The sequence below is a fragment of the Rana temporaria genome, chromosome 7 (genome assembly GCF_905171775.1).
Source record: "Rana temporaria chromosome 7, aRanTem1.1, whole genome shotgun sequence".
NCBI lineage: Eukaryota > Metazoa > Chordata > Amphibia > Anura > Ranidae > Rana > Rana temporaria.
The window spans coordinates 154,864,558-155,008,736 of NC_053495.1; the positions used below are offsets into that span (position 1 = coordinate 154,864,558).

The following is a 144,179-nucleotide window of genomic DNA, read 5'->3' on the forward strand; positions in this document are numbered from 1 at the left end:
AAAATCAGAGTCAATAGGTATATTAAATGATTTGATATATAATATATATTTATTTATTTTGGTATTTTTCATGCATGCTGTTTTGTTTGCTACGTTTTGAAGTCCGAGATGCACCTAGAAAATACATTTAAAGTAGTTAAATCAATAAATAAAGTGTAATGCATTCAGTACTGCAGCATTAAAGTGGTTATAAAGGTAAAACGTTTTACCTTAACCTCCCTGGCGGTATGATTCTGTCTGGAATTACGTACCAAAAGCGGTACAATTATTTTGCAAGGAAATTTGGCGTTTTATACTGTAGGCCTGTAATTTTTAGAAATAACTCACTTAAATCTGACCAAGCAAGAGTCTTGTAGGCATCCCGGGTATGATTTTTTAAAAAAAACAAAATTATAAATTATAATATAATAAATAATTATAAATAATTATAACAAATAATAATATAATTATAATAAAAATTATTCAATAATGTAATCAACTCAAAATCACTGAAATTTGCTCAGTTGCAGAATTGTCGCTGTCATTATATTTTTTTTTTTATGACGAATTTCCCCACAAATCGCTATCGCACATTTCTGCAAGTGATTATAATTTATTATCGCTGTTTTCTAGCTGATCTAAAACCATTTTTGACATAAAGGGACACTTTTGGACAATCTACAGTTTTTAGGCAGAAAGAACATTTTTTATTATATAAAAGTACATGCAGGGCACTGGGCAGACCACTAGGGACAAGGGGGGTGTGTATTTTTTACATACAGTTCTGTAATCTATAAGATTACAGTATACTGTATGTAAAGTGTTTGTTTACTTTTTTGAATTTTGCGCTGATCTCCGTCCCCGTGCGTCGTAACGTCGCAGGGAACGGAGATCGGCGGCACACGGGGACACTGTGAATCGAGCGAGGACCCGCTCACTCACACAGCGGGGTGGCATCGCTGGATCCAGGGACAAGGTAAGTAACTTGCCTGTGGATCCAGCGAGAAGGTAAGCCGCGCCGCTGCACACTCTGCACATCCACCCCGAGCGTGACTCGGGGATACCGATCCTAACATTGGAAACCTACCCCGAGTCACGCTCGGGTTTACCGCCAGGGAGGTTAAAGCATTCTCTGCATTAAGGTAAAAAATTATTTTATCAGTAGCTCCCCCAACAGCCCCTAAATACTTACCTAAGCCCAATCTCGATCCAGTGCTGTGCACATCAGAAACAGCTTGTCTCCTCTCCCATGTCTCACAGCTTTGGCTGAGAGCAGAGGGAGCCTTCGACTCCTGCTGCTCTCAGTCAAAGCCTTTAAGCAGCGATGAAGGGGGGGCAAGCTGGGCTGTGTATCTGAATAGACACAAACAACCTGGCTTAGGATCAAGCCTACATGGGTGCCCCATAGGCAGCAGCTTCCTATGGGGTCACTTGGCGAGGGAAGGAGCCAAGAGCATTGGCGGGGGACCCCAGTAGAAGAGGACTAGAGCTGATATGTGCAAAACCACTACACAGAGCAGGTAAGTATAACACCTTTGTTATTTTAATAAAAAATGGTGTTCAGTCATGTAATGTCACTTCTGATGCAGCCCTCCTCAGAATGGAAACCTTCAAGCAATTGCAAAAACACACACAGGGTGCCCAAACTTCGAGTGTATTACCACAGTACAACTTTATTAACCACTTCCCGCCCGGCCCATTGTAAAATGACGTCCACAACGGACCTCTAACGATCCGGGTGGACGTCATATGACGTCCTGGGCTTTGCGGGTGGATATCTGAATGATGCCTGCAGCTAGAGGCATCATTCAGATATCCTTCTCTTGTGCCGGCGATTCTGCACAACGTAAGAACGATCATAGCGGCGGTTCCACCGCTAGATCGTTCTTACAGGCGGCGGGAGTGGACATCCCCCCCCTCCCGCCGCCATCCGGTGCTTCCCCGGGCCATCGGGGGCCCGCAGAACAAATCGTCCAGCGCTGGCAGGAAGCATAGAGATGACTGGTGACCAGATGGTCACCAGTCATCTCTATGACCGTCGGAGGACCCGGGCGCGATGTGATGACGTCACGCCCGGGTCCCCGTAAGTAAACAAAGCCGCAATTGCGGCTGCTAAGCAACAGTAAGCATGAGATCGGTGATTTTTTTTTCACCGATTTCATGCTTTCCAGCCTGGAGGAGAGATGTGGGGTCTTATTGACCCCGCATCTCTCCATAAAGAGTACCTGTCACACACATTCCTATTACAAGGGATGTTTACATTCCTTGTAATAGGAATAAAAGTGATAATAAAAAAATAAAAATAAAAAAAAGTGTAAAAAAAAAACAAATATGTAAAAAAAAAAAAAAAAAATAATTTTAACGCCCCTGTCCCCAGTAGCTTGCGCACAGAAGCGAACGCACACGCAAGTCCCGCCGACATATGTAAACGCCGTTTAAACCACATATGTGAGGTATCGCCGCGTGCGTTAGAGTGCCAGCAACAATTCTAGCACTAGATCTCCTCTGTAAATCTAAACTGGTAACCTGTAAAAAATGTCAAAGCTTTGCCTATGGAGATTTTTAAGTACCGAAGTTTGGCGCCATTCCATGAGTGTGCGCAATTTTAAAGCGTGACATGTTAGGTATCTATTTACTCGGTGTAACATCATCTTTCATATTTTACAAAAAAATTGGGCTAACCTTACTGTTTTGTTATTTTTTTAATTCATGAAACAATTTTTTTCCAAAAAAAAGGCGTTTGAAAAAAGATTGCGTAAATACCGTGCAAGATAAAACGTTTCAATGACCGTCGTTTTATTCCCTAGGGTGTCTGCTAAAAAAACATATATAATGTTTGGGGGTTCTGCGTAATTTTCTAGCAAAAAAATTATGATTTGTACATGTAGGAGAGAAGTGCCAGAATAGGCCTGGTATGAATGTGTGTATAAAAGCCCTGTATGGAAGCGGTTAAATTCCAAAAAAGGATTGCATACTCACAAACATGAGAAACAACAGGTGTATAACATAACAACTCCAGCAGTAGGCAATGTCATCTGGCCTATAAACCACATGGTTGGATGCATTTTGGGGGGAGGTCCCCCCTTCCTCAGAGCTAAAGCAACCATGTGCAATGTTGCACTTTAAATAGTCTCACACCAGAAGCAGCCCAGCTATGAAATTTGAGCATTTGGGTGGGGCTTGGGTTTCCCAAAGACAATGGGCCGGATTCAGATACCTGAGCGTATCTTTCATCCAACGTAACGTATCTCCGTTACGTTACGCCGCTGTAACTTTGGGCGCAAGTTCTGTATTCAGAAAGAACTTGCGCCCTTATTTACGGCGGCGTAGCGTATGTGTTGCGGCGTAAGGCCGCCTAATTCAAATGGGGATGTTGGGGGCGTGTTGTATTTAAATTTTACTTGACCCGGCGTTTTTCACGTTTTTTTTGAGCGGCGCATGCGCCGTCTGTAAAATATCCCAGTGTGCATTGCGCCAAAGTACGCCGCAAGGACATATTGGATTAGAGGTGAACGTAAATGACGTCCAGCCCTATTCGACTTACGCAAACGACTTCAAATTTTCAAAATTCGACGCGGGAACGACGGCCATACTTAACATAGGATACGCCGCACATACCCCTCATATAGCAGGGGTAACTTTACGCCGGAAAAAGCTGAACGCAAACGACGTAAAAAAAAAAGCGCCGGGCGGTCGTTCGTTTCTGAATCGGCGTAAATACTAATTTGCATATTCCTTGCGTAACTATACGGAAGCGCCACCTAGTGGCCAGCGGGATTATACAGCCTAAGATACGACGGTGTAAGACACTTACACCAGTCGGATCTTAGGGATATCTATGTGTAACTGATTCTCTGAATCAGGCGCATAGATATGACGGCCGGCACTCAGAGATACGACGGTGTATCAGGAGATACGCCGTCGTATCTCCTATCTGAATCTGGTCCAATGAGTACACCCCCTCCATTTTAACGCCCCACTGCACTGACTGCTATAACTTCTACAAATGTATGAGCATAAAAAGGTGTATATGTACACGCCTATACCAGCTACTAATCCATCTCCAGGACCATCTTTTTCAAATGTATTGGAACACTTTACCAGTATCAGGGGGAAAAGGATGGTGCTCATTGCAATCGCCACGCCAATTGCTGTCTTAAACTCGTGCGGACCCAGCATCAACCGCTGGAACGCACTTTCAGCTCAATGGACCGTAAAGCCAGAAGTGCGTACTGAAAGTGCACTAGGGCAGAGCTATCCCCTGGCTGATCAAGGCTACATCACATTAACTCTGTAAGAGCCCAACCAAACAGTTATGTGCCACTGATGCCGCATACACACCATCACTTTATGTGATGAAAAAAAACGACATTTTCTGTGAAGTAAAAAATGATGTTTTTGAAACTTCAATTTTCAAAGACGAAGTTGCTTACACACCATCGTTTTTTCACAATGTTCTAGCAAAGCGAGGTTACGTTCACCACGTTTTTCCATTGAAGCTCGCTTCATAACTAGCTTCTGGGCATGCGCGGGTGTAAAAACGACGTTTTAAACGTCGTTTTTTGCTACACACGGTCAATTTCTGTGAAGTAAAAAACAACGTTTTGAAAAATGACACATAAAATTGAAGCATGCTTCAATTTTTTTTTGTCGTTTTTCACAAGACATAAAACGACGTTTTCCCCACACACGGTCATTTAAAGTGACGTTTTTAAAAACGTTGTTTTTTTTTCATCACATAACAGTTCCTACACTACATGGAATGAAAATAGATGCAAAAAATATTGTTACTGCATTACTCTCACAGCCCAAAATAAGGAATGCCATAGCTGACATAGTCCAGGAGCCTTTGTGCCAGCATTGACATCTTCACCTGGTCTTCTACAAAGTTTGTCATTTTCAGCCACCTTGATTGCCTGGGCCAGAATGATGTAACTCTCAGGCCTCGTACTCACGACCAAACATGTCTGCTGAAACTGGTCCGCGGACCAGTTTCAGCGGACATGTTCGTTCGTGTGTAGGCAGTAACGTACAGAATTCCAGCAAACAATCGTCGGCCAGACCGTTTTCCAACGAACAACTGTTTCCTGGTCTTGCTTTAAAACAGTCTGCTGGAATCGTGTCCGTCAGACATGTTCGGTCGTCTGTACACAAAAGCAGCGTACAAAAACCCCGCGCATGCTCAGTCCAAATGAGGAGACGGGAGCGCTCGTTCAGGTAAAACTCGCGTTTCTTTGGGATATGGCACATTCGTCATTAGAAACCTTTTATTCTAGCAAGAGAACAATGTCTTAAAAAGGCGCACTAAACCACATTTTAAAGCCTCGTTTGATTAATTCTTCTCTTGCTAGAATAACCCCGTTCTCTTGCTGATGCAATTTCAATAGAGTTGTCCCATACTGAAATGTCACATTTCTTGCTTGTGATGTAATCCTTTAATAATGTTTTCTATGCCAGACGTGTGTTTTGGTTGGTGGTCCTCCATAATTTAGAGTATTCATTTTTGTAAAGGAATGTGCATTTTTTTAATTTCTTTTTTTGTTTCTAGTTATGTCACCATTTAAACTATTTTTTTTTTACATGTATTTTTAATTTTTTTTTTTTTTTTTTGGTGTTTCATTAGAGAATATTAAACCATGTTGGCACACCAAATGTCCCCCCCCCCCCCAAGGAGTGTGTCCTTTGTAAATTACCCATTGTATATTTATTAAAGGTTTGCTGCCTAATAATCCCCACAGTATATCAAACAATAGACATGTTTTCAAATGAAAGCAAAAGGCCTTTTATTCTGGCAAATGTCATCACAAAAAAATAAAAAGAACGGCAGCACTAGAATAGATAGCAAACTATATGCAAACTTGCATTTCCAACATGGTGAAGGATAAACTTCCAAGCCTCAGGAGCCAAACACAAAAATATTAAGCAGCAGCACACAAACAAAGGAACCCAAACTGTGGTAGTACAAACAAGATGTCCTTTATGTGGAAGGAAATGGAAGGCAGAAAATCAACGTTTCCTCCTCTTTCCAGCCTTCCCTCCAGGCAGCCTTCCAGCGGATCGAACACGGGGTCTTGCAGGTGGGGTTGATGTGGCAGCAGGAGGATGGTGTTCCGCAAGCCGGGCCGGGTCACATAGCCCAGTGTCTGGGGTCAGCAGGCCCCTCTGCATCCACCAAAGTACCTGGTTCATCAGGGCCTTTGCCAGTCTTCTCTGGTCCTCCTCCCCTTCATTTAAATCATGGGCCAATGAGGCACTGAAGGCCTCTGTGGGGTTGAGGGGGGCCCTCATGATGGCGCTTGCCTCCTGGATCATGCGGAGGCTTGCCTCCTCCACAGGCCTCAACTGCCTCCTTCGGCCTGATGGCCTCACCTGGGGGGGAGAAGACTGGCTGGTGGTGGTTCTCCTGGCCGGGTGGACCTGCTGCAGGCCACTGGGCCCAGCCTCCTCCTGGCTGCCACTGACCCCGGCCTCCTCCTGGCTGCCACTGACCCCGGCCTCCTCCTGGCTGCCACTGACCCCGGCCTCCTCCTGGCTGCCACTGACCCCGGCCTCCTCCTGGCTGACAGACACCTGAGGATCTGCCACCTCCTGGCTGATCTCTTCTTCCTGTGTGTAAAAAAAAGGAATTTTTTTACAATTTCGCTAAATAAAACCACACTCATTTTCATGTTTTTCGTTCAGTATTTTCTGTTCATTATTACTTGAATACACTCTACTTCTGACCCCTGCAGTTGTCATCCCTGACACCTATTTGTCTGTACACCTTTTTGTTTGTTTTTTTCCAGCTTGGTTTTTTTTTTTCAATATCTAATCATTAATCCACCAAGAATTATTTAGGCCATAAATATAGAGGAAACTACTATACCTCCTCATCGAAGGGTGGCAGATCTGCATCTCTGTCAGCCAGGCCCTCTTCCTCCGACTCTGCAGGGCTGTGGTCATCTGGGGAATGTCCGCTGGAAGGTAGCATGGAGGAAAGGTTGGAAGAAAGACTGGACATCGTTTTCCTGCCTTCCATTTCGTCCCGCAAAAAAGCCATCTGTTTATAATACCACAGTTTGGGTTCCTTTGCTTGTCTTGCTGCTGCTCCCGATTTTTTGATTTTATTAGCTTTGTATGCTCTCCTGTATGTGCTTCTGAGGTTGGCAAGTTTATCCTTCACCATGTTGGCAGTGCATCCTGGCACCCAAGTTTGCATATAATTTGCTAGCTCTTCTAGTGCTGCCGCTCGTACCTCTTTATTGCAATATAACGAGTGTTTTGAATTCCACAGGATGGGCGTGTCCTGGTATTTTTGAAGTAAGGCCTCTATAGATTCCTTGCTTTGTAGGAGGTCCATTGCAATTTTTGAAAAATTATATTTCTTTTTGAGTCTAGATTACAAAAACATAAACCACAGAAAAATAAATATTCAAAAGGATCAGCGTTGACCTTGATCTAATATGTGTCTTCAAATTTATTACCTATATCTAATTCCAAACACAGTCTCTCTTGTTTAAACAATGATTGGCAGCTCGGCCGCATTGCTTGTACCAAACATTGATTTGCTAGATGCAGAGCCATTGTTCACATTGCAGTAAATATTTTAAATATATTAAATTAAACAATGCTTACAAATGACAGTTTTCATCTAGGCACTCTTTCATGTGTAAATCTCATACCCCTGACAATGGATGACATAAAAGACACTTCCTAATGACCTCTGTACAACCAACACTTGAACAATACTTTGCCTGATCTGAATACACCATTCAAAAACTTGTCAATGAGGTACAGCATTGTTCACATCTCTATTTTGTGAGGTGTCCAAAAGCATTTGGATACCAAAATAACATTGTGGTACCCCATAGACAGAATAGCTTAAAAAGGGTGCAACCAACAGCCCAAACCCCCATCCCATGTGTCTACATTTTCAAGGCCTCTGCTGATCACATTTTTAAATTCCTTACCTTCCTGTCTCTCGCTCCTCGTTTCTCACGCTCGCCTAATTACCGCGTAAGATGCGTAATCACGGCGTAAACCTTTTTAACACTCCGCGTATTTATGAAACCCCGCCCTCGTCACCTTTGCGAGGCCCCTAATCAATGATTTTAGGAAATATGGCGTTAACTGTGTATGTTCTGGATGCGCTCGAAGATTCTCCGCGTAACGGACGTAAACACGTTGTTTGCATTCTCTACACTCCGCGTATGTATTAAACGCCGCCCTCTTCTCCGCCCATGGCGTAAGAATTCATCTTTTCCACGCCCATAATCTCTGTGGGAAAGGAAAGATGGCGATGTCACACGAGCGGGCACGATGCTCTCATGCCACAAGTGAAGGGACAGAGGCAGGGACGTCCCGATCAAGGAAAAGAAGATATAAAGCCACTAATATGCGGTTCCAGGAAATGGTGGAGTTAGTTTACATCATGCGAAAAAAGGACTATGATGGTGAATTAGGGCCATACAAGACCCCTAACCGCCGAAAGGCACATATTATGGACAAGGTGGCGAGGAGAATGCAGAGGATGTTTGGGATCACCAGGTCCAAGGAACAGCTGAGGAAACGATGGTCAGACTTAAAATTGAGGGAGCCACATCAGATGAAGAAAATACTTAAAATTCTGCGTAAAAGTAAGTAAATATATATTGGGTTTGGGGGGGGGGGGGGTGGTGATTGTCTGCAATAATGTGTTGCCATGTATATTTCACCATCTGCCTCCTTGGCCTGCTTGTAATTTTAAAGACATGTTGTTATTTATTTTTTAGAACATAAATAACTACATATTTACAAACAGTGTTCTTAGTAAACAACGTAACATCACATAGTTTATCAGAAAGGCTCGGTTATTCCAGGAACAACACACCTGGACATGGCTCACTGGCCAAAAACTTTGTTTGTAAACATTGTGTAAAAGCTAGTTCTATAAAAAACAAGAAGGAGAATGGGAAAGGCAAACAGGATTCATTCTAAAAACAGTGGTAATAAAGCAGATGTTTTCACATCTGCAATGCAGAGCACCTGTGTCTCCCCAAATCAAAAATGGGTTTTGGTAGGGTATCCCAGAAATACAGTTTAGGGGGGACATCCATGTGTGTCACTTTGCTAAAAAGGGGCAGGATCAGAGCTTGCCATATAGAAGTAATTGCAAAATGTAGGTTTGGTGAAAGATAAAAGTAACTAAATGAAAGCATCTTCTAAGCAATGTGTGCGATTTATGCTCTCCAATATCTGTGTGCTGATGAGTCTACATTTTTTTTGGTTTATTTCAGGGGAAAGAAGTCGCCAGCATTTGGAGGAGGCAGAGAGGGCCAGACAAGGCCAAAATCTGCCATCTCAACATGTGGAGGAGGAGGAGGATGTGGAAGGAGAAGAGGATGTGGAAGGAGAGGAGGATGTGGAAGGAGAGGAGGATGTGGAAGGAGAGGAGGATGTGGAAGGAGAGGAGGAAGGAAGAAAGGAGGAAGGAAGAGAGGAGGAAGAAGTAATTTTGGACTTAGAAGTCATAGCAGATGAAGGGCAAGTGGCGGAAGAACAATTTGGCGAATTGAAAGAAGGTGGATTGATGGATGAAGGAGGAGTCCAAGATGATGGGGAAGTGGTGGAAGAAGGAGGAGTGATTGAAGATGATGGGGAGGTGGTGGAAGAAGGAGGAGTGATAGAAGATGTCGAAGAGGTGGAAAGGAGAAGCCCATCAGGTCAGTGTCACCCTAGCTTGATTCCAAAAAACATATGTAGATAGGCCTCATTGAAAAATAATATTGTAAATGCCATTTTTTTTTTGTTGGTTTAGGGGAGGAGGATGGTGTGCCAAGATTTTCACGTGCAAGTGCTGCTATAATTATTCAGCAGGTAATGGAGTGCAGCACTGAAATGCACAATATGCGTGAAAGGATGTTTCTCATGGAACAGAATGTAACAAATGTCCTTTTGGAATGCAGCACGGAAATGGACAATATGCGGCAAAGAATGATGGTAATCGAAGCAAATTTTAAGAACATTATTGACATGATGGGCCGTGTCAAAGACTGAAACACCCCCCGCCCATCCCCCGCCCCCACAAACATTTTAACAGTTTGAATAATGAATACGCCAAAATTTGAAGATACACACACAGTGTGCCAACATGTGCTATCTGCCATCACAGAATATCTAATGTCTGTGCTTTGTGGGTCCAACCCCCTCCTCCATCCTCAAGTAGTTGAGAGGAAGGGTTTGCTCCCACAAAACACAGACATTGATCACCCATGATGTCAGATAGCACATGTGGCCATTTGTCTGTTGAACCAATGACATTTGGCGAGTTTGCACTGAATGTGTGTATCTTCCAATTTTGGCGTGTTCCAGTGTGAAAGCACACCATGACTGACTGCTGTTGTGAGTTTTTATATTTTTTGAATTTGATTTTGTTACTTTTTGACCATGTTGAACATTTTGGGATACTATAAAGTTTAGACCATAAAGAATAAACAACGCCAAAAATTATTTTCAATATATATATAGAATTATAAATCTCTCTAATCACTGAATTTAGTGAAGTAGAGATTTGACTCCAAATTCTCACCCAAAAATTTTGTTTTAGAAAAACACACCAAAAACAAGAAAAATGGTTACAAAATTATTGTTTTTTGTGCCTAAAAAATATGGCCAAAAATAAATTTAAGGCGGTAAACACCCCACCAAATATAATCTATATATATATATATATATGTAAACAATAAATCTAACTATATTTGAGGAAAAAAAAAGTGAACTTGTTAATAAATGTATAATCTGCATAATATTTTTGGTTGAATTACCTGAAAAAAAAAAAAATTATTTAAAAAATTTTGAAGACTCCTAAGTACAAAAGCAGGGAGTAATGAAAAAAATCAAAAAATTTTTTTGGGGTCATGAACAAGCAAAAATAAAAAAAAATTGACCTCAACATTTACAAATGGAGTTGCTTCTTATTTCTAGACTCAATACCCTGTTTGTAGATGAGTGAATACTGTGCAAAATGTGGTTAGTTACTAAAAGTGGAGAAATCAATTATGCATTACAATTGAAGAAGTTAGTTAGAGAACCAGGAAGACAGAAAAAGAGAAAAAGCATTAATGACAAACAACTGTATAAAGTCCAATGGTCTAATTATTTATTATTTTTTAGAATATTCCTTTCTTTGGGGGCCGAATTAGAAAGAAATATGATCTGGCATAGCAATGGCCCCCCGACCCATGAAGTACTCAACATATTTGTCGCGTACCTCACGAGCTGATTGGGGGGCCAAGCCAGCGCGACCAGTGTCCAGCCCGGGAAGGGGATCTGAGGGTAGTCTTGCCTCAGAACCGATGTCGGGTAGGTACGTCTGGGAGTGCCTGCGTAAAAAGTTGTGCAAAATGCAGCAGGCAAATACAACGGTGTCCAATTTATATTCCGCCAGATGTATCGATGTCCTGAACAGGCGGAACCGGTTGGTGAGTATCCCAAAGGCATTCTCGACTACCCTCCGAGCCCTGGCCAACCGAAAATTAAACACACTCCTCTCTGAGGTGAGGGTCCTCTGGGGAAAAGGCCGCATGAGGTGAGGACCAAGCCCGAAAGCCTCGTCCGCTAGGAACACAAACGGAAGTCCTTCCACATTATCTTCATCTGGTGGCAATGCCAGACCACCAGCTTGGAGACGATCATAGAAATCAGTCCGTGCGAACACTCCCCCATCAGACATCCGGCCATTCTTCCCCACGTCCACATATAGAAACTCATACTGTGCCGACACCACCGCCATCAACACAATACTATGATAACCCTTGTAATTATAATAGTAGGACCCCGAGCGGGGTGGGGGCACAATGCGGACGTGTTTCCCATCTATTGCTCCACCGCAGTTTGGAAAATCACACCGCTGGGCAAATTGGGAAGCCACAGACTGCCATTCCTGTGGTGTGGAGGGTAGCTGTGGGGACAAACAAAATTAGAGATTTAGTACTTTGTAACAAATACATCCTACAAGCATCCTTGTGACAGTTCACAGTATTAAAATTGCATTAGAAAAATGTGCATGGAGAATTTGGAAAATGAAATATATAGGGCCACTTCATTAAGAGACTCCACAGCCCTCTGATGGGGACAATAAAAGTTTGAAGGGGGGGGGGGGGGGGGGGAAAAACCCCAAAAAGTCCTGTTTGAAAAAATGGCAAGGTGGGTTTGTCCCTAGGATAGCATGCTGGACAGGTTAATATTGGGTAAGGGACAAATATGCAGGTAGGCCAAGAATAAAACATGTAAAGCTGATATCAACATGCATAGGGAGAAAAGCTAACGTTAGTTAAACACACAGCATATCTGGGAAAATAAAAATAAAGTTAGTTGGCCACATTATTAGAGCCAGGAAACTTACCTTAATATACTCCTCATGCATAACTTTGATGATGGCAGCACACGTGTCCGGTATGATGACCCCAAGCGCCTGCGGAGAGATGCCTGTCGAGAACTTGAGGTCCTGCAGGCTCCTCCCAGTCGCCAGGTACCGCAACGTGGCAATAAGCCTCTGCTCGGCCGTGATGGCTTGGCGCATCACAGTGTCCTGCCTCGTGATATAGGGGGACAGAAGATCCAGCAGACGGTTGAATACGGGGTCCGTCATGCGGAGAAAATTCCTAAAGTCATTAGGATTATTCTCCTGGAGTTCCCTAAGCAGAGGCATATGTGAGAACTGGTCACGCTGGCGCAACCAATTCTTGGTCCAGAAACGCCTCCGCCCCCTGTTTCTGGCCAAAGTACTGGACAAATGAACATATCCAGCAGCCATCCCATAAACAGCACCAACTCGCGAAAATTGACGCTGCTGCTCCATCATGGCTTCAAACCGGCCGGCTGGTCAGTCAAGAACACACTGAAACAGAAAGCACTCGCAAATCCAGCACTACCTGCGACAAACGCGCGACAAACAGATACGAGCGCACAGGATGCAACTGCTAAAGCAGAAACAACCTGCTTGCCTATAGCCGAATGACAACTACGTTACCGCAAGCACACGCACTGAACCCGTGAATACACGCTGTCAAAGCCTGGAGACCGAGAAGCGCGAATCAGCTCTAACCAAACCTTCACTAACACGAGCAAACACGTAACTAGCAAAAGAGGAACAGAGGGCGGCGCCATTAACTTTGGTCTTCCCCTTTATAGTGACGTCGTACGTAGTTTACGTGCACGCGTTCCGGTACGACGGGAATTTGGTCCGCTGGTGTGTACACGCCAGCGGAACAAAACACAAATCAGCCTTGTACGCCGGAAACTGTCGGGCAGACAGTTTCCAGCGCACAGATCCGGTCGTGAGTACAAGGCCTTAGAGATCAACTTACTTCAAGTCACTATGTCTCCCACAAAAATGCTCGCTCCCACCCACATGGGACATATCGCTGTGGCAATTTCCCACATTGTCCATGGGTACAGGAGGGTCAGGGTATCTGTCTACCCAATGGCCAATGGCACAAATCACATACCCTTTCCATTTGCTCCACACAGGGCGTCATATATTATGAATTGCAGGTGTGAAGCTTTCTACATTGGAAAAACTAACAGAGGATTGGCAATCATTACTCTGGTGGGGGTAAAATCATCACGCCTGTCACAACGCATGTTGGTCTCCATCACAAACACCATACAGAGATGGTTTCCTTCTTTGTTCTGGAGGTCATTCCCCCAGATCCCAGAGGAGGAAACAGGAACAAACGTATACTCCAACATGAAACTCTAGGGATCGAGCGTCTTGACGCTATGACTCCTCCTGGCCTAAATGAGGTCAATTCATATTGGCCTTTTCTTTGAGCCTTCCTGGTTTGATGGACACATATGTGCACTTACTATGGGCATCATATTGTCTATATGCTATTTGATTTAATTAAAAATTATTTGTATTTAGGTTAAGTTTTTTCTATGTATGTTTTTCGCTACTCTTTGGCTTGTATGGTGTCCTTTCCCTTAGATGTCTCCATGGCTAATCCATATGCCTCAATCTGGAATACACCTAGAGTCATGCTATGCATAATTGTGTAGTAGCCACTAGGTGTTGCCATTTTGCAATTCTGGATGTGCCCCTTTTCAACATGGCCTCCATGGACTCTGCCCACTCCCGAGGTGACTTCCTGGGCTGTGGTCCTTGTTTTGGTCCATCCTGGTGGGTGTGTGGTTCTGCAGGGAGGGCGGGGCAGCGCTGCCTCTTCTCTCGCTGTCCTAATGGCAATGCATTATGTGAATGTTCATTCGGGGACACTGTGCATGCACTCTGCGGGGCCAAGCCTGGTGACGTCATGCGTCATTGATGTGGGGGCGGTGCTGGGCAGGAGCCCTCTGTAGATAAGGAAGGGTTGCTCAGAGCACAGCACTATGCCGTTGCAACATGGCTGGTTCATTTTTCCTCCCGATATGAGAGGTGAGTACCTGCTTTACATGTCCTTTACTGTCTGGCTTTGGAGACATTGGGCACAATGCATATAGTGTATCTGTGATCTCTAATTTAGGGAATGCTCAATGCAATTATACTATGATTTTTTACTATGATGTGCAACTTGCTATTGATATAATGCATTAACAAGAAGGTTTTTTTTTTTTTTTTTTTTTTTTTTTTTTATGACTCTTAGGAAGTGTACAGCTTTAAATCATTTTTATAATACTGTTTATTACACTTTTCAATAGATCCTTTGTTTCCTTTCTTGGAATTCGGGGGCTTCCGAGTCCGCTGAGGTGGTCCCACTCTTTTTGGACTGCGGCCTATGTTGCTGCTCTGGGTAAGGTTCATGATTCCCTTTTGAAGGGACACCATTACTTTTTCATTATCTAGTCGTGTTATGATGTTTCATGTCTATTATGATTAATCTGATTTTCTTATTTTTGTAGTACTGTATACTGACTGTTCTTTTAACATATTATGCAAACAAAACTCCTGAAGAAGCGGTAAATATCTGCAAAATATGTCGAGCGTGCCAACATAATTGATAGAGAGAACTGGTATTGCCATCTCTTTCAGTTGCACCTTCTTTATTTGAATAGACAGAGATGCTTTTTAACTTGTATGTTTTAACATGTTGATGTTAATTTAATAAAATTATTTGTTTTATATATATTTGTGTATCTTAATTGTCATGGTACCAATAAAGTCCACTAGCCTCAACCATAAATCTTTACACTTTGAAAGGATGTTGGTACCCTCTTCTATCATTATTTAACTTTTGGTACTATATTTAAATATTTTGGAAACGTGATACTGAACAGTTTTTTTATTCTGTTCTAAAGAACACACTTTTTTTTATTTTATTTTTATCTTAAAATTTTTATTGTTATATATTTGTTATATATTTATATATTTGTTTTGATTACATTCAAGGTACATATATATATATACTGTATTTTCTGCACTTTGGTCATGTTAACTAAGGCCCCTTTCAGACTGGGGCGGGAGCTGCGGTGGCGGTACAACGCCGCTAAAAATAGCGGCGCTATACCGCCGGAATTGCCGCGGGTATCAGCCGCTAGCGGTGCGGTATTAACCCCCGCTAGCGGCCGATAAAGAGTTAATACCGCCCGCAATGCGCCTCTATAGAGGTATTGCCGCGGTATACATGCCGCTCCTCTCACCGCTCCAAAGATGCTGCTGACAGGAGATTTTTTTGTCTCCCGCCAGCGCATCGCCTCAGTGTGAAAGCCCTCGGGCTTTCACATTGAGTCTGCAGTGCAGGAGTTTTTCAGGCGGGATAGCAGCGCTATTTTTAGCGCTTTACCGCCTGAAAAACTCCTCAATGTGAAAGGGGCCTTAGAGGGAGTTATTCCAGGCCTTTATAGGCAAGATATTGTCCATCTTTCAGATATTGTTAATGATATCTTTATTTGGGTCTTCAGTCCTGTATTGAGATAGCTGCAGGCTTGGGGTAGGCATGGCTTATGTTTATGAGCCCTGCTGATGAGGACTTGTTTCTATTTAAAATGTGGTTTTGCTTAAGCAATGATGTGTTATTCCTTTACATTATAGCGATAAACATTGCGTTATAACTATGAATCTAACCACTTAAGGACTGCCGCACGACGATATACGTCGACAGAATGGCACAGCTGGGCACACGGACGTACAGGTAATCAATAAACGCTTATTGTGATTTTTTTTCAAAAAATATGTAGAAGAATACGTATTGGCCTAAACTGAGGGACTTTTTTTTATTTTTTATACAGTACCTTTTTGGGGATATTTATTATAGCAAAGAGCTCTGTTTAGCGCACAAAATAAAAACCGCAGAGGTAATCACAATACCACCAAAATAAAGCTCTATTTGTGGGGAAAAAAATTACGCCAATTTTGTTTGGGAGACACGTCTGCGCAATTGTCAGGGGTCTTAACTGGTTAAAGTATGGTTGTTATTCTGATTAAAACCAAAATAAAGTGAAGCAGACATTATTACCAAAGAATTTGTGTGTATGTATTTTATTATGATGTCTTTGGGGAATACGTTTTGGGGGGAGAATGTGCAGCCTACATTCCTATATAATACCCAATATTAAGATTGGACATAATTATTATTTTACCTTCATTACAATGCAAATATTATTGTTAGAGTGAACTTTGTATTTGATCATATACTTTTGCTCTAAATAAACTGTACTTAAAGATATGAATATACTTTTATATACGATTTAGCCAAACCCATTGCAAATTATACTCACAATGCAGAATTTCAGAATACTACTACTTGAAAGATAACATAAGCAAAGCTGTATTTACTAAGGAATGCATTTCAAACTCACCAAATCACATAATACACCATTGATCAAATTGGCTTGCTATAATAAAGATAAGATAATTAATACACTAAGGAAAATGTAATAAGTGGAATATTGTTTTAAGTAGTTATACTTTTGAAGCTGTAAACAAAACCTCATATAGAGATTACACATTTATTTTTTTAGCTGTAAAGTAGTTTGGTGATTTTTTTTTATTTTTTTTTGGACAGTTTAAAAAAATATATATTCTTGGCTGCTTTTCTCAATCCCACTATGCAGTTCACCTAAGATAAGATATACAGCAGAATGAGAAATGCATACATAATTCATGAACAGAACATCTTACCTTAGTAAGAAGGAGTAGTTGCCCAACCAGTTTCTTAAGTATTTTATCACCAACTGATCCCAGTACACTTTCCTTAAAACATAAAACAAATAATTTAGTGAAAATCTAAAAACACACAGAGTCTGGTCTGGAGGTTAACACAAAGGGGGTTATTTACGAAAGGCAAATCCGCTTTGCACTACAAGTGCACGTGGAAGCGCAGTCGCTGTAAATCTGAGGAGTAGATCTGAAATGAGGGGAAGCTCTGTTGATTTTATAATCCAATCATGTACAAGCTAAAATGCTGTTTTTTTTTTCTTGCATGTCCCTCTCAGATCTACAGTGACTGCACTTCCAAGTGCATTTTTTCTTAGTAAATTACCCCCAAAGTGTCATTATTTAATGTGTTTATTGTTTTACATTGCTGCTGTATATTTTAATTGGTTTTATCATTGTTCTGTTTTTATTGGAATTTTTTACAGCATTAACTTTGGCATTGTTAGTGAAATGGTGCGCTGTCTTGAAGCTTTTTAACACTTATCATTTTTGCTGTGACAGTAGAAGAGGGCTTGTTAACCTCCCTGGCGGTATGATTATTTCAGATTTTAGGTGCTGAAAGCGGTACCATTATTTGCAAGGAAATTTGACGTTTTATACTGTAGGCCTGTAATTCTTAGGAATAACGCACTTAAATCTGACCAAACAAGAGTCTAGTAGACATCCCGGGTATGAAATTTTTTTAAAAAACAAAATTATAATATAATATAATAAATAATTATAACTAATAATATAATTATAATAAAAATTATTCAGTAATGTAATCAACTCAAAATCACAAAAATTTGCTCAGTTGCAGAATTGTCGCTGTCATTACTTTTTTTTTTTTTTTATGACGAATTTCCCCACAAATCGCTATCGCACAATTCTGCAAGTGATTATAATTTATTATCGCTGTTTTCTAGCTGCTCTAAAACCATTTTTGACAAAAAGGGACACTTTTGGTTGCTATTAGCAATCTACAGTTTCCAGGCAGAAAGAAAGGTTTTTATTATATAAAAGAACATGTAGGGCACTGGGCAGACCACTAGGGACAAAGGGGGTGTGTATTTTTTACATACAGTATACACAGTACTGTAATCTATAAGATTACAGTATACTGTATGTAATGTGTTTGTTTACGTTTTGAATTTGGCGCCGTTCTCCGCCCCCGTGCGTCGTAAGCCCGAGTCTGACTCAGGGGTTACCGATCGCAGCACAGAAATGTAACCCAGAGTCAGACTTGGAATACCGCCAGGGGGGGTTAAAGAATGACTAATGGCGGTAAAGATATTTATCAGCAGCCCCTTAACTCTCCTCTATGTTATCTTATAAGTACATGTACACAGAGTAATTTACAATCGTTTCTTGGCAGTTGGGTTTAGAAGCAATTTTTGGAATGCAAAAAAATGGGTTCAGGATGGATGTTCAGAAGCAATTGAAATGCCAAATGTCTGTAACAGCCTGGAAACGCTGCTAATTGTGGTAACTCATGTTTAGCAGCGTTTCATTTACAGACGTTTTTCATAAAAAAGACCCACAAACATAGCTAAACGCAAACGTGGCTAAACACGGCATGTAAATGCAGCCAAAAGGACTTTTTCAGACACCAGTTTCTAGCTGTCAAGTTAAATCATTCAGCAGAGGTTAAACAACGTCCCGTGCACATGAAGCCTTAAAGCGTTTTTAACCCCCCCCCCCCCAAAAAAAAACAAAAAAAAAACAGATCTTGTTCACTTGTAGCATGTTATACAGCAAAGTTTTTTTGCTGTGTCCTTTGGCCCCCACCTGTCTGAGCCTGACAGATTCTACTCTCCCCCTGTATGCTGACTACAGAGCACTGACACCGGAGTCAGTACGTGCCTCCGTCATGCACAGCCCTGCTCTGTGTCCTCTCCCACCTCCCCTCTCTGAATGTCAGCTCATGTCAACCCGCTCCTGTTGCTCTCATAGTTAACATTAAAAGCTTCTATCCCCTCTGTATTAGAACAAGAAGTTCCTCTGTGTCTGTGTTATATCATAAATATGCTTATCTGTACTGATAACACAGCATCTCCCTATGATCACAGGACTCCTTGGCTCTGTCTCTCCGATACTCCTCGATGACGTCAGCTGCAGTGCATGGCTCTGCCCACTTAGACTGTCAGCTAGGCAGGGAAGAGGAAACTGATCGCAGAAAGACCTTGTGTTATCAGTACAGATAAGCATATACAGTGCCTTGCAAAAGTATTCACCCCCTTGGCTTTTTACCTACCTGTATTTTATTACATTACAGCCTTTAGTTCAATGTTTTTTTTTTTTTTTTTTTTATCTGAATTATATGTGATGGAACACAATAGTCTAAGTTGGTGAAGTAAAATATATACATAAAACTATTTGTCAGCACCAGGAGATTATAAGTATCCGTATTTCTATTGAGTTAGCTTATATAAAGGAGTCATTTCTCTCTCTTACATCAATATATATATTTTTTAATTGTTTAACTTTTAATACTCACATATTTTATTACAATGTATGATCTTTTTTAATTTTTAATTGTATTTTTTTCTCTCCTTCTCAAATCTGAAGGGGGAGATTTTCTATCCCCCCTCTCTCTGTAAGTCTTTTTTAGTTCCTGCTGACATTTACTAGGTTATGTCCATATTGATATGTATTGTGATTTATTGTATTTCTTTAACAATTTTTCAGAAATAAAAAAATGATAATTAGCATGTGCATATGCATTCACCCCCTTTGTTATAAAGCCCATAAAAAGCTCTGGTGCAAGCAATTACCCTCAGAAGCTACATAATAAGTGAACTGATGTCCACCTGTGTGCAATCTAATTGTCACATGATCTGTCATTACATATACACACCTTTTTTCAAAGGCTCCAGAGGCTGCAACACCTAAGCAAGAGGCACCACTAACCAAAACATATAAATGTAGCACTGAAGTGCAACCAATAATGAGTACACTCAATTTAACTATATATACATATATCTGTGAATGCATGTGTCAATATATATGTGCAAAAACAGTCTCCATGAAAAGAGTGATAGTCCAATAAATAATGAGTGATGGTGCTCCCTTATTCCAAACGTGAAAACCAAGGAAAGAAGAAGCCGTCACCATCTGAAGAGAGGCTTACCAGAAAGATTGAACCCTGAGGAACGTATATTTTGAAAGGGTCAATCAAGCATGATGTGAAATCTGATAGGACCAATAAATGCTGCAGCTCTCAAACGACCTCCGAAGCTCCAAGTAATCTTGACCAAAAATGTATGGTGGATGTATATATGGAGTGACAAATAGTAACCTTTCCTGCCTGGTTCAGCCTCCCAAGGTTGAGGTATCCTGGTCAGTGGTAAAATGACCACTAAACAAACACTGTCATGAAGTCCAAGGAATTCTCCAAACAAGTAAACAACAATGTTGTTGAGAAGTACAAGTCCAGGTTAGATTATAAAAAAATATCCAAATCCTTGATGATCCCTAGGAGCAGCATCAAATCTATCATAACCTAATGGAAAAACATGGCACAACAGCAAACCTGTCAAGAGACGGCTGCACACCAAAACTCATGGACTGGGCAAATAGGGCATTAATCAGAGAGGTAGCACAGAGACCTAAGGTAACCCTGGAGTAGCTTCAGAGTTCCACAGCAGAGACTGCAGTATCTGTACATAGGACGATAATAAGCCGTACGCTCCATAGAGTGGCCAAAAGAAAGCCATTACTTTCAGCAAAAAATGAAATTGCAAGTTTTGAGTTTGCAAAAAGGCCCCATGGGAGATTCCCAAAATGTATGGAGGAAGGTGCTCTGGTCTGATGAGACTAAAATTTAACTTTTTGGTTATCAAAGAAAACACTATGTCGGTCTCAAACCCAACCCATCACATCACTCAAAGACCACCATCCCCACAGTGAAACATGGTGGCAGCTTCATGCTGTGGGGATGTTGTTCAGCAGTCGGGATTTGGAAACTGGTCAGGGTTGAGGGAAAGATGGATGGTGCTAAATACAGGGATATTCTTGAGCAAAACCTGTAACACTCCGTGTGTGATTTGAGGCTAGGACGGAGGTTCGCCTTCCACCAGGACAATGACCCCAAACACACTGCTAAAGCAACACATGAGTGGTTTAAGGGGAAACATGTAAATGTGTTGGAAGGGCCTAGTCAGGGCCGCCATCAGGGGGGTACAGGCAGTACACCTGTAAGTTTTTTTTTTTTAGGGGTCCGGAGGTCCCCAGGGACACGGAGGCCCACAGGACCCCAGATGGCAACTCCCCCTTTTTTTTAGGGGTACGGGGGGCCCGGAGATCCCCAGGGCCCCGGATGGCAACTCCCCCTTTTTTATAAAAAAAAATATTTTTTTTATATTTTATTTCTTTTTTATATATATATATTTTTTTTTACTATTAAAGGGCTCAGAGGTCCCCAGGGCCCCATGTGGCAAACCCCCTTTTTTTTTTTTTATAAATGTTTATTTTTTTATTTTTGTTTATATATATATTTATTTTTTTATTAAAGGGCCCAGAGGTCCCCAGCGCCCTGGATGGCAACCCCTCCTTTTTTTTAATTTATTTTTTTATAAATGTTTATTTTATTTATTTTTTTATATATTTTTTTTATTAAAGGACCCAGAGGTTTCTTTTTTTTTATTATTAAAGTGCCCAGAGGTCCCCAGATGGCAACCCCCCTTTTTTGTAATTTTCTTTTTATAAAAAAAATTATAATAATTTGTATATATCTATATATATTTTTTTTTTATTAAAGGGCCCAGAGGTCCCCAGGGCCCCGGATGGCTACCCCCCTTTTGTTATATATATTTTTCTTTATTCCTTCTTTATTTGTTAAGGGCCCCCCCGCTTCTCAATTCGCTGCAGCCCCCCCCCCCCGCTTCTCAATTTCAGGCGGGGGGGCCATGCCTGAAGCTGTGTAAGGGGCCCAATAATTCCCGATGGCTGCCCTGGGCCTAGTCAAAGCCCAGACCTCAATCCAATAGAAAATCTGTTGTCAGACTTAAAGATTGCTGTTCACAAGCGCAATCCATCCAATTTGAAGGAGCTGGAGCAGTTTTTCAAGGAGGAATGGGCAAAAATCCCAGTTATAAGATGTGGCAAGCTCATAGAGACTTATCCAAAGTGACTTGGAGCTGTGATAGTCGGAAAAGGTGGCTCTACAAAGTATTGACTTTAAGCATTGACTTTTTGTGTTATTTTGTCCTATTTTTTGGTTGCTTCACAATAAAAGAAAACATCTTTAAAGTTGTGGGCATGTTCTGTAAATTAAATGATGCAAATCCTCAAACAATTCGAGGTTGCGAGGCAACAAAACACGTAAAATGGCAAGTAGGTGAATACTTTTGCAAGGCACTGTATATGATAAAACACAGGCACAGGGGAACTTATTGTTATAATACAGAGTGGATGGGAGCTTTTTATAGAAGTGGCTTACCAACCACTTTAAGAAATTTGCTAAGATTTCAAGTTACTTTTTTTACTTTATCTATTGTTCGCTGATACATTTGATCTCATATCAATTATAAAAGCCCTTTATCTCTACAAATCAAAATAGACAATGGCTTTAGGCAGCTAGGCTTCTGGGGTCAGCACACAGCTACCCACACATCATTCTGCTGCCTGCTGGAAAGGTTTCACCTGCTGGTGGTGCTGTCAGATCTTTGGGCCGCAGTACTGGTGTCCACCAGCTGCTGTCTCGCGGCAGTCTGGAGCCAACATCATGTCCTGCAATTTGCCCACTGCCCAGCTTGATGTACCTCTGCCAACTGCCCAGCTCAATGTGCCTCTGCCCGCTGCCAGGCTTGATGCCATGGAATATTTAAAGCTGAGGCTAGTTGGAGTGTCCAGAAGTCGCTCCTTTGAGGGGGATACTGTCAGGAATGGTTCCACCTGCTGGTGGCACTGTCAGATCTTTGGGCTGCTGTACTGGTGTCCACCAGCGGGTGTCTCCCAGCAGTCTGGAGCCGACATCATCTCCTGCAACTAGGCGTCACCTGAGACTGATTGCAGGAGGTGTGTATTTATACCTGGCAGATGCTCACACATTTGAATTGGTATTTTCCTCGAGCCCTGACCTGTATTCCTGAATCTTGTGACCTGTAATTATGTACCTGTACCTTGTGTCCTGTGTTCCTGAACCCTGCACCCGGCGCTGGACCCTTGACTTGCAGGCTTATCCCTTCCTCCTGTTTTTATCTCCCTGTCCCGTCCTGCTCCCTGTTCAATCCGATTGATCTCTCGTGTATGATCCTGGCTTGCTTATGTTTATGATTATATCGTAATCTTGTATTCACGTTTGGTTTAGAGAGTTATTTTTATGTGTCACCGTGGTTGTTTGCTGGTTTGCTTTATTGGTTACAACTTATCATTTTAATAAATCTTACCATATTTCATTTACATGTGTTTTTGTCTTCCCTATTGCAGTCCACACATTTCTGGTCACACCGATTTATGACAAAATACCAAGGCCAGTTCTGACCAGAAGTGGCTGCTTAGGGAAGCCATCGTAGTTCTGTTTTTGCTAACACAAATCCAGAGGAAGTTGCTTATTATTCTCTGCAGGTGACAGAGTATGAGGAATATTGCCACCAGATATTGAAAGAGTGGTCCAGTGACCAGCTACTAGAATGTATCCAACTGGTTCATTCGCTAGTTGATCAGGGCCATATGCTGTTTGGGATGTTCTCTCCTTGGCACCGGCATTTCATTTGTGGGCACCCGGTCGTGACAGCTTGCAGCTTCACAGCCGTGTGCATGTGCGAGTCACACTGCATGTCCTGAATGGTTCGGCAGTCATCTTGGACCTGTGACGTGTCCCGGATGACTGCAGGAAGGGATGGAGAGAGGAGAAATTCCGCTTGGATCGCCTAGTAGGTGTGGTACCTGTCAAAACTAGGTACCCGCTCCTCCTTAAAAAAAAAAAAAATGACATGCCAAAAGTGGCAAGGGAAGGGGGGTACGAGTACTTAAAGCAAAACTTCCCCTTTTGGGTGGAGCTCCACTTGAAGAGTCACTTTAAGCTGAATTTTGTTAATGCAGCTTGTTATTGCTTATTTACTTTATTTCTTAATCTATAGTTTAATTGTAACACAACTTAGTGGAGAGGATTGAAGAAATGATTATTAACCTCCCTGGCGGTAAGAAAGAAGATGCTGAAAGCGGTACCATTATTTGCAAGGAAATTTGGCGTTTTATACTGTAGGCCTGTAATTTTTAGGAATAACTCACTTAAATCTGACCAAACCAGAGTCTAATAGGCATCCCGGGTATGACATTTTTTTTAAAACAAAATTATAAATTATAATATAATAAATAATTATAAATAATTATAACAAGTAATAATATAATTATAATAAAAAATATTCAATAATGTAATCAACTCAAAATCACTGAAATTTGCTCAGTTGCAGAATTATTGCTGTCATAATTTTTTTATTTTTATGACGAATTTCCCCACAAATCGCTATCGCACAATTCTGCAAGTGATTATAATTTATTATCGCTGTTTTCTAGCTGCTCTAAAACCGTTTTTGACATAAGGGGACACTTTTGGTTGCTATGGACAATCTACAGTTTGCAGGCAGAAAGAAAGGTTTTTATTATATAAAAGTACATGTAGGACACTGGGCAGACCACTAGGGACAAGGGGGGTGTGTATTTTTTACATACAGTACTGTAATCTATAAGATTACAGTATACTGTATGTAATGTGTTTGTTTACGTTTTTGAATTTGGCGCCGTTCTCCAATCCCGTGCGTCGTAACGTCGCAGGGAACGGAGATCGGCGGCACAGGAGGACACTGTGTGAATCGAGCGAGGTCCTGCTCGCTCACACAGCTCGGTGGCATCGCTGGATCCAGGGACAAGGTAAGTAACTTTGTCTGCTGCTGCTGCAGCGAGGCAAGTCCGAGTCTGACTCTGGGTTACCGCTTTTGGTATGAAAATCTCACCCCGAGTCATACTCAGGAATACCGCCAGGGGGGTTAAGATGAGTATTTGAAAAAAAAGTATTTTGGAAGACATTCTTACCAGTGTTTCTCCATTTTCCAGTCCAAGCCCATCATCCAAAGAACATTCAATTTTTTTCTGTTTTAAAATAGGTAAAACGGGTTTCATATATTTTTCTATGTATGGAGAAAGCTTTAAATGTGACACAGTTCACAAGAAAACTAAGTGTGGTGAAACAGAAAAGCAACAAAATCTGCAACTTATTCAACAACTTGCAGAAAAGTATTCATGTTGCTGCAATAAATGAACTCTGGGCCCTCTCTGGCAAACAGTCACATCCCCAATCTCATGACATTGGTCACATGGGGGGTTATTTAGGAAAGGCAAGTCCACTTTGCACTACAGGTGCAAACTACAAGTGCAAAGTGCACTTGAAATTGCACTGAAACTGCATTTGGAAGTTCAGTTGCTGTAGATCTGAGGGGGACATGCAAGGAAAAAAAAAAAACAGCATTTTAGCTTGCACATGATTGGATGATAAAATTAGCAGAGCTTCCCCTCATTTCCGATCTACCCCTCAGATATACAGCGACTGCACTTCCAAGCAGGGCCGGATTTCCCACAAGGCCATGCCTCGGGGCGGCACTGTGTGCAGGGGCGGCGGAGGAGACAAGTAACTTTTCAGCAGTGCGGGCCGTGCGGCGGCGGAGAGAGATTCTCTCTTTGCCCGCAGTGCTGTTACAACTTCCGCCCTTACATACAGGCTGCGTGACACAGAAGAGAGAGAATGATGTCATCTCTCACCGCCCTCACTCTCCTCTCTTTCTCTCATCTCATGTGCCTCTGTTTTACGATTCACCTGCAGCTTATTTCCCCGCGCGGGAGAGGAGAGGCTGACAGTGTTGTACCTGGCAAGCACTCTGCAATGCTGGGGGGGGGCTTGATTTTACATGCAATTGGTGACAAACTGGTACTTTTTGGGTGGCAGCCAGGTAACTATGGCAATCCCCATCTGGTGACAGGCAGTGTGGCAAGTGACATTCCCATCTGGTGGCAGGCAGCGTGGCAAGTGACATTCCCATCTGGTGGCAGGCAGAGTGGCAAGTGACATTCCCATCTGGTGGCAGGCAGCATGGCAAGTGACATCCCCATCTGGTGGCAGGCAGCGTGGCAAGTGACACTCCCATCTGGTGGCAGGCAGCGTGGCAAGTGACATTCCCATCTGGTGGCAGGCAGCGTGGCATGTGACATTCCCATCTGGTGGCAGGCAGCGTGGCAAGTGACATTCCCATCTGGTGGCAGGCAGCGTGGCAAGTAACATTCCCATCTGGTGGCAGGCAGCATGGCAAGTGACATCCCCATCTGGTGGCAGGCAGCGTGGCAAGTGACATTCCCATCTGGTGGCAGGCAGCGTGGCAAGTGACATTCCCATCTGGTGGCAGGCAGCATGGCAAGTGACATTCCCATCTGGTGGCAGGCAGTGTGGCAAGTGACATTCCCATCTGGTGACAACCGACAGTGGCAAGTGACACACTCAGGGCTCCCACTCATTCTGCTTTATTGTGAGTTGAGCTATTTCATTTTATATTACAATGTAATGATGGAAATAATGCATTTCAATCATCCTGACACCATAACAACCATGGTGCCGGAATGATTGAAGCACTAACACCAGTCATTGTCTGCGAAAAATCGTTTACCCCCTTGGGTCGCCCCCCGCCCCCCTATGTGATGATGGGGGGGGGGGGGGCGGCATTGAAGGACCCGGCCTTGGGGCGGCAAAGGGAGTAAATCCGGGCCAGCTTCCAAGTGCACTTTTAGTGCAATTTCAGGTGCACTTTGCACTTGTAGTTTGCACTTGTAGTGCAAAGTGGATTTGCCTTTCCTAAATAACCACCATGGTGTCTGCCAAATGGGTTTGGGGACAGATGTTCAAGAAGTGACAGCAGTTGGAGGCTCTTACTGATCAGTGATCCTTCCCATCTGCAGAGCCAATATGTCAAATGCATCAGCAAATATACCTTGTTCAGAAGTTTGATTAGCATTGGGGGTTATTTACAAAAGACAAATCCACCTTGCACTACAAGTGGAAAGTGTACTTGAAATTGCACTGAAAGTGTACTTGGAAGTGCAGTCGCTGAAAATCTGAGGAGTAGATCTGAAATGAGGGGAAGCTCTGACGATTTCTACCATCCAATCACGTGCAAGCTAAAATGCTGTTTTTTATTTCCCTTGCATGTCCCCCTCAGATCTACAGTGACTGCACTTCCAAGTGCACTTTCAGTGCAATTTCAAGTGTAGTTTGCACTTGTGGTGCAAAGTGGATTTGCCTTTCGTAAATAACCCCCACTGTTTATTACACTTTTAGTTGCATATCAAAACTATCTTGCAATACTGACAATTAGCCTTCCTCTCCATATTACCCAATAACAACATGGCCTTTTCTCTGTCTACAATGTTCATCTCACCACTCTCCACTGACCTTCTTGAATGTAATATTTTAGAAATATTTTTAGAAACATGAAGGAACACATAGCAGCCAATTAGAATTGATTTTACCAATGCCAGAACTAACAGGATTCTGATTGATTATCACCTTATATAAAAATGTTATATCAAAAAGACCTCTTGGAATATATTATAGATAACATTAAACCCTTTATTCCCCAGTTGTCACCAACCATGGCAAGATTGGAAATGAATACATGTGATCAATGTATCACTGCCAAGCCCTGTGGGTTTATTAAAAAAAAGTAGAGCAAACTGTATGTACAACGTGTATTTAAACCTAGCAATCAGATTTCCACTTATTCCCATCAGTTGCAATGGCTGTAAAGGATATATATTTTTTTAAATTAAAATAATAAACATGTTATACTTATACCATTGCACAGAGCGGCCTGGAACTTTCTCTTCTAGGGTCTCTTACTAGTGCCCCCACGTGAGTCAAGCTGCGTGCGTGCATAGACACACATAGCACAACTCAGCCCCACCCCCACTCCCTCCTTACAAAATGTGAGTGACAGAAGCAGGAGCCAGTGGCAGAGGAGGAAAGCAACAGAGACCAGCTTCAGACAGGAACAGCGCTGGATCAATATATGACTCAGATAAGCATTTAAAGAAGTGTGGGGGGCACCTTTTTTATTTAATGCAGGGAAATACAATGTCTTGCAATTACAACCATATTAAGAAATGATTGTTGATTGTTTGCCATTCTTCACAACACTTTGCATTTACATTATAAAAGGTTCTTACCAGTAATAATGCTAGGTTAGTTGCAGCATCCGTTGTACTACTGTCCTTTAACTATAAAACAGAAACCAATGAATGTAAATATTTTTTTTTTATATCCATCACAATGATAATGAGATTCAAAATACTGATTAAAAGTAGGGATGCGTCCGATGGTCGAGTCAAGCAAATTCGCGGCAAATTCGAAAGCCGCGGAACACCCTTTAAAAGTCTATGGGAGAAATCAAAAGTGCTAATTTTAAAGGTTAATATGCAAGTTATTGTCATAAAAAGTGTTTGGGGACCTGGGTCCTGCCCCAGGGGACATGTATCAATGCAAAAAAAGTTTTAAAAATGGCAGTTTTTTTGGGAGCAGTGATTTTATTAATGCTTAAAGTGAAACAATAAAAGTGAAATATTCCTTTAAATTTCGTACCTGGGGGGGGGGGGGGGGGGTGTCTATAGTATGCCTGTAAACTGGGCATTTTTCCCATGTTTAGAACAGTCCCTGCACAAAATGACATTTCTAAAGGAAAAAAGGTAATTCAAAACTACTTGTGGCTATAATGAATTGTTGGGTCCCAGCAATACAGATAAAAGTCATTGAAAAGCCATTGAAAAAAATGGCATGGGTTCCCCCCCCCCCCCCCAGTCCATTACCAGGCCCTTTGGGTCTGCCAATACCCTGCCAATACTCTGTAATACTCTGCAATACCCTGCCAATACTTGGAAGTGGTGCATATCATGGCACATGATAGCGGCCATTTACCACGTGATTGCTCCGTCATATGACAGAGCGATCGATTGTGAACAAACCGGCGTCATGTCATGATCCTGGTTCGTCACTCCACTCTCTATACTGGTCGGTACAGTGTGAGAAGAGAGGAAGAGAGATTGTTTGCAGCAGTGTTGTGGGCTGGATGTGTAGTGCCCACAGTGCTGCTCAGTGCCCATTCCAGCCATGCCAATACTCTGCAATACCCTGCCAATACTCTTCAATACCCTGCCAATACCCTGCAATACCCTGCCAATACCGTACAATACTCTGCCAATACCCTGCAATACCCTACAATACTCTGCCAATACCCTGCAATACTCTGCCAATACCCTGCAATACCCTGCCAATACTCTGCAATACTCTGCCAATACTCATCCATACTCTGCCAATACTCATCCGTCCATCCATATTCTGCAATACGTATCCGTCCATCCATATTCTGCAATACTCATCCGTCCATCCATACTCTGCAATACTCATCCGTCCATCCATACTCTGCAATACTCATCCATCCATCCATACTCTGCAATACTCATCCATCCATCCATCCTCTGCAATAATCATCCATCCATTCATACTCTGCAATACTCATCTGTCCATCCATACTTTGCCATACCCTGCTTGTTGGGCCTCTGTATGTGGCCACACTGTGTAAAAGTCTGACACATGTGGTATTGCCATACTCAAGAAGAGTAGCACAATTTATTTTGGGGTGTAATTTGTGGTATGCAGGTATGCATATGTTGTGTGTGAGAAATAACCTAATTTTTTTTTTTGGGGGGGGGGATATCTTGATTTTGCAAAGATATGTGGAAAAAATGTCAACTTCAAAAACCTCACTGTGCCTCTTTCTAAATATCTTGGAATGTCTTCTTTCCAAAAAGGGGTAATTTGGGTATTTGTACTTTTCTGGCATGTTAGGGTCTCAAGAAATGATATAGGCCGTCAGTACTTCAGGTGTGATCAATTTTCAGAGATTGGCACAATAGCTTGTGGACTCTATAACTTTCTCACCGGCCAAATAATATGCACCAATTTTAAATATTTTTACCAAACATATGTAGCAGTATAAATTTTTGTCCAAAATATATGAAGAAAAATTACAAATTTGCTAAATTTTACAGAAACAAAGACAATAATTTTTTTTTTTTTACAGAATTTTCAGTATTATTTGATTTATATTGCACAAAATAAAAAACCCAGCGGTGATTAAATACCACCAAAAGAAAGCTCTATTTGTGTGAAAAAAGGACAAATATTTCATATGGGTACAATGTTACATGACTGAGTATTTGTCATTCAAAGTGTGAGAGCACCGAAAGCTAAAAAATTGGTCTGGTTTAAAGGGGTTGTAAAGGTACAATTTTTTTTCCCTAAATAGCTTCCTTTACCTTAGTGCAGTCCTCCTTCACTTACCTCATCCTTCGATTTTGCTTTTAAATGTCCTTATTTCTTCTGAGAAATCCTCACTTCCTGTTCTTCTGTCTGTAACTCCACACAGTAATGCAAGGCTTTCTCCCTGGTGTGGAATGTCGTGCTCGCCCCCTCCCCTGGACTACGGGAGAGTCAGAACACCCACCAACACATATCTCCTTTCTCTAACGGAAACGTATAGAGCGTCCTGACTCTCCTGTAGTCCAAGGGAGGGGGCGAACACGGCACTCCACACCAGGGAGAAAGCCTCGCATTACTGTGTGGAGTTACAGACAGAAGAACAGGAAGTGAGGATTTCTCAGAAGAAATAAGGACATTTAAAAGCAAAATGGAAGAATGAGGTAAGTGAAGGAGGACAGCACTACGGTAAAGGAAGCTTTTTAGGATTTTTTTTTTTTACCTTTACAACCCCTTTAAGTGTCCAATGGTCAAGTGGTTAAATCTATCATTTTGTCTCTGTGGAAGCCTTTGGATCCTGGGCCCTGGCTGTACATGAGACCTTAACATCAGCCTAAATTAATATTATATCCTTCATCTCCCATCACATCTATGTCATTTGATAATTCAGCAATAAGGGTAGGACTTAAATAATACACCCTTTTCAATGAAAAAGGCAATATATATATATATATATATATATATATATATATATATATATATATATATATATATTACTGTACAATTGCTACATAAACCATATTGTAATTTATTGTTACTAAAAACTGAAAATGTAGTTTCCTACTTGTTTACCTAGCTTGTGGGGAGGTGCAGCGTGGTGCAGTGGCAGTAAACACACAGTCTGGTTGCAGAGAGCAGAACTTATATTAATACAAAATCTAGAAATTCACAACATATCTGGTGGGAAGGCACCCGACTGGGAAGTCCAAATGGGGAGGGGTTTTGCGAAGGATGGCATGCCTCTGTCATTTCCCTACTCCTCTGGAACCTCTCCCTGACAATAATCACTGTCCCTGTCAGATGAATGTTCTGTCCATACACTACCCACACACAAAATGCATGTCAAGCATGGGATCTAGGGCAATAAATAGGCTCTGTCTGATCCAAGATAGTTGCTAGAGTCACGTACGATGGCAGTATCCGATTGGATAGCTTCCCCAGTGACCCTGGAATCCAAAGGAGAACCATGTTCCTCTTGACTTCCTTTCCCCCTGCAGTTTCGCTGCATTAGAGCATCACCTGCAGTGGAGAAAGTAAATTGTACCTCTCTAGAAGCTAACTGATTTTCTCAGAAGTCTGCTTTCACAGGACACATGTGGTATATCAAAAACAAATAGATAGTAAGGTAAATACAAAATATCTTTAAAACTACCAAATATTAAAGCGGGAGTTCACCCGAATTTTTTTTTTAACCTTAGATTGATGCTCATTTTGTCTAGGGGAATCGGGTAGTTTTTTTAAAATCAAAGCCGTACTTACTGTTTCAGAGATGCATCTTCTCCGCCGCTTCCGGGTATGGTCTTCGGGACTGGGCGTTCCTACTTGATTGACAGGCTTCCGACAGGCTTCCGACGGTCGCATCTATCGCGTCACGAGTAGCCGAACGTCGGTGTGGCTCTATACGGCGCCTGAGCACCGACGTTCGGCTACTTTTGGAAAATCGTGACGCAATAGATGCGACCGTCGGAAGCCTGTCGGAAGCCTGTCAATCAAGTAGGAACGCCCTGTCCCGCAGCCCATACCCGGAAGCGGCGGAGAAGATGCATCTCTATAACGGTAAGTACTGCTTCGATTTTAAAAAAACTACCCGATTCCCCTTGACAAAATGAGCATGAATCTAAGGTTAAAAATTAACATTTCCGGGTGAACCTCCACTTTAGATAAAAAAGGTATCAAAAATTACACACATATATAAATACCCTTCTTCCACCAATAAAAAATGCTGTTTTTTTTATTGGTGGAAGAATGGTATTTATATATGCATGTAATTTGAGTTGAGAAACCCTGCTTTAAGGTAATTTTTCTGTGATATTTGGAAAAGTTATTGCTATATCTTTGGACAAGTCTGTTTTTTCTTGTTCGAGAATAGCCATGCCATTCTCTTATGTTCTTGAAAGTGTCACTTTAGTATTCATCTGTCAAACTGTCATGTCATTTCATGCGGCATGCATGGTTGAGTACCGGCATGCATCCCCCGCCCCCCCAATACAAAGATCTCTTTCCCACAGATTCCAGTTCAGAGCTCAGCCCCACCCCCCTCCGGCTGCCATCATCCCATACAGAGCTTTCCTCTGTAGAGGAGTACTCACAATGTCTGTGCAGCTGCCGGTGAGGAGGGGCTTCTGTCTGGGTGGATAATGCCTCATCCTCTTCTTCCTGGCCCCCGGTTTCCTCCAGTCCTGGGGTGGTCGGTGCAGGGTCAGAGTGCCGCTATCCTGTCAAGAAACACCGGGGCCACGTAGCAGCAGACTGACAGGGACAGGCATGACTCAAGAGAAGAGGCAGTGGTCAGAAGTCCGGGCTGTTGGGTGGCCTAAGTGGACAGATAGCATGTCGCATGAGACAGGACACTGGACCTCATGTGTGGGGAGTGATGTGTAATGGAGAGGATGCCTCTCTGCATGGTCACAATCCCTGGGATCATCATGGATGGTCTTCAGTGTTCATTTACTCACTGCTGCTGTGTCAGTGTCACCCCTGGAGCCTAAGCCGGGACTGCACCGCAACTTCTTCCTCATAGCGAAGCGGAAGAGCTCACAGTCTTCTAGACTGCACAGTGCATGAGAAGAGCTGCCACCTGCCACTGCGCCACTCTAAATTTTGTGCCCGATATTGTAGATAACAATATCACCAGCTTTATGGCGTAATAACACTTACCTCCTCTCACAACCCCAAATTAGGGAGGAAATCCATACAAAACTTGAGGAATACTTTGCACTCAACGAAAACCAAGAAACCCACCCTAATACCATCTGGTGTGCCCACAAAGCTTTTTCTAGGGGAATACTAATCCAAATAGCAGCCAGAGAAAAGAAGAAAAAGACGCAACTCATCTCACAGCTACACAAACATATTTCTGAATTAGAAACTAAACATAAAAAAACAGCCGACCACTCACTACTACAGCAGTTGAACTCCCACCGCGAAGAACTAAGACAAACATTAAAAAAATGACTATGACACTGGAACCCCTACTGCGCTGTATTCGGGCCCATCCTGATATAACAGGGGTTAAAATTCTCCAAAAGGAATACAAGCTGGCGGCCTTTGCCGACAATATTTTGCTTTTCCTTTCCTCCCCCCTGATATCCTTACCTAATTTACTGGAAGTGTTTGAACAGTTCCGATACATCTCGCACTTAAAAATCAACTATTCCAAGTCGTTTGCTCTAAATGTCTCTTTACCTCCATCGCTAGTTCTCCGCTGCCAGGAGAATTTCCCTTTCCGCTGGAAATCTGATGATATCACTTATCTGGACATTTGGCTCCTAGGTAAACTTTCGGACCTGTATGAAAATAACTTAATGCCCGAACTGAAGGCCATACAACAGGATATGTTACAATGGGATTCTCCCATAATCTCCTGGTTCGGGCGAGCTGCCATTTTGAAAATGACGGTACTTCCCCGTATGCTTTATAAACTGCAGACGATTCCGATTGCGCTCCCGCCTCTCTTCTTCACAACCTACAAGAGAATATGCAGGAAGTTCCTATGGGGATCCAAAGCCCCCAGAATCAGCTGGGCGAAACTGGTGTTTCCCAAAATAGAGGGAGGTATTGGTCTCCCGGACTTGCAGAGGTACTACTGGGCTACGCACCCAACACGTATAGTGGATTTGGACGAATACACACGCGTTGTAAAGACTGGGTATGGCTGGAGAGTCAGATCACGGGAGCCCAACTCGAGAAAATGCCTTGGATATCTAAGAGGCATTGGACGCCTGACATCCTGTCTCGTCCAACAGTTGGAGCAACCTTATCGGCATTTACGAAAGGCTTGTGATAAATTTGAAGTATCAAAGACAGAATGTAGACTGACCTCTCTTAGGGGTAACCCGGACTTTATCCTGGGACGAGATGATAGCTACCTGATGGCTGAATGGCCACATGCGGATATTCTGGCCAAACATTTATTTTCAGGAGATAGGTTCCTATCTTTGAAAGACCTTGAGAAGATGTCCCTGACAAAGAAATTTCCTATGTTTGCTTATCTCCAGCTGAGACACTTTTTGGATGATCCAAAGATCAGGGGCGGTTTTACGAAACCGCCCACGGTGCTTGAGTCACTCTGCTCTAGTAAGTCGCCTCAGAGGCATGTGATTTCGATGCTGTACGCATCCATTTATAGGGCACCCTTTGTGTCTATGCAGGCGGAACAAGCCTCCTGGGAAACCCGGCTGGGTAGAACAGTTGAGATGAAAGATTGGGAGAAGATCAACTGGTTTATCTTTAAAGGCTCACTGAGTGTGAGTATTCAAGAAAGTGGATACAAGATTAGAACGCGGTGGTATAGGACGCCAGATGTTGTACACAAGTTTTCCCCCTCCGTACCGGATAGGTGCTGGAGGTGTGGAAGGGCCCTAGGCACCTTCCTTCACATTTGGTGGGAATGTCCCCTGATTCAGCCGTATTGGCAAAAGGTGCATGACGTGACGACAGCGGTCTCTACGCTCCCCCTGGAGTTTTCACCAGCACAGTATCTTCTTCATCTCTCAAAAATTGCCAAAAAGCGGTATCGCAACTCGGTAGCGATGCATATGATCAATGCGGCCAGACTATGTGTTCCTGTTCACTGGAGAGCCACGGTGCCTCCCACTGTCAAAGAATGGATGGCACGCATTAACCATATTGCAGCGATGGAGGAATTGATAAGCACTGCACATGATAAAATTTCAAACTTTACCTCTGTTTGGAAGGAGTGGTTTGATTTTCGGAACTCAGCAGAGTACCAAGCCCTTATACAGAGTATGGGCTAAATAAGATCCTGAAGGATGCGTCCGAATGACGTCTGGTTTATGACATTCCCACGATGTGGCGCTTTTCACTGTGATGTAGACGGCGGGGGTAATGGGCCTTTCCACCTACTTCCTCCAGCCTCCCCCCTCCTCCCCTGTGTTGAGTACCCCCCCACCTCCCCCTCCCTTGTGTTTTTTTTTTTAACTTTTTTTTTTTTCGCTTTCTCCTCTTTCCTTCTTCCCACTCTTTTCTCCTTATCTCTCTTTCTCTTCTCTTTGCTTGTCTATTGAGGCTGGGTGTTGGGGGTTGACGGGGTACCCCCGGGTCGACCCCCTCACCCATCCCACTTGTACCAAGAGGATCCAAAGGGTGAATATGGGACTTCGTAAAAGTAGTCAAGGGATCTGGGTAGGCTGTTGTCTCTAGAAGGACATAGAGGCCTCTTGCATAATAACAATTGGATATACTGCTTTTAGGTCGATTGATTATGCACCTCCCTTGCGAAACATGTATGGATGAGATGATTTACACGGAATATGTAACTGTCTTATGATGCTTGCCTTCCATGCTTAATTCGTGCTTTTCTTCCCTCATGTAATCATTTTGTTGTGAATCCTCTTGCGAGGACTTGTATTATCTGTTGATATTACGGTTATGTTTGTAACATTGTCCATACCTTTTTGCTCTTAATAAAATCTTTATGGATTAAAAAAAAAAAAAAAAAAAAATTGACTATGACCTCTATTTTAAACAGCTTAAACTATCATACTACTGCCAAAGCAACAGAGCCAGTAGACTGCTAGCTTCACAATTAAAGAAACAGCAAACCGGCTCAAATATCTCAGTGATTAAACACCATAAAAATAACTGTGCTCATACACAAACCCTAAAGACAATACCTTTAAAGATTACCGATTCCCTATACAAACTCCATCAGGATGTTAACACGCACCAGCCCACTGATGTAGAAATTAATAAGTTCCTAAAGAGTATCAACCTCCCCTCCATAGATGAGAAATCACTACAGCATATAAGCAGACCATTCACTGAGGATAAAGTCAAGGAAGTCATCAAGAAACTACCTAAACATAAATCTTTTGGCTCAGACGGCTTCCCAGCCGAGTACTACCAAGCACTTTCGCCCCAAGATTAGTTAACATTTTTAACATATCTGCGGACGCAGGCAAATTTCCGAGCGAAATGCTCCAGGCCATTATAGTTACTATACCGAAACCTGGCAAGGATCCTTCCCTACCCCAAAACTACAGGCCCATCTCGCTATTAAACTTGCACCTCAAAATGTACGCCAAAGCATTAGCTAATAGACTGATGAACATAACCCCCTCCCTCATAGGACTAGAACAGGTAGGATTTGTCAAAGGTAGACAGGCACCAGATAGTACTAGACATATGATAAATCTACTGAAATACACAGAAAACACAAATAAACCCAGCATATTTGTAGCCTTAGACACGGAAAAGGTGTTTGATAGGGTACATTGGAAATATTTATCTGAAATACTCTATAAATTTGGACTAAAAAGGTATCATCCATTCAGCAATAATGTCCCTTTACTCAAATCCTTCAGCTAAGGTGTATACCTCGGGTATGCTATCTGATCCCTTCAAACTGATGAATGGAACCCGTCAAGGCTGTCCACTTTCCCTTATAATATTCTTCCTGGCCATTGATCCCTTAGCGAAACAACTACAATTGAAAGAGTTCAAATAGGACACAGGGAACACAAGATAGGGCTCTTCGCCGACGATGTTATTCTAACCCTGACCAAACCAACAAATTCCCTGAATGACGCCACTAACATACTGAACAAATTGGGAAAGGTGACCTACTACAAAGTTAATATTACCAAATGCTTCGCTCTTCCCCTAAATATGACCACGGATGATATAACTACTATAGCTGCTTATCAAATGAAAATACTTCCAAAACTGCTATACCTCTTCAGAACTATTCCGATCCCCATAACACAAATTTTTTTCTCAGACTTGACATCACACTTGAACAAATTTATCTGGAGATATAAAAAACCCAGAGTGGCCCTGAAAACTCTGTATAAAAGCAAAAAATTTGGGGGTGGGGGCCTACCCAAAGCACAAGCCTACTACCAAGCCTCTTTCCTGGACCAACTAAAGTACTGGTTCTCCTGCCAAGAGGACAATCTATGGTCCTGTATAGAACAAGATGTAACTCCAGGACACGATCTCACTGCACTTCTATTGGCCTCCAATATTCACCATAAACCCATAACTCCCAACTACCCAACTGTACAAGCAACACTCACTGCCTGGTCCTCGCCGACTAAGAAAACATTTCCTGACAAAACACCTTATAAGCTAAATATTCCCCTGACAACTTATACCTGCCTCAGAAAAAACCTCTCCACCCATCACTGGAAGCAGAAATGCATTCACTACGATACCACAGACTTACCACATCCCACAGCATTAGACATCTATATGATTCAGCAAATCTATCATTACAAACAGAAACACCTGATCACCACCACAACCATACCTCTTCCAATTTGGGAATTCTTACCAAACAAGACCAATTCCAAAACCAAAGGGATATCCCTTTGCTACTTGTATTGCAACTGTCATAACCCGCAGTATAAATTACCAATTACCATCTATGACCAAGTGTGAACTGGAACTGCAGAGGACCTTTACACTGCCACAGTGGTTAGTGGCAATTAAGCATAATAGAAAATTGTCAGCATGTGTAGACCATTGGGACAACTTGCATAAATTACTCTATAGGTGGTACATTACTCCAATGCTTTTACACTCCATGAACCCCACCTTGTCTCCACTGTGCTGGAGGGGATGTCATCACAAACGCAACCTCTTACATGTCATGTGGCATTGCAAAGTCCTTCACGGCTTCTGGAAATATGTTTTCTCCCTTCTCACAAAGACCACCAAAATCCCCTGTACTCCCTCTCTAGAGCTAGCACTGCTCAGTCTGGGGATAGACTCCTTCCCATACAGATATAGAAAAGTTGTAGTGCATAGCCGCACGCATATCCATAGCAAAGAAATGGAAAGCTACTACCCCTCCTAACATAAAGGAAGTCATAGACAGAGTGAAATCACAAAGTACCATGGAAAAAATGCTTGCATACAAGGAGGGAAGGGGGGCCACGTACCATACATTCTGGGATATCTGGCTATCAATACAGGATATCCTCTAGAGTTGATATATGAAATAGTTACGATACTAATATATTGATAAACCAATCACATATATGGGTGCCTTAGCAAACGAAGTGAGAGGGGGGAGGAAACGACTATATTGCCATGTTATAATTGTTTGTTTAACTCAATCTATAAAAGGTTGTGTATACATACTGTATTCTAGCTACAATATTCTATTCTATTCTCAGATGTAACATCAGTACTACTTGGTCATAGTACCAACATTTGGACAACTCAAGGTGACCTACTATTAGCGACCAATACTGGGTCCCACTTACAGTTCCTGGACATGCACCTGATTAGCCTGCTCACAGTATGCTCCTGATAGGGGTGACAGGCTTCTTTCTACGAATAATCCCTCACCAACCAATTATCGGTAAGTCAGGAAATATGGTATAGAATACAGAACCGACTATTACTGTAGTGAACCAAGTGTACTAAGTTATTCTCACGTTACTCATTATAAAATGTATTGACATGAGTGTTCAACTATATTATTTGTATCTGTATACTTAAATTTTAAAGTAAAAAAAAAAAAGGGGGAGAGAAGGCAGGTTTGCCGCCGTGAGATAAGATTCTTTTGCCTCCACTCTATTCTGGGGATCATCCACAGAAGGGCGGGATGCAGATTATAAAGAGCTTCATAGAAAGCACGGAAAGACTCCGCCATCTCCATAGAATCGTTTCTCCCGCTGAGGTGGATAAAGCAGGGATGTTGGATTGCGTTGGGTTCAAATGGCATTCGCCAACATTCTGCTGCATTTGTCCCCGTATTCATAAAAGGACCTACTCGCCTTCAAAAGTCTGTTCTTAGATTGAAATAAGGAGTGTTCCCTGAATTGTTCTCTGAGACTGGCTACTTCTGCTTCCTGTCTGGATGTAATTTAATGGCGTTTTTCGCAGTCATGGAATTTTGCAAGCAACCCGGACAGCGTTTTCGCTCGTCACCATAAGTCTGTGACCATGTTTAATGAACATTCCTCCTCTAATGTAGCACTTATGTGCTGACCAAACAGAGAGATGATTTGGATCAGAGTCGTTTTGACTATCGAAAAAAGTGTCAGCTCCCGTAGAATGTCCGCCTTGACCTTGGGGTCGTGTACAAGGGACTCATTTAGTCGCCATGTGGCTGATCTAGGTGCCGGGTGCTGCGAGGCAAGGAATAAAGAGATCGGAACATGGTCCGAGAGTGCGATATGTCCAATTTGGGCCCCAGAGACAAGTGGGATTGTGGCGTGGGAGAATAGGAAAAGGTCTATCCTGAAATACGAGCCATGAACCACGGAAAAAAGGTGTAGTCCCTCTCCTGTTGGTGAAGGATACACCAGATGTCCACTATCTGATGCGAGTACAACAGTTCTCTGACTCGGTTTTGAGATCTTTGAGGAGTCTGTGCAGGGGTTAAAGGTGAGGTTGAGGTCGTCCCCAACACTAAAGTTCCCTCAGCAAAAGAAGGTAATGCAGCTAGGCAGGATTCAAGTACTGGAAGCTGATCCACATTCGGCAGGTACAGGATAGCCAGAGTGAACTTTGCGACTGGAGTGTACCCTTTACAAAAAGGTATCTGCCCTCATGGTTGGTACGGAGGTCCAACAGCTGCCATGGTACAGTTTTGTCTAGGAAAATACATGTGCCATTTGATTTTTGTGAAGGGTGACACACTGTGATATGCTGTTGGGAAATGCTTATTGCATAGTTTTAGGATCTTGTCTGCCCGGAAATGGGTTTCTTGTAAGAATACTACTTGAGGCCTTTGTCTCCAGAGTTCAGCTAAACTACTGGAGTGCTTTTCTGGAGCGTTTAAGCCTTTCATGTTACAGGACACAAATTTCAGTGACATTGTTAGAGGGGTGGGGTCGAGCTGTCGAACCTCGCCAGAACCCAAAACAGTAGGTAGCGTGGGGAGGGGAGGTTAGACTAGGGACAGGGAAAATAGAAGAGAGGGGTGCAAAGGACTACAAGAAAGAACCTGAGTGGAATACGATGGAGAGGGTGGGGGAGGTATAGAAAAGATGGGAGGAAAAAAAATCTCCAAACGGAGGGCTACTGCCAATTGGGGCAGCTAAGGACTAGTGGAGGAAGAGGTAAGGCACTCCAGGGGTTTAGCCCCCGATGCGTGGATTCCCCCCAGCAATCTCCCGCTAGAGACGGTCCAAGTAGGAACCACATTGCAATGGTAAACTTCTCAATAACTAAATAACTAAAACAGAAGTAACATATTGCAGAGTGCAGGAGTGGTAACAAAAATTAAACATTTGAAAACAACATTATAAAATCATTACAACATTTTGGCGGTTGTAGAGACCGTTCACCCCCTGAGAGCACCCAGTGAGAGCGAACCATGGCTCTGGTGCCTATTCAAGTACCACTAAATAAATGTATTCCTAGACAGGAACATCTTGTGGGCCCCAATGGGGGGCATACCTGTGGGGAGGTGACCCTAATGTTACATGAACCATGGTCACCCAGAAGTGGACCAAATCAGGGGGAGAGTGCGCAGCTGCATCAAAAAAACAAACAAACAAAAAAAAAAACACCAGTAAAAATCTAAGGCCAGATACAGCAGATCACTCTCTGCCAGACGGGCACACGTTACCAAATGCTATTATACATGGACCAACATATAGAAACCAGTGTTAAAAAAAAACTCAGATAGGCAGGAGGGAGAGGCATCTGCGGAGCCAGCACCAGAGCAGACGCCTGTGGCACTTCAGTCTGACCCAAGCTTAATGGTTGAGCATGCGCCCTGGGCAGCCACACAGAGGTCCCCCCAATCCCCCAAACCAGTCACAGGTACTACAAATAAAGGGCACTCTAATCTGAGTGGTGAACCATTAATTGCATTTTTGCAGGTCAAACCCACAGAGCAAGTGGGAAACCAGTGGGTAGGGGCTCCTGGACGAGCACCCGGGTAAAGCAGCATCCCCCACTCATAACAGTAGGCCCAGCCGGGCCTAACCAATCCTGTAACCAACCTCTACTAAAAACGGCCATGAGAATCTATTTGACTCCACCTCCCCCCCTTAGATAAATCAATACTGAATCTAAGGCACCAGACAGTCCTCCCATGGAAGTCCAGGGGGTCTGTGACAGTCAATCCAGGATAACCAGGGGTCACCCCCTGAGGAAGGACACCAGTCCAAGGAGTCTCCGGCAAGTGAGGCAATGGGTACAATGTAAAAGTGAAGCAGAACTTACATACAGAGGGAATCTCCCAAGTCCAGGACAGGCCTTAAGCCTGTAAAGAAAGCTAACCTTGGAGGCTCAAGGCTCATTGTCCTGTAATTTTTGCAATAGTGCCCATAGTGCCTGGTCATTAAAGAGTAACAGTGAGGACTCTTGTGAGTGTATGACCAGTGGAGCAACACTCACTGAGGATTGCATGTGCTGTGTGAGGAGCAGCGGGGCGCTGTGTATGGAAACCTGGTGCTGGGAGGGCTGAGTGCTTTGTGGATCCCACTGTGTGGAGCCACTGGGCTCCCCCCCAGGACTGCTGAGGGATGTGAGGGACAGAGAATGGGGAAGGCAGGGGGAGCGATTGCTAGAAGGGGAAAATGAGGGTATGTCATTGCCGCGATTGTACCGGTGGCTGGTTCCGGCATCATCTTGCCTGGAACGGGTGTGGAATCAGCCGGCTGCATCGGGACCAAGAAACGCTTAATGCGGGCTGTGAGGAGCGCATGACTGCGGTACCACTTCCCTGGCTATCTGGGCTGAGTAGAGTCTGTGCGGGCAATATGCTGAGGAGAGACGGATCGGGAGCCCAGAGAAGACTCGGCTTCACACCTCCATGCCGAGACCACACCCTCACCAGGAATAGTTATAACTAGAGTTGAGCAGACACCTGGATGTTCGGGTTCGACCGAACTTCGGAAAAAAGTCCGGGTTCGGGACCCGAACTTGACCCGAACTCGAACCCCATTGAAGTCAATGTGGACCCGATTTTTTTACTACAAAAATGTCTCTAAAACACTAAGGGAAAGGGCTAGAGGGCTGCAAATGGCAGCAAAATGTCGGTAAGAGCATGGCAAGTACTCTGAAAATAAATGTGGATAGGGAAATAACTTAAAAAAACAAAAAATAATAATCTTGACCTAGGAGGACGAGGTCCATATGGAGTAGGAGGTTGAGGTGGCGGTGGATGTGGCGGTGTAGGTGGAAGCGGCGGTGGAGGAGGACGAGGTAGCCAACACAGCAGGTTTTGGTTTTTAATTGATTTATTTTTTAAATTAGGGTACACCCCAAAAGAGTGAGAAAGATCTAGGGTTGCCACCTCATCCCTTTAAACCCGAACACATAGTAATTACACAGGTTCTGGGGCTAATTTAATAGCGATAAGGCACCAAGTGAGTTTAATTAGCAGCACCTTAATCAGCTAGAGAACCTGTGTAATTAATATGTTTTCGCTTTTAAATGGATGAGGTGGCAACCCTAGAAAGATAAGAAAAAAAAGAATGGCTGGGTAAGGCCGGCCCGGTGTCTATTTTGCACAAGGTACAGACAAGTCCTGTGGGATCCATGCCTGGTTCATTTTAATGAACGTGAGCTTGTCCACATTGTCTCTGGACAGGCGGCTGCGCTTGTCTGTGATAACGCCCCCTGCCATGCTAAATACACGTTCAGATAATACACTGGCTGCAGGGCAGGCCAGCACCTCCAAGGCGTAAAGGGAAAGCTCAGGCCATGTGCCCAATTTGGAGACCCAGAAGTTTAAGGGGGCAGACCCATCATTCAGTACGTGTAGGCGTGTGCACAGATACTGCTCAACCATGTTGGTGAAATATAAAAGGGGGGGAACCAATGCGCGAAACCACAACTAACCTAGGGTAACCTAACTAATAAACAAAGTGTAAAATAAATAAACAAATATATGCAGCAGCCACTACATGAAAGTGCTCACGCACCAATCAGCATATAAGAAAGAGGGGGTGTAGTGGCGCTTGCAGTAAATAAATATGACAAGAAACGCACAGCAACGTGTGATAATGTCCAAAAAAATGTGTTCCACTCCAAATTCCTCTTTATAATCCTCTCGCATCAATGACTTAAGATGTGAAGGAGGGGATGTGTGAAGATAATGAGATCCAAACAATATTTATGACTCAATGTCTAGAGTTCATACACAATCATATAAGATGAAGCAAAATGTGGATAATTGCATTTGTATGAGTGAATCCATGTAACCACAAATAAACGTAGTAAAAGGGTGAACCCAAATGACAGTACGTGCACTATAATACTATAATAATAGGCAAAAAAAAAAAAAAATGCACAGCAACGTGTGATAATGTCCAAAAAAATGTGTTCCACTCCAAATTCCTCTATAAACTCCTCTCACATCAATGACTATGATGTGAAGGAGGGATTGGGTGAAGATAATGAGATCCAAACAATATTTATGACTCAAAGTCTTGAGTTCATACACAATCATATATGATGAAGCAAAATGTGGATAATTGCATCTGTAAGAGTGAATCCATGCAACCACAAATAAACGTAGTAAAATGGTGAACCCAAATGACAGTACGTGCACTATAAAGTCTGTGCCTAAAAATATATAAATATATAATAAATAAATAAATAATGTTCCAGTTAGGTGCACTAATTAAATGTGCCAAATAAATAAATAATGTTCCAATAATCAAAGTGTCCCGAAAAAATTCCCATGCAAAAAACAGGATAATTGTATCACAGTGAACGTGGAATAAATAATAAAGTGCTTGATGCAAAAATTCCCAAAAAGTGCAATAGTGCTAGGTTAGAGGATGATGCTGCAATCCAATGCACGATCCATTCCGTGTAGTAGTGCAGAATCAGAATGTAAATACTAGCCTCTCACCTCATGAAAGGCTAATTAGAGCCTTTAGGTAATATGAAGGTCAGCAGGGGATAGCTCTGGATCCAGGGCAGCCCAGGTAATTTTCATCACATAAGGTCCCAGGTAATTTTCATCACATAAGGTCCCAGCCGCTCTCAATAAAGCATAAGGCAAAACTCCATAGTGTAGTAGGTAGGAATAACATTTAATAACACATAGTATCACTTACAGTTAAAATCTTTGAACACCAGCAGCAACAGCAAACGGTTCACAGACAAACGAAATGACAGACAGCTAATCTCCGCTCTCGGCCGCGAGCGGAAATAACGTCACCGACGGCACTTCTCCAAACACCTGACGCGTTGCGTGGCTGAACTACGCCACTTAATCGTAAGTGGCGTAGTTCAGCCACGCAACGCGTCAGGTGTTTGGAGAAGTGCCGTCGGTGACGTTATTTCCGCTCGCGGCCGAGAGCGGAGATTAGCTGTCTGTCATTTCGTTTGTCTGTGAACCGTTTGCTGTTGCTGCTGGTGTTCAAAGATTTTAACTGTAAGTGATACTATGTGTTATTAAATGTTATTCCTACCTACTACACTATGGAGTTTTGCCTTATGCTTTATTGAGAGCGGCTGGGACCTTATGTGATGAAAATTACCTGGGACCTTATGTGATGAAAATTACCTGGGCTGCCCTGGATCCAGAGCTATCCCCTGCTGACCTTCATATTACCTAAAGGCTCTAATTAGCCTTTCATGAGGTGAGAGGCTAGTATTTACATTCTGATTCTGCACTACTACACGGAATGGATCGTGCATTGGATTGCAGCATCATCCTCTAACCTAGCACTATTGCACTTTTTGGGAATTTTTGCATCAAGCACTTTATTATTTATTCCACGTTCACTGTGATACAATTATCCTGTTTTTTGCATGGGAATTTTTTCGGGACACTTTGATTATTGGAACATTATTTATTTATTTGGCACATTTAATTAGTGCACCTAACTGGAACATTATTTATTTATTTATTATATATTTATATATTTTTAGGCACAGACTTTATAGTGCACGTACTGTCATTTGGGTTCACCATTTTACTACGTTTATTTGTGGTTGCATGGATTCACTCTTACAGATGCAATTATCCACATTTTGCTTCATCATATATGATTGTGTATGAACTCAAGACTTTGAGTCATAAATATTGTTTGGATCTCATTATCTTCACCCAATCCCTCCTTCACATCATAGTCATTGATGTGAGAGGAGTTTATAGAGGAATTTGGAGTGGAACACATTTTTTTGGACATTATCACACGTTGCTGTGCATTTTTTTTTTTTTTTTGCCTATTATTATAGTATTATAGTGCACGTACTGTCATTTGGGTTCACCCTTTTACTACGTTTATTTGTGGTTACATGGATTCACTCATACAAATGCAATTATCCACATTTTGCTTCATCTTATATGATTGTGTATGAACTCTAGACATTGAGTCATAAATATTGTTTGGATCTCATTATCTTCACACATCCCCTCCTTCACATCTTAAGTCATTGATGCGAGAGGATTATAAAGAGGAATTTGGAGTGGAACACATTTTTTTGGACATTATCACACGTTGCTGTGCGTTTCTTGTCATATTTATTTACTGCAAGCGCCACTACACCCCCTCTTTCTTACATGTTGGTGAAATGCTGCCTCCTGCTAAAACGTTCCATATCAGTTGGTGGTGCTGGTTGTTGTAGCGTGCTGACAAAGCTTTTCCACATTTCGGCCATGCTAACCCTGCCTTCTGAGGTGCTGGTGGTGCCCCGGCTGCGTTGGCGACCTCTTTCTTCTCCTCTGCCTTCGCCTTGTGCTTCCAATGTGCCCCCGCTGTCAGGTGGGAATTCCACCAGCAGCACGTCTACCAGCGTGCGCTTGTACTCGCGCATCTTGCGATCACGCTCCAGTGAGGGAATTAAGGACGGTACATTGTCCTTGTAACGGGGATCCAGCAGGGTGGCCACCCAGTAATCAGCACCTGTTAAAATGTGCGAAACACGGCTGTCGTTGCGGAGACACTGCAGCATGTAATCGCTCATGTGTGCCAGGCTGCCCAGAGGCAACGAAAAGCTGTCCTCTGTGGGAGGTGTATCATCTGTGTCCTCTGTATCCCCCCAGCCACGCACCAGTGATGACCATGAGCTGGTCTGGGTGCCACCCTGCTGTGAACATGGTTCCTCCTCCTCCTCCATCTCCTCCTTCACCTCATCATCCTCCAGAACTGTGCCCTTGCTGGACAATTGTGTACCTGACCTTTGTTGGTGCAGGAACCCACCCTCGGAGCCACTTGTGAATGACTGCCCTGAAAGCCTTGGAAATAATCCAGATTCCTCCTCCTCCTCCTCCTGTGCCACATCCTCTTCCATCATCGCCCTAAGGAGGCATAGAACTGGGATAGTCACGCTGAGAACGGCGTCATCGGCACTGGCCATGTTGGTGGAGTACTTAAAACAGCGCAACAAGGCACACAGGTCTCGCATGGAGGTCCAGTTATTGGTGGTGAAGTGGTTCTGTTCCGCAGAGCGACTCACGCGTGCGTGTTGCAGCTGAAACTCCACTATCGCCTGCTGCTGCTCGCACAGTCTGGCCAGCATGTGCAAGGTGGAGTTCCACCTTGTGGGCACGTCACATATGAGGCGGTGAGCGGGAAGGCCAAAGTTACGCTGCAGCGCTGCCAGGCGAGCATCAGCAGGGTGAGAACGCTGAAAGTGCGCACAGATGGCCCGCACTTTCTGCAGCAGCTGTGGCATATCGGGGTAAGTTTTAAGGAACCTCTGCACCACCAAATTCAGCACATGCGCCAGGCAAGGGATGTGCGTCAAACCGGCTAGGCCTAGAGCTGCTACGAGATTTTGCCCGTTATCGCACACCACCAGGCCCGGCTTGAGGCTCACTGACGCCAACCACTCATCAGTCTGTTGTTCCATGTCCCTCCACAACTCCTGCGCGGTGTGGGGTTTTTCCCCCAAACAGGAACGTTTTAAAACTACCTGCTGGCGTTTACCCATGGCTGTGCTGAAGTTGGTGGTGATTGTGTTACGCTGACCGGATGAGGAGGCGGTCGTGGATGAGGAAGAGGAGTAGAATGAATTAGCAACTGGAGGCAAACTGAAGCGGCCTGCAATCCTTGGTGGTGGAAGGACATGCGCCAAACTGCTATCCGCCTCAGGCCCAGCCACCACTGCATTTACCCAGTGCGCTGTTAGGGAGATATAACGTCCCTGACCGTGCTTACTGGTCCACGTATCCGTAGTTAGGTGGACCTTGACACAGATGGCGTTGCGCAGTGCACACCTGATTTTTTCCCCCACTTGGTTGTGCAGGGAAGGGATGGCTCGTCTGGAAAAGTAGTGGCGGCTGGGCACGACGTACTGTGGGACAGCCAATGCCATCAGGCTTTTAAAACTCTGCGTCTCCACCAGACGGAATGACAGCATTTCAAAGGCCAGGAATTTTGAAATGCTGGCATTCAGGGCCAGGGATCGTGGGTGGGTAGGGGGGTACTTCCTCTTCCGCTCCAGTGTTTGGGAGATAGAGAGCTGAATGCTTCCATGGGACATTGTGGAGATGTTTGGTGACCCAGGTGGCAGTGTTGCTTGCCGATCCTCTGATTGCGGGGTGGCAGGTGGCACTGTCACTACAGAGGTGGATGAAGAGGCTGAGAGGCCTGAGACTGAAGCAGAAGAGGAAGCAGGAGGAACAAGAGACCTTTCTCGGTTTTTGAGGTGTGTACTCCACTGCAGCTCGTGCCTTGCACTTAGATGCCTGGTCATGCAGGTTGTGCTCAGGTTGAGAATGTTTATGCCTCGCTTCAGGCTCTGATTGCACAGCGTGCAAACCACTCGTGTCTTGTCATCAGCACATTGTGTGAAGAACTTCCATGCTAGGGAACTCCTTGGACCTGGCTTTGGTGTGCTCGGTCCCTTGCTGCGTTTGGCAGTATCAGGCGTACTGTCTAGGGGGCGGACGCTCCGCTTTGGCACCCTGCTCCCTCTTCTGCTGTGCTGGTGGCTCTGTGCGACCACCGCCTCTTCCTCCGAACTACATGGGTCACCTGCATGAGGTTGATTCCAAGCGGGGTCGAGGACCTCATTGTCCACCACATCATCTTCCACCCAGTCTTCACCACTGCCCTCCTTGTCGGTCTGCACAATTGCAAACGCAGCAGCAGTTGGCAACTGTGTTTCATCATCATCCGAGATGTGCTGTGACGGTCCCCCCATGAACTCATCTTGAAACATAAGTGGTCGGGCATCGGTGCACTCAATCTCTTCCACTTCTGGGGCAGGGCTAGGTGGATGGCCCTGGGAAAACATGCTAACAGACTCATCAAAAACCAGAAGAGACTGCTGCATGATTTGGGGCTCAGACTGCTTGGCTGATTTGCAAGGGGGTAAGGTGAAAGACTGATGGACATCGGCTGCAGGTGCCAACTCTGACTGGTTGGGAGACAATGTGAAGGAACTGGAGGCACTGTCAGCAACCCAATCTACTACCGCCTGTTCTGCTCCTGGCCTCAACATTCGTAGAGCCGGATTAGGCCCGACCAAATACCGCTGCAGGCTCTGTCGCCTACTCGCACCTGAGAAAGGTGTTTCACTTGTGCGTGTAGCTGGCACAGATTGACCACGTCCTCTCCCTGCAACAGGAGCTCCACCAGCAGCACCGCGACCGCGGCCAAGTCCCTTATTTGACGTTCTCCTCATTTTTCCAAAAATTTAGGAACTTGCCCTAAATGGGTGTTTTTTGAATAGAACAATAGAAGAACACTAGCTAAAGTGTTTATCTCACACCTACAGATATGCAGGAAATGCACCAAAAAAAATTATTTGCCCAAAATATTTTTTTTTTTGTATAGCACAATAGAAAACAGTATGTAAAGTGTGTATCTCACACGTACAGATATGCAGGCAAGACAGAAAACACTGGAGGAAAAACTGTAAAATATATTTATTTGCCGTAAATGGGTGTTTTTTTAATAGAACAATAGAAGAACAGTAGCTAAAGTGTTTATCTCACACTTACAGATATGGAGGAAACACTGCAAACACTGGAGGAAACACTGCAAAATATATATTTTTTGCACCAAACTTGGTGTTTTTTGAATAGAACAACAGAAAAACAGTAACTAAAGTGTTTATCTCACACTTACAGATATGGAGGAAACACGGGAAACACTGGAGGAAACACTGCAAAATATATTTGTTTGCCCTAAATGGATGTTTTTGGAATAGCACAATAGAAGAAAAGTATATACAAGGTGTATCTCACAAAAATAAATGCAGTGCAGCTGCAATATGCCGACTATCTCACAGGAACAGATGCAGTGCAGGTGCAATTTGATTTGTGAACCAGGACTGACTCCTATCTAAATCTCTCCCTCAGATCAGCAGGAACCTTGTCCTAAACTATCTGATGCAGAGTATCTCACAAAAATAAATGCAGTGCAGCTGCAATATGCAGACTATCTCACAGGAACAGATGCAGTGCAGGTGCAATTTGATTTGTGAACCAGGACTGACTCCTATCTAAATCTCTCCCTCAGATCAGCAGGAACCTTGTCCTAAACTATCTGATGCAGAGTATCTCACAAAAATAAATGCAGTGCAGCTGCAATATGCAGACTATCTCACAGGAACAGATGCAGTGCAGGTGCAATTTGATTTGTGAACCAGGACTGACTCCTATCTAAATCTCTCCCTCAGATCAGCAGGAACCTTGTCCTAAACTATCTGATGCAGAGTATCTCACAAAAATAAATGCAGTGCAGCTGCAATATGCAGACTATCTCACAGGAACAGATGCAGTGCAGGTGCAATTTGATTTGTGAACCAGGACTGACTCCTATCTAAATATCTCCCTCAGATTAGCAGCAGCATTTCCCTACCCTAGCTAATGCAGAGTATCTCACAGAAAGAAACGTTGCTGGTGTAGATTTGTGAAGCAGGATAGTCCTATCTAAATCTCTCCCTCAGATCAGCAGCAGCCTTTCCCTACCCTAGCTAATGCAGAGTGACGAGCTGTGCTATGTGCCTCTAGCTTATATAGAGGCTGGGTCACATGCTGGGTCACATGCTGCACTGGCCAATCACAGCCATGCCAATAGTAGGCATGGCTGTGATGGCTTCTAAGTAAAACAATTAAAACAAATGGTGATTGGCTGCCCTGCAGCCCGCCGTAAATTGCCGAACACCGGACCCGAACCTGAACTTTCAGCAAAATGTCCGGGTTCGAGTTCGGGTACAAAAACCAAAGTCCGTACCGAACCCAAACTTTACAGTTAGGGTTCACTCAACCCTAGTTATAACCCCTGTCAGTTTTGCCATCCGCTTCCCATTGGGAGATTTTCTTTTACTTTTACTTTCAATGATAATGATAACGGTAAACAGGAAAAACATTGAGAGGGTGTATCTCCCTAATGAAGGCACAAACAACAATAAAAACCTGACAGATGTTCTAATCCACCTCCACTCTATCCAAAACGAAAAAAAAAAAGTGTTTTTCCATTAAGTATACTTTAAGTAAAGCATCCCCAATGATTTCCATATTCAGGTTCGTTGCAATACTGTTGAGAGAACTGATCCAAAAAAGCAGAGACAACTCAAAATCGGTTATTCATTTTTACATTCCTTAAATACCACATGAATGAACCATTATTTAATTACTTCGTGCATTTTATTATTTATTTCTTCTGTGAATTGACTTTAACCCCTTTTCAAGAGTGTTTTACATTAAATACAGCAAAATGGTAAAATGAATTGACAGTTATAGGATTGCATGCAATAGTTAGAGAAAAAGTGTCTGGACACCTACATACTGAGATTTGGTTCTGAGAATGGAGACCAGAATCCTTTATTCTCTGAGCATTTCACTGGAAAGATTTCTATGCTGATATTGCAGGGCTTCACATGCTGTGGCCATTGTTGGTCGGTCTTACAAATCCCTCCCCACTGCTATTGAATTTAATCCAGGGATCCAGGGAATATCCAATTGCCTCTTGGGGGATCAGGAAGGAATATTTTCCCTTGTTGGAGCAAATTGGATAATGCTTCCTCTGGATAAACTGTAGGTATAGTATTATATATATATAGGACAAATAGCTCAGAATGCATGTCAGAATCATTAGTATGGCAGGCTCACAAGGCCTATATTAGGGGAATTCTGATTGCAATAGGAACAGCAAAAAAAAAAGGAGAGCAGGAGGAAAGGTGATGAGTTACATAAAATAATATTTGATCTCGAACAGTGTCACAAACAAACAGGTGATCCTGAAGTCGAACGCGCCGTTATTCTAAAAAGAGAGGAGTTAAGAGATCTCATTGAACAGGTAAACAGAACGGCCCTCTATAGACTTAAGAAAGAGAGGTATCAATGGGGTGATCTGTCGGGAAAATACCTATCCAAACTGTTAAAAAAAAATCTAGGACTAACTTTATTGAAAGCATACAAACGGGTAAGGATGAAAAGGTAGACACAACCCCCGAAATTGCAAGAGTATTCAAGAATATTATGGGAAGCTGTACTCGATAACCCAAAGAGACCCTCCAGACAAAGTAAAAATGCGGTCAGATAATACTAAAAAAATATTAACAGAAATAGGCCTAAAAAAAATACCAGCGGATAAATTTAATAGCTTAAAAGACCCCATTACGGAAGCAGAAATACGGGAAAATTTAAAGGAGTCCCCTGCAGGGAGAAGCCCAGGTCCCGACGGGCTATAAGAAGTTTAGCGATATTTTGGTCCCAAAGATGTGCTCCTGAATGAATGGTATCGGCGTTAATTGGGAGATTCGCCGCGAGGCATTGGAGACCGCAATAATGATAATCCCTAGGGAAGGCAAGGATCCCTCTCTGTGCTCCAGTTACAGACCCATCTCCCTACTGAATGCTGACGTGAAGCTGTTCGCTAAAATATTAGCAGGCAGAATGAAGTCAATAATGAAAGATCTGGTGCATACCGATCAAGTGGGTTTTATCCTAGGCAGGGAAAATAGGGATAATAGTATTAGAATACTCATATTGATAAAAAAAAAAAAAATAAAGTAAATCCCCAGGTCTACTACTGTCAATAGACACTGAAAAAGCGTTTGACAGCGTAGACTGGGGATTTCTACAAAATACATTAGAGGAATATGGGGTGGGACCTAAGATGTTGGGGTGGATAAATGCTCTTTACAACCACCCAACCGCTAGAGTTAAAATAAATGGGATAGTATCAGGGTCTTTTGAGATGTTTAATGGGACCTGACAGGGGTGTCTCCTGTCCCCCTTATTGTTTATCCTATCTCTAGAACCACTGCTGGCTGGGATTAGAAATAATCCCGACATCTTGGGGATACGGATAGAAGAAGAGGAACACAAACTCACGGTGTATGCCGATGATATTCTTCTCTACATAATGAACCCAACGCTAACTCTCCCTAACTTATTAAAAACTCTTAAAATATATGGGGAGGTATCAAATTTCAAAATGAATCCCCTAAAATCAGAAATACTTAACATAAGCGTCAAAGCACAGAAGGAATGTAGATACAAACAAGACTTCCCATTTATCTGGAGAGACACCGAGTTAAAATATTTAGAAGTCAATATTACATCATCACTTGAGTCAATATACCAACATAATTACATTCCACTACTGAATGATATTAAAAGGGATTTAAACAAAATCGCATCTAGACAGAGGTCTATGCTAGGGAGAATAAATAGTTTTAAAATGCTAACCCTCCCCAAGATTTTATATAAAATACAAATGTTTCCGATCTTACTTCCGGAAGCATACTTTAAAACACTAAAAAAGCTATTAGGTAGGTTTATATGGCAGAATAAAAAACCCTGCATAAGTATGGCAATATTAACAAGAGATAAGGCACACAGAGGTTTGGGGGTACCGGACATTAACACATATTACAAGGCAATCCATATGGCACGGGTGGTTGATTGGGTAAAAATAAATAAAGAGAAAAGGTGGGTTAAATTGGAAAGTAGTATGAATAAAGCAATATTAGGGAAAGAGATTTGGATTCCGGCACATTTTAGACATTTAAATAAGCACATGATCACACTGACATCAATGTCAATTTGGGATATGGTACACAAAAAGGAAAAATTAAGATATAATTCCCCACTAATCCCACTAAATGACACAAATTATTTTACACCAGGAAAGCTAGTTTGTTTGGTAACTGGATTTTTAAAAAAAAAGATGCACAAAATTAAAGGTTATATTAAAAGAAGGCAAAATATGCACTTATGGGGAATTGAAAATAAAAAAAGAAATGTTTTATTTAAATAGGTGTCGGTATGCACAGCTGAAACACTTCGGGGAATACCTCCCTTATCCGATTAGGCCAGAGGGTAATCTGCTCCCACTACAGCGCTTGTGCTTAGCGCCAAACGGAAAGGGTGGGATCTCCCAGATTTATAAAATGTTGATTGGGCTAAAAATTTTGGGGCCACCACAGTATATTAAAAAATGGGAAGAGGAGTTGGAAACAGGTGAAACTGAGATAGATGTTGGGAAAATACTAAAGCTGGCACATATCACATCAACCAATTGTGGTTTGATAGAAATGAATTACAAATGCCTAGCAATGGGAAACCTCTAAATTTTGTTGCAGGGGCTGTTCGGAACCGGGAACGAAGTCACACTTATGGTGGACTTGCCCAAAAATTAAAACATATTGGAACAAAGTGATATTAGTAACAGAGGAAATTACTGGAATTAAAATACCAGAAGAGGCGTAGGTATGCCTGTTTCACGGGACTAAAATGCCTATCAAACAGTACATGAGAACCTTACGCAGCGAAAAGTTTGATTCCCAGACAGTGGAGGGGTCCTAAGAGCCCTACGGTGAGGAACTGGCTATGTAAAATAAATGAAATTTATTATGCAGAACAGCTAAGGTTTATGGGGGAGGAAGGAGAAGGGGGATTCAAACTGAAATGGCAAGACTGGTTAAAATATAAGCAGATACAGAGATTTGCAGAAAGGATGGTATAGAGCAGGAAGGGCGATAGGCAATGGAAGTCATGACACAAGATGGTTGGTCGGAGAGAAAAGGGGGGGTGGGGTGGGGGGGGGGGGGGTTTGGATAGGGTTGGGGTTTTCTTAAAACTTGAAAATAAAGTATTCTTGTATATTTTTTGGGGGCCGGAACAGGCTATTTGACTGTGATTGAAATATTGTATTATACCTAATAAAAAAAATTATATATATATATATATATATATATATATATATATATATATATATATATGAGTGTATATTTGTTCCTCTTTTATTGTTTGAACTAAATGGACTTGTGTCTTTTTTATACCATGTTTTTTCTAACTATGTACCTAATTTTTTTCATGATAAAAAAATGCAGTAGGGGGTGTTAGGGATCAAAATAAAACTTGCCATGCAGCTCTTAGCCGAGACAGAGATCTCCCTGACAGTTTTAGTGAAGGGAGCTGGCATTAGTGCACCATTCAGAGGTGTAAGAGCACTATCAAAAAGAAGAAAAAGGTGATGCTTACCAACCTAGTGCATTAGTATGTAGATGAATGTGGCCTTGGTCACAGAGGTCTCTGTGACTAAGCCCAGAGCAAAAAAAAATTTGGGGGGCGTGGCTGGAGTGGCACTGGCAGAGGCAACATTCATCTACATACTAATGCACTAGGTTGGTAGCACCTTTTCTTCTCTTTGATAAGGGGGTGTTAGGGACAACATTTTGGGGAACACACAAAACTCTGAAATTACTACTTAGAAAACTACTCCAAGAGTTGTGCCAAAAGGATTATATTAGTAATTAGTAATAAAAAATAACAAAAAATATCTTATATTTGTTAAATTGAAAAAAAAAATATTCAGATAGTAGACCATATTACCTTACAATAAAGTCTTTTTAGATCGGTAATTAATTCCATAGAAACAGTCTGAAATGAAATACAACAGTTCACAAAACAACTCACATCCACAAATAAGATCAACACTGTATATACTTACATTTATTTCTCGGAATACTCTATGGCATGCTTTAAAGCTAAACTCCAGATACATCTATATAATTTTTCACCTGCCAAAAGATTTGTCATTGTGTTCATGAAGTTTTGAGATGAAGGTAACCTTAGCAGACAAATGACTTGTTCACTAACCTTGTACTATTCTGCAACTTCCACTGTCAAAAAGTATTTATGAATTTTATTGAGTGAAATTAAATAGTGTTTCTTATATCTGCATGGGGTTCATCTTGATTAACCTCCCTAGCAGCTCAGGGTTAATTTTCAGTACCAAGAGCTGTAACCCCGAGCCACACTTGGGATTGCAGCACAGTATCCAGGTACAGGTAACTTACCTTGAAAAAAACAAACTAACTGTCACTGCCCCTACCTTTGACTGGTTCATACAGTAAGGAGCACTGGAAAGGGTGAAGGCATGTCAAAAATAACACAGAATATCCAAGCTCAAACTTACCAACCAACCAAATTCACCTAACAGTGCGTTTAAAAAACAGGGGTTTAGTTGCACGCATTTGCAAATACATGCGTAAGCTGCAGGCCCCGTCAAGGCTCCCTGTGTACTGCAGTCCTAACTTTAGTTTAAAGTCTCCTCAGTGGAAGCACATGAATGCTGATGGATAGATAAAGGGCAGATGACTGGAGGGAGCCCAGCCCTCCTTAAAGGGGCAGGAGCACACTAAACACCCAGCACATGGAAGCAAAGGTGCTAGCGTGTTGCCTGACCACTGGGCTCCCTCCAGCTATCTTCCCTTCATCTATCCATCAGCATTCATGTGCTTCCACTGAGGAGACTTTAAACTTTAGAGTAAGGACTGCAGTACACAGGGAGCCTTGATGGGGCCTGTAGCTTACGCATGTATTTGCAAATGCGTGCAACAAAACCCCTGTTTTTAAACGCACTGTTAGACAGGTGAATTTGGTTGGTTGCTGATTGGTTGGTAAGTTTGAGCTTGGATATTCCGTGTTATTTTTGACAGGTAACTTACCTTGTCCTTAGGATCCTGCACTGTCCTCCCACTGTGTCCTCTGCCGGATCCTCCGCCTGGCGTATCACTGTTTTGGGCTTCGTTCCTTGTGAGCGTTGCAACGCATGGGGGTGGAGCCCAGCGGCAAATTCAAAAAGTACAAAATACATAACACACACATAATAGACTGTAAGTGATGAAAGAAACGATTCTGCGACTGAGCAAATTTCAGTGTTTTTGATTTGATTACATAATTAAATACATTTTTTTATAATTGTATTCATTTTTATAATTATTTATAGTTATTATATTATAATTTATGATTTTGTGTTTTAAACTTTATCATACTCGAGATGTCTACTAGAATCTTGTTTGGAAAGATTCAAGTGAGTTATTCCTAAGAATTAAGGGCCAGATTCACGTAGAAGTGCGGCGGCGTAACGTATCGTAGATACGTTACACCGCCGCAAGTTTTCATCGCAAGTGCCTGATTCACAAATCACTTGCAATGAAAACCTACGCTGGTGGCATCCGGCGTAAGCCCGCGTAATTCAAATGGGCGTGTGCCATTTAAATTAGGCGCGCTCCCGCCCCGGACCTACTGCGCATGCTCACTTTTGAATTTCCAGCCGTGCTTTGCGCGAAGTGACGTCATTTTTTCGAACGGCGACGACGTGCGACGTGCGTAGCATACTTTCGTATTCCCGGACGTTTTACGCAAAACAAAAACATTTTTAAATTTCGACGCGGGAACGACGGCCATACTTTAAACAGCACATACGTGTGCTGTCTAAAGTTAGGGCAGGTCAAACGATGCCTAAAATTGCGACGGGAAACTATACTGGCGACGACGTACCGAACACGAAAATCCGTCGTGGATCGCCGTAACTACTAATTTGCATACCCGTCGCTGGTTTACGACGCAAACTCCCCCCAGCGGCGGCCGCGGTATTGCATCCTAAGATCCGACAGTGTAAAACAATTACACCTGTCGGATCTAAGGGCTATCTATGCGTAACTGATTCTATGAATCAGTCGCATAGATACTCTGAGAGATACGACGGAGTATCTGAGATACTCCGTCATATCTCCGCTGTGAATCTGGCCCTAAGGGCCTACAATATAAAATTCAAAATTTCCATGAGAAAGAAACATTGTACCACTTTGAGACGCAAAAATCGGACATACTCATACCGCCAGTGAGGTTAAATAAATATCCCAATGGAATGGAAACGTTCAGATTCTGGTCCCATAGCAACTAATAATTCTAAGAAGTCTATTAAGAAGTATAATAGACGCAGTCTATTTTTTCTGCCATTTTTAATTTACAGATGATATTATATATACATACCGCAAGGGCATTCTGCAGGCATTCTGATGTTAAAAGTTTTCCTGTCTATTGGAGGATATTTTTTCTAATTAGTATACATGGGTAAATAAAGTTTATACATAAAGAAATCATATAAATCTTCCTCTAATACAGTGAACAGAGACATGAATAGGTAAAACACCATTTATTTAATACAATATGAGAAAGCATATTACTTCCTCATAATGTTGTATTTAATAAATTATATATGTTTTACATGAGCAGTGTGGCTGATTTCTTCCTCAAAGGGTTGTGGTGGTCTCAGATAAAATGCAAATTTATGTAATTATTACACATATTTCAATGCAATAATATACCAAATTATATACAAATTTGTAATCCTTATTACTTGCCTGATAAAAATTTAATTACAGCGCAATGCATTGGAAAATATCATATTTAACATATTAAACAAAATAAAATGTCTCGGTTGTCAATATACAGTTTTGGCCTTACCACTGTGCAAAAAAGACTTGACTTGACTTGTTCTAGTCCCAGTTTTCCCTAAAATAACAAACACCAAAAAAAGATCATTACTATATTTCTTTACAAAAATGATTATAGTAAGGTCTTTCCCCGTCCCCTGTCCCCATAGGCTTAAATGGTGTGCCTGCAACACCATCTGGCGGCTTAAGCCACATAAACATGTGGCCCATTAACAGACTACTAGTTTCAGCGCCCCTGTGAATGATGATGAACCAGTTTGGCTCCAGAGCAATTTTTTTTAGTTGTCACATACATGCAAAAATCATCATTTTTGGTATTAAAATTACTTAAACCCTCATAACATTATATATTTTATGAAAGCAGAGGCCCTGCAGAATAAAAAAGTGATATTGGAAGATTTTTGTTTCACATGATATTGGCGCAACTGTTTATTAAATGTACATTTTCCAGAAAAAATATAATAAAATGAATTTTAGTGCAAAACCACATAATATTATAACCATTTTTGGTTTAAATATAAAAGATGACATTGCATCAAGTAAATTGATACTAAACATTACATGTCTTAAAATTGCATGTTCCCACCATGATATCACCCAAAACAAATTGGTGCCAAAAAATCACCATAAGTGATGCTTTAGAAGCCTTTACAGCTGATCTATTTAGAGTTAACAAGGAGCTATTGTGCTAGAATTATTGGGCCAGATCCACAAAAGGCATACGCAGGCGTATCTGCTGATACACCGTCGTATCCCTGTTTCTATCTATGCGACCGATTCATAGAATCAGTTACGCATAGATATTCCTAAGATCCGGCAGGTGTAATAGTTTTACACTGTCGGATCTTAGGATGCAGTACCTCGGCCGCCGCTGGGGGCATTTCTCGTCGAAATTCCACGTCGGGTATGCAAATTAGCACTTACGGAGATCCACAAAGCTTTTTCCCTTAGTTTTTTTTCCGTAAGTGTTAGTTTGCCGTCGCAAAATTAGGGCTGCTTTTACAAAGTGTAAACTTAGTACACCATGTAAAAGTAGACCCTTCTTTCCCGCGTTGCTGTCAAATTTTTTTAACATTTTTTTTTTTCCCGCCGCAACTCTTTTTTTTTCTTTTACACCCGTCGCGATTCTCGAAACTCGGCGCAACGTAAATCTGCGCAAAGCACAACGGGAAAATAGCGTCGGGAGCATGCGTAGTACGTCCGGCGCGGGAGCGCGCCTAATTTAAATGGGACTCGCCCCATTAGATTGTGCACGCCTTGCGCCGGACGGATTTAAGTTACACAGCTGCAAATTTCTAGGTAATTGCTTTGTGGATCGGGCACTTAGGTAGAAATTTTGCGGCAGTGTAACTTAAATAGGAACATTTAAGTTAAGCCCGCTGGCTGTGGATCTGGCCCATTGTTCTCACACTGATGTTCGTGGTCAGGGCAATAGAGGTTTTCATCAATTAAAAAAAAAAAAAAAAAATATATATATATATATATATATATATATATATATATATATATATTTTATTATCATTATATAAATATATATATATATATATATATATTTTTTTTTTTTTTACTTGATTGCTATCATAAGGGGTTACTAAACCCCTATGTGATAACATTGGGCAGGTGACAGGTACTCTTTATGGAGACACTAAGGGTCTAATAGATTCTCCTGCCCTTTGCACCATCTAACAACACACAGATCGGAATGGTTAGATGTGTCCCCTGGCTGAACTGGCTAGGAAAGGGTGCATATGAAACCGGAAGTCACATCACTTCTAGTTTCATTGTTTGCATATGATTGAGTCATGGATTTACAGTAAGCGTGGTAAAGCCTAGGAACCATGGAAGGAGGGGGACACTAAACTGCTGGCTGTGTGAAAGTGATCGGCAGCTGCTGCATCACTTTCACTTTGAAGCCAGTTACCAGCTAAACAAAACACACATTCAAGGTTCACTATTTGGACGTATGCCCAAAGAGCTGAATCGGTTAAAACACAAAAAGTATTCTTCCTGGGGACAATAATATAGTAGAAATAAACAAGCAGGATTTTGGCCTGCATGTGATTGGATGATTAAAGTGAAAACAGCTTCACCTTATTCACTAAGCTAAGTGATGAGTCTCTATTCCTTTAGTAAATCATTTTTGTTTTTACTATAGCAGAAAGTAATCTTATTATTATAAACCAACTAAGGCCCAGATTCTCGTACATCGGCGCATCTTTATGCGGGCGTAGCGCATCCAAGATGTGCTACGGCGTCATAACGTAGAGAGGTAAGCTCCGTATTCTCGAATCACAGACGTTCATTTTTTCGCCGGCGTAGCGCATATTCGTGGTCGTAAGTGAAAGTAGGAAGGAAGTGGGCGTGATACATTTAAATGAACCGTGACCTTATGCAAATGAAGGTCTGAATGGACGGCGCATGCGCCATCATGTGATCGGGTGTCCCCCGCCCCTATGCGCATGCGCACAACGTGATTGGTGAGTTGCGCCGACCAATTGATTACGCCCAGTGCATAAATACGCCCAGACATGCGCCCATCGAGTGCAAAAGTACACCTGTCTAGTTTTGGTTTGGTGATCTAACTTTTGCTGTGCTTTGAGAAATGTCTGCTGAGCATTCAAGGAGCAGGAAAAAAAAATTCTCTGCAGATGAGAGGGCCATCATTCTTGCTGGCATGGAGAGGCACTATGACCGCCTCCATGGGTCCCGCAGCAAAACCACAAGTAAGGGGAAAAGGAACGAGATCCTGCAGAGGATCACGGATCAGGTGAATGCTGTGGGCTATGAGGCAAGGAGGCCCAAAGACATAGCCAAAAAGATAAATGATCTTCTCCGGAGGGTCAAGGACAAGATGGCCCTCATGGCGAGGCATGCCAGGGGCACTGGTGGGGGACCTGCCTCAAGGGTCCGTCTGACACCTGATGAGGAGGTTGTTGCCCGGTGCCTTACCAGGGTGCAAGTTGAGGGAATGCCGGGCTATGATTCTGTTCATCCGCCCTTGAGGACAGGTAAGTGTTTATTTCTACTATCTGGTGTGTAGCATGTGTGGGGGTGGGGAAGGGAATATGTGACAAGTGTGTGGGTCCACCAACATGTGAATATTTTGTGTAATCCACAGATGTCCAGGATGTAGCTGGGCCGTCTCGTGCCCCTGCCCGTCCCACACCATCCCCTGATGCTGATGCCCCTGCCCGTCCCACACCATCCCCTGATGCTGATGCCCCTGCCCGTCACACACCCTCTTTATCTGATGAAGATGCCCCTGACCCCCAGGGAAGGCAAGCGGCATTGGTGGAGGAGAGTGGTGCCCACACCTCCATTGAGGAGGTTCTTCAGGATGCGGAGCATTTGGGGGAAGAGGTGTCCCTGTCACTTTTCCTGGAGGATTTGTCGACCTTGGCTGGTCCATCCCGGACCTCAAGCACACGATCCACCATATCCTCTGACTCTATCTCCAACCCAGCCACTCCCTCTGTCTCCATCCCCAACCCACCCCCTCCATCTAATCCCTCCCCCTATGCCAGGCCTGAAGCCTCTCGTGGACCCAGGAAGGCAACGAAGAAAAGCAGTGGGGTTTCCGAGTTGCTGCCTGTGACCCTGACCACTGCGCAGGACAACCAGACCCGCCTTATGGGTGCGATGGCCCAGGACATCAGTCGAGTGGCTGACAGCCTTGGGGAGAGGGGACATGTCACCGATGTTCTTCAGGACGTTGCAGGCAACACCACTGCAAAAATATCATGTTTGCGGGATCTACAAAACACCACGGCAAGCCTTGTGGAAGAGGTGCGGACCCTAAATGAGTCCGTCCAGGGCCACACAGCTGCCATTGTCGGTGTACAAACAGAGACCAATAACTTCCTGAGGAGGATAGCGGTGGCATTAGAGGACAGGCCTCCAGCCCCGGTGGATGCTCCTTCGCCTGATGCAACCCCCCCCCCCTCTCAACCAGGCAGTTGAGGAGCCGGGGCCGTGGCAGCAGCCAGGGCAATTCGTTTTATTTATTTTTGTTCTTATTGCTCTGGTAAAGAGTGTTTTATTTATTTTTTGATCTTGCTCTGGTAAAGAGTGTTTTTTCAAAAAGCACACAGTGAGGCGTGCAGAATAGTGTGACTGGTGTGTGAATGGGGGGGGTGACACTCCTGCCAGCAAAGGGGTGTCACCCTCTGCCGTGTGAAAGGTGTATGAATGTACAGTGACATAATTGGAGCCTTGGCGTGGCGTTGCTGCTCCCTAAAACCATGTGGTTTACTTGGGTCTAATCCAATTCGATGAGGATGTGGGGTGTGTGTGCTAGGGACCACAGTGGTGTGCATGCATGCATTCTCATTGTGCCATGTTTAATGTGTGTGTTTAACGTTCAAAGAGACGTTCATCGAGGCATCTCCTGATTGCTGATCCCTCAGCAGACGGGGTAGCCTGAGTCAGGGGGGGATGTCTGGTTGGGGGGTCAGGTCATTACGTATGTCAATCTCTAGGCCCCTTCTCACTGCGAAGTTGTGCAGAATGCAACATGCACCGATGATCTGGCACACAAAGTCTGGGGAATACAACAGGGTACCCCCAGTCTTATCCAGGCATCGGAAACGGGACTTCAGGAGGCCAAATGTGCGTTCCACCACTCCACGGGTAAGTATGTGTGCAGCATTGTATCTTTCCTCTCCTGGGGTTTGGGGGTTCCAGAGTCACCTGGAAGGGAAAAGACAGAAGGATGTTAGTCATGCATGTGCCCTTCGTGATGTCTGCATCATGGGGGGGGACAGTCATACCTGACACCCATGTCACTCACCAACCAGCCAGCTGTCCCCATACACGTTCTGTTCAAATTCCATTGGGATGTCGCTTTGACGGTATATGTAGCTGTCATGGCTGGATCCTGGGTGTTTGGCACGGACGTGCCATATGAGGCCTTGGGCATCGACTATCACCTGTACATTGATTGAATGCCAGTGCTTCCGATTGCGGTATATGTGATCGGTGTCATGGGGGGGCTGTAGCGCCACATGTGTGCAATCAATGGCCCCTACGGTGCGTGGGAATCCTGCAATTCTGACAAAATCTGCCCTTGTCTTCATCCGCAGATGCTCCTGGGTGGGTCTGATGATTTGGTTGGACATGCGTCTCAGGATTACGGGGACAACCTGGTGCACACATCTGCTCATGCTGGTTTGTGACATCCCAGCCACACCTTTACTTGTGCGCTGAAAAGAGCCAGTGGAAAGGAAATGCAGTGTTGCCAGGACCTTGAACAGTGGCTGCACTGCTTGTGAGCGTTGTGTTGGGCTGGTGATGTCATCATGCAGGATTGTGGTTAATTCCTGGATGGCTTGAGTGTTGAATCTGAAGAGGCGATACACCTCTGATTCCCCGATGGCAAAGAGGTTTAATGGCGTTCGGTAAAACCGCTCCCGTGCCCTTCTCCTTCTAAGCGCCTGGGCGCACACTAGTTGTGCTATGACCATGCCTGCCCCTGGCATGTTGGCATACAGAAGTCTTGTCCTGAAAGTGTGATTGCTCAGCTCGTCCGTAAGGGTGCTGCTAAAGCTGCTCTCCAGCTGACCTGCACACGTCTGGTGCAAAGTTGCCCCTGCTTTTATGAGGGGCAAGTTTAGACCGGACGTACAGCTTACGTGCACCGCGCGTAGCCTGCGTCGGGCGGTCGTACGTTCGGGAATCGCCGTATATCCCTCATTTGCATATTTGATTAGGAAATCAATGGGAGCGCTGGGTGCTCTCGGCGTAAATATGTGCCTAAGCTACGCCGGCGTACAAACGTTGCACCGATCGGAACAAGACTAATTTCTGGCGTACCTGGTTCTGTGGGTGCGGCGCATCGATACGACGGCGCATCTGTACACTTACGCCGCACATATCAAGATGCGCCGGCGTAACGCCTTTGAGAATCTGGGCCTAAGTATTTTTTTTTTAAATCACCTGTTCACCTTCTCCTATCCTTAAGACTAGAGATCCTGACCTACTGATAAATTCATTACTCCATACATTGCTTCCTTGCAGGTCCGGGGAGCAAGCTGTCTTTGGCAAGATATACAGTGCATCCAGAAAGTATTCTCAGCGCTTCACTTTTTCCACAGTTTGTTAGACATGTGCATTTGTTTTAGTCCGAATGCATTTTTGTCCGTATTTCTGGGATTTTTGCATTTGTTTTAACAAACGATAAAGAACGGTCAGAATCCGAAATCTGAAAGATCCGACGTAAAAAATGCTTTATTTTAATTTTGTTGTAACAACAGTTCGATATAGATAAAAGATTTGACATGACAGTGACAATAGCAATCTGTGTCTATCGAATCTGCGGTCGATTGTGCCTAACCTAACTCTATTAGTCCAAGGTTATTCTACATAAAGAGAAAATATTCAACATTATAGAGACATGAAGATTCGACGAAGCAGCTAAAAGCATATGATAGCATGAGTGGACATTTATGGTCAAATGCTCCACCCATAAGCTATAGAAAAATTCTAATGTTGGTTGACTAGTAATAATAATTAATAAATATAATTCTTACTAGTCATACAACATTAGAATTCTACTATAGGTTGTGGGCGGAACATTTCAACAGCAATTGTACGATTGCGGCATCATACAGTTTAGCTGCTTCGTCGAATCCTCTTAGAACATTCGACAGACACCATAAGCCTTCAATTGACAGATTCGACCTTAAAGCAGAGTTCCACCCAAAAATTTTACTTCCACCTTTTGGAATCCCCCCCCCCCTCCAATGTCACATTTGGCACCTTTCAGGGGGAGGAGGAAGCAGATACCTGTGTAATATAGGTATTTTCTCCCATTTCTGGGTATGGATCACCTCAGTGATCGAGGTGGCCTACGCCACTTTCCGGCTCCTACTCTGTCCTCCCCCGCTGTCTTCTAGGAGACACACAGGTCCCAGAAGACAGCATGGACCAGTGAGGACGCACAGCGTGACTCACACATGCACAGTAGAAAACCAGGAAGTGAAGCCGCAAGGCCAAACTGAGCGATCGGGGGAGAAGGGCCTTAGTCATGGAGGTGTCTAGGTACCTGATGGGCACTGCTGAGCTCCAGCATTTCTCTGTGGAGAGAGGAGAAACTTTTAGAAGAACAATCATCTCTGCAGCACTCCACCAATCATGCCTGTATGATAGAGTGGCCAGACGGAAGCCACTCCTAAGTAAAAGGCACATGACAGCCCGTCTGGAGTTTGCCAGAAACAAAATTCTCTGGTCTGATGAAACAAAGATTGAACTCTTTGTCTTGAATGGCCAGCGTCATGTCTGGAGGAAACCATGCACCACTCATTACCTGGCCAATACCATCCCTACAGTGAAGAATGGTGGCAGCAGCAGGATTGAGGGAAAGATAAATGCAGCAATGTACAAAGATATCCTTGATGAAAACCTGCTCTGGACCTCAGACTTGGGCAAAGGTTCATCTTTCAACAGGACAATGACCCTAAGCACACAGCCAAGATAACAAAGGAGTGGTTACTGGACAACTCTGTGAATGTCCTTGAGTGGCACAGCCAGAGCCCAGACTTCAACCTGATTGAACATCTCTGGAGAGATCTGAAAGTGGCTGTGCACCGACGCTTCCCATCCAACCTGATGGAGCTTGAGAGGTCCTGCAAAGAAGAATGTGAGAAACTGACCAAAAATAGGTGTGCCAAGCTTGTAGAATCATATTCAAAAATACTTGAGGCTGCAATTGGTGCCAAAGGTGCTTCAACAAAGTATTGAGCAAAAGCTGTGAATACTTATGTACATGGGATTTTTTTTTTCTTTAAAATGTAATACATTTGCAAACATTTCAAACAACTGTCTTTACGTTGTCATTATGGGGTATTGTTTGTAGAATTTTGAGGAAAATAATGAGTTTTAATCCATTTTGGAATAAGGCTGTAACAACAAAATGTGGAAAAAGTGAAGTGCTGTGAATACTTTCCGAATGCACTGTATTTTGCAGTGTTTTTGTCATCTTGGGAGTAACTTAAAGACATATATATAAAACAGTAAATATGGCATTAAACAACAATTCACTGCAGATGAATGTTACTGATGAATTTGTTTTATTATGCAGTAAACAATTCAACACCAAAGGATGTTTGGTAAATGCCACCTTCACCGCCTAATAAAAATTCCACTAAATGTGTTGCGCTGATGTCATTTATAAATACCGGTATGTGATGCATACTTTTGGGGGTTTTGTCCTGAATTTTACTCTTTTAGTCAACTGAAGAACTGATGTCTGTTTTATTATTTTCCAATTACCATATATACTCGAGTATAAGTCGAACCGAATATAAGCCGAGGCACCTAATTTTACCACATAAAAACTGGGAAAACTTATTGACTCAAGTATAAGCCTAGGGTGTCCATCTGCATGCCTCACTGTGCCTCACTTTGCCTCACTGTGTCCATGTCCATGCCTCACTGTGTCCACGTCCATGCCTCACTGTGTCCATGTCCATGCCTCACTGTGTCCATGCCTCACTGTGCCCATGACTAGACTGACGTTTAACAAGTCTATGGAAGGAGTGCCTGGCTTTAAAAAATCGGTGCTCCCCAGCCGTAGGTCCCCCAGACAACATACTTTGCACGCTCGTAGAGGAGAAATTGTGATACATGTGTACCAAGTTCTGGGTCCAGGGGACTCACGACCAGCCGGTACCGGGTCCCCAAACTCACTGGAGAAATTAAAGTTTAACATGGGAGTCTATGGAAGGGGTGCCCGGCTTTGAAAAATCGGTGCTCACCGGCCGTAGGTCCCCCGGACAACAAACTTTGCACACTTGGGGTCCAGGGGACCTATGGCCGGCCGGTATCGGGTCCCCAAAGTCCGGGAGATCAGGCACAAAAAGGTGACTCGAGTATAAGCCGAGGGGGGCATTTTCAGCACAAAAAATGTGCTGAAAAACTAGCCTTATACTCAAATTTATACGGTATGTTTATTCCGCTTACATTTTTGTTTTTCTTAGAAATGTCCTTGAAGAATAAGTTTATCTTACTTTATAGACCAATGGGCTTATTCGATACAGATACAACATTGTGCAAATTAGCCTTAAAGCTAATTTTAGATGATGGCATCTGGATCAGTATAAGATCAATTGCCTTGTCATGCGCTTTACACGGCCATCTTTTTTGTAATAAATAAGCTTACGTAAAGATCTGCTGCAAGCCCTCATCTCCCTCCACCTTAGCTTGATTCTCTGAGGTGCAGGCTCAGTTGTGGGCGTGCCCACGAGTCGGGAGGACTATGTAAACAAGGCATTTCCTCGGTCTGACAGGTGACATGACAGGGATCTACTGTTCCCAGTGATTGGGAACAGTGATCTCTGTCATGTCCCAGTAAGCCCTACCCCCCACAGTTATAAACATTCATAAGGAACAGTTAACCCCTTGATTGCTCCCCCGTGTTAACTCCTTCCCTGCCAATGACATTTACACAGTAATCAGTGGCTATTTTTTTTAGCTCTGATCGCTGTATAAATGTCAATGGTCCCAAAAAAGTGTCAAAAGTGTCCGATCTGTCCGCTTCAATGTTGCAGTCCCACAAAAATTGCAGATCACCGCCATTACTAGTAAAAAAAAAAAGAATAATAAAAATGCCATAAATCTATCTATTTATTTTGTAGACGCTATCATTTTTGCGCAAACCAATCAATATACGCTTATTGTGATTTTTTTAAACAAAAATATGTAGACGAGGGGCCGTGGCTTGGCGTGCAGTGGAGATCGATACCTAGTACAGGAGCTCTGACAGTCTCGCAGCTTCAACCTATCTCTCTGCACTCAGCTTGCCTGATAATGAGCAGGAAAAAACACTGCACACCTCACACCAGATCTCGCCATCTATCAGCAGCAGTCCCTACATGGGACGGAATATTATGGATCTCTTCATGAATCCACCAGCAGCCCGGAGAAGCCTACATGGGACGGAATATTATGGATCTCTTCATGAATCCACCAGCAGCCCGGAGAAGCCTGTCCGGAGGCAAGATGGCGACACCACACGTGGAGGAGGAATTCAGCAAAAATTCTCAGTCAGCAGCGGAGGAAAACGGTAGGGGAACTCCCCATCCAGATCTCCCCCTCACGTATGCTGGGATGTCTGGCTTTGCAGCTGACATTAAAGCTACCTTCTCAACGGCCATAACGGATCTCATGTCCAGCATGCTTATTCTCACTGACAGGATGGCCACCGTGGAAGCGTCTGGAAGACACAGAGAAAAAGTCATACACAGGCTAGAGAAGGTGACCAGCTCACAAACTCAACACCTGATTGAGATTAACCACTTCAGGAACTGCACACGACAATATACGTCCTCTATTTGAAGAGGTTTCCATCTCTTCAGGCACCAATCCTGTAAACGATAATGGTGGTCTGCGTAGCAGTTCACCGCAAGATCATTGTTTTTAGTGGCGGGAGAGGGCCCCCCCTCCCGCCGCTCTCCCTTACCAGAGGCAATGGTGTCCTTCCTGCTTGCCATGGATACAAGTGAGGGCAAGATGGCCCCCACCCGTCTCCATAACATAGCAGGGCGGAAGCGGCGTCAAAATGTCTAACGGGCCAATTTATTTATGTCATTTTTTCAAATGACAATTTCTTTTTCTTTTTTTTGCCTAAATATGAGATGTGAGGTCTTTTTGACCCTAGATCTCATATTTAAGAGGACCTGTCATGCTCTTTTCTATTACAAGGGATGTTTACATTCCTTGTAATAGGAATAAAAGTGATCAAATTGTATTTATTTATTTAAAAAACAGTGTAAAAATAAATAAAATCAAGTAAAATAAATAAGAAAAAAAAAACCTTTTGTCCCGACGAGCTCGCACGCAGAAGCGAATGCATACATGAGTAGCGCCCACATATGAAAACGGTGTTAAAACCACACATGTGAGCTATCGCCACGATCGTTAGAGCGAGAGCAATAATTCTAGCTCTAGACCTCCTCTGTAACTTAAAACATGCAACCTGTAGAATTTTTTTAAACGTCGCCTATAACGATTTTTAAGGGTTTGACTCCATTCAACGAGCGGGCGCAATTTTGAAGCGTGACATGTTTGGTATCAATTTACTCGGCGTAACAATATCTTTCACAATATATAAAAAAATTGGGCTAACTTTACTGTTGTCTTATTTTTTAATTCAGAAAAGTGTTTTTTTTCCAAAAAAAGTGCGCTTGTAAGACCGCTGAGCAAATACGGTGTGACAAAAAGTATTGCAATAACCGCCATTTTATTCTCTAGGGTGTTAGAAAGAAATGTATAGTGTTTGGGGTTCTAAGTAATTTTCTAGCAAAAAAATAAACTGTTTTAAACTTGTAAACACCAAGTCTTAAAAACAGGCAAGGTCCTTAAGTGGTTAACAAAAATATGTAGAAGAATACATATCGACCTAAACTGAGGAAGAAATTTGTTTAAAAAAGAAAAAAGTGGAATATTTATTATAGCAAAAAGTAAAAAGTATTGTTTTTTCAAAATTGTCATACTTTTTTTGTTTATAACGCAAAATACAAAAAGAAAGCTCTACTTGTGGGGAAAAAAGGACATCAATTTTGTTTGGGTACAATGTCACACGTGCAATTGTCAGTTAAAGCAACGCAGTGCCAAATCGCAAAAAATGCTTTGGTCATTAAGGGGGTAAAACCTTCCGGGGCTAAAGTGGTTAACAATATTCACACTATAAATTGTATAAGGCTGGGTTCACAATGATACTACACGACAGTCAAACGACTTTCATCCTACTTTGCTCTACGACATCGGTCCTACATCCATCTGACTTGAATGAACAAGATACTACTTTGATCCGACTTTGTGATAGTCTGACTTGTCCTTTGAGGCTGGGTTCACACTGGTACGACAAACGCTCCAACATTAGAAGCTCATGTCGCATGACGTGTGAAAATCAATGTTTCCCTATGAGAGCCGTCTTAACTGGTCTGATACAAGTTGGTCCTACTTTGAAAAAAGTTCCTGCACTACTTTGGTCCAACTTTGATCCTACTTCAGCCCATTGAATATCATTGAAGTCGGGGTTCACACTACTACACTACTTTCATCCTACTTTGCTCTGCTACATTGGTCCTACATTTATCCTACATTGGTCCTACATCCATCCTACTTTCATGAACAGGATACTACTTTGGTCCGACTTCAATGATATTCAATGGGCCTGAAGTAGGATCAATGTAGGACCAAAAGTAGTACAGGGAGCATTTTCAAAGTCGGACCGACTTGTGTAGGACGCTACAAGACGCTCTCATAGGGAAACATTGAACACAGAGCAAAGTAGGATGAAAGTAGTGTAGTAGTGTGAACCCAGCCTCAGGCTGGGTTCACACTACTACACTACTTTCATCCTACTTTGCTCTGCTACATTGGTCCTACACTGATCCTACATTGGTCCTACATTGGTCCTACATTGATCCTACATTGGTCCTACATCCATCCTACTTTCATGAACAGGATACTACTTTTATCCGACTTTGTGATAGTCTGACTTGTTCTTTGACCAATCAAAACAATCCCAGAGTGAGATAAATTCCTTTTACTGCTGCTGTAATCACAAGTCGGATGTCAAAAGTCGGATGGTTAGGACAAGGCTCCTACTTTGGTCCGACTTCAATGATATTCAATGGGCTGAAGTAGGATCAATGTAGGACCAAAGTAGTACAGGGAGCATTTTCAAAGTCGGACCGACTTGTGTAGGACCAGTTAGGACGGCTCTCATAGAGAAACATTGATTTTCACATGTCATGCTACATGAGCTCCCAATGTAGGACCGTTGTCGGACAAGTGTGAACCCAGCCTTAGGCCTCGTACACACGATCAGTCCATCCGATGAGAACGGTCCGAAGGACCAGTGTCATCGGTTAACCGATGAAGCTGACTGATGGTCCGTCGCGCCCACACACCATAAGTTAAAAAAACGATTGTATCAGAACGCAGTGATGTAAAACACAATGACGTGCTGAAAAAAACGAAGTTCAATGCTTCCAAGCATGCGTCAAGTTGATTCTGAGCATGCGCAGGTTTTTAACTGATGCTTTTGCATACTAACGATTGGTTTTGACCTATCAGTTAGGCGTCCATCGGTTCAATTTTAAAGCAAGTTCTCATTTTTTTGACCGAGGTTAAATAACTTATAGGGCCTACACACGATCGGTTTGGACCGATGTAAACAGTCCTTCAGACCGTTGTCTTCTGGCGATCTTATCGTGTGTACGCGGCCTAAAAGGAATTTATCTCACACTGGGATTGTTTTGATTGGCCAAAGAACAAGTCAGACTATCACAAAGTCGGATCAAAGTAGTATCCTGTTCATGAAAGTCGGATGGATGTCAGACCAATGTAGGACCAATGTAGGACTGATGTCGCAGAGCAAAGTAGGATGAAAGTTGTATCACTATAGTGTAGTATCAGTGTGAACCCAGCCTTACCAATCATAACAATCCCAGTGTGAGATAAATTCCTTTTACTGCTGCTGTAATTACCATGTTGGATGTTAAAAGTCGGATGGTAAGGACATGGATCCTACTTTGATCTGACTTCAATGATATTTCATGGGCTGAAGTAGGATCAAAGTCAGACCAAAGTAGTACAGGGAGCATTTTCGAAGTCGGACAACTTGTGTCGGACCAGTTAAGACGGCTCCCATAGGGAAACATTGACTTTCAACCGTAATGCGACATGAGCTCCCAATGTCGGAGAGTTTGTCGGACAAGTGTGAACCTAGCCTGAAGGTTCACTTAAATTATCTAGTTATGAAAAAAGAAACTCCTTGTTCATTTATTTCATCTGCACCTGATTGGGTAATCGAAGTGAATATTCAACAATTTATCGGGTGAACTTTCTCAATCAGCCTCAGTACCTCTCTGACCAGTTGATACGAACAAACAGAAATGAAGCAAGTGAACAAGCAAACTTACCAGAATCTTTACAGCAAGTTCAAGGGATACACTTACAGTTTCTGCAACCCCCTTTGAAAGGTCTGCCTATAAATACAATGCAACAGAAATGTGCATGCATGTCAAATATTTCACTTAATACAGATAAGCCGTAGCATTAAAGATCACAAATTACACATTGTGACGAGATCCTTCCTCGCCCAGGTCCTGCTCTCCCGACACTCCTCTGCTACCAGTGAGTCAGCTTGCAGATTGCAACGTCTGATGGTCCAGTCATCCAAGGTTCCGGGATCCGAATTACAGCTATGTGCCATTCGGACCCATTAAGAACAAACACCAGGCAGGCTGTATGTAAGTTCCAACAGGACTCTTTATTTCAAGTACACAGCACACTTTTATACAGAATTTTGGAACATCCCACTCCCAACAACCGCTTTCCTATTGGTCAATTGTAAAGTATATCCAGTCTTCAATCAGGTCCCCCTTGACCATGCAAATGAGGACTTGAAATTGTCAACAGGGATTGGTCCAATAGCTTGGATAGAAAGACTTGTGTATTGAGACAGAAGCCCCAGGGGGTAATCAATGTACACAATAACCTGGTTCCAGCTAGACGGCCTGACTCCGACACCCGCTCTTAACCTGCAGAACACAATAAAAGGTATTTCGCAAGCTGGTTCCACTTAGCATTTCAAAAGCCTTGCATTGAATGTCCCTCTCCTGTGTAACATATGTCAAGTAGAAACACTTTAATATCTCAAGGTCCATGACATTACTTCCCCTGGGAACCAGTCCAACAGCCGCAGTGGGACCCAAACGGGTCAACTCGAGGATGTTGGAAAAGTAGTCTTAAAGTTCCAGGACTGTGCTGGGATGACCCATCTGCCTTCCTGTTTTGAGGTCCTGGCCCATAATCGGACGGCAAGAGGCTCACATTCAGTCCTCTCCAAAAGCCCCTGTCCCGGCTAGGTCTGTCACACATCTCCCCCTTTGGCAGGAGACTAACACTGGGAGAGACCCCAATTTCGGTACCCACCCAGTACCCCAGATACCTTGTCCCAAAGAGAGCATTACTCACCCAGCCAATCTCTGCCTCTCTCAGAGAACACGCCTGCCGCTGGGGAGAGGCCTGGACTGGCCCTTCTCCCTGGAGTCCTTTCAGCCGCTGGAGAGAAGACAGGGTGGCTGGGCTCAGTTCATCATGCCATTGGGAATCTGGGCCAACTGGCCACCATTCCTGGGGTATACCAGTGGAGACTGCAGTCCCATCCACTGATGCTAGGTAAAAATCCCCCGGTGCTTGCAAAGCAAAGCCGACATCCTCCTGTCTCAGTGCCGCACCATTTTCTGGGGTTGTGTCTGTGGAGATCGGAGTCCCATCCACTACCACAGGAACCCCCTCTTCTGTTAGTTGAGAGCAGAGGCCCGGGGCACTCTGCTCTGTTGCCAGCTCTTCCGCTGGGTTGCTGTGAGTGGGGACCACAGTCCCATCCACCGATATCCGCTCAAGCTGTAGTTGTGTGCAGCAGCCAGTAGCATCCTGCCCTGCTGCCAGTGATTCAGCTGGGAGTAACAGCTTTACTACCTCAGCTTGTTGCTGGGGAGGGGGGCCAACCGCCCCGGCTCCCTGGAACTCCACAGTTGGTCCCAGTGCTGGGCAGAGATGGCTAGCATTCTGCCCTGTTGCCAGCACTTCTGCTGGGGGTGCATAATCCATAACATCCTCTGAACAGTCCATACATTCTGTAATCTGTGGCTGGGGAGTGATTGCCATCTTCTCACCCTGAGCCTCCGGAACTGCCACGGGGGTGGGGCAGAGGTCTTGATCCCTCTGTCCTGTGACCAGCGCTTCAGCTGGGGAAGTTCCTTGTAACTCCACAAATACTGCCCTTGGTGCTGGGCAGAGCACAGTGAAGTTTGGCCCTGATACCAGCTCTTCTGCTGGAGGCTCCCCAGGTTGTTCTTCCTCAGCAGAAAAGTCTATCAAATCCCCTGTCTCTACAACTGGTGTCTGGGGATAGAGGTTCACCATCTCCTGTCCATGGAACCCAGAAGATGCTATGGGTACTGAGCAGAGGTTAGCAGAGCTCGGCCGGGCGGTCAGCACTTCAGCTTTGGGAATGGCAAGCTCCCGATTTTCCACTGCTGATTCATCAGCCAGGATTTCATCACTGTCAGCTGATATTTCCTCATAGTCCCAGGTAAAGGGAACCTCACCCTGCTGCTGAGCGGAGTCTAGCAGCTGTTTGTAGGTGATTTCCAGTTCCCATTCTTGAGCGGCCAGGAATTCCAAATCTTCCTGTAACCAGTGCACTTCCGGGACATTCAGTCTTCGCTCTCTGTGCTCCATTATTTCCTCCCAACGCCACTCCCGATCGCTCCCAAAGTTGGGATCCCTGGACATCCTCCAATACAACAATCCCAGGCCATCATAGTCAAAGCCTTCCGTGGGGCTGTCATCCGCTGACCATGGGCACTCTTGGACTACATACCACCGGAGGGCTCTGTAGCTCTCGTCCAACCGCATCTCTTCCCGGATCAGCCTGCTTAACTCTGCTGTCCACTCCTGCTTTGGTTGTTCCCCCAATAACAGCATCCGTACTTCATACTGTGACCAGTACCTTACATGGATGGAGGGGAGAGCTTTTCCCTGGTGTCGCTGCTCGCGGGCTAGCGCTTCTTTCCAGAGTTCGCAGCGGATCGAATCAGACCATCCAAGCAGGACCTCCTCTGATACTGGTCCTCTGCGCTGTATCTGCTTCTCTCGCAACCTCCTTCTGAATTCCTCTTCCATGGTTACTGATATCTGTACCTCTCCTCTTCTTTCATTTGGTGCTGCTTCTTTAGGCGTTGTCACCGATCGCCGTATTTCTGCAATTCTCAGCTCCTGTTGCCGCTCTCGTTCTCTCTGTTGTCGCTCTCGTTCTCTCTCATCCTGCCGCTGGAGGTCTCTAATGGTATTCTGTATGGCGGTCTCTGATGGGTTCGCACCATATAATGCCAACCGCTGTTGAACTCGCTGCTGGAACAAGTCTTCAACTGACCGGGGTCCTGCATCACCATCCCTCTGATCCATCTCGGCTAGCGCAATGATCAGGGTGGCCTTGTTCTTCCCACCGGTCCCTCCACGGCTCTCAAGCAAGTCTTTTAGCATGGTTCTCCTCCAGGCTGCATAGCTGGTCATTCATGGTGGTGGTTTGGAGTTGTCCCAGTAACTGGAGAGCAAATCCCACCGCTGCCAACCAATGTGACGAGATCCTTCCTCGCCCAGGTCCTGCTCTCCCGACACTCCTCTGCTACCAGTGAGTCAGCTTGCAGATTGCAACGTCTGATGGTCCAGTCATCCAAGGTTCCGGGATCCGAATTACAGCTATGTGCCATTCGGACCCATTAAGAACAAACACCAGGCAGGCTGTATGTAAGTTCCAACAGGACTCTTTATTTCAAGTACACAGCACACTTTTATACAGAATTTTGGAACATCCCACTCCCAACAACCGCTTTCCTATTGGTCAATTGTAAAGTATATCCAGTCTTCAATCAGGTCCCCCTTGACCATGCAAATGAGGACTTGAAATTGTCAACAGGGATTGGTCCAATAGCTTGGATAGAAAGACTTGTGTATTGAGACAGAAGCCCCAGGGGGTAATCAATGTACACAATAACCTGGTTCCAGCTAGACGGCCTGACTCCGACACCCGCTCTTAACCTGCAGAACACAATAAAAGGTATTTCGCAAGCTGGTTCCACTTAGCATTTCAAAAGCCTTGCATTGAATGTCCCTCTCCTGTGTAACATATGTCAAGTAGAAACACTTTAATATCTCAAGGTCCATGACACACATATATTAAGAAAACAAGGAAAAATGTCTGACAAATTAAATTATATTAAAAAAAATAGATAAAAAACATTTTTTGAATTGTAGTTTGTGGTCAGTACTCATTTCTGTTTCTAGTATTAACAATGTGTTCTTTTTGAATATTTGAATACATTTCTTAATGAGGTTAGAAAGTGATCACAATTAGAGTTGAGCGGACACCTGGATGTTCGGGTTCGGGTCCGAACCCGAACTTTAAAAAAAAAACCCGAACCCGAACCCCATTGTAGTCAATGGGACACGGACTTTCAGAAAAAAAAATGTGCTGAGGTCCCCGCAAATTCAATAACCAGACCCTTTAGGTCTGGTATGGATATTATGGGGAACCCCGCCGTCAATTAAAAAAAAAAATGACGTGCGGTTCCCGGTAAATATCCATAACCAGACCCTTCAGGTCTGGTATGGATATTAAGGGGAACCCCGCCGTCAATTTAAAACAAAAATGACGTGCGGTTCCCCCTAAATATCCATAACCAGACCCATTATCCGAGAACGTTGACCTGGCCGGCCGCAGAAAAGAGGGGGGGACAGAGTGCGGCCCCCCCTCTCCTGAACCGCACCAGGCCACATGCTTAATTACTTATTCTACGGTGTCAGTGTGTTTTTTTTACAATACTTTTCACTTCCTTCGTGAAATAGTAGAGGTACAGTGTACCCCCTTACCATTTCACACAGGGGGGGTCAGAATCTGGGGGTCCCCTTTGTTAAAGGGGTCTTCCAGATTCTGATAAACCTCCCGCCCGCAGACCCCCACAACCACCGGGCAAGGGTTATGGGGATGAGACCCTTGTCCCCATCAACATGGGGACATCCTCCCCATGTTGAGGGCATGTGGCCTGGTGCGGTTCAGGAGAGGTCCCCCCCTCTTTTCTGCGGCCGGCCAGGTCAACGTGCTCGGATAATGGGTCTGGTTATGGATATTTACCGGGAACCGCACGTAATTTTTGTTTTAAATTGACGGCGGGGTTCCCCTGAATATCCATAGCAGACCTGAAGGGTCTGGTTATGGATATTTACCGGGAACCGCACGTCATTTTTTTTTTAATTGATGGCGGGGTTCCCCTTAATATCCATACCAGACCTAAAGGGTCTGGTTATTGAATTTTCGGGGACCTCCGCACATTTTTTTTCCCGAACTCCGATCCCGGACCCGAACTTTTTTCAATTATTCGGGTTCGGGTCCGGGTTCGGGAAAAACCCAAAGTCTGTACCGAACCCGAACTTTACAGTTCGGGTTCGCTCAACCCTAATCACAATATCTACATAATCAAAAAGAGAAATGCATCCTCACATGTAGTGCGCATGTGGATGCATAATGATAACACGCAAGCCACGTCCTAAACAAATTTTATAAAGAGAAAATGGACTAGGGGCTAGTCATGGACTTTACGGGCATTATATGTTGGTAAGAATATTAGTCATCACAAAAGGGAAATTTATATAAAAATACTATTTATTACAAAAATATATTTTAAACAAGTTAAAAATATTCTCCAAAAGATGTGCACATGATCACAGGGTAGCACAGCGTTAACAGGGATTATAGAGGCTAAAACGTAGAGGGTTACACATGGTTATAATCAAAGGACATTCAAGTCAGAAAATGATAACAGAATAGAAAAATTCAAATTCTATTAGAGTCAGCCACTGATCCACCTGTGCGTTCAGGGCAGACAGGAGTGCTGGTCCGGTGTGACTCTCTGCTTTCAGGCAAGTCAACCCCAAGACGGCGTGACACTGTCGTATCCCAGATGTGGAATAGCCCCTGGGGAGCTGGGGGGTGCAGTTGATGTGGAGCAAGACGCAGCAGCAGAAGAGGACTCAGCCGAGGAGGTTATCAAAGAGGATGGAGTAGGAGGAGTAGAGGAGGTGGCAGCAGGCCTGCCTGCAAGTCGTGGCGGTGTCACCAACTCCTCTGCAGAGCAACGCATTACATGCTTGGCAGCCGTCAGCAAGTTTACCCAATGCGCAGTGTAGGTGATATACCTGTCCTGACCGCGCTTTGCAGACCAGGTATCAGTGATCAAATGGACCCTTGCCCCAACACTGTGTGCCAGACATGCCATGACTTAATTTTGCACATTAGAGTACAGGTTGGGGATTGCCTTTTGTGAAAAGAAATTTCGGCCGGGTACCTTCCACTGCGGTGTGCGAATAGCTACAAATTTTTTGAAGGCCTCAGACTCCACCAGCTTGTATGGTAAAAGCTGGCGGGCTAAGAGTTCCGACAAGCCAGCTGTCAGACGCCGGGCAAGTGGGTGACTCTGTGACATTGGCTTCTTACGCTCAAACATGTCCTTGACAGACACCTGACTGTGGGCAGATGAGCAGGAACTGCTCAAGGCGAGAGACGGAGTGGCGGATGGTTGAGAGGGGGCAAGGAGGACAGCAGTGGTTGACGTGGCTGAAGATGCTGGACCAGGAGGAGGATGGTGGCTTTGAGCTTGTGTGCTGCTTGTACTCGTCATTATGTGTTGATCCCATAGGCGTTTGTGATGTGTGATCATGTGCCTTCGCAAAGCAGTTGTACCTAGGTGGATGTTGGATTTCCCACGACTCAGTTTATTTTGGCACAGGTTGCAAATGGCATCACTGTTATCAGAGGCAGACACACAAAAAAAATGCCACACTGCTGAGCTTTGCAATGATGGCATTCTGGTGGTGGTAACAGCATGCGTTGATTGGCGTGCTGTCTGGCTGACCCCGGGTGCTGATACATGCTGTCTGACTGTGACTGTGCCACTAGCTCCTTGCGACGACCTCCCCCTGCTTCCAACTCGTCTTCTCCTCCTCTCTGTCTCCCGATCTGAACTTTCCCCCTGTTCTTCTTCTCTTCGAGCGGGCACCCATGTGACATCCACGAACACATCGTCATCATCAACCTCTTCACTTGTATCTGACAACTCAGCAAAGGAAGCAGCAGCGGGTACAACATCATCATCATCACTCCGTACGTCCATGTGTGTAATGCTGCCTGACTGAGACATATCCATTTTATCTTCCTTTTTCTGGCAATAATGGTTGCGCATCACTCATTTCTTCCAACTGATGTGTAAATAACTCCTCTGACAGATCAAGTGAAGCAGCTGTGGTGCTAGTGTTGGTGGTGGCAGCAGGCGGGCGAGTGGTAACTTGAGAGGTGCCCGAAGCTGAGCTGGAGGAGGATGGTACGTCAAGGTTTCGAGCTGTAGAAGATTGGGTGTCCTGTGTTAGCCAGTCAACTATGTCCTCAGAACTTTTCGAGTTCAGGGTACGTGGCCTCTGAACACTGGGCATTATTCTAGGGCCAAAGGTAATCACAGCACCACGACCACGACAGCCCCTGCGGGGTGGCCTGCCTCTGACTGTAATTTTTTTTAGATTTGTTTAGTTGTACTATGCGTGCAAGCTACTGTGACACCAGATATGAGTGGCACTGTGCACTGGCAGAAGTTGGCAGAGTAGACGCTGTAGGCCTGACACACACGCTTGCAGACAACTGCTATTCTATTACAGTCAAAATTGTTTTTTGTTTTTTTAATGTAATCTACTGTGACACCAGATATGAGTGGTGGCACTGGGCAAGTGGCACAGTATACGCTGTGAGCCTGACACACACACGCTGGCAGGCAATTGACTGCTATTATATTACAATCAAATTTTTATTTTATTTTTTAAATGTAATCTACTGTGACACCAGATATGAGTGGTGGCACTGGGAAAGTGGGCACAGTATACGCTGTGAGCCTGACACACACACACACACACACACACACACACACACTGGCAGGCAACTGACTGCTATTCTATTACAGTCAAAAAAACTTTTTTTTTTAATGTAATCTACTGTGACACCAGATATGAGTGGTGGCACTGGGCAAGTGGGCACAGTATACGCTGTGAGCCTGACACACACACGCTGGCAGGCAACTGACTGCTATTATATTACAGTCAAAATTATTTTTTATTTTTTTAAATGTAATATACTGTGACACCAGATATGAGTGGTGGCACTGGGCAAGTGGGCACAGTATACGCTGTGAACCTGACATACACACGCTGGCAGGCAACTGCAATTAGATTACAGAGGAAAAAAAAGCAGACTGATGTACTAGCCCTAAAAAGGGCTTTTTGGGGTTCTGTCAGGACGCTGTCCTTACAGCAGAGATCAGGTGAGTCTTTCAAGCCTGGAGTGGACACTGAATACACTGGCCTAGCTATCGATTTCCCTATTAAATCAGCAGCAGCTACACTGTCCCTCCTCTCACTAAGACTGCAGCTTCGGAATGAATCTAAAATGGATGCTGTCCAGGAGGTGGGAGGGTCTGGGAGGGAGGGTATGCTGCTGATTGGCTGGAATGTGTCTGCTGACTGTGAGGTACAGGGTCAAAGTTTGCTAAATGATGACGAATAGTTGGCGGACCTAACATAGCATATGTTCGCCCGCCGCAGCGAATGCGAAAAAGGTATATTCGCCGGCGAATAGTTCGGGACATCTCTACTCCTCAGTGATGAAGAGTGGAGGAAAAGGTTGGAAACATGCACAAAGAAGGAAGAAGAGATTGTCCATGAATATGTGCTCCTGGAAATGAGAGCCAAATTCATTATCCCTGCAAAGGGTGATTTTCTAAAAGATGTTCTTTATGCTGAGCTGGGATTAGGAAGAGAGAGAGAGAATAGAGGGGGTTGGTGAGAAGTGCACACACTCAGGCCTCGTACACACGGCCGAGGAACTCGACGTGCCAAACACATCGAGTTCCTCGGCGAGTTCAGCCCTGAAGCCGCCGAGGAGCTCGGCGGGCCGAGTTCTCCCATAGAACAACGAGAAAATAGAGAACATGTTCTCTATTTTCTCGACGAGTTCCTCGGCGGCTCCATCGGGCCGAAAGTGTACACACGAGTTTCTCGGCAGAATCCGGCTCTGACCGAGTTTCTCGCTGAATTCTGCCGAGAAACTCTGTCGTGTGTACGAGGCCTCACACTCTCCTGGGTGCTCTCTGGCTCATTCAGTAGTATAGCAGTGTTTGGCCCCATACTCACGAGCAAACATGTCTGCTGAAACTGGCCCGCAGGCCAGTTTCAGCAGACATGTTTGGTCGTGTGTGGGCGCGAGCGGGCCGAATTCCAGCAAACATTTGCCCGCCGGGCCTTTTCCCAGCAGACAAATATTCCTGGACTTGTTTTAAAACAGCCCGCTGGAATTCAGCCCGCTCGGACATGTACGGTCGTCAGTACAGACCTACCGTACATGTCCAGGCGCCCGCCGTCCCTCGCATGCGTCGAATGACTTCGACGCATGCGTGGAAGCATTTTAAAGGCGGGCCGCGCACGTCGCCGCGTCATTGTCGCGGCGACACCGCGTCATCGACGCGGCGACACCGCGGACACGCCCCGCGTATTGTTTACGCGCGGACTTCTGTACGATGGTGTGTACAACCATCGTACAGAAGCCCTCTGGCAGACATGTATGGTGAAAACGGTCCGACGGACCGCTTTCACCATACATGTTTGTCCGTGTGTACCCGGCCTAAGTCTTCTTCTTTTTAATCTTCCCGCTCACCTCCTTCACAGACAGAACACACAAGCAAGGAGGGAGGGGTGAGAGAAGGGATGTGTGAAGCTGCTCAGTCCGGACAGGCTGCAGGCTTGCTGGAGGTGGAGTTGGATGGAGAAGTGTGATGATTGGATCTGTAGGACAGCTACACTTCACGAGCCATCAGCTACACTGTCTGCACACAGTGACAGAGCAGAGGACTGAACTGCAAACGGAGGAGGGGGAGAGGAGCAGGTGGATGGGTTTTCCACAGACAGGAACTTATTTCTGTGCCCCTCACTTACTTCTCATGACGTATGGCAGCGGGGGGGTGGGGCCTAATGTATATTCGTTCCATAAGACGCAGGGACATTTTCCTCCACATTTTTTGAGGAAAAAAGTGCGTCTTAGGCCTTGTACACACGACCGAACATGTCCGATGAAACATGTCCGATGGACCGTTTCCAGCAGACAAGGCTGAATTGTCCGTTGGTCTGATGTGCGTACACACCAGCGGCCAAAAATCCCCTCGGATCAGAACGCGGGCACGTAAACCACGTACGACGTCACTATAAAGGGAAAGGCCAAAGCTTACGGCGCCGCCCTCTGTTCCGCTTTTGCTAGTTACGTGTTCCCGCATGTTAGCGAAGGTTTGGTTAGAGCCGATTTGCGCTTTTCAGTCTCCGCGCTTTACAGGTTGTATTCTCGGGTTCAGTGTGTGCTTGTGGGATCGTAGTTGGCAATCAGTGCAGGCTTTCAGGTCATTTCTGCTTTGCAGTGGCGTCCTGTCCGCTCGTATCTGTTTGTCGCGCGTTCTTTGCAGGTATTGCTGGATTTGGGTGTGCTTTCTGTTTGAGTGCGTTCTTGACTGACCAGCCGGCCGTTTGAAGCCATGATGAAGCAGCAGCGTGACTTTACTCAAGTTGGTGCTGGATATGGGCTTGGTTCTGGATTTTATCATCAATCCAGGAGTTTGGCCAGGAACAGGGGGAGGAGGAGTTCTTGGGCCAAGAATTGGTTGCGCCAGCTTGACCAATTCTCTCATATGCCTCTGCTTAGGGAAATCCAGGAGAATAATCCTGATGACTACAGGAACTTTCTCCGTATGACGGACCCCGTTTTCCACCGTCTGCTGGATCTTCTGTCCCCCTATATCACGAGGCAGGACACTGTGATGCGCCAAGCCATCATGGCCGAGCAGAGGCTTATTGCCACGTTGCGGTACCTGGCGACTGGGAGGAGCCTGCAGGACGTCAAGTTCTCGACAGGCATCTCTCCCCAGGCGCTTGGGATCATCATACTGGACACGTGTTCTGCCATCATACAAGTTCTGCAGGAGGAGTATCTTAAGGTAAGTTTCCTCATTTTAACATCACAATCTATGTCTTTAATAATGTATTCCAAAATATTGTGGGCCAGATTCACGTAGGGCAATTTTTCATCGCAAGTGCCTGATTCACCAAGCACTTGCGATGAAAACCTACGCCTCCGGCGCAAGGCGGGTCAATTTAAATGGGCGTGTGCCATTTAAATTAGGCGCGCTCCCGCACCGGACCTACCGCGCATGCTCTGTTTCCGAACTCCCGCCGCGCTTTGCGCGCCGTGACGTCATTTTTTTGAACGGCGATGCGCGTAGCGTAATTCCGTATTCCCGGACGGCTTACGCAAACGACGTTATTTTTTAAATTTCGACGCGGGAACGACGGCCATACTTTATACAGTAATACGATTGCTGTGTAAAGTTAAGGCACCAAAAAAAAAACGACTAACTTTGCGACGGCAAACTAGACTAGCGGCGATGTAGCGAACGCGAAAATCCGTCGGGAATCGCCGTAACTCCTAATTTGCATACCCGACGCTGGTTTACGACGCAAACTCCCCCCAGCGGCGGCTGCGGTATTGCATCCTAAGATCCGACAGTGTAAAACAATTACACCTGTCGGATCTTCTGGCTATCTATGCATAACTGATTCTATGAATCAGTCGCATCGATAGAAACAGAGATACGACGGCGTATCAGCAGATACGCCGTCGTATCTCTTTTGTGAATCTGGCCCTGTATTTCTTGTTTTTTTCCCTAATTACCATGATTGTAATATGCTGTGTGTTGAATGTTCCAGTTTCTCCCCATGCATGTTGATAAGCTTTCCATGTTCTTTTTGTTGGCCTACCTGCATATTTTTACCTTACCACTATTAAGCTGCCCAGCATGCTATCCTAGGGACAAACACACCTAGCCAATTTTTTTTGTGGCATTTTTTTGTCTACTCCATTGTAGTTCTGCCCCTCCCCCCCTAAAAATGTTTATTGCCCCATCAGAGGGGTGTGGAGTCTGATAATTAAGTGGGCCTATATTTGTGGCCAGAAATACTCACTCCACAATTATTTTCAGAAATGTGAATACTGTGATGTTGCACAAGGATGGTTTTTGTATTGTGTTTGCAATGCTTATGTGCCAAAGTACTAATTTTTTTTTTGTTTGTCCCCACAATTTCCCTCCACGCCACAGGAATGGCAGACTGTGGCTTCCCAATTTGCCCTGCGTTGTGATTTTCCAAACTGCGGAGGAGCAATAGATGGGAAACACGTCCGCATAGTGCCGCCACCCCGTTCGGGGTCGTACTATTTGAATTACAAAGGTTTTAATAGTATCGTGTTGATGGCGGTGGTGTCGGCACACTACAAATTTTTGTATGTGGACGTGGGGAAGAACGGCCGGCTGTCTGATGGGGGAGTGTTCGCGCAGACTGAATTCTACAGGCGTCTACAAACTGGTGGTCTGGAACTGCCACCGGATGAAGACAATGTGGAAGGACTTCCGTTTGTTTTTTTAGCGGACGAAGCTTTCGGGCTTGGACCTCACCTCATGCGGCTTTTTCCCCAGAGGACCCTCACCTCGGAGAGGAGGGTGTTCAATTATCGGCTGGCCAGAGCCCGGAGGGTAGTCGAGAATGCCTTTGGGATACTCGCCAGCCAGTTCCGCCTGTTCCAGACAGCGATACACCTGGCGGAATATAAATTGAACACTGTTGTTTTTGCCTGTTGCATTTTGGCCAATTTTTTACGCAGGCACTCCCAGGCGTACCTACCCAACATCGGTGCTGAGGCAGGACTACCCTCAGATACCCTTCCTGGGCTGGACACTGGTCGCGCTGGCTTGGCCACCCAATCTGCTCGTGAGGTACGTGACAAATATGTTGAGTACTTCATGGGTCATTGCTATGCCTGATCATATTTCTTTCTAAATCGGCCCCCAAAAGAAAGAAATATTCCAAGAAATAATAAATAATTAGACCATTGGACTTTATACAGTTGTTTGTCATTATTGCTTTTTCTCTTTTTACCTGTCTTCCTGGTTCTCCAACTAGTGCACTTCTAGTGCCAAATGTATTTTTCAGGTTTTAGTAAATAACCACAATTGCACATTAGTCACTCATCTACAAACTGGGTATTGAGCATAGAAAGAAGAAGCCACTCTTTTTTGTGTTTTTTTTTTTTTATTTGCAACTTGTTCATTTTCCCAAAATTTTGATTTAGATTTTTTGCAAAACGTGGCTTTTTTTTATTATTATTTTGAATTTTGAATTTTTTTTTTTGCAAAACGTGGCTTTAGTAATTTTTTATTATTTAGATTTTTTTTTATTTGTTTTTGTTATGGATTATCCAAACCAGTTTTTTAATCCAAATCTAAAAATTTACAAACAATGGAACTTACAAAATTCAAACTTTTAATACCAACAACAGTCATGGTCTGATGTCACCCCGGAACACGCCAACATTTGAAGATGCACACATTCTGTGTGACGGGCCAAATGGGGATTTCTCTCCTGAGATACCATGACAAATGTCCACATGTGCTATCTGACATTATGGGTGATCAATGTACGTGTTTTGTGGGTGCAAACCCTTCCTCTCACCTACTTGAGAAGCGAGGAAGGGGTTGTACCCACAAAGCACAGACAATCGATATCCTGTGATGGCAGATAGCACATGTTGACACACTGTGTGTGCATCTTCAAATTTTGGCGCATTGATTTCAAACTTTTAAAAACGGTTGGGGGGGTTCAGTCTTGGACACGGCCCATCATGTCGATGATATTTTTGAAATTTTGTTCAATCACAATCATCCTTTCCCTCATATTGTCAATTTCTGTGCTGCACTCCATGATTTGCTGTATGATAATTTGTGCACTTGCACGTGAAAAATGCGGAGTAGCAGATGTGCTAACACCATCTTCATCCCCTAAAAAAAAAAAAAATTGGTATTGTGCAGACCTATCTACATCTCTTTTTCCCTGTGAAGCTGGGGTGACACTGACCTGTTGGGCTGAGAATCTCCACCTTCTCCTTCTTCCACAACTCCTCCTTCTTCCACAACTTCTCCTTCTTCTTCCACAACTTCTCCTTCTTCTTCCACAACTCCTCCTTCTTCCACAACTTCTCGTTCTTCTTCCACAACTTCTCCTTCTTCTTCCATAAATCCTCCTTCTTCCATAAATTCTCCTTCTTCCATAAATCCTCCTTCTTCCATAACTCCTCTTTCCAAAATTTCTTCTTCCTCCTCCTCTCTTCCTTCCACCACTCCTTCTTCCACATCCTCCTCCTCCACATGCAGATTTTTTTTTTTTTAGAGAGTCTGTGCCTCCCTGCCTCCTCCAAATGCTGTCCTCTTCTTTCCCCTAAATAACATGAAACAAAAATATCAGCACACAGATATCGGAGGGCAGAAATCGCAAACATTGCTTAGAATTGGTTTACAATTTTGTGTTTTTGGGCTTATTCCACCAAACCTAACCTTTGTTTTTATATGACTTAGCCCAAGCTGTGATACTGCCCCTTTTTAGCGAAGTGACACACATGGATGGCCCCCATAAAAATTATTTGTCGGAGACCCTAAAATAGTAATCTAGTTTTGGTGGAGACACAGGTGCTCTTGAGTCCAGATGTGAAAACAGCTGCTTATTATCACTGTGTGAATGAATCCTGTTTGCCTTTCACATTCTAGTAAGTTTGAACAAACACATCATCTTTTCCACAATGTTTAGAAACGTTGTTTTACGCCAAATAGCCATGTCTAGGTGTGCTGTTCCTGGAACAACATAGGATTTCTGAGAAACAATGTGATAACGCTGTTTACTACTACGATCGTTGAAAAAATTCCTATTTACAAAAACAACATAAAAATTCTACATGTGTTCCAAAGTACAACCAGGCCAATGAGGCAGAAGTAGAAATATACATGCCAACAAATTAAGAAAGACAATTGCCAAACAAAATAAGTAAAAGGACCTACTTTTATCAATAATTTTCTTGATCTTCTTAAACTGATGTGGCTCACGCAGTTTAAAGTCCGACAAACGTTTACGGAGCTGCTCTTTGGACCTGGTGACCCCAAACATAGCATAAAGTCTCCTCGCAACCTTGTCCATAATTTTAGCCTTCCTCCGGTTAGGGGTGTTGTATGGGCCATGATCCCCGTCGTAATCCTTCCTCCGCATTATGTCCACCATCTCCACCATCTCTTGTAAAGACATATTTGTTGCCTTGTAGCGTTTGGGCCTGGATTGGGACGTTCCTGCCTCTGTCCCTTCATGCTCATGATGAGAGGTTAATGCACGCTCGTGTGACATTGCCATCTTTTCGTTTCACAGTGATTAGGGGCTTGGAAAAGAGGAAAGGATCCGTCATGGGCGGCGACGAGGGCGGCGTTTCACGCATACGCGGAGTGTAGAAGGAAAACGATGTGATTACGTAGGTTACGCAGAGATTACTCGATCGTTCTGAGCGAGGAGCTACAGAGTTACGCCATCTTTCCGTTTCACAGTGATTAGGGGCGTGGAAAAGAGGAAAGGATCCGTCATGGGCGGCGACGAGGGCGGCGTTTCATGCATGCGCGGAGTGTATAAAAGTAAAATTACGTGATTATGTAGGTTACGCGGAGATTACTCGAGCGTTCTAAGCGAGGAGCTACAGAGACGAAGGTAAGAAATTACAACATGGGATCAGCAGAGGCCTAGAAACTTGAGAGCCATGGGTTGGGGGTTTTGTATGTTGTTTGCACCCTTTTACGCTATTATGTATCTTGGGGCCCAAAATGCTATTTTGCTCTCCAACTGCTTGGACACATCACAAAATCTATATGTGAGAATGCTCTACCTCTTTTTAATTTTAGTCTTGTGTATTCAGATCATGCAAGTATTGTTCTGTGTTGGTTGGACAGAGGTAATTAGGTAGTGTATTATGTCATCAATGCTGAGGGGCATGATATCTACACATGAAATAGTGCCTTGATGATTGCTATCATTAATAATAATTGTGGATGGTTATAGATGCCACGTATTTAGTGAAATGGAACCAAAGGGTCTGCATGTAAAATCATTTTTTTGTACAACAATGGGGCAGAGCTGGCCAGCATTTTAGCAGCAGGAGACATTGTTTTTGTATAGTAGTTTAAAAATGATTGGGCACATATTATGTCAAAGCTGAGCCTTTTTTAAATCGTGTTTTCTGTTTATTTATCTTTTGTTATTCTAGACATCATTTTCTCAAAAAAAAAAAAAAAAAACAATAAGGATAAGGATGGATCAATTGCAAATTCCAGATAACATCCTGCTGTTAATAGAAAAATTTAGAGAAATGCCCATCCTTTGGAATAGCAGGCAGACCAAAGAACGGCAGCACTGAACGAGATAGCATCATACATGCAGACTTGGGTTCCAGAATGCACAGGCACGATGGTCAAGGAGAAAATGGCAAACCTCAGGAGCACGTACAGAAGAACATACAGAGAGCAACAACAAAAAAAATCAGGAGCAACAGCAAGTGAGCCAAAGGAGCCCAAGCTGTGGTACTTCAAGGAGCTCGCTTTTTGGGGGGATCAAATGGAGTGCCGGGACTCACTTTCAAGTCTTCCTTCCAGCCTTCCTTTCACGCTTCCTTGCAGCGGAACTTCCACGGATCCCCACACCCCTGCAGAGTCCGCCGAGGGGCTGGCTGACATGGACTCAGATCTGGCGATCTTCAGTGAGGTATAGTAGTATCCAACATATTTCTTGGCTGCTAATTATTGTTTGTTTATTGAGTTGATATTGTAAACAAAAAACCAAGCTTGGAAACAAAAACACAAGTCGTGGGCATAAAAATAGGTGTCAGGGATGCCAACTGCAGGGGTCAGAAGGAGAGTCTGTTCAAGTTAAATGGAGAAAAACTAAAACAGTCTAGAGCATGAAAATGTGTGTGATTTGATTGTGCAAAATATTACAACATGTCCCTTTTTTATTAGACACAGGAAGAAGAGACCAGCCAGGAGGTGGCAGCTCCCGAGGAACATGTCAGCCAGGCGGAAGCGGTGAGTGGCAGCCAGGAGGAGGCCGGGCCCAGTGGAGTTCAGCAGGTCCCCAGGCCCAGGCTCAGCACCATCAGCCAGGTTCCTCCCCTCCAGATGAGGCGACCAGGCCTAAGGAGGCGCATGAGGCAGGTGGAGGACGAGAGCCTTGAACTGATCAGGGAGGCAAGTGCTATAATGAGGGCCCCCCTCAACCCCACTGAAGCGCCTCCATTGCGCATGAACTAAACCAAGGGGGGAGGAGCAAAGGGTCCTGGCAAAGAACCTGATTAATAAGGTCCTTTGGTGGATGCATAGGGACCTGCTGACCAGGGACACTGATCTAAGTGACCCGGCCCGGCCTGCTCCACATCTGCTACATCCTCCTGCTGCCACATCATCCCCACCTGTAACGGGGCCGTGTACGGGCCCGTGGAAGTTCCGCTGTAAGGCAGCCTGGAAGGAAGGCTGGAAAGAAGACAAGAAAGTGATTCCCTGCCTTCCAGTTGATTAAGCCAAAAAGTGAGCTTGTTGGACTATCACAGCTTGGGTTCCTTTGGTCATGTGCTGCTGCTTCTGTTTTTTTTTTTTCGTGCCTCCTGAGTTTATTAATTTTTTCCTTGATCATGTTGGAATTCCAAGTCTGCATGTATTTTGCTAACTGATCAAGTGCTGCCGTTCTGGTTATTTCTAATTTTATGTTTTGCCAAAATAAATGGCTTTTTTTCTTTACGTTCAAACCTTGTCTATTGTGTTTTATACTGTGGTGATTAGGCATCAAACATTTTAAAAATACAATGTGTCATTTACAAAGGACACAAACTCCTTGGGGGGGGGGGGGGGGTACATTTGGTGTGCCAATTTGGTAAACCATAAAAAAAGTAAAATCACCCACAAAAACAATATGTTGACATAACTTGCCAACAAAAGAAATAAAAAAAATATAGCAAGTTAAAAAAAAAACACAATGTTGACATAACTTGAAAAAAAAAAATCAAATATATAAGATCAACATTAACTAAAAAGAACATAAATATATACATGTGGAGGACAAAAAAAAAAGTTGGGACATCTGGCTAGCAAACATTTACAAAAACTTAAATCACAAGCAAAAAATGTAATATTTCAGTATGGGACAACTCAGTCTATATAGCATCAGCAAGAGAACGGGTTTATTCTAGCAAGAGAACGAAGAAAAAAAACGAGGCAATAAACGACACACTAGATATTTAAAATGACGAATGTGCCATGTCACAAACAAACGCGAGTTTTACCTGAACGAGCGCTCCTGTCCCCTCACTTTGTCTGAGCATGCGCGGGTTTTTGGTCCGATGCTTTTGTGTACTAACCATCGAACATGTCCGACGGACAGGTTTCCAGCGGACAAGTTTCTTAGCATGCTAAGAAACTTTTGTCCGCTGGAAAACGGTCCGCTGGAAAAATGTCCGCTGGAAAACGGTCCGATAGGCCCTACACACGACCAAACATGTCCGCGGAAACTGGTCCGCGGACCAGTTTCAGCGGACATGTTCGGTCGTGTGTACGAGGTCTTATGGTCCGAAAAATATGGTATATCTTTTCATGTGACAAAACCGAAGAAATTACACTTTGCTACAATGTAAAGTATTAAGTGTACAGCTTGTATAACAGCCCTTAAGGTTTAAACCGCTGGCAACAAAAGTGAGTACACCCCTAAGTGATAATGTCCAATTTGGGCCCAAAGTGTCAATATTTTGTGTGGCTACCATTATTTTCCAGCACTGCCTTAACCCTCATGGGCATAGAGTTCACCAGAGCTTCACAGGTTGCCACTGGAGTCCTCTTCCACACCTCCATGACGACATCACAGAGCTGGTGGATGTTAGAGACCTTTGTGCCCCTCCACCTTCCATTTGAGGATGCCCCACAGATGCTCAATAGCGTTTAGGTCTGAAGATATGCTTGGCCAGTCCATCACCTTTACCCTCAGCTTCTTTAGCATGGCAGTGGTTGTCTTGGAGGTGTGTTTGGGGTCATTATCATGTTGGGATACTGCGCTGCAGGGAAGGGATTATGCTCTGCTTCAATATGTCACAGTACATGTTGGCATTCATGGTTCCCTCAATGAACTGTAGCTCCCCAGTGCCGGCAGCACTCATGCAGCCCCAGACCATGACACTCCCACCACCATGCTTGAATGTAAGAAAAACACACTTGTCTTTGTACTCCTCACCTGGTTGCCGTCACACACGCTTGACACCATCTGAACCTTATCAGATCACAGGACATGGTTCCAGTAATCCATGTCCTTAGTCTGCTTTTCTTCAGCAAACTGTGTGCAGGCTTTCTTGTGCATCATCTTTAGAAGAGGCTTCCTTCTGGGACGACAGCAATGCAGAGCAATTTGATGCAGTGTGCGGTGTATGGTCTGAGCACTGACAGGCTGACCCCCACCCCTTCAACCTCTGAAGCGATGCTGGCAGCACTCATGCGACAATTTCCTAAAGACAAACTCTGGATATGACACTAAGCACACGCACTCATCTTCTTTGGACGACCATAGCGAGGCCTTTTCTGAGTGGAACCTGTCTTGGTAATCTTCTTATAGCCAGGGCCATCTTTATTTAGAGCAACAATTCTTTTTTGCAGACCATAAGAGTGTTTTTTGCCATGAGGTGCCATGTTGAACTTCCAGTGACCAGTATGAGAGAGTGAGAGCGATAACACCAAATTTAACACACCTGTTCCCCATTCACGCCCAAGACCTTTTAGCACTAACGAGTCATATGACACCGGTGAGGGGAAATGGCTAAATGGGCGTGTACTAAACTTTGTTGCCAGAGGTTTAGACATTAATGGCTGTGTGTTGGGTTATTTTGGGGGGACAGCACATTTACACTGTTATACAAGCTGTACACTCAATACTTTACATTGTAGAAAAATTTAATTTCTTCAGTGTTGTCACATGAAAAGATATAATAAAATATTTACAAAAATGTGAGGGGTGTATTCACTTTTGTGAGATACTGTGTATATATATATATATATATATATATATATATATATATATATATATATATATTTATTTATATATATATACACACACACACACACACACATACACTGTATATATAGATAGCTATACATACATGCACCACTTTGTTTGTTTAATTGTATATTTATTCCAGTGTCTAACCATGGAGCTAACCAGAAGTTATCTAATTTCTGTAATGTATCAAAGAGTTGACAAACTTTAGAAAAATAATTTTTATTTATAAAGTGACCAATTGACAATCGGTAATCATATTACTTTGCTCTGAATGCTATAATTCAATGAAAGGCAAACTGTGGCTGTTTAGCATAGATTCCTGCACTTTGCACATCTTCATTGATCATTGAACTGCTTTACTGAGGTGAATTTTTCTCATGGAGCAAAAAATGCTCACATTGAATGCCAAATCATGAGGAGAAGCATTTGAAAATAAAATAAAGATTTTGCCTTGTGCGTGATTGGATGATTTTTTACTGCTCTATTGAACTAGGATTACTGAAATCATTTGGTTTTCTGCCATTTGTTATACAGCAGGGGTGTCAAACTCAATTTCATTGTGGGCCGCATCAGCTTTATGATTGTCCTCAAAAGGGCCGGTTGTATCTGTAAGATTAGATGTCCAGCACATCCCCTGCCCTTTACATTAGATGTCAAGAGCCACCCCATCATCAGAAGTTGAGTCCCCCTTATATCACAGTGCACCCCCCTTTCCTTATACTGCTGCTGGGAAGAAGCTGGATGCATTGCTTAAAAGCAGAAAGTAGGGGTCTGGAGGAGGACCATAGGAGGTCTGGAGCTCTCCTGCAGCTGCAGGAGAGGTGCGAGGGCCACATGAAATGGCCTGGAGGGCCGGATTCGGCCCGCGGGCCTTGTGTTCGACAACTGTGTTACAGTATTTGAATGTGTCTCATGAGCTGGAAACACATTGAATGCATTATATCAAAGTGAGATTTAAATGAACAGTGACTTACAAGAGTATGACTTTCACCAAATATTGAACCAAGTTCGCAACCTGTACACTCCTGCAATGAGAGTATAAAGTACATTATTAAATTACTATATTTATAGGCGTATAACACACACAGACGTATAACACGCACCCTAACTTTAAGAGGAAAGTTTCAGGAAAAAAACTTTCCACAGCACCTGAACAGTACACAGACCCCCTGCACAGTACACAGACCCCTGCACAGTACACAGACCCCCTGCACAGTAGATGCACCCCCTGAACAGTACACAGACCCCCTGCACAGTACACAGACCCCCTGAACAGTACACAGACCCCCTGAACAGTAAACAGACCCCCTGCACAGTACACAGAGCCCCTGCACAGTACACAGAGCCCCTGCACAGTACACATACCCCCTGAACAATACACAGACCCCCTGAACAGTACACGCACCCCCTGCACAGTACACATACCCCCTGCACAGTACATGGACCCCTTTTCCTGCATAGTACAAAGCCCCATTTCCTTGCACATCACACAGTACACGGACCCCCTGCACAATACATGGACCCCCTGCACAGTACATGGACCCCTTTCCCTGCATAGTACACAGACCCCTTTCATTGCATAGTACACAGACCCCTTTCCTTGCACATCACACAGCCCCCTTATGCTACACATCACACAGTACACACACCCCCTGCACAGTAAACGCACCCCCTGCACAGTACATGACCCTCTGCACAGTAAACTGACCCCTTACCCTGCATAGTACACAGACCCCTTTCCCTGAATAGTACACAGAACCCTTTCCCTGAATAGGAATAGTACACAGACCCCTATCCTTGCATAGTACACAGCCCCCTTTCCTTGCACATAACACAGCCCCCTTATCCTGCACATCACACAACCAGCGTTCATTATAAAGCACTCCCAGGAGACCCCCAGTCTCCTGGGACACAATTGCCAGCATACTCTAAAGCAGGGGTCTCCAAACTGTGGCCCGAGGGCCAGATGTGGCCCTTTGCTAGCTTTTATCCGGCCCTCAGGGCTTTATTCCTCCCACTGATATGAGGCACTATTCTTCCCACTGACTCCAACAAGGGGGAACTTTTTCTTCTACTGATACCAATGATGAGATACAATTACTCCTACTAATAGGGGCACTACTCCTTATCCTACTGATCGCAAACTATGAGGCCATATTTTTTCTCACCAATGCTGGGCCCGGGGGTTTTTCTACCCTGCTGGTCACAATCCGGCCCTCCTAAAGGCTGAAGAACAATAAACTGGCCCTTTGTTTGAAAAGTTTGGAGACCCCTGCTCTAAAGTAAAAACATCACTGTCAATCCCTTCTCATACACCACTCCTCCTGTGCCACTCTCATTATAAATCAAAGATTTTAAATACCTAAATTAACGCCACTCTCTCGTGGACCTGGTCATGTGACTGCTCTCCTCTGCTGTTTCATTAACAGTCATATGACCGCTCTCCTCCTCCAATCAAAAGCTACACTCAAGGAGGAGAGCAGCCAGCAAGAGCCACGTTAATTGAGTTATTTAGAGGCTTTCATTTACATCGAAAGTGGCACAGGAGGAGCGGTATATGAGAAGGGGCTGGCAGTAATGTTTTTTGTATGCTGGCAGCACTGTCCCAGGGCCAGAGAGAGATGGGGCAGCCGGCCTGACACACCTCCCCAATGAGTGGCACCCAGGGCGGACCGCCCCATTGGTACAAAAATATATATTGGCGTATAACACGCAGGAACTGTTTACCCTCTGTTTTCAGGTGAAAAAGTGCGTGTTATACACCGATAAATAAGGTCTATTAATAGTAATAAAAAAATACTTAAATTTGAATACTATCTTTTTTTTCATTCTATAAGCTGTACCAATAAAGTGATTCTGAAGGCAGAGTTTTTTTTTTTTTTTTTACCTTAATGCATTCTCTGCATAAAGGTAAAAAAAAAAACTTCTGTGTTCAGTTCCTTCCCCCAGCCCCCATTATACTTACATGAGCCCAATCTTGATCCAGCCCTGTGCTAAAGAGCAGTGGCTCTCTCCTCTCTCTCTGGGCATGGAGGCAATGACAGCCAATGAGCAGAGATGGAGCTGAGTATCAATGGACACACAGAGCATAGCTCAGGATCAAGCCCACATTAGTGTCCCCATAATAAGTAGCATTTTATGGGGACACTCAGAAGGGGGAGAAGTCAGGAGCACAGGTGGGGGACCTCAGAAGAGGAAGAATAGGGTTGATCTGTGCAAAACCATTGCAAGCCTAAGGGCAGCTAAACTGAAAAGGAAAAATCATCACAGGGGACATAACTTTAATTTCCTATGTTCATCTTGGTAATAAAAAAATTAAAAAAATATTCTTAAACAGCTAATCTGTACATACAATCATAAATTAGTTCTACGCACCAGTGCATTAGCGAATTCTTTTGCTGCAGCGTTGTAATTCTTTTCATTTTTATCCTCCTAAAAAAAATACCATGGAGTGAAGATTACAGTTATTGTAACGGCCCTATTAAAAGTCAGATCTCTTAAAGCAATCTCAACAAACCAATAAAACTTTATGAAAGCCCTTAGACAGGTGACAGATGGTTTCTGTGGCTTTATTCTTAAATCTGTTCCCCACCACCTCAACACTCTGAATATCTTGGCTTTTGGTATTGTTATTTTCATATTTTGTAAATGTTATTGTGGGCTGGTTTACACCACAAAGATGCACTCCAGAGCCTTTCCAGGTGTGTTTCTGCATGGGCGTTTTTAGCACGTTTTTGATGCGTTCCAGAAAATTGTTGTTGCGTTTTTGATGTGGTTTCGGATGCATTCCAGGAGCTTTTTTTCTTGTTTTTTTTCCACTATACTAGAGTCCAGTGTGTTTCAGTGTGTTTTTGATACGTTTTACTGAATTCCCGTCCAGTACAGTGCAGGAAAAATGCAGCAGGTTCTACTTATTTTCTGGAACTGGAAAGCCATGGAACTGACTGCACTGGTGTGAACCATGCCATTGGAAACCATGTAACCTTTTTTCCAATGCGATTTTGATGCAGAAAAAAAATGCACTGGACTGCATGTGGTGTGAACTAGCCCTAAATGTTAACAGTTTTCTGTATAATTGCATAGTTACATAGTTGGCGAGGTTGAACAAAAGACACAAGTCAACCTATGTGTGTGTGTGTGTGCGTGTGTGTGTGTGTTTATGTTAATGGTACATTGTATATCCTTGTAGCCTTTCCACATAGCTGAGGTCCTCCAGTCCCTTTATTAGCTTTGTTTATGTGTATGTGTTTATGTTAATCGTACATTGTATATATCTGTATGTTGTGGTCGTTAACCACTTAAGGACCACCTAACGCCGATATACGTCGGCAGAACGGCACGGCTGGGCACAATCACATAAGGGTATGTCCCCTTTAAGTGCCCAGCCATGGGTCGCGGGACCCGCAGACCCGATCGCCGCCGGTGTCCCGCGATCAGTCACAGGAGCTGAAGAACGGGGAGAGGTGTGTGTAAACACACCTCCCCCGTTCTTCCCAGTGGCAATGTCAGTGATCGTCTGTTCCCTGATATAGGGAAAGATGATCAATGATGTCACATGTCCAGCCCTGCCCCCTTACAGTTAGAAACACATATGAGGTCACACTTAACCCCTACAGCGCCCCCTAGTGGTTAACTCCTAAACTGAAATTGTAATTTTCACAGTAAACAATGCATTTTTATAGCACTTTCGCTGTGAAAATGACAATGGTCCCAAAAATGTGTCAAAATTGTCCGATGTGTCCGCCATAATGTCACAGTCATCAAAAAAATCTCTGATCGCCGCCATTAGTAGTAAAAAAAAAAAAAAAATAATAAAAATGCCATAAAACTATCCCCTATTTTGTACACTATAAATTTTGCGCAAACCAATCGTTAAACGCTCATTGCAATTTTTTTTACCAAAAATATGTAGAGGAATACTATTTAATATATGCTATTAATGCTATTTATTATAGCAAAAAGTAAAAAATATTGCATTTGTTTCAAAATTGTCACTCTATTTTTGTTTATAGCGCAAAAAATGAAAACCGCAGAGGTGATCAAATACCACCAAAAGAAAGCTCTATTTGTGGGAAAAAAAATACACCAATTTTGTTTGGACCGCGCAATTGTCAGTTAAAGTGACGCAGTGCCGAATCGCAAAAAGGGGCAAGGTCCTTTAGCTGCATAATGGTCCGAGTCTTAATGCCGTGTACACACGATAATTTTTCAACATGAAAAAAAAATGACGTTTTTCGGCACTTCATCATTAAAACGACGTTGCCCACACACCATCGTTTTTAAAAAATGCTCTAGCAAAGCGTGGTGAAGTACAACACGTACGACGGCACTCTAAAGGGGACGTTCCTTGAGAATGACGCCACCCTTGTGGCTGCTTTAGCTGATTCTGTGTTAATTAAAGACGATTCACGCTTTTCTGTCTGTTACAGCATGATGAATGTGCTTAATCCATTACAAATGGTAGTTTTACCAGAACGAGCGCTCCCATCTCATAACTTGCTTCTGAGCATGTGCAGGTTTTTAACGTAGTTTTAGCCCACACACGATCATTTTTTACAACCCAAAAAACAACATAGTTTAAAACGTCATTAAAAAATGCAGCATGTTCGGAAAAAAAATGTTGTTGTTTTTCAGAACCCGAAAAATGATGTGAAGCCCACACACGATCATTTTAAATGACATTTTTTTAAAACTACGTGTTTTTCATGCCGAAAAATGATCATGTGTACGCGGCATAAGTGGTCAAGGAGTCGATCTAATAATTTTTTCAAATTATAGATGCTCCCTGCTGATACCACTGCTTGCAGAAGAAAATTCCACATCCTTACTGCTTGGACAGTAAAGAACCCTTTAAGCAGTTTAAGGTTAAACCGCTTCTCTTCTAATTTTAGTTAATGGCCACCTTTTAACTTCCCTTTCACTGAAAAGTTTTTTCCCTATGCTTGGGTCAACAGTATGATATTGGTACATTGATATCATATCAAGTGTCTCCTCTCCAGAGAGAATAAGTCCATAGCTTGTAGCCTTTCCCCATAGCGGAGGTTCTCCAGTCCCTTTATTAGCTTTGTTGGCCTTCTCTAGACTCTCTACCGTTTCAGCACATCCTTCCTGAGGACTGGTGCCCAGACCTGGATGGCATACTCCAGGTGTGGCCGGACCAGAGTCTTGTAGAGTGGGAGAATTATCGTTTTGTCTCTGGAGTGAATCCCCTTTTTAATGCATGCCAATATTCTGTTTGCTTTGCTTGCAGCAGCTTGGCATTGCATGCCATTGCTGAGCCTGTCCTCTACTAGGACCCACAGGTCATTTTCCATCCTAGATAATTCTCCCCCAGCGAGTAACTTGCATTCATATTTTTGACACCCGAATGCATAACCTTGCATTTTTCAACATTAAACGTAATTTGCCATGTAGTTGCCCACCTCATTAAATTTGCTTAGGTCTTTTTGCAAGGTTTCCACATCCTGCGTAGAAGTTTTTGCCCTGCTTAGCTTTGCATAGTCAGCAAAAACTGAGATTGAGCTGTTTATCCCATCCTCGAGATCGTTTATGAATAAACTGTGGCCAGTTTTCAATCCAGGTGCTCACCCCATGGTCCAGGCAAACAGACCTTAGTTTGTACAGTAAACGTTTGTGGGAAACTGTATTGAAAAAAAAAATCCAGATACACCACATTTACGGGCCTTCCTTTATCTAGATGGCAGCTCACTTCTTCATGGAACGTTAATAGATTGGTCTGACAAGAATGATTCTTCATGAATCCATGCTGATTACTGCTAATGATACCATTTACATTACTAAAATATTGTATATAGTCCCTTATCATCCCCTCCAATAGCTTGCATACTATTGATGTTAGGCTAACTGGCCTGTAGTTTATAGGGATATATCTCTGCCCTCTTTTAATTATTGGTGCTACATTGGCTTTTCTCCAATCAGCCAGTTCCTTTCCAGTCAGTAAACCGTCCACAAAAATTAGGAACAGTGGTCTGGCTATAACCCAAATAAGTTCTTCAAGAACCCTCAGGTGCAACCTGAAACCTTGGTCCCGGTGACTTATTTATATTAAGTTTATCAAGTCTATTGCTGATTCTGTCTTCTGTTAGCCATGAGGGTACTTCCTGTGACATGCTAGTGAAGACTGAGTAGCAGAATATATTCAAAACCTTTGCTATCTCTCCGTCTTTTGTAACCAGATTCCCTTCATCATCGCTTATGGGGCCAATATGTTCTGGCCTCTCTTTTACATTTTTTTTGTTATTTTTAATACTCTCCTCTGCGATGTGCCTTTTGTGTTCTATTTTAGCTGCCCTGATTGCACCCTTACAGTTCTAATGCATTCTTTGAAAAGTTGGAATGACGACAATGACCCCTCCGCCTTGTATTTTTTTAAGGCCTTTCCTTTTGTTTTCCTTAGCTCCATTAGTAATATTGTCCCTCACATTCTCTTGCACATCATTTTTGATATACAGGCATACCCATCTCCCTTTCTTACCCTCTCTATCTCTGTGATATAGGGAATACCCCTCAATGGTTGCCAGTAGGGATGAGCCGAACACCTCCCTGTTCGGTTTGCAGCAGAACCTGCAAACACACCAAACGTCCGTGTGAACTTTAGAACCCCGTTAAAGTCTATGGGACTCGAACGTTTGAAATCTAAAGTGCTAATTTTAAAGGCTAATATGCAAGTTATTGTCCTGAAAAGTGTTTGGGGACCTGGGTCCTGCCCCAGGGGACATGTATCAATGCAAAAAAAGTTTTAAAAACGGACGTTTTTTCGGAAGCAGTGAATTTAATAATGCTTAAAGTGAAACAATAAAAGTGAAATATTCCTTTAAATTTCGTACCTAGGGGGGTGTAAAGTAAGCCTGTGAAATAGCACATGTTTCCGGTACTTAGAATTGTCTCTGCACAAAGTGTCATTTCTGAAAGAAAAAAAGTCATTTAAAACTGACTTGCGGCTATAATGAATTGTCGGCTCCCGGCAATTCAGAGATAATTCATTCATAAAAAAAAAAAAAGCAAGGGGTCCCCCAAAATTCAGTTACCAGGCCCTTCAGGTCTGGTATGGATATTAAAGCGGGGGTTCACCCTATAAACAATTTCTAACACTACATCCAGCCCAGTTCTGCAAATAAAATGACACTGACCTTTTTTTTCGCCGTAGATAGCATTTATCGTTATAATTCACCGTGGCTTCCGGGTAGGGAATCCCGCGGGAGTGGGTGCACCGGCGCCGAATAGAGCCGAGCCGACCCAAGCTTCTTTCGGGAAGTCGTGACGCGCTGTATGCGCCGTCGTTTAGCATGTCAATCAATTGGCATGTCAATAGGAACGCCCACTCCCACGGGATTCCCTACCCGGAAGCCGCGGTGAATTATAAGGATAAACGCTATCTACGGTGAAAAAAAAAAAAAGGTCAGTGTAATTTTATTTGCAGAACTGGGCTGGATGTAGTGTTATAATTTTTTTATAGGGTGAACCCCTGCTTTAAGGGGAACCCCGCCTCAATTAAAAAAAAATTGCATGGAGTTCCCCCAAAAATCCACACCAGACCCCTTATCCGAGCATGTAACCTGGCCGGCCGCAGAAAGGAGGGGGGGCAGAGAGCGGCCCCCCCTCCTGAACCGTACCAGGCCACATGCCCTCAACATGGGGAGGATATCCCCATGTTGATGGGGACAAGGGCCTCATCCCCACAACCCTTGCCTGGTGGTTGTGGGGGTCTAACGGGCGGGGAGCTTATCAGAATCTGGAAGACCCCTTTAACAAATGGGACCCCCAGATCCTGGCCCCCCTATGTGAATTGGTAATGGGGTACAACTCCACGCCATTTTTTTTTAAATTTGGGGTGGAGTTCCCCTTAAAATCCACACCAGACCTGAAGAGACTGGAATGGATATTTGGGGGGAACCCCACGTAATTTTTTTTTTAAATTGATGGCGGGGGTTCCCCTAAATATCCATAACAGACCTGAAGGGCCTGATAATTGAATTTGGGGGGACCCCACACTTTTATTTTTTATGAATGAATTCTCTCTGAATTGCCGGGAGGCAACAATTCATTATAGCCGCGAGTCGGTTTAAATTACTTTTTTTCCTTCAGAAATGACACTTTGTGCAGGGACAGTTCTAAGTACGGGAAACCTGCGCTATTTCACATGCTTACTTTACACCCCCCCAAGGTACGAAATTTAAAGGAATATTTCACTTTTATTGTTTCACTTTAAGCATTATTAAATTCACTGCTCCCAAAAAAACGCCCGTTTTTAAAACTTTTTATTGCATTGATACATGTCCCCTGGTGCAGGACCCAGGTCCCCACCAATAACTTGCATATTAGCCTTTAAAATGAGCACTTTAGATTTCTCCCATAGACTTTAACAGGGTGTTCCGCGGCTTTTCGAATTTGCCGCGAACACCCCAAATTGTTCGTTGTTCGCCGAACAGGCGAACAGGCAATGTTCGAGTCGAACATGAGTTCGACTCAAACTCAAAGCTCATCCCTAGTTGCCAGACAATCATGAGAGCTGTCAAACCAAGTCTCTGAAATTTCCACAAAATCAAAATCCTCCTCGTACATCATCAGCTCCAGTTCTCCCACCTTGTTAACCAGACTTTTATTATTAGTTTACAAGCCTCATAGTTTTTTCCAGTCGCATAATATCGCTTTGTTCATTGTTATAAGACTGTAATTTGTATTAGTCAACTTAGTTACCTTGGCCCAGATTCAGGTAGAGCCGCGCAATATTTGCGTGGGCAAAGGGCAACGATTTTTGCTCTGCGCCCACGCAAATATTTCGATTTGCCAGCGATTCACGGAGCAGTAGCTCCGTAAATTGCGCGGGCGCTATGCTAATTTGCCCTGCGTAAGGGCGCCTAATGTAAATGATCCCGCCGGGGGCGGGAATCATTTAAATTAGGCGCGCTCCCGCGCCGAGCGAACAGCGCATGCTCCGTCGGGAAACTTTCCCGACGTGCATTGCGGCAAATGATGTCGCAAGGACGTCATTTGCTTCTAAGTGAACGTGAATGGCATCCAGCGCCATTCACGAATCACTTACGTAAACAACGTGAAATTCAAATTTCACGAGCGGGAAGGGCGGCTATACTTTAGCATTGGCTGCCCCTACTATGAGAAGGGGCAGCCTTACGCTAAAGCCGCCGTACGGAAACTCCGTACCTGGCGTGCGCTGGGCCCGGGCAAGTTTTGTGAATCGGTGATAGTATGCTATTTGCATACTATACGCCGATCACAATGGCCGCACCCCCTAGCGGCCAACGCAAGAATGCAGCCTAAGATATGAAGGCATAAGGAGGCTTATGCCTGTCATATCCTAGGCTGCAGTCCGCGTAGCGATGTTCCTGAATCAGGGGCATTCGCTACGCGGGAGCAAAACAGCTATTGCGCCGCGCAACCTATGGTTGCGCGGGCGCAAAAGCTTCTTGAATCTGGGCCCTTGGGTTTAGGTATTTTAGTCTCCCTACTGCTAATGCCCCCAATACTACCCGCTGAACCTTGTACCACTCTGGTTATCTCTACATCTGGACCCTTCCCCCATCACCTACTGTAGTTTAAAAGCCCCTCTAACTTTTCGGCCATATTCTCTCCCAGCAGAGTTGCACCCTTCCCATTTAGGTGCAGTCTGTCCCTACTAAAAAGCTGGTAACTGACTGAGAAGTTGGACCATTTTCCTAGGAACCCAAACCCCTTCTTTCTACACCAAATCCTCAACCACTTGTTAATTTCCCTAATCTCCCACTGCCTCTCTGGTGTGGCTCGAGGTTCCAGTAGTATTTCTGAGAATACTACCTTGGGGGTCCCTTCCTCAATTTAGCACCTAAATCCCTAAAATCATTTTTTAGGACTCTCCATCTTCCTCTGACTTTGGTGCCAAAGTGTACCATGACAGCTGGGTCCTCCCCAGCCCCTATCAATAATCCATTTACCAGATCAGTGATGTGCCAAACACGAGAGCCCAGTGAACAACATACAGTTCGGTGCTTCAGGTCTTTTTGACATATAGCCCTCTCTGTCCTTATAATAATTGAGTCCCCTACCACCAGAATCTGTCTTATCTTAGCCTTAGCCTTGCTCCAATCCTCACTGGAGGAGTTTTTCCCTTGGCAGCAAGGGGCATCACTCTGCTCCAGCAATGCTGGTCCCTGACCGATATCTCTAACATCACGCAACATAATGTATTTATTGGGATGTTCCAGCCCAGGACCGACCTCCCTAACCCTTTCCCCTCTACCTTTCCAAACTGTCACCCAACTACCCTGCACTGGTGCCTGCACCCCTGTATTTCCACACGCCTCTGTGCTGGCCCTTGCCGGCGCCTGCCGGGTACGTTCTAAACTCTCCTTTAGTATGGAGATTCTTCTCAGTGTTGCCAGCTGCTTCCCTAGATTCAGCATCTGGGCTTCCAGGGAATCAATGTGCTTTAATTTTGTACAGCAGTATTCGCCATTGATCGCATGATCGAGGAACGCATACATGCCCCAAGATGTACACAGTCGCATCTCCACACCCGCCAGGCATTGTACCCACTAATTTAATGGGAATTGGGAATTATACTCCGTCCAATTAACTGACAACTAGCTTCCTGACTCTAATACTCAAAAATACACAGGTACTCAACAATACAAAGGTACAACAATACTCAGTTACTCAACAGTACCCAACAATGCTCAGTTACCCAACAATACCCAGTTACCCAACAATACCCAGCAATACTCAGTTACCCAACAATACTCAGTTACCCAACAGTACTCAGTTACCCAACAGTAAACAGTTACCCAACAGTATTCACAATACTCAGTTACCCAACAATACTCAGTTACTCACAATAATTGGTTACCCACAAATACTCAGTTACCCAACAGTACTCACAATACCCAGTTACCCAACAATACCCATCAATACTCATTTACCCAACAATACTCAGTTACCCAACAGTATTCATTTACCCAACAATACCCAGCAATACTCAGTTACCCAACAGTACACAGTTACCCAACAGTACTCACAATACTCAGTTACTCAACAATACTCATTTACTCACAATAATCAGTTACCCACCAATACTCAGTTACCCCAAAATACTCAGTTATCAAACAGTGCTCAGTTACTCAACAGTACTTACAATACTCAGTTACCCAACAATACCCAGTTGCCTGACAATACTCAGTAGTACTCAGTTCCTCAAAATACTCAGTAGTAATTAGTTACTCACACTGCACCCCCCTCAGCCAGAGTCCCCACTACACACAAACAGTTAGTCTTTTCTATTTGTTGTGCCTTCCTGCTTCAGCTCAGCCTCCCCTGTCAACTGTAACTTGCAGGGCTTGTCAGCACATTCAGTCTCCTCTGGTCAGCCTGCCTCTCACTGCTCCCACCATTTCCCTGGCTGGCCTGTCATACCCCCCTCTCTGGTCTGCAGTTATACTTACCTGCAGCCTCTCCCGGTCAACATGTCACCTCCTGGTTCCTCTGGTTTCTCACCCGCCTCCTCTGTCTCCTTCTGAGGGAAGACTGCCCCCAGTCACCCCCGCTCAACCTTCTCAATGGCCCATGCATGCCGCTCTCTGTCCCCGGGTCACCTGCCACCACTCTCGGTTTCATTGGAGGGGGGTTCGGTCTGCAGCTCCCTCACTATCTTTGGCCACCAAAATGCATTGGCTTTTGGTAAATATATTTCCTAATATTAGCAATATAATTATTGCATATGTACCACTGCTGAGAATGTTTTGGTTTCATGAACAATTTCACCTGTACAATGTATCTTTTTCTAGAGTTTCTTCTCCTTTTTCTTCCAAAAGAAGACCTATACTGACAAGGTTGAAACGAGTCAGGGTCTTTAGTATGATCAAATTATAGTTATATCGTGCTATGTCATTTGTATGTATATGTTTTTATTTCAAATTCCAGAGCTCATGTTTTGATATAAACAGATGTTCTCTGTGAAGAACTTTTTACAATAAATTTTTTTTTTTTTTAAATAATATATAGTATTTATTTCTTGCTGCAAATAAAACCCCTGGGGAATCCCTTCCAATTAATTTATATTATTTTTTTATTTTTTCACCAAAAGTTTTGTGCTGTTTGTTTGTTGCTCTCATATATATGTTTGTGTTGCTGTCTGTGAACCTGCTAAGATGTTTCACTTGCCCCGATTGTCCTGATGACCATTGACGCAGGGCATAAGGTGATAAAAAATGCTAAATATTACAGCTGTCATCTGGACAACAGTTGAGGGGAAATCTTGCAATGTAGGGACACCTGTTTTTAAAACAGCTGTCTAAGAAGAAAATTCCCCCATTATATAGAGATTTCCTCTCACTTCCTATTGCATCTCCAGGATGGCAATTAAATTGAAATCTCCCTTTTGGTACACAGATTGCAAAAAAAAGAAGAGATAAAACAAAGAATAATAAGTAAATTAAGAAAAAAGTTTAAATGATTCAGTCTACTCTCTTGCTGTTAATAGGATAATCTCAAGCGAGCTGAGAATGCTGAAAATTATTATTTTTTAGAATTACTAATATCCACGTTGCCAATATCTCCTTCAAATAACTCACATTTAACCTTCACTTGTTATTCTTATTTGGCTCTCTCCACTGTTTTACAGAAATGTCTTCATGAGAGAAATAATCACAATTTTTTTTACCTGGTAGTAGTTAACTGAGGGTGAATACGACTAACTATGACTAGGTATACCACAGCCGGGATTAAAAATGAGATGCTCCACACACATTATTTTTGTATAGAGGCTCTTTATATAAAGTGCTTTCAAATAGGTTTATTTTGTAACATTTTGTTATAGTCACAATAAAATGTACCTGAAATTGATTGTATGCACAATCAAATTTGGCAACAGCGGGAAAAAAATATCCAAGATCCTAAAATTGAATGACATATGTTAGAAATGAATATATCCAACACTCTTAATAAAGAAATGCATTGTAATATTACAGGATGATGAAAATGTATTAAGCAAGAGGAACCAATGAAATGAATGGAACTATTTCATAAAGGAATATAGACTGCTTACTTAAGATGGCCATAGAGGGTTTGGGTACAACCAGCCTGTCAGATTTTAAATGCAATTATTGTTAGCCGCTATTATAGCTTCTAGCATTAATCTTTGTGTTCTCTTGACAGGGATGGCTTTCCACACCCACCATCGAGAGACCACAATGTCTCCACTGTTTGTGTTGATGGGGAAATAGATACATTTTCTTTCCTGCAACCCGTGGTTGCAGCAGAGTAAATCGTTTCATCTATGGCCAGCTTTAGCAAAGTAAAGGTTGTCTTAGCTTAGTAAAACAATGACACTGTGTTCACTTAAATCATACATTGCGTGTATTAAATGTGAACACAATGTTTCCTCATGCACTTAGCTAAGTAAGCTACCTCCTCTATTGCTTTAGCACAGTAACCTTGTAAAAGTGAGGTCTTTTTTATTAAACAAAATTAACATGACATTGCTTTTACAGTTTAAATTAAAGATACAATATATATGTAAATGAATGTAATACAAGATGTCATATTTTTAAATCAACAAATGTATATGTAACCAAGGACATGCCATTGAATATCTGGGCCCTACAGTCTATTCTATATTCCAAATGTAAAATTAGGGGTGACATAACAGCATGATTTTGTTTTGAGTAGTTTTACCGATATCACTTACCCATACAATCCATTATCCAGATTCCGACTGAACTAAATTAAAAATAACACGCTCTACCTTGTCTTGTTTACAAATAAAGGAAATAAAAAAAATAATACAATTGTTTATATTTTTTATGTTAATTACCACTTTACCTCCAGTGCTTTTGCAAGGCAATCATCATCATCACCATAGGAAACAGGCGTTTCTGAACATCCAGTAGCTATAATGCAATGGCATAACATAGACATAGAGGAATATTAACTGAAGACCTCCCAAACATGTGTCCATATTTTCTAGCAATATAATACAAACGTCTTGATTAATAGTCCTTACCCTGGCAGGAGCTCAAACGGAACAGTGCAAAAAGCAGGATGATCTTCATTGTATTGATTTCAACGAGTGGGTGATTGCCTGTACATCTCCGCTTCTCTTATACTTGTTAAAGTCAGTGACATCATTAAACACATGACATAGTGCCACGCACACACACGCTGTCACATGTCAGAGACTTTTAAAAAAAAAACGTTCTTGATGATGAAACATCCAATCAGATCTGTTGGCACTCTTGGTGCCAGTTAGGAAAACAAGCGGTGCTTGCCAAGACTAAATTTAAACACTAAATACCAAATGTATTTGTTTTAATCTGGCTTCCTACCATCTAACCTTTCTGCACATTATGGCCATTTTTCAATTTTTCTCATTTCTATTATGATAATGTTTTAAGTGTTAAGAATTGTCTTTATGGTGATGAAAAATTGTAGGAAGGTGCCTAGAGAAGAATTGCATTTAAAGCAGCACTGCATCCCAATTATTACCAATGTAACCAACAGGGTAAAACAAGTAACATATTATATTTGAAAACAAACAAATAGCAAGTCAGCTATATTGCAAATACTATTAATGTGACCAGTAATGTAAATAAGTAACATAATACTTGAAAACAGAAAACAGATAAGTCCAAGGTTATTACTTCAGCAATAAATAGTCCACAAATACATACACTTGTAATAGTAAACACAAGTAAAATATATGGTGCTTCAAATCAAAGTGCATTGTGACAGGAAGTCAGGTAAATCTGTGGGTGTTGTCACAGATGGGAGATACATTTCTGCCTTGTTTAGACAATACACCAATTGTTATTAGGCGTCGGCTGCAGAAGTAGCCAGAAAAGGTTTAAGGGCGTTGGAAAACTTCAGCTGTACAGAATGAGGCAATTAAGGCCTCTATAAGTAATCCAGAGGATAACCACTGATTTGCTGCATCATGAGGCTTTGTGAGTAAGGAGAGCAGTAGTCTGAAAGTCTTCTGAGGAGGTGAGGTGGTGATTGATTTTTCTGTGTGATAAAAATCAAAAGACTATTGTTTTTCTGCTGTATGACCAGCAGTGTCTGCCCAGCACTAGGCTGTGCCAGACTCCCTAGATAGGTTCCTGTGTGGTGAAGGTAGACGCCCCAAGTGGCCAGGGTTTATTTTATGTTTGATTTTGTTTATGCTGTTTGGATGCTTGCACTTGTTTCCAGCAAGATGGAAGAATAAACCAAAATCTTTGTTTTTCAACCGTCTTCGACTGCCTTTCTGTATAAATTCAGTGTGTAGTGAACCCATCCAGGGGGTCACACACCACGCTACCGAGCTAACCCCTTACAGCATCCACTTCTAAAGCTAAATTGTGTTTTCCAGAAAAGAGAGCCACTGCATCAATCCACCTTTTGCACAAAAAAGCTCTAGAGCAGCTTATCAAACAGCAATGGACCTCAGAATACTAGCGGTGAAGATAAACATGTGTATAAAATCCCAGGTCTCCGCTATGTAGCCATTCCTGATGCCGTATACACACGATCCTTTTTCGGCTTGTAAAAAATGACGTTTTTCAGCCTCTCAAAAAAACGTTTTTTTTTCAACTTCATCATTAAAACGACATTGCCCACACACGATCGTTAAAAAAAAATGCTCTAGCAAAGCGCGGTGACGTATAACATGTAGGACGACACTATGAAAGGGAAGTTCCATGCCGATGACGCCACCCTTGGGGCTGCTTTTGTGTTAGTAAAAGACGTTTCGCGCTTTTCTGTCTGTTACAGTGTGATGAATGTGCTACTGTATCTCCATTACGAACGGTAGTTTTACCAGAACGAGCGCTCCCGTCTCATAACATTGTTTAAAACGTTGTTAAAAAATGGAGCATATTGAAATGTTTTTTTGTCATTTTTCAGAACCCGAAAAATGATGTGAAGTCCACACACAGTCATTTTAAATGAAATTTTTGAAAAACGTTTTTTTTTTTTTCATGCCGAAAAATTACCGCGTGTACGCGGCATTAAATCTGTTAATTTCTTTAGTCATTGCTATATTAATGGAAATTGTATCTCAGTTAACAAAGTCTGATGCAACAACAATGGGCCAAATCCTCAAAAATCCTGCCTAACTTATTTTTTCCCATTTAAGTTACACTGACTTAAAATTTCTACCTAAGTGCCCGATCCACAAAGCACTTACCTAGAAATTTCAGGCCATGTAACTTAAATGTCTCCGGCACAAGGCGGTCCTCTTCTGCAGGGGGTGATGACAATTTAAATGAGGCGCGCTCCCGCCTCATTTTACGTTACGTCGGGCTTTGTGGATTGCGACGGGACAATAAAATTGCGTCGGTAAAAAAAAAGTTACGCGCCGGGAAAAAAAATTCTAAATTTTAAAAAAAACGCGGTGATCGAAAAAAAGATCTGTTTTTACAAGGTGTTACTAGTTTACACTTTGTAAAAGCAGAACTAATTTTACGTATGCAAACGTAAACTTACGCAGAAAACACAAAGCTGAAAAGCTTTGTGGATCTCTGTAAGTCCTCATTTGCATACGCAAAGCGGCATTTCGACTCGAAATGCCCCCAGCGGCGGATGCGGTACTGCATCCTAAGATCCGACAGTGTAAGTCTCTGAGGCCCCGTACACACGACAGAGTTTCTCGGCAGAATTCACCGAGAAACTCGGTCAAAACCCGGATTCTGCCGAGAAACTCTGTCGTCTGTACAATTTTGGCTCGATGGAGCCGCCGAGGAGCTCGACGAGAAAATAGAGAACATGTTCTCTATTTTCTCGTTGTTCTATGGGAGAAGGCGTCCCGCCGAGCTCCTCGGCGGCTTCATCCCAGAACTCGACGAGGAACTCGACGTGCCAAGCACGTCGAGTTCCTCGGCCGTGTGTACGGGGCCTAACAGATGTCGGATCTTCTGCCTATCTTTGGAAAACTGCTTCTGAGGATCAGTTCCAAAGATAGGCACAGGGATACGCAGGCTGAACAGCAGTTCCGCCTGCGTATCCCTTTTGAGGATTTGGCCCAATTTTTTTTTGTGATCACCTCTGCCAGCACCTCTCCAGGATGTTTGCATGTCACTGTTGCCAAATTAATTCCTATTGTAAATAGAGCCTCTATATCTTTCATGTTCCACCAAGACTTTCGTTCTCATATTTTTCATTAACATTTTGTGTACAGAGCATTGATTAAAACAATATTGTAGACATTTTTCATTATATTGAATTTTATTTATTTTGTGTGTAGCTCTAGCCCATAGTGAATGCCCAACTCCTTTTCCCAGTAGTTTCCTTGCAGCCAAGCACACAGTTTCAGTCACTCTTCAGGCTTATTAACCAGTCAAGGGTATGCTTTTTATGATGCTTTAGCAAAAACTTGGGTAGGTAGTGGGTAATCGTAATATACTGCAGTAACCCTTAGTAATGATTTGAGGACACTGAACTTTCTCTTGGAATCTTGTGGGGGGATCCCAAAGTACCCTCCCTATGATGACGATAGAGATTTCCGGTTTCTCTATGACCACCGGCCTAGGGGCGACGTTATGATGTCACGCCCAGGTAGCCGGAAGTAAACAAAGCCGCAATCGTGACTGTCGGCATGAGATCTGTGATTTTTTTTCACAATCTCATGCTTTCAAGCCTGGAGGAGAGATGTGGGGTCTTATCGATGCCACATCTCTCCATAAAGAGGACCTGTCACAATAGATTCCTATTACAAGGGTTTTTACATTCCTTGTAATAGGAATAAAAGTGATAAAAAAATATATATAAAAAAAGGTGTAAAAAAAATAAAAAATAAAAAAAATAAAACTCCCCTGTCCCCGCTAGCTTGCACTCAGAAGCAAACACACACGTAAGTCCCGCCCACATATGTAAACGCTGTTCAAACCACACATGTGAGGTATCGCCATGTGCGTTAGAACATGTGCAACAATTCTAGCACTAGACCTCCTCTGTAACTCTAAAATGGTAACCTGTAAAAAAAAATTCAAGTGTCGCCTATGGAGATTTTTAAGTACTGAAGTTTGGTGCCATTCCATTTATGTGCACAATTTTAAAGCGTGACAAGTTAGGTATCTATTTACTTGGCATAACATCATCTTTCACATTATACAAAAAAATTCTGCTAACTTTACTATTTTGTAATTTTTTAATTCATGAAACCGTTTTTTTCCCCCCAAAAAAGTGTTTGAAAAATTGCGCATATACCGTGCGAGATAAAAAGTTGCAATGACCGCCACTTTATTCCACAGAGTGTCTGCTAAAAAAATGTATATAATGTTTGGGGGTTCTGAGTAATTTTGTAGCAAAAAAATGATGATTTTTACATGCAGGAGAGAAGTGCCAGAATAGGCCCGGTATTGAGGTGGTTAAGCATGCTTTTTGGAGAGCTTAATGTGGCTTATCATACAAAAAAAAAAAAAAAACTTGGATGTAAACCAATTTTCTCCAAACCTTACACAATAAAAGACTCTGGGCCAGATTCAGGTACAAATACGTTACGCTGCGGCGGCGTAACGTATCCTATTTACGTTACACCGCCGCAGGTTTACAGCGTAAGTGCCTGATTCACAAAGCTCTTACCTGTAAACTTGCGGCGGTGTAACGTTAATCCGCTCGGCGCAAGCCCGCCTAATTCAAATGGGACGAGCACCATTTAAATTAGGCGCATTCCCGCGCCAAACTACTGCGCATGCTCCGTCCATCAAATTACCCGATGTGCATTGCGCTAAATGACGTCGCAAGGACGTCATTGGTTTCGAAAGTTAACGTAAATGGCGTCCAGCGCCATTCACGGACGACTTACACAAACGACGTGAATTTAAAAATGTCAACGCGGGAACGACGGCCATACTTAACATTGGCTAGGCCACCTAGAGGGCAGTCTTAGTTTTGTGCAGCGTATCTCGACGGAAACAAGGTAAATTTAGAGCGACGGGTAAAGCGTACGTTCGCGAATCGCCGTAACTAGTCATTTGCATATTCTACGCCGACCGCAATGGAATCGCCACCTAGCGGTCGGCCTAGAATTGCATCCTAAGATCCGACGGTGTAAGTCAATTACACCTGTCGGATCTTAGGGCTATCTATGCGTAACTGATTCTATGAATCAGCCGCATAGTTACGACGGGCGGATCACAGAGATACGACGGCGTATCAGGAGATACGCCGTCGTATCTCTTTTGTGAATCTGGCCCTCTGTCTATGCCAACATAATCTGAAAATTGCAGATCATTTGGTAATATCAAAAGTTATTTACATTAAACTATTTTTTTACAATCATAAAACATTTAATATGAACAGCTTAAGTTAAAAATAGTTTGTACCATAATGTGCCTAAACCTTAATCAATCTCCTTAAAACTTTGCACAACCTAAGTTTTCATCCCTCCAAACGTATCCCACAAGTTTCATGGATTTTGGTCCCCCACAAAGAAAATGAGGGACATTAAGCTTGTTTTTTGGAAAGCTTAATGTGGCTAAACGTACAAAGAAGAACTTACAGTAGATGTAAATCAATTTCCCCCAAACTTCACACAATAGAAGACTCTATCTATGCCAACAAATTAAAAATGTCAGTTCATTTGGTAAATTGTACCAAACGCTATTTACATTTAACAATTTTTTTTACAATCCTTAACCTGTTGCCGACTGCCGCACGCAGATGCACGTCAACAACATGGCACGGGCAGGCAAATGCGCGCACCTGTACATCCCTTTAAATCTGCCGCGTGCCTTGTGAGCATGCTTGCGGGTCACGGGAACCCGATGTTCCTGGGCGGCCCGCGATTGCGGTCAGAAAAGGCAGAACAGGGGGATGCCTTTGTAAACAAGTTATTCCCCTGTTCTGCCTAGTGACATGTCACTGATCTCACCATTTCCGTGATCATGAATGGTGATCAGTGATGTGCCACTGGTAGCCACACCCCCTAACAGTAAGAATCACTCTCTCGGTCACACTTAACCCCTTTAGCGCCACCTAGTGGTTAACCCCTTCACTGCCAGTGTCATTTTTACAGTAATCAGTGCATTTTTATAGCACATGACCACCATAATGTCGCAGTCACAATAAAAAAATCTCCCCCTATTTTGTAGACACTATGGGCCAGATCCACAAAAGAGATACTCCGACTTAACTGCTGTTCAGTTTGTGTGTAACTTTGGAAACGATCCTCAAAAGGCTTTTTCCAAAGTTAGGCAGAAGATCCGGCATGTGTAATTGAATTACACTGCCGAATCTTAGGATGCAGTACCGCATCCGCCGCTGGGGGTATTTCGAGTCGAAATGCCGTTTCTAGTATGCAAATTAGCACTTAAGGCGATCCACAAAGCTTTCCAGCTTCGTTTTTGCGCCGTAAGTGTTATTTTGCAAGTGTAAAATTAGGGCTGGTTCTACAAAGTGTAAACTAGTCACACCTTGTAAAAGCCCATTCCAGCGACGGCATTTGGTATGCATTCCCGAGGGAGAACTCCACGGCAATTTGTAAAAACAAAACCGGCATGGGTTCCCCCCCAGGAGCATACCAGGCCCTTAGGTCTGGTATGGGTTGTAAGGGGACCCCCCCTACGCCGAAAAATCGACGTAGGGGGTCCCCCTACAATCCATACCAGACCCGTATCCAAAGCACGCTACCCGGCCGGTCAGGAATGGGAGTGGGGACGAGCGAGCGCCCCCTCCCCTCCTGAGCCGTGCCAGGCCGCATGCCCTCAACATGGGGGGGTTGGGTGCTCTGGGGCAGGGGGGCGCACTGCGGGCCCCCCACCTCAGAGCACCCTGTCCCCATGTTGATGAGGACAGGACCTCTTCCCGACAACCCTTGCCATTGGTTGTCGGGGTCTGCGGGCGGGGGCTTATCGGAATCTGGGAGTCCCCTCAAATAAGGGGGCCCCCAGATACCGGCCCCCCACCCTAAGTGAATGGATATGGGGTACATCGTACCCCTATCCATTCACCTGTAGGCAAAAAGTTAGTTAGTAAACACACAACACAAGGCTTTTTAAAATATTTTATTATTCTGCTCCGGATGCTCCCCCTGTCTTCGTTATTAGCTCAATTAGCAGGGGGGGCTTCTTCTTCCGCTCTCCGGGGGTCTTCCACTCTCCGGGGGTCTTCTCCGCTCTCCGGGGGGGCTTCTCCGGACTCCGGGGGGCTTCTTCCCTCTTCCGCTGTTGACTCGGCGAACCCCGGTTCTTCTGCAGATGTCCGGTGCCGCCTTCTTCAGCGCTGGCTGCCTGCTATCTGTGTGTGTTAGCTCAATTTCTAACAGGCAGCCAGCGCGGTCTTCTGTGACGTCAGGTTCTTCTTCTCCCCTCTTCCGATGTTGCCTCGTCGCCTGTTGTCGCTGTAATGATGGAAGCGCGCCTTGCATCCCATTTATATAGGCATCACCGTCCCATCATGCTCCGGTAGGTACCCACGTGGTGGGTGCACGTGGGTAGGCACCCACCACGTGGGTACCTGCCGGAGCATGATGGGACGGTGATGCCTATATAAATGGGATGCAAGGCGGGCTTCCATCATTACAGCGACAACAGGCGACGAGGCAACATCGGAAGAGGGGAGAAGAAGATGACGTCACAGAAGACCGCGCTGGCTGCCTGTTAGAAATTGAGCTAACACACAAAGATAGCAGGCAGCCAGCGCTGAAGAAGAAGGCACCGGACATCTGCAGAAGAACCGGGGTTCGCCGAGTCAACAGCGGAAGAGGGGAGAAGATGGAAGAAGCCCCCCGGAGTCCGGAGAAGCCCCCCCCGGAGAGCGGAGAAGACCCCCGGAGAGTGGAAGACCCCCGGAGAGCGGAAGAAGAAGCCCCCCTGCTAATTGAGCTAATAACGAAGACAGGGGGGGCATCCGGAGCAGAATAATAAAATATTTTAAAAAGCCTTGTGTTGTGTGTTTACTAACTAACTTTTTGCCTACAGGTGAATGGATAGGGGTACGATGTACCCCATATCCATTCACTTAGGGTGGGGGGCCGGTATCTGGGGGCCCCCTTATTTGAGGGGACTCCCAGATTCCGATAAGCCCCCGCCCGCAGACCCCGACAACCAATGGCAAGGGTTGTCGGGAAGAGGTCCTGTCCTCATCAACATGGGGACAGGGTGCTCTGAGGTGGGGGGCCCGCAGTGCGCCCCCCTGCCCCAGAGCACCCAACCCCCCCATGTTGAGGGCATGCGGCCTGGCACGGCTCAGGAGGGGGGGGGGGGCGCTCGCTCGTCCCCACTCCCATTCCTGACCGGCCGGGTAGCGTGCTTTGGATACGGGTCTGGTATGGATTGTAGGGGGACCCCCTACGTCGATTTTTCGGCGTAGGGGGGGTCCCCTTACAACCCATACCAGACCTAAGGGCCTGGTATGCTCCTGGGGGGTGAACCCATGCCGGTTTTTTCTTTGAAAATTGGCATGGAGTTCTCCCTCTCAGGAATGCATGCCGAGCGACGCTGTTATTTATTTATTTTTTTTCCCGACGCAACTTTTTTAAGCCGTCGCGATCCTCAAAACTCGGCGTAACGTAACTTCGCGCATGCGCAGTACGGCCGGCGCGGGAGCGCGCCTCATTTAAATGGGACTCGCCCCATTTGAATAGGAACGCCTTGCGCCGGCGGAATTTTAGTTACACAGCCTGAAATTTCTAGATAAGTGCTTTGTGGATCAGGCACTTAGGTAGAAACTTTAAGGCAGTGTAACTTAAATGGGATTTTTTAAGTTACGCCAGGTTTTTGTGGATCTGGCCCTATAACTTTTGCGCTAAACCTAAAAGTATTACAAATGTGAGTGTAAACACTAAAAACCAAAACACTAAATAAACCAGGTGAATAGTTCAAATATCAGTTCCAACCCAAAGAAACTAAAAATTGGACTTCAAAACAGTGGCGTTTAAAAAAATGTAGAGTTCATAAAGTTCAAAACAGTGAAAAATTTAAAATTTGTAAAGGTTCATAACCTTCAAAAAGATAAAATAAAATGTGATAACAGTTCACCCGTGCAAAGCTGGTAGGTTCGCCCTTAACGAGACTCTTCAAATGTTGAGAAAGGTCAGTGTGAAATCCACCACCATATGGAAAGAATTCAAACAGAAAAAATTGCGTTTATCGACTAAAAATTGTCAAATGGAAATAAATTAACATTTAACTTAGACACGGAAAATGGGGAGGCAGCAGTTCTGGTGCAAATGCACTAAAGACATAGGGAAAAAAAGGGGGGTTAGAACTGCGCCATGGCACCCGGACTTAGTGTGATACAAAAGTCAGTATAATATCTTAACCCTGATAGAGGTTATAATCAAAAAAGTCTATATTCTTTCAGGATAAGCATGGTCCTGATACAGGAGATAATCCAATCACCACCGTGATAGACAGCACACTTGTAGGGTTGAAAGCCCACCACCAGTATCATAGGCAGCTTACCAGATAGGTAATATTAGACAGCAGTCGGCTGTGACCCAGCAGCGGCCTTTGGGGAGATCCCCCTCCCTTAATGGAAATCAGCACCTCAAACATAACATAAACACCACATGAGATACAGGAGATGATCCAATCGCAACCGTGATACACAACACACTTGTTGGAGTGAGAGCCCACCAAGAAGCAGCTTACCAGATTGGTATTATCAGACAGCAGTCGGCTGTGACCCAGCCGTGGCCTTTGAGGAGGTCCCACTCCCTGACTGGAAATCAGCACTTGCTCCCTCGAGCATAACAGAAACACCACCGCACGTTCATAAACAGAGAATGGCAGACATAGTGTAATTTCACAAGGAAGGTCATTTATTATAAAACAGTAGAAAACTACTCACACGGTTGAAGAGACAAACAAGCGTTTTTTTAAAAGTTGCCGGCCGGCATATACACAAAGCGGAGCCCTTACTCCTAACATGATGACGTTACCGCACGTCCTCCCAGACGCGTTTCCTCATTGGACGTTGTCAATATGGAAAGAATTTCTGCTTACCAAAACACTGTGATCCCCCGTTACAGAGGATCCGGAATCCCTTTTGATACCACAGCTTGTTTTCCAGTGACACGCAAGACTTGCTGCACCGCTAATCAACACACTCCATGGATAATCAGACCCGTATGGAATTGGAATGGCATGTAAGAAACATAATGCTTTGATAGTGTAAAAACCTTAAGATTTATTGTAAATAAGTAAACATAGTATCACACTTACAGATTGACATCGACAAAAAAGCCTTAAGCCAGCTGTGCCGGCCGGACACAAGCAGGCAGACCCGTCCGTCTGGATACACGAGCAGTTAGAAGTGATGACATCAGCGTTTTGCTCCTCTCCTCCCTGCGCGTTTCGTAATAGAGTTACGTCGTCCAGTGCCCCTTTCCCAGAAGAATGCTTATACAGTAGGTGAACCCGATTTTGTGTCAATCTCGCTCTCTTTCTCAGCGAGATTGAGCACCTACGAGCCCCATCGCGGGAGCCAGCGCCGAGCTGGCTTGCCGCGATGGAGACAGAGCCGTCATAGAAGCGACGGGAGATCCGACTTGGATTCCCGCCAATTCTACACATGTGCGGCGTTTGTTATGAATCCTGAGGGGGAAGTCCCCGCCGGATTTTAAATAAAAATCCGGCATGGGTCCCCCCCTCAGGAGCATACCGGGCCCTTAGGTCTGTTATGGGTTGTAAGGAGAGCCCCCCTACGCCGAAAAAAACGGCGTAGGGGGTCCCCCTACAATCCATACCAGACCCGTATCCAAAGCACGCTACCCGGCCAGCCAGGAAGGGAGTGGGGACGAGCGAGCGCCCCCCCCCCTCCTGAGCCGTACCAGGCTGCATGCCCTCAACATGGGGGGGTTGGGTGCTCTGGGGCAGGGGGGCGCACTGCGGCCCCCCCACCTCAGAGCACCCTGTCCCCATGTTGATGAGGACAGGGCCCCTTCCCGACAACCCTGGCCGTTGGTTGTCGGGGTATGCGGGCGGGAGGCTTATCGGAATCTGGGAGCCCCCTTTAATAAGGGGGCCCCCAGATACCGGCCCCCCCACCCTAAGTGAATGAGTATGGGGTACATCGTACCCCTACCCATTCACCGGCAAGAAAAGTGGTAAAAACACAAATAAACCACACAGTGTATTAAAATATTTTATTTTTCTGCTCCGGAGGCCGCCCCCTGTCTTCTTTATTAGCTCTTTTACCAGGGGGGGCTTCTTCTTTGACGTCTTCGGGTGGGTGGGGGCCGCCGTCTGGTTCTCTTCCACCGCCGGGGGGGTGGCTTTTAAAAAAGCCCCCACCCCCCCGGCGGGTTTCCTCCGGCGTCTTCGGCGGGGCTCTTCTTCTTCCGCTATCCCGACGGGTCTTCTCCGCTATCCGGGGGGTCTCGCCGCTCTCCGCTGTTGACTCGTCGCACCCCGGTTCTTCGTCTCGCAGTCCGGTCCCTTCTTCCGTGCTGTACGTCTTCTTCTGTGCTGTGAGTTCTTCTTCCGCGCTGTGACGTCATGTTCTTCACTTCTCTTCTTCTCCCGATGTTGACTCGCCGGTCCTCCTCGCTGAAATGACGGATGCGCGCCTTGCATCGGACCTATATAGGCCTCACAATCCCATCATGCTCTGTACCTACCCATGTGATACCTACCCACCACGTGGTAGGTATCACATGGGTAGGTACAGAGCATGATGGGACTGTGAGGCCTATATAGGTCCGATGCAAGGCGCGCATCCGTCATTTCAGCGAGGAGGACCGGCGAGTCAACATCGGGAGAAGAAGAGAAGTGAAGAACATGACGTCACAGCGCGGAAGAAGAACTCACAGCACAGAAGAAGACGTACAGCACGGAAGAAGGGACCGGACTGCGAGACGAAGAACCGGGGTGCGACGAGTCAACAGCGGAGAGCGGCGAGACCCCCCGGATAGCGGAGAAGACCCGTCGGGATAGCGGAAGAAGAAGAGCCCCGCCGAAGACGCCGGAGGAAACCCGCCGGGGGGGTGGGGGCTTTTTTAAAAGCCACCCCCCCGGCGGTGGAAGAGAACCAGACGGCGGCCCCCACCCACCCGAAGACGTCAAAGAAGAAGCCCCCCCTGGTAAAAGAGCTAATAAAGAAGACAGGGGGCGGCCTCCGGAGCAGAAAAATAAAATATTTTAATACACTGTGTGGTTTATTTGTGTTTTTACCACTTTTCTTGCAGGTGAATGGGTAGGGGTACGATGTACCCCATACTCATTCACTTAGGGTGGGGGGGCCGGTATCTGGGGGCCCCCTTATTAAAGGGGGCTCCCAGATTCCGATAAGCCTCCCGCCCGCATACCCCGACAACCAACGGCCAGGGTTGTCGGGAAGGGGCCCTGTCCTCATCAACATGGGGACAGGGTGCTCTGAGGTGGGGGGGCCGCAGTGCGCCCCCCTGCCCCAGAGCACCCAACCCCCCCATGTTGAGGGCATGCAGCCTGGTACGGCTCAGGAGGGGGGGCGCTCGCTCGTCCCCACTCCCTTCCTGGCTGGCCGGGTAGCGTGCTTTGGATACGGGTCTGGTATGGATTGTAGGGGGACCCCCTACGCCGTTTTTTTCGGCGTAGGGGGCTCTCCTTACAACCCATAACAGACCTAAGGGCCCGGTATGCTCCTGAGGGGGGGACCCATGCCGGATTTTTATTTAAAATCCGGCGGGGACTTCCCCCTCAGGATTCATAACAAACGCCGCACACGTGTAGAATTGGCGGGAATCCAAGTCGGATCTCCCGTCGCTTCTATGACGCGCTTGCTGGGATGTGCTGTCACTATTCCAGTGAGTGTGAGATGCCGGCGAGATCTCGGCACCCTGTCGCCGAGTATCAGCGCGACGCTGTCGTGCTAAAAGCACAATATCACAAACACCTACTGTATGGGAAAAGTGCCAGTGCCAATAATACATAAACACTGGCACTTGCTTACATCTGACCCAGTGTTGGCTAAACATATAGGGTCCAGACCCGAAATCACTTATAGATGTGCAAGATCTATCCGTGACCGTTTGGTCACTAGTAAATATTGTAGATCAAGTGACACGAAACGTGACCCCCCTGGACTCTTCAGATGTGGTGAATGCAACTATTGTGAGTTTGTGCTAGTGGGTGCTAACGTGCTATTGCCCAATGGGCAAAAACACATAATTAAACAACACATTACCTGTCAGACCAAGGGGGTTGTATATCTGATTCAATGCCAATGTGGAAGTTTCTATGTTGGGAAAACCATACGTCCCTTCTGGAAACGCATTAAAGATCACATCTATTATGCGACCAATGGCCTACTCAATACCACCATGGGCCATCACATAGCCTTTAGACATCAATATGAACCACACGTATTCAAATTCACCGCCCTTGAAAGTGTCTATGAAGATCCTAGAGGGGGTAACTTTGACCAGCGTGTGTTGCAATGCGAAACACGCTGGATTTACAGGCAACAAGCAAATACGTTTCCTGGCCTGAACGACGCCCTGAGCTTTAAACCTTTCTAACAGTCTAACAAAGTCTTATGCATAATACCTTGTAGATGTAATTTCATCAAACTTATCATGACTATACCTGCCATTAGTCTACGCCTCACCATCTAAGAAAAATGCGAATCCTGATATTATAATTAGATTCGGTACCCCATTTGGTGTGTCCGCCCTTCAGGAAAGCAATAGACACATTATTCTCCATGGAACAAAGTACAATATGTGCGAATTAAAGGAGTTCTCTAAGCTAAAACTTTTAACCCCCGCTGTGCCCGGGCTGTAAAACTATACAAAATAAACTTTCACTTACCTGCCTACGATCCCCCGTTGTTCCGTTATCGCCGCCCGTGCTCCGGTTCCTGTCAGCTTCCTCTTCCTGCGGGTCGGTGACTCACCGTGCGCTCAGCCTATCAGCGGCCGCAGCAATGTCCCGCCGCGCCCCTTGCCTGTCTGTTCATTTGGCGCCACCCCGCTGTATACGCCCACTCTTCTGCTGTTCTGTGCTGCGGACGTGGATGGGCGGGACTGCGATGTGCTTCTGTGGTCGCATCCATCCACGGCCCCCCTCCCCTTCGCGTTACACCCCCGGCTTGTAATGTTTATGCGCCACCTGTGTTTCGGCGCTTAATGGTGATGTCATCACGTTTTTTCAAAACGTGACGCCGGCACCCATCCAGCCCTATATAAGGCATCTTTTAAAATGGATGAGTTGGCGTGCAGCACAAGCTACCCCCCCAGGACACACGATTATCTTTCCTTGTCAAGGTAGGCAACTTTGTTTTATTTTTGCTCTGCTATGCTAGTCAAAACCTTTTTGTTTCCTTGCTTGATCAGTGCCCTCATTCTCATATATATACAGGTCTCCAATCCCCTGGCTTGTCCTATATTGGACTTTGCAGCGCGGCTGCCTGTTGTTTGGATTTAATTCCCATTCTGGTTTTGCCCCCTGCCTTGCTGGTCCCGGTCTATGTAGGCTCTGGTTTTATTTCAGGTAAATAGGCGCTTTTTTCAAGCATCATTTTTTTCAAGTATCATCTATATGGACAGCTATTATGCATGGACTTACCTATTATTTTTTTCTACTTCTTGTATAATTTATCCGTATCTTTTTTTATACTATGATCTGTTGCCAATGATAGGAAGCCTCCTCTTCTTTTTGGGGTAGGCATCGCTACATCTATTTTAATTTTAATTATCTTTAGGCTTCAAATTGAGTGTGTGTATATAATAAATAAAACAACTCTTTCCATTTGTCCATGCTACAGCTGCATTGAGCTTTCGTACAAGCCATACCCCACCTGTACATCTGTGACTCTATCTTGTCCTCGGTGCATTTGGATGGCAGCGAATTAACTGGTATTTTCAGAGATTCCTTTTTTGCACATCGACTCTCAGTGTTTTAATCTAATTTTCTTTAATCTTTTCTTATGTTTATGTACGTTACAATTTTTCATATCTCATTTCAGATTTATGAAATTAGCAATACTTTATTGTCAAACTCTCTCTCAAACTCGTCCTGAAGAAGCCGCTAGGCGAAACGCGTAGGAGAGACGAAAGAAAATATTGCTTGTGAATGTATATTTTGTATTTTTCCATGAATTTTACTGTATGTAATTTTTTGTAATTAAATGTATATATTTTTCTAAATTCTAATGTCCCTGTGATTGCCTCAAAAAGTCCACCTTGTCACTACCTTGAGTAGTAATTTTTTTCTTGATTCAATATTTCGGATGTTGGCAAATGTGAGTGCTTTTTTTGTTTCCCCTCCCTATCTTTGAATTAACTTTTGGGTGGCAAACACCAACCTGTCTTGTTGCACTCTAAGGTGCGTTATCCCCCTAAATAGGATTTCGCCCTTCCCTTTGTTGTTTGTTTCAACAAACACAATAGTATTGTTTCCTTTGTGTCTTCCCTTTTAACACAAGGGAACTACTTTTATTTCCTTTGTCCCTTGATCTTCCCCGCACTCCTCTGTGTTCTAGAAAACTAAGGACAAAGGATTGGTGACTATGGCTACTTTTTCAGGCAATGACTGGGAGGGTTTCATGTTGGGTATCCAGAAAACATGCTCCTCCTCCAAATCCAACGAGGTTGAATATGAAATAGTATACCAAAAGCTTCTACAAACATTTGAAAGAAAATCAAGCCTTTTTTGGCATATTAAGTATTTTGAACAATATAACACTGATGGCCTCAACCCAAAAGGACTGAGGGTACAGGTGTTCCCGAATATATGGGCCATTGACTCTAATCTCAAGGCCCGTTGGGAACAGAATCTACACATATGCTCCAAAAAAATGATGGAGCTGATGATAGAATACTATATGCAAGAACTTAAAATAGTTGACTGTGAGATCAAAAGAATTTACGATGAAAATAGTTCAATACTAAATAAACCTGAGTTTGGTAGCTTTGATATACGACTAAAGGAGCATATACAGACCTTTACAAGTGAGTTACTTAATAAAAAAGAAGAGAAATTATCACGCGATAAATTGGCATTTGCAGGAAAATATGCATACAATTGGCCAACTGCTAATGGACAACGGGGTGGTCAAAGAACCTTTGCACCTAATAGGAATAGAAGAGGCCTGAATCAGAAAGATAGGAATAAGGATAAAAACAACGACTCTGACTCCTCTGCTAACTCTTAGGCCCCATACAGACAAGAGGATCTATCCGCTGGGATTAATCCGCAGATCAGTTCCAGCGGATAGATCCGGTCGTGTGTAGGCCCGAGCGGACAATTTTCGGCGGATAAAAATCCAGCCGACGGATTCCCAGCGGATAAAAATTTTGTAGCATGCTACAAAATCTATCCGCTGGGATCCAGTCCAGCGGACTGATCCGGTCGTCTGTACAGACTCACCGGATCAGTCCGTCTGCTCCCATCCCTCGCATGCGTCGTAATGATTTTACGCATGCGTGGAAGTGTTTACCTTCCAGCGTCGCGCACGTCGCCCTGTCATCGTCGCGGCGACGGCGCGACACGTGACCACGGATTTTGATCCTATGGTGTGTACAAGCCATCGGATCAAAATCCGGAGGAGGAATCTCCGCTGGAAACGGTCCGGTGGACCGTTTCCAGCGGATAACCCCTCGTCTGTACGAGGCCTTATAATTCACAGACCTTTAAAAACCAGCGACCAAGGACGACAAAGAGGCCGGCAGTCCAGGAAACGATTCCAACAAGGTGGTGGGTACCAAACGGGCACTGTAAGTAAAAAACACATAACTGACGCTTCAGACCGATCTAATGCCAATAGTCAAACTGACACATCTAATCAAGACGTGGTAACTTCAGGAACACGTACTGTCACTATGTTTCCTCACTCTGCACCGGGTGTCTCCTCTGAGAGTTCTTCTATCTCTCCGACACTATCGAGACCCGAAGACAGTCTACGACAGAATATCATAGAGACAGCACAAAATATGGCGAGATCACTTACAAATACAAATAAGGAGGGTATGGTGAGAGAGGGTCCAAAATGATGCATGGACCACTTCTTTCCATACATCTCCCATGTTCAATCTACTACTGTCCCGAATAATACCCTCAATGATACCCCACCTGTGCCGAGAAATATATCGGATCCAGCAACTACTGCGTGTAGCAGTCGTCAGCTGGAAGTAATTAACCTGTCATCCCAAACCCTTAGTCCATCTGAAATTGACCTCCTTAGTCTTGGCCTTAGTTTCTGCCCCGACATGACATTTAATAGATTTGAATTAATTAAGGATATATATCTCTTTGCACGTAAACTCACCTTCAATTTCATGTTCGACAAGGATAGGTGTAAACGGCAAACTGAATATTCACATCAGGATATATGGAAGGACTTTACTGTCGCTGATTTCCGTGCATTAAAAACACTTGTTCTTCTATTAGAAGAAAATGAGGGCAACGAAAGACCTGAGGACTCAATTGAGTCTGATGAAGCAATAGGACAGCGAGTACAACTTACTCGTTACCAAAACGATCTGGATACACTTAAAAAGGCTATGAAGAAAAAATCTCTGAAATTTCCTCCGCTACAGACTAATCCTAACGTCTGGGCTTTTTTGATGCAGGCAATTAAAGATATTGAATCCTTGCCTTTTTTTTCAAATGTGAATCAGAATCTTACCACGGCTCAAACTCAGGCCCTCAACAGCCTGAGTCACAGCCCCCATTTGGTGATCAAGCCCTCGGACAAGGGCGGCAATGTAGTGATTATGAATGAGCTTAATTATCGAAATATGTGCTGGGATATATTAAAAAACAGGGCCTGGTATAAACCAATACCGAATGATCTCATTGATAAATACAATCAGCAATATAATGACACTATCCAGGCCGCCCTCTCCGACGGTTTGACCACCAGATCCATCTTCGATGGTATACAGGTCCCTCACCCCAAAATTCCAACGTTTTGCTCACTTCCCAAGACCCACAAGAACCTACATGACCCACCGGGTCGCCCTATTGTTTCCGGTATCGGCTCGAAGACCGAACGGGCCAGCAAATTCGTAGATGAGTATTTAAGACCACACGTCAATACCATGCCCTCGTACATCCAGGACACCCCGGATCTACTGAGGGCATTGGATGGCCTCACTGTACCTGCAGGCTGCCTTCTTGCTTCGATTGATGTGGAAGCACTATATTCCTCCATTCCACACACAAAAGGATTGGAAGTAGTCACCAGATTTCTGGCTGAAAGAGGTCCAAAATCTTGCAAACTTAATGGTTTGTTGTTAAACTCCTGGCCCATATTTTGACCAAAAATGTTTTTTCGTTTGACGGGTCCCACTTCCTCCAGGTACAGGGAGTCGCCATGGGTACGTGCTGTGCGCCGTCCTATGCGAACCTGTACCTGGGGGGGGGGGGGGGTGGGAGCGAGAACTTTTTTCCAGTGATGTATCCACTGACTTGTTATCATTTGTATTAGGCTGGTATCGATACATAGACGATATCCTGCTCCCATGGACAGGATCTTTGGAAGATCTGGATACGTTTATGGAAAAACTTGGACATAATAATTACAACCTAAAATTCACCATGAATTCCAGTCTGACCGAATTAGCTTTCCTAGATATAACTATTTATATCTCAGAAGAAGGTAATCTAAATACGTCTGTATATCGTAAGCCCACTGCCGGCAACACTATCCTTCATGCCGCCAGTGCTCACCCCAAATCCCTAGTCCAAAGTATACCTTTCGGACAATACTTACGACTCCGACGTAATTGTTCGGACAATTTAAAATTCAAAAATGACGCAGATCTTCTATATACACGATTGAGATTGAGGGGATACAGCAAAAACTGCTTAAAAAGAGCCTTTGCAAAGGCCAATGGCAAATCAAGAAGTGATCTTCTAACACACAAAAACAAACGAACCAGTCCCAATGTAACAAGACTGATTACAACATACTCGAATCAACATGCTGAAATCCGGACAATAATACATAAACACTGGCACTTGCTTACATCTGACCCAGTGTTGGCTAAACATATAGGGTCCAGACCCGAAATCACTTATAGACGTGCAAGATCTATCCGTGACCGTTTGGTCACTAGTAAATATTGTAGATCAAGTGACACGAAACGTGACCCCCCTGGACTCTTCAGATGTGGTGAATGCAACTATTGTGAGTTTGTGCTAGTGGGTGCTAACGTGCTATTGCCCAATGGGCAAAAACACATAATTAAACAACACATTACCTGTCAGACCAAGGGGGTTGTATATCTGATTCAATGCAAATGTGGACGTTTCTATGTTGGGAAAACCATACGTCCCTTCTGGAAACGCATTAAAGATCACATCTATTATGCGACCAATGGCCTACTCAATACCACCATGGGCCATCACGTAGCCTTTAGACATCAATATGAACCACACGTATTCAAATTCACCGCCCTTGAAAGTGTCTATGAAGATCCTAGAGGGGGTAACTTTGACCAGCGTGTGTTGCAATGCGAAACACGCTGGATTTACAGGCTACAAGCAAATACGTTTCCTGGCCTGAACGACGCCCTGAGTTTTAAACCTTTTCTAACAGTCTAACAAAGTCTTATGCATAATACCTTGTAGATGTAATTTCATCAAATTTATCCCCTCTCTGGCTTCTACCCCTTTCATGTCCCCCTTTCCCATGACTATACCTGCCATTAGTCTACGCCTCACCATCTAAGAAAAATGTGAATCCTGATATTCTAATTAGATTCGGTACCCCATTTGGTGTGTCTGCCCTTCAGGAAAGCAATAGACACATTATTCTCCATGGAACAAAGTACAATATGTGCGAATTAACCTAATACTATTGTTTTGTTTGTATCCATATGTAGTATTTGTATATATTTTTATATCTTATCAGGGAATCAATATATTATGATAATGTTGTCTACTCTATATCTAAGAATTCCCCTTTTTTAATTCTACTGATTGTCTGTATGTAATTAGGGTCCCTGTTTTTGCCAGTATCTGCCTCATAAGATGATTTTCTATCCTTTTGCATTGTGCAGCTGCCATCTTGTGGCAATTCTAGTTTATTGCACTCACACTGAATTTGATTACTTTTATTTGTAATTTAATTAAAAATAATTTATTATAATATTCCATTCCCTTTGCAATGCTGTCCATAAGTCTTCTTTTCTTTTTGGAGCGTAGCTAGCAGCCTAACCTATCTGGTATGTGCCCCTTGAACCCGGCCTTTGGTATTAGTAATGTATGGGAGAATATGTTCTCCTTGGATATTTGTGTTCTGGGCCTTTTTGACACCCACCAGATATGCCTTTTCTTTTCCCATTGTAGCTTTCTGGTTGTATGCTTAGTGTTATTCTAGTGCATTGTTTCCCCTCGATCGATGTCCTGATTGGCTGCTGCGTTTAGCACTACATCGATCCGCCACGCCCATCAGGCAGACGGGAGGTTTCTCCTTGCCTCCCTGTTAGGGCTGGGCGGATACCGTGCATTGATATGCATGGCGCCGCCCAGAGAAACGCCCATTCCATCTATATTGGTGGGAATGGGCGGAACTCCCCCTTGCCTGTCTGCTTGTTTGGCGCCGCCCCGCTGTATACGCCCACTTCTCTGCTGTTCTGTGCTGCGGACGTGGATGGGCGGGACTGCGATGTGCTTCTGCGGTCGCATCCATCCACGGCCCCCCTCCCCTTCGCGTCACACCCCCGGCTTGTAATGTTTATGCGCCACCTGTGTTTCGGCGCTTAATGGTGATGTCATCACGTTTTTTCAAAACGTGACGCCGGCGCCCATCCAGCCCTATATAAGGCAGCTTTTAAAATGGATGAGTCGGCATGCAGCACAAGCTACCCCTCCGGGACACACGATTATCTTTCCTTGTCAAGGTAGGCAACTTTGTTTTATTTTTGCTCTGCTATGCTAGTCAAAACCTTTTCGTTTCCTTGCTTAATCAGTGCCCTCATTCTCATATCTATCCAGGTCTCCAATCCCCTGGCTTGTCCTATATTGGACTTTGCAGCGCGGCTGCCTGTTGTTTGGATTTAATTCCCATTCTGGTTTTTCCCCCTGCCTTGCTGGTCCCGGTCTATGTAGGCTCTGGTTTTATTTCAGGTAAATAGGCGCTTTTTTCAAGCACCATTTGTTTCAAGTATCATCTATATCAGGGGTGGGCAATTATTTTTTCGATGGGGCCACATGAGAAACTAAAAATATTTTGGAGGGCCGGGCCAAAAGGCTAAACTCAATACTGCATAAAATCAATTGTATTTCTTTATAAAAAGCAGTAAATATCATTGTTGGAACACTGGTACGAGTACTTGTTATAGATATGGCACAGGAGGGGGACAGAGGCTGGGGACATGGCACAGGAGGGGGACAGAGGCTGGGGACATGGCACAGGAGGGGGACAGAGGCTGGGGACATGGCACAGGAGGGGGACAGAGGCTGGGGACATGACACAGGAGGGGGACAGAGGCTGGGGACATGGCACAGGAGGGGGACAGAGGCTGGGGACATGACACAGGAGGGGGACAGAGGCTGGGGACATGAAACAGGAGGGGGACAGAGGCTGGGGACATGACAAAGGAGGGGGACAGAGGCTGGGGACATGACACAGGAGGGGGACAGAGGCTGGGGACATGGCACAGGAGGGGGACAGAGGCTGGGGACATGGCACAGGAGGGGGACAGAGGCTGGGGACATGACACAGGAGGGGGACAGAGGCTGGGGACATGACACAGGAGGGGGACAGAGGCTGGGGACATGACACAGGAGGGGGACAGAGGCTGGGGACATGACACAGGAGGGGGACAGAGGCTGGGGACATGACACAGGAGGGGGACAGACGCTGGGGACATGACACAGGAGGAGGACAGACGCTGGGGACATGACACAGGAGGGGAACAGACGCTGGGGACATGACACAGGAGGGGGACAGAGGCTGGGGACAGGCAGCCACTGTTTAATCAATAACAATTGATTAAACAGTGGCTGCATGTGATGGCACAGTGGTTGCGTTTGATGGGCACAGTGGCGACAATTGATGGCACAGTGGCTGCATGTGATGGCACAGTGGCTGCGTTTGATGGGCAGAGTGGCTGCGTGTTATTGGCACAGTGGCTGTGTGTGATAGGCACAGTGGCTGCGTTTGATGGGCACAGTGGCTGCGTTTGATGGGCACAGTGGCTGCGTGTGATTGGCACAGTGGCTGCGTTTGATGGGAACAGTGGCTGCGTTTGATGGGAACAGTGGCTGTGTGTGATTGGCACAGTGGCTGTGTGTGATTGGCACAGTGGCTGCGTGTGATTGGCACAGTGGCTGCGTGTGATTGGCACAGTGGCTGTGTTTGGGAACAGTGGCAACAATTGATTGCACAGTGGCTGCGTGTGATTGGCACAGTGGCTGCGTTTGATGGGAACAGTGGCTGCGTGTGATTGGCACAGTGGCTGCGTGTGATTGGCACAGTGGCTGCGTGTGATTGGCACAGTGGCTGCGTTTGATGGGCACAGTGGCTGCGTGTGATTGGCACAGTGGCTGCGTTTGATGGGCACAGTGGCTGCGTGTGATTGGCACAGTGGCTGCGTGTGATTGGCACAGTGGCTGCGTTTGATGGGCACAGTGGCTGCGTGTGATTGGCACAGTGACTGCGAGTGATTAGCACAGTGGCTGCGTGTGATTGGCACAGTGGCTGCATGTGATTGGCACAGTGGCTGTGTTTGGGAACAGTGGCAACAATTGATTGCACAGTGGCTGCGTGTGATTGGCACAGTGGCTGCGTTTGATGGGAACAGTGGCTGCGTGTGATTGGCACAGTGGCTGCGTTTGATGGGAACAGTGGCTGCGTGTGATTGGCACAGTGGCTGCGTGTGATTGGCACAGTGGCTGCGTGTGATTGGCACAGTGGCGACAATTTATGGTGGCACAGTGGCTGCGTGTGTTGGCACAAGTGGCTGCATGTGTTGGCACAAGTGGCTGCATGTGTTGGCACAAGTGGCTGCGTGTGATGGGCACAGTGACCCCTCCCGACCCTGCCTACTGTTATCACCGCGGCGGGGAACATTACAGACAGCGTTCGTTTGAACAGCTGTTTTCCCCGCTGCGCATAGACACTCCCCCTTGGACGGATCTGTCCAATCGCGAGCAAGGGGGAGTGTCTATGTGACTCCCCCTTGCTCGCGATTGGACAGATCCGTCCAAGGGGGAGTGTCTATGCCATAGACACTCCCCCTTGGACGGATCTGTCCAATCGCGAGCAAGGGGGAGTGTCTATGTGACTCCCCCTTGCTCGCGATTGGACAGATCCGTCCAAGGGGGAGTGTCTATGCGCGGCGAGGAAAACAGCTGTTCAAACGAACGCTGTCTAATGTTCCCCGCCGCGGTGATTAACGTGGCAGCTGCGGCGGGGGTGGGCCGGATTAAAAGGTCCGCCGGGCCGTATACGGCCCGCGGGCCGTAGTTTGCCCAGGCCTGATCTATATGGACAGCTATTATGCATGGACTTACCTATTATTTTTTTCTACTTCTTGTAGAATTTATCTGCAACTTTTTTTATAATATGATCTGTTGCCAATGATAGGAAGCCTCCTCTTCTTTTTGGGGTAGGCATCGCTACATCTATTTTAATTTTAATTATCTTTAGGCTTCAAATTGAGTGTGTGTATATAATAAATAAAAAAACTCTTTCCATTTTTCCATGCTACAGCTGCATTGAGCTTTCTTACAAGCCATACCCCACCTGTACATCTGTGACTCTATCTTGTCCTCGGTGCATTTGGATGGCAGCGAATTAACTGGTATTTTCAGAGATTCCTTTTTTGCACATCGACTCTCAGTGTTTTAATCTAATTTTCTTTAATTTTTTCTTATGTTTATGTATGTTACAATTTTTCATATCTCATTTCAGATTTATGAAATTAGCAATACTTTATTGTCAAACTCTCTCTCAAACTCGTCCCGAAGAAGCCGCTAGGCGAAACGCGTAGGCGAGACGAAAGAAAATATTGCTTGTGAATGTATATTTTGTATTTTTCCATGAATTTTAGTGTATGTATTTTTTTGTAATTAAATGTATATATTTTTCTAAATTCTAATGTCCCTGTGATTGCCTTAAAAAGTCCGCCTTGTCACTACCTTGAGTAGTAATTTTTTTCTTGCCTTAAAGTAATGGCAAGGATAAAGGCTTTGATAGTACAATGGCAGAAAAGAAGTCTGGGTTGGCATAATGGCAGGGTAGGAGACTTAGAGGACAATGGCAAAGAAGTGCAGAGAAGAAGACCTTCTCCTATATCCAAGCAAGAAACGAGTGTCCAGAGGAAGTTCTGCTTTTGGAGAGATATCTCATTTAATGTCTAGAGTAAAAATGAATTCAATGATAAGGGTAAAAATAAATCTTGTGGCTGAGTAGCAGTTAGGATGGGGTAACCTTGTATAAGGCATGGATCCCAAAGGGACTGACAGTGGGCGATGCATTTGACTAAAAAAAGCCTGATGAGATGAGCTTCCTTGGGCTAAAAATGGTCCACGCGCTGCTGTGTTTTATCTCTGCATGCCGGATGACTTGCGTGACTTATCCGCCACCAACTAGGGTTTAAGCCGCAATGTTTTAGTGCACTTTCTGCCTGGAAAACATAAATTTTTCTGGCCGCTGCTACAAACAGCGGCTGCAACAATACCTACTTTTTCAGGCATGTGTACATGCCTAATTTTTCTAGCCTCTGGTGCTGCACTGTGGCTGCAAAAAAAAAAAAAGGCACATACATGTGTCAATTCCCCTTCGTGATTGTTACCTTGTTGTGGTGAAGGGGCTTGCGTATCACAATGAAGCGACCACTCTATTAATGTGTTGGCAATGGCAATGTTGGCACACCCCAGATGATAAGGTCGTTGCTTCATTGTGAACAGACCAAAAGCGATCGCCTGGATAATTTTGCATAGAAAAAACATTAATTTTCTTTGTGATCATCTAAGGTGATCATTAAAGCCTACTAGGCCAACAATGGGCCCACACTGCAGAATCATTGTTTTCTGGGTCACCTAACTGTCACTGAACTACCTCAGCACGACCATAGGCTTTGAAAAACCCCCATCGCCTGCAATCACCCAAACGTGCGCACGAGCAGTCATCACTACACCAAGATTGACGCATAGAGTAATAAAATTTATGCCATGAGTGTGTCAACTATTGACAACTCTTTGCGGTTGTCTAAAATCTATTCCATACACGTCCCCTGATAGGGGACATAACAGGGATTAAACTGATAGGAATAGTACTACTACTAGGCCCATTGTTGGCCTAGTAGGCTTTAATGATCACCTTAGATGATCACAAAGAAAATTAATGTTTTTTCTATGCAAAATTATACAGCCATATATATAGCAGTGGCCAGAAAAAATGATGTTTTCCAGGCAGAAAGTGCACTAAAACATTGCGGCTTAAACCCTAGTTGGTGGCGGATAAGTCACGCAAGTCATCCGGCATGCAGAGATAAAACACAGCAGCGTGTGGACCATTTTTAGCCCAAGGCAGCTCATCTCATCAGGACTTTTTTAGTCAAATATATCGCCCACTGTCAGTCCCTTGCAGACAACTAACTGCTATTCTATTACAGTCAAAATAGTTTTTTTTTTTTAAATGTAATCTACTGTGACACCAGATATAAATGGCACTGGTGACACTGGCAGAGGTTGGCAGAGTAGACGCTGTAGGCCTGAGACACAGGCGTGCAGATAACTAACTGCTATTCTATTACAGTCAAAATAGTTTGTTTTTTCTAAATGTAATCTAATGTGACACCAGATATGAGTGGCACTGGTGGTGACACTGGCAGAGGTTGGCAGAGTAGACGCTGTAGGCCTGAGACACAGGCTTGCAGACAACTAACTGCTATTCTATTACAGTCAAAATTGTTTTTGTTTTTTTAAATGTAATCTACTGTGACACCATATATGAGTGCCACTGGCAGAGCTTGGCAGAGTAGACGCTGTAGGCCCGAGACACAGGCTTGCAGACAACTAACTGCTATTCTATTACAGTCAAAATTGTTTTTGTTTTTTTAAATGTAATCTACTGTGACACCATATATGAGTGCCACTGGCAGAGCTTGGCAGAGTAGACGCTGTAGGCCCGAGACACAGGCTTGCAGACAACTAACTGCTATTCTATTACAGTCAAAATTGTTGTTTGTTTTTTTAAATGTAATCTACTGTGACACCAGATATGATTGGCACTGGTGACACTGGCAGAGGTTGGCAGAGTAGACGCTGTAGGCCTGAGACACAGGCTTGCAGACAACTAACTGCTATTCTATTACAGTCAAAATTATTGTTTTTTTTTTTAAATGTAATCTACTGTGACACCAGATATGAGTGGTGGCACTGGGCAAGTGGGCACAGTATACGCTGTAAGCCTGACACACACACGCTGGCAGGCAACTGCAATTAGATTACAGAGGGGGAAAAAAAGCAGACTGATGTACTAGCCCTAAAAAGGGCTTTTTGAGGTGCTGTCAGAATGCTGTCCTTACAGCAGAGATCAGATGAGTCTTTCAGGACTGGAGTGGTCACTGAATACACTGGCCTAGCTATCAATTTCCCTATTAAATCAGCAGCAGCAACACTGTCCCTCCTCTCACTAGGACTGCAGCTTCCGAATGAATCTAAAATGGATGCTGTCCAGGAGGTGGGAGGGTCTGGGAGGGAGGGTATGCTGCTGATTGGCTGGAATGTGTCTGCTGACTGTGAGGTACAGGGTCAAAGTTTGCTCAATGATGACAAATAGGGGGCGGACCGAACATCGCATATGTTCGCCCGCCGTGACGAACGCGAACAAGCTATGTTCGCCGGGAACTATTCGCCGGCGAATAGTTCTGGGCATCTCTATTTAATATATTTATGTCTTGATTTTTGTGATCAATGATAGTAAAGTATTTTACTGAATGGAAAAATTATACTGGTTTTGTGCAATATTTTTGTGGTGCTATGGATTAGAATGTGCATACTTGCCACCTTTACTACCTTCTATGTAATGGAATGCATGTGTTTTTTCTTCCAGATGGTACTTTCTATCACATATAGGGACATACCCAAAGGTTATGGATAACGACTGAAGTTTTCCTGCAAGATCACTGTTGTGAAACTCTGGTTAGAGATAGTATACGCGCCCCTTTACCCTCTCAAACCACCACTGCGCACAGGAAAAATAATTTCAAATATATATACTCAATATATATATATATATATATATATATATATATATATATATATATATGTTATGTCCCTCACTACACGTGACTGAGGTGTATTCGGGCACACTGTTAACTCCTCTCATACCAATGCATTCCAGTAGGCGCAGAATCCTTTTGAACTTTTAATAAACAATAATACGATTAGTGCCTCCCTATCTATCTATCTATCTATCTATCTAGAGAGACAAATGGTAAACGTACCGGAGATGGATCTGGATGGGTAGCGTAGAACAGAACTCGGCAGTCCATGTGCTTGCTTTCAAGGTGAAAAAGGAAATGGCCTAAAGATCCTGATGCAAGGCCTGATGGGAAAGAAATACAGTGGCTTGCATGGACCAAAACTAACTAGCTATTCTAGCTGACTTCTTTGTAACAGAAATAGAGCAGTTAAATAAAATGGCCATTAGATGGCAGCATGGATTTAATTTAGTTAAACCAAAGTCAATGAAAAGATTATGAGCCTTTTTAATGAAGGCATGACTGCTACTTAAAAGGTATGATATATATGCAAAAATGTAAATGTAAAATTTGTAGCGCTGTGTTTATAAATCATATAAACATATATAAAACATGTAAATAATATAATATAAACTAAATCACTACGTGAAAAAGTGTCAAAAAAGTATTAAACATGAGAATAAAAAAAATTATCGAAAATATATACCTTATTTTCCGGCGTATAAGACGACTCGGCGTATAAGACGACCCCCTAATTTTCCATGAAAAATTTTGGTTTTGGGATATACCATATTTATCGCGGTATAACGCGCTCCCGCGTATACCGCGCACCCCTAAAGTGGCCCCCTAATCTGTGGAAAAAAAGTTTTTTTTGTACTTACAGTTTTGGTGTCTTGCGCGGCGTCCATCGGCGGCCTCGTCGGGTCCGGCGTCCTTCTGCGGCTTCGGGTGTCCTCTTCGGCGGGTCCGGCGTCCGTCTTCGGCGGGTCAGGTGTCCTCTTCGGCGGGTCCGGCGTCCTCGCGTCCTCCCCGCTCGTTTCCCGCCACGAGTTTGAATACTGCGCCGGCATATACCGAGCGCGGTACACTCGGGTATCTTCGGGCAGGCTCGGCAACTGTCGCGCTGACGTCCTGTACGCTCAGGACGTCAGTGCGAGAGGCGCCGAGATTGCCCGAAGATACCCGAGTGTACTGCGCTCGGTATATGCCGGCGCAGTATTCAAACTCGTGGCGGGAAAGCGGGTATCGGCGTATATCGCGCACCCACGATTTTGCCCTGATTTTCAGGGCAAAATAGTGCGCAGTATACGCCGATAAATACAGTACTCGCCGTATAAGACTACCCCCTTCCTATTAGTCTTTCTGGAAGCTGAGGGGTAGCCAGAACAACCGCTGATAGAAACAACCGCTGACAGAAACAGGCTTTTTTCAAGCCTCACTATGCCATTACATGCCCCACTGTGCCATTACATGCCCCCACTGTGCCATTACATGCCCCCACTGTGCCATCACTTGCCCCCACAGTGCCATCACATTACATGCCCCCACAGTGCCATCACATTACATGCCCCCACAGTGCCATCACATTACTTGCCCCCACAGTGCCATCACATTACTTGCCCCCACAGTGCCATCACATTACTTGCCACCACAGTGCCATCACTTGCCCACACAGTGCCATCACTTGCCCCCACAGTGCCATCACTTGCCCCCACTTTCATCCCCACTGTGCCGTCACTCACGTTTTGCAGGCCGGTGACAGTGTTCATCTGCTGCGAGCGTCCATGATTTCAAAGCCGCGCCGTCTTCTCAGCGTGTCCTGTGATTGGCGGAACACAAATTTTCCCAGTAGCGCCTCTGTTCTGTGTTCCGCCAATCACGGATGCCTTCTCATCTCGTCCGAGAATGAGAAGGCATCCGTGATAGACAGAACACAGAACAGAGGCGCTGCTGGGAAGTTTTGTGTTCCGCCAATCACAGGACAAGCTGAGAAGACGGCGCGGCTTTGAAATTATGAACGATCGCGGCTGCACGGAGACTGTACCCGGCGTATAAGACGACCCCCGACTTTGGATGCATTTTTTTGCATACAAAAAGTCGTCTTATACGCTGGAAAATACGGTACTACAAATTATATATTATCTCTAAACGAGTGTTCATAAGTGGTCATCCAAAACCCACACCTAAAGTGTGGAAAGAATAAAAAAAATCAAGTCCATAAGTTGTAGTGTTTTTCCAAGTGCTTCAAACTTAAACAAACATGCAATCTTCTCCAAAAAAAACTTGATATAATGCTTTCACCACACCAATTGTGTTTCTGTGACTCCGTTCCCTTAAGGATTTGCACTCACCACAAGAATGCGCCTTGCATTGACATGCTTGGCATTAAAGCTTAGTAAAAACTCTCCAAAGTCTCCTAGGCAGTTCCAACAGTGTTCAGTAAACAGTGTTGTCCACATGTAAGAATAAATAAGTGCTTGCAATAGTGAAGTACTGTAAAACCATTTATTAAAACAGCACACATAAAATCTCCAAATATTGCACTCACATCCTTCCAAGAAAAACAAGGCACTTCAAACAAAATCCTTTTTCAGAAGCAAGAGACTAGCAGCGGTGCATGTGATATATAGCGGTCACGGCAAACCCGGAACTGAACCTACTACTCTCACCCTCACTTGCTTGTCTCTCTGCTCCTAGAACGATTTCACACAATAAACGGTAAATTCAGATGCTAGACACCACTGTTGATTGCCGTGTAGCTCAGCCCAGACATGTTTCATCATACTGATTTCTTCAATGGGATTGGCTACCCAGTGTGAGAAATAACTTCTTGATATGAAATGTTTTGTTAAATAAAAAATAAAATAATTTCTTAATTTTCCAAAGATTGTGTCAAAAAATTACAACTTTAAAAAACTTGGCATGCTCCTTACTAAATAACTTGGACTGTCTACTTTCCAAAAATAGGTCATTTGGGGAATATTTGTACTGTCTTGAGATGTTAGGGCCTCAAAAAATTAGACCGTCAGTACATCAGTTATCACTTTGCAATGATTTAAAACACAAATTCAAGCCCTTTTCTAGTGTATCAAGTGCTTATGGCTCTCCGGTGAACTAGAGCCCCAGACCATTTTGCTGGTCAAAGACCAGGCCACTTTTTGCAATTCGACACTGCGTCGATTTAACTGACAATTGCGCGGTCGTGCGACGTGGCTCCCAAACAAAATTGACGTCCTTTTTTTCCCACAAATAGAGCTTTCTTTTGGTGGTATTTGATCACCTCTGTGGTTTTTATTTTTTGCGCTATAAACAAAAATAGAGCAAAAATTATGAAAAAAAATCAATATTCTTTACTTTTTGCTACAATAAATAACCCAAAAAAATATATATAAAAAAAACATATTTTTTCCTAAGTTTAAGCCGATACATATTCTTCTACATATTTTTGGTTAAAAAAAAACACAATAAGCGTTTATTGATCGGTTTGCGTAAAATAGGGGGTAGTTTTATGGCATTTTTATTAATATTTTTTTTTTTACTAGTAATTGCGACGATCAGCGATTTTTATTGTGACTGCGACTTTATGGTGGACACATCAGACACTTTTGATACATTTTTGGGACCATTGTCATTTTTACAGCGATCAGTGCTATAAAAATGCACTGATTACTGTAAAAATGACACTGGCAGTGAAGGAGTTACCCACTAGGTGGCGCTGCAGGGGTTAAGTCAGTACCTCGGAGTGATTCTTACTGTTAGGGGGCGCGGCTACACGTGACACGTCACTGATGACCGTTACCGACCACAGGGAACAGTCATTACTGACAGTGTCACTAGGCAGAAAGGCATCCCTTTACAAAGGCATCCCTCTGTTCTGTCTTTGCCGACTGCGATCGCGGGCTGCCCGGGACCCGCGAGCACGATCACAAGGCACGTGACAGATGCACTCGTGCACCACCTGCAGTGCGTGTGCGTGCTGGGCGGCAAATTTAAAGGGACATACAGGTACGCCAATGTGCCTGCCCCGTGCCATTGCCACGTACATCTGCGTGTGGCGGTCGGCAAGTGGTTAAATAAATAAAATGTAATTGTTAATAAGTTATAAATAAACAATTAACCCCTAGATTAAAAGCTGCTGCTGTATATCACCCACCAATATTAAGTAATTATAAACCGTATTAAAACAAAAAAAAAGCAGCGATTAACAGTAGTGAATAATCTCCATTCACCATAAAACACAAACAATGCAATGAATAGTGAAAAATAGAAAGTGTTCAAACATCACAGTCTCTCAAATAGATCAACACTGTTGTGAGTCTGTAACCATCCAAGCTGCATTCAACTCTGCAAAGATGCAGGAAAGCTGTCACCAACACCTCCACAAGTGGATCCTACTCCATCTAGAGTGAACTCTTACCAGATCATAAGATGGAAGAGCTTACAATCTATGCAGACCAGAAGAACTTAGCCTCTATGATGGCACAAAGGAACATACAGAAGGCAGAAGAGCTTATCTATTAAAGCCTAGGGGAATAGCACAGAAGAGGACAGTTTATAATCTGATACTGTATTAGGGATATACAAAACGAAGACACGTTTACTACCTGTGTGTTAGTAATTAGGGTTGAGCGAACCCGAACTGTAAAGTTCAGGTTCGTACCGGACTTTTGGGTTTTTGGTACTCGGCCCCGAACCCGAACAATTTGCTGTAAGTTCGGGTTCGGTGTTCGGCAATGTAATGGCGCACTGCAGGGCAGCCAATCACCATTTGTTTTAATCGTGTGACCTAGAAGCCATCACAGCCATACCTACTAATGGCATGGCTGTGATTGGCCAGTGCAGCATGTGACCCAGCATGTGACCCAGCCTTTATATAAGTTAGAGGCACATAGCACAGCACATCACTCTGCTTTAGTTAGGGTAGGGAAAGGCTGCTGCTGCTTGTAGGGAGAGAAATATATAGAAGTCAGACTGTCCTGCTTCAGAAATCAAATTACACCAGCACTGCATATGTTCCCGTGAGATACTCTGCATTAGATACTTTAGGGCAAGGTTCCTGATTTTGTTTATAGGGAGAGAAATACTGTATATAGGAGTCAGTCCTGCTTCATAAATCATATTACACCAGCACTGCATATGTTCCTGTGAGATACTCTACATTAGATACTTTAGGGAAACCTCCTACTCCATATGGACCTCGTCCTCCTAGGTCAAGATTATTTTTTATTTTTTTTATGTTATTTTAAGTTATTTCCCTATCCACATTTATTTGCAGAGTACTTGCCATGCTCTTACCAACATTTTGCTGCCATTTGCAGCCCTCTAGCCCTTTAGCCATGAGTGTTTTAGAGACATTTTAGTACTGAAAAGTTCGAGTCCCTATTGACTTCAATGGGGTTCGGGGTCAAGTTCGGGTCCCGAACCCGGACTTTTTTCCGAAGTTCGGCCGAACCCGTCGACCCCGAACATCCAGGTGTCTGCTCAACTCTAATAGTAATGCATTTCTTTCCTTTTATTAACCACTTCAATACTGGTCATTTTCACCCCCTTCCTTCCCAGATACATTTTTCGTTTTCAGCACTGTCGCATTTTGAATGACAATTGCGCGGTCATGCAACACTGTACCCAAATTATATTTTAATGTTTATTTCCCCACTAATAGAGCTTTCTTTTGGTGGTATTTGATCACCTCTGCGGTTTTTATTTTTTGCGCTATAAACAAAAAAAGAGCGACAATTTGGAAAAAAATAAAAACACAATATTTTTTACTTTTGCTATAATATATATCACAATTTTTAAAAACTTAAATGTTTTCCTCAGTTTAGGCCGATACGTATTCTTCTACATATTTTTGGTAAAAAAAAAAAATCACAATAAGCATATATTGACTGGTTTGCACGAAAGTTATAGCGTCTACAAAATTGGGGATAGGATTATGGCATTTTTTTTTTACTAGCAATGGCGGCTATCTGCGATTTTTATTGTGACTGCGACATTGCGGCAGACACATCGGACACTTTTGACACATTTTTGGGACCATTTGTATTTATACAGCGATTAGTGCTATAAAAATGCATTGATTACTGTACAATGTGACTGGCAGGGAAGGGGTTAACACTAGGGGGCGATCAAGGCGTTAAATGTGTACCCTAGGGAGTGATTCTAACTGTAGGGGGCGGGAACTCACAAGGGGAGGAGACTGATCTGTGTTCCTCTGTACTGGAAACACACATCGGTCTCCTCACCTCTGACAGGACGTGGGTCTGTGTGTTTACACACACAGATCTAGGTCCTGCTGTGTTCACGCATAATCGCGGGTGCCCGGCGGACATAGGGGCTGCCGGACACGCGCACCGGTTCCTGAAACGGCCAGATAGCCCAGGACGTCATATGACATTCACCCAGGATGAGAGATCCCATCTGTGGATAGCCTGGTATTGAAGTGGTTAAACTATATGCACAAAGAGGTACAGGTGAAGAGAACAGTAAAAGTTTGACGTGTCTTTAAAAAGAGTTGTATCCAGAATTTTATTCCTACATAGAAACTAGTTCATCCAGTTCAACCTGAGAGCGTGTGTGTGTATATGTTTATGTCACTACTAGTTTCTGCATCCCTGTACAGTGTACTTGCTAAGAAACATTTCTAAAAGTTGTTTTTCATTGTACCTTCACTCCACACTGATACCACCAACTGTGGAAGAATTCCTAACTCAATTTGAGACTTAAAAGGAGTTGTAAAGAAAAAAAAAAAATTGCCTAAAATTAAATTAACAGACAAAATAGTGTAATGATTCTGTTAAAAAACAAGTAAATACTTATTAAATTCCTTCATCTATATCACCTCCGGCATCCTAGTTTCTGTTCTCTCATTCACTTCCTGGTTTGCATCGTTCGTTCATGTAAGAACTACATTTCCCAGTATGAATTGCGGCACACCCAGTAATTCATACCTCCTTGAAGTCTCTAACACGAAGAGAGCGTCCTGCCGCACAGATGTAGTTCCCAGGAGGGGGTGAGCACGTTACTGACCACCGCAGTAAACCCTCCCTTCACGGTGGTCAGTAAAATCAGACAAGCAGGAAGTGAACAAAACAGAGAAGAAATAGAGCAAATTCTAAGCAAAAACGAACAATAAGGAAGTGAAAAGAGGAATGTCTGCAGGTAAAGGATGCTTATTATGAAATTTGTTTTCCTTTACAACCCCTTTAACCACTTAAGCCCCGGACCAAAATGCAGCTAAAGGCCCAGGCCAGGTTTTGCGATTCGGCACTGCGTCGATTTAACAGACAATTGCGCGGTTGTGCAACGTGGTTCCCAAACAAAATTGACGTCCTTTTTTTCCCGCAAATAGAGTTTTATTTTGTTGGTATTTGATCACCTCTGCAGTTTTTATTTTTTGCGCTATAAACAAAAATAGAGCGACAGTTTTGAAAAAAATGCAATATTTTTTACTTTTTTCTATAATAAATTTCCCCAAAAATATATAAAAAATCTTTTTTTCCTCAGTTTAGGCCGATACATATTCTTCTACATATTTTTAGTAAAAAAAAAATCACAATAAGCGTTTATCGGTTGGTTTTGCGCAAAATTTATAGCGTTTACAAAATAGGGGATAGTTTTATTGCATTTTTATAAAAAAAAAATTTTTACTACTAATGGCTGCGATCAGTGATTTTTTTCGTGACTGCGACATTATGGCGGACAATTTTGACACATTTTTGGGACCATTGTAATTTTCACAGCAAAAAATGCATTTAAATTGCATTGTTTATTGTGAAAATGACAGTTACAGTTTGGGAGTTAACCATAGGGAGCGCTGAAGGAGTTATGTTTCACCTAGTGTGTGTTTACAACTGTAGGGAGGTGTGGCTGTAGGTCTGACATCATCTATTGTGTCTCTTTATGTGACCACATTTCCAAACTGCCATTCAGGGACACCCCCCCCCCCCCCCCAAAAAAATACGTTTTTTTACATATTTTTTTGCCAGTTTTGGGGGCAGGGGCGTATCATGAAATCAGCGGGCCCGTGACAGGGGACTGGGTGACAGGGGACTGGGTGACAGAGGGCTGGGTGACAGAGGGACAGAGGACTGGGTGACAGAGGACTGGGTGACAGAGGACTGGGTGACAGAGGACTGGGTGACAGGGGACAGGGTGACAGGGGACAGGGTGACAGGGGACAGGGTGACAGGGGACAGGGTGACAGAGGGCTGGGTGACAGAGGGCTGAGTGACAGAGGGCTGAGTGACAGGGGAGTGGGTGACAGAGGGCTGGGTGACAGGGGACAGGGTGACGGAGGGCTGGGTGACAGGGGGCTGGGTGACAGGGGGCTGGGTGACAGGGGGCTGGGTGACAGGGGAGTGGGTGACAGGGGAGTGGGTGACAGGGGAGTGGGTGACAGGGGAGTGGGTGACAGAGGACTGGGTGACAGGGGGCTGGGTGACAGGGGACTGGGTGACAGGGGACTGGGTGACAGAGGGCTGGGTGACAGGGGGCTGGGTGACAGGGGGCTGGGTGACAGGGGAGTGGGTGACAGGGGAGTGGGTGACAGGGGAGTGGGTGACAGGGGAGTGGGTGACAGAGGACTGGGTGACAGGGGGCTGGGTGACAGAGGGCTGGGTGACAGAGGGCTGGGTGACAGAGGGCTGGGTGACAGGGGAGTGGGTGACAGGGGAGTGGGTGACAGGGTGACAGAGGACAGGCTGACAGAGGACTGGGTGACAGAGGACTGGGTGACAGAGGGCTGGGTGACAGAGGGCTGGGTGACAGAGGGCTGGGTGACAGGGTGACAGAGGACTGGGTGACAGGGGACAGGGTGACGGAGGGCTGGGTGACGGAGAGCTGGGTGACGGAGGACTGGGTGATGGAGAGCTGGGTGACAGAGGGCTGGGTGACAGGGGGCTGGGTGACGGAGGGCTGGGTGACGGAGGGCTGGGTGACGGAGGGCTGGGTGACGGAGGGCTGGGTGACGGAGAGCTGGGTGACGGAGGGCTGGGTGACGGAGGGCTGGGTGACGGAGGGCTGGGTGACAGGGACTGGGTGACGGAGAGCTGGGTGACGGAGAGCTGGGTGACGGAGAGCTGGGTGACAGAGAGCTGGGTGACAGGGACTGGGTGACGGAGGGCTGGGTGACGGAGGGCTGGGTGACGGAGGGCTGGGTGACGGAGGGCTGGGTGACGGAGAGCTGGGTGACGGAGGGCTGGGTGACGGAGCGCTGGGTGACGGAGCGCTGGGTGACGGAGGGCTGGGTGACGGAGGGCTGGGTGACGGAGGGCTGGGTGACGGAGGGCTGGGTGACGGAGGGCTGGGTGACGGAGAGCTGGGTGACGGAGGGCTGGGTGACGGAGGGCTGGGTGACGGAGAGCTGGGTGACAGCCAGGGACTGGGTGACAGAGGGACTGGGTGACAGAGGGACTGGGTGACAGAGGGACTGGTGACGGAGAGCTGGGTGACGGAGAGCTGGGTGACGGAGAGCTGGGTGACGGAGAGCTGGGTGACAGAGGGACAGGGTGACAGAGGGACTGGGTGACAGAGGGACTGGGTGACAGAGGGACTGGGTGACAGAGGGACTGGGTGACGGAGAGCTGGGTGACGGAGAGCTGGGTGACGGAGAGCTGGGTGACGGAGAGCTGGGTGACAGAGGGACAGGGTGACAGAGGGACTGGGTGACAGAGGGACTGGGTGACAGAGGGACTGGGTGACAGAGGAGCTGGGTGACGGAGAGCTGGGTGACGGAGAGCTGGGTGACAGAGAGCTGGGTGACGGAGAGCTGGGTGACGGAGAGCTGGGTGACAGAGGGACAGGGTGACAGAGGGACTGGGTGACAGAGGGACTGGGTGACAGAGGGACTGGGTGACAGAGGGACTGGGTGACGGAGAGCTGGGTGACGGAGAGCTGGGTGACGGAGAGCTGGGTGACAGAGGGACAGGGTGACAGAGGGACTGGGTGACAGAGGGACTGGGTGACAGAGGGACTGGGTGACAGAGGAGCTGGGTGACGGAGAGCTGGGTGACAGAGGGACAGGGTGACAGAGGGACTGGGTGACAGAGTGACTGGGTGACAGAGTGACTGGGTGACAGAGGGACTGGGTGACAGAGGGACTGGGTGACAGAGGAGCTGGGTGACGGAGAGCTGGGTGACGGAGAGCTGGGTGACAGAGGGACAGGGTGACAGAGGGACTGGGTGACAGAGGGACTGGGTGACAGAGG

The 144,179-nt window shown here is 44.4% G+C and overlaps 1 protein-coding gene across 2 annotated transcripts; it reads right to left on the reverse strand.

Annotated features, from left to right (window-relative positions):
* Positions 1-16,679: 16,679 nt before the first annotated feature.
* LOC120945789 lies at positions 16,680-107,095 on the reverse strand. 2 transcript variants are annotated; one of them, XM_040360194.1, is made up of 13 exons: positions 106,909-107,087; positions 106,728-106,795; positions 105,740-105,799; positions 95,274-95,330; positions 92,873-92,923; positions 72,179-72,244; positions 58,261-58,308; positions 57,787-57,831; positions 55,339-55,386; positions 28,280-28,330; positions 25,106-25,162; positions 17,057-17,128; positions 16,680-16,770 (listed from the first exon to the last, which is right to left on the reverse strand). In XM_040360194.1, exons 1-13 carry the CDS (start codon positions 106,955-106,957, stop codon positions 16,711-16,713), a joined length of 732 nt encoding a protein of 243 aa, XP_040216128.1. In that variant the 5' UTR covers positions 106,958-107,087; the 3' UTR covers positions 16,680-16,710. The 2 variants fall into 2 exon arrangements, with proteins under 2 accessions (XP_040216128.1, XP_040216129.1); XM_040360195.1 differs by lacking the exons at positions 16,680-16,770; positions 17,057-17,128; positions 25,106-25,162; positions 28,280-28,330 and adding an exon at positions 50,804-53,019 and having other exon boundaries at positions 106,909-107,095.
* Between the last annotated feature and the right edge of the window lie 37,084 nt (positions 107,096-144,179).

Excerpts from the sequence above, each read along its gene's own strand:
- LOC120945789 (XM_040360194.1), bottom strand. The coding sequence starts at position 106,957 with ATGAAGATCATCCTGCTTTTTGCACTGTTCCGTTTGAGCTCCTGCCAG. Across the intron at positions 106,796-106,908 it reads CCGTTTGAGCTCCTGCCAGG|CTACTGGATGTTCAGAAACG; the intron begins GTAAGGACTATT and ends ATTGCATTATAG. Across the intron at positions 28,331-55,338 it reads TAAAAAGACTTTATTGTAAG|TTAAAGGACAGTAGTACAAC; the intron begins GTAATATGGTCT and ends TCTGTTTTATAG.